Source organism: Papio anubis, chromosome 3 (genome assembly GCF_008728515.1).
Source record: "Papio anubis isolate 15944 chromosome 3, Panubis1.0, whole genome shotgun sequence".
In the NCBI taxonomy this organism is placed as follows: Eukaryota; Metazoa; Chordata; class Mammalia; order Primates; family Cercopithecidae; genus Papio; species Papio anubis.
The window spans coordinates 78,510,193-78,654,371 of NC_044978.1; the positions used below are offsets into that span (position 1 = coordinate 78,510,193).

The 144,179-nt window shown below is 37.9% G+C and overlaps 1 protein-coding gene across 2 annotated transcripts; it reads right to left on the bottom strand.

Moving 5' to 3' along the window:
• Positions 1-17,941: 17,941 nt before the first annotated feature.
• ENPEP (glutamyl aminopeptidase) lies at positions 17,942-100,740 on the bottom strand. 2 transcript variants are annotated; one of them, XM_003899094.4, is made up of 20 exons: positions 99,760-100,740; positions 88,095-88,236; positions 85,627-85,758; positions 70,415-70,535; positions 67,692-67,846; positions 67,142-67,255; positions 63,983-64,117; positions 62,099-62,164; positions 57,157-57,222; positions 56,865-57,016; positions 49,158-49,237; positions 37,644-37,780; positions 37,458-37,513; positions 32,176-32,326; positions 31,031-31,104; positions 30,817-30,921; positions 30,563-30,733; positions 27,013-27,153; positions 20,479-20,557; positions 17,942-18,804 (listed from the first exon to the last, which is right to left on the bottom strand). In XM_003899094.4, the coding sequence occupies exons 1-20, from the start codon at positions 100,401-100,403 to the stop codon at positions 18,652-18,654; spliced, it is 2,874 nt and encodes a 957-aa protein (XP_003899143.2). In that variant the 5' UTR covers positions 100,404-100,740; the 3' UTR covers positions 17,942-18,651. The 2 variants fall into 2 exon arrangements, with proteins under 2 accessions (XP_003899143.2, XP_009205637.2); XM_009207373.3 differs by lacking the exons at positions 30,817-30,921; positions 31,031-31,104; positions 32,176-32,326.
• Positions 100,741-144,179: the final 43,439 nt, after the last annotated feature.

The window sequence follows — 144,179 nt, forward strand, 5'->3', positions numbered from 1 at the left end:
AAGATTTTCATTAAGAAAGACTACTTTGCTAGTAGTATAGCAGGGTATAGAAAGGTTATTGTAATAGGTTACATGAGAATTGGTAAGAACTAAGGTAGTCAATGTGGGGATAGAAAAAAAGGCTTATATTTGAGAGATATTTCAGAAGTAAAATTGATAGATGGATAGGACTTAGTGACTAATTAATTGGATATAGTAGAATTGTGATTCAGAAGTTTCTGGAAAAGTGATTATGCCACTGGCCACAATCAGAAATACAGGAAGATTAGATTAGTGGGGGTTGTGGACAACAAGTTTCATTTTGGACTGAAACTTGACAAAGTTTGGGGTGCTTGGGGGTTATCCAGTGAAAGGTTTTCATTTAGCTTTTGGAGGTACAGGTCTCTTTAGTGCTACCTCGTCAGAGAGGACTTCCTGACAACCCTATCTAAAATAGCATTCATCCCTCTATCCCCTTAATTTTGCCTTGTTTTGGGGTATAATATAGCTCATCATGATCTGATATTATATATTTATTAGATTTTACTTCTCCCCCTTTATGTCCACGTGAACAAGGACATTGTCTATTTTGCCTACTGTGTGGAATAATGTGTAACTCACATAAGCACTCAGTAAATACGTATTAGGTTAATAAATGAATATATATGCCTAGGTAAGACATAGGCAAGATATTGGCCTTCAAATACAAGTTTTAGAGACATCCCTATACAGATGCCAGTTAAAAGCATGCAGCCATGAAGCCCTAGGGATAGCATGTGGTATAAAAACAGAAGGAGCACAATAGCCATATGCAGAAGATTGAAGCTGCACCCCTTCCTTACAACGTATACAAAAATTAACTCAAGATGGATTAAAGACTTACATGTAAAACCCAAAACTATAAAATCCCTGGAAGACAACCTAGGCAATACTACCCTGGACATAGGAACGGGCAAAGATTTCATGACAAAGACATCAGAAGCAATCACAACAAAAGCAAAAATTGACAAATGGAATCTAATTAAACTTAAGAGCTTCTGCAGAGCAAAAGAAACTATCAACAGAGTAGACAGACAACCTACAGAATGGGAGAAAATTTTGGCAAACTATGCATCTGACGAAGGTCAAATATCCAGCATCTATAAGGAACTTAAACAAATTTACAAGAGAAAAACAACCCCATTAAAAAGTGGGCAAAGGACACGAACACACTTTTCTCAAGAGAAGACATACATGAGGCCAACTGGCATATGAAAATAAAGCTCAATATCACTGATCATTAGGAAAACACAAACCAAACCACAATGAGATACTATCTCACACCAGTCAAAATGGCTATTACTAAAAAGTCAAAAAATAACAGATGCTGGTGAGGTTTTAGATAAAAGGAAACACTTATAAACTGTTGCTGGAAGTATAAATTGGTTCAACCATCATGAAAAGCGGTGTGGTGATTCCTCAAAGAGTTAAAAGCAGAACTACCATTTGACCCAGCAATCCCATTACTGGATATACCCAGAGGAATGTAAATCATTCTATCATAAAAGCACATGCACTCATAAGTTTATTGCAGCACTGTTCACAACAGCAAAGACATGGAATCAACCTAAATGCTCATCAATGACAGACTGGATAAAAGAAAATGTGGTACATATACATCATGGAATAGTATGCACCCATAAAAAAGAATGAGATCATGTCTTTTGCAGTAACATAGATGGAGCTGGAGGTTATCATCCTTAGCCAACTAACACAGGAACAGAAAACCAATTACCACATGTTATCACTTATAAGTGGGAGCTAAATAAGAGCTTATGAGCACAAAGAAGGAAACAACAGATACTGGGTCTATTTGATGGGAGGGACAAGGGAGAGGAGCAGAAAAGGTAACTATTGGGTACTGAGCTTAATACCTGATGATGTATTAATATGTGCAACAAACCCTTATGACACGTGTTTATGTAACAAACCTTCACATGTACCCCTAAACCTAAAATAAATTTTTTAAAGCAGAAACTAAAAAAAAAAGGAGTATAGAACCACAGAAAGCATTAACTTTTAAGGGGCAGGTGGAGGAAAACAATCTAGAAAAAGAGAATGAGAAAGAGTGGTTCAAGATGTACGAGAAAGAGTCCTAAGGATGCCAGGGGAGCAAAATTTCAAGAAGGGTGTTAAGAGTTGAATTGTGCACTCCAGAATTCAAGTACTGAAGTTGTAACCCTCAATACCTCAGGATGTTACCTTATTTGGAGGTGGAGTCTTTATAGGTGCAGTCAAGTTAAAGTGAGATCATTAAGGTGGACTCTAATTCAGCATGACTGATATCCTTAGATAAAGGGAAAATGTGGCTACAGAGATGCACATACAGAGAGAATGCCATGTGAACATGAAGACGGCCATCTACAAGCAAGGAGACGCGCCTGAAACAGATCTTTCCCTCACAGTCCTCAGAAGAAACCAACCCTCCCCACACTTCGATTTTGGACTTCAAGCCTCCAGAACTGTAAGACAATACATTTCTCTTGTTTAAGCCACTTGGTTGTCATACTTTGTTACAGCAGCCCTAACAAACTAATAAGAGGGAGTGGTCAGTCATCTTGCTTATTTTATTTTACTTTTTTTGAGAGAAAGTCTTGCTCTGTCAACCAGGCTGGAGTGCAGTGGTGTGATCTTGGCTCACTGCAGCCTTGACCTCCTGGACTCAAGCGATCCTCTCATCTCAGTCTCCCAAATAGCTGGAACCACAGGCACGCACCACCATACCTGGCTATTTTTTAAAATTTTTGCAGAGATAACGTCTTGCTATGTTGCCCAGGTTTTCTCAAATTCCTGGGTTCAGGCGATCCTCCCACCTTGGCCTCCCAAAGTGCTAGGATTACAGGCATGACCCACTATGTATCTGGCCCATCTTACTAATAATTGTTCTGGTTAGATAATAAATGAAAAAAAAAAACAAACACCTCTTGAGTTGGTGACTAGTAGGTCAGTGATACTTTAGCAAGAACCATTTCAGATGCAGAAATCCTATTTTGGCAGATCAAGGAGTGCATAGTAGCAGACCAAATACAGACCATTCATAGGTTTTACTTTAAATAAACTTGATGACACGTGGACATGGAAGGAAAGGTGGTTTGTTGAGGCTGTCATCACTTCAGATTTCTTGCTTAATTGTATTGATTCTCTGGCTACTTCTGTCCATCTTGCTTTTTTAAAAAAATATATTAAATTAGTCTTTCTCCTTTTTTTTTTTTTAATATAGGTTCTTGCTTTGTCGCCCAGGCTCGAGGAGTACAGTGGTATGATCGTGGCTCACTGCAACATCTACCTCCTGGGTGTAAGTGATCCTCCTGCCTCGGCCTCACAAGTACCTGGGACTAGAGGCATGCATCACCATGCCTGGCCAACTTTAAAAATTTTTTTTTGTAGAGGCAGGGTATTGCTGTGTTGCCCAAGCTTGTCTTAAACTCTTGGCCTCAAGCGATCCTCCTGCCTCAGCATCCCAAAGTGCTGGAATTACAGGTTTGAGCCACTGTGACTGACTTATTCCTTCTACTTTTTTATTTTCGGCATTTTATTTCTCTGTTCCAAAATTTTTAGTGGTTCTTTGATTGCCTGTAGGATAAAGGCCTTGGGTTAGCTTTCAAGACTTCACATATTCTGGGTCCTACTATGCCAATTCAGATTTACCTTGTCCCTTACTCTCTCTTCCATATATCAAATTTATGAAAAACTCCAGCCTCCTTTTCCTTCTTTGTGTTTCCCTCTAGCTATATGTCACTATCCTTCAAGGTGAAGTTTAAACTCTACCTCCATTAGGACTTTGTCTCTTCTAACTAGTAATTAAGACTACCTTCGGTTATTAAAATGTCAGTTAAAAGCTAACAATTTAGTTTTATTTACAAATATACATTTACAGATATATCTACAGAGGCAAAAAGTGGAAAATTGGGACTATTTCTGAATAATAGTAGTCAAGCAATCCTGCCTTTACCTAAAAATCCTACATAGGCCATTAGTTAACTGACGTAGCTAAGCAAGTAAAACTTTGTGCTGCACTAGAAGGAACTCCATATTGATAGTGGGTTTCAGTGCATCCATAATTTATATGCCTCCTTTTCCTCCAGCTGAATTTTCAGCCAACCAAGAGATAAATAAGGAGTTATTACAGATTAAAACTAGATTGGAGGACATAGCTTAGGGGTATGGTAATAACAATGAACCCAAAGAATTAGGTAGACTCGCCACTCTGTCACAGCCATTCTGGGAACCGTCATCCTCACTTCCCCTATCCCATAGGGAGCCTTTATTGCTAAGTTTGCTTCATTGCTGAAAGCATATTAGAACACATGTTTTTTTGGAACAGGTAGAAGATCCCTGGAAGAAAAAATAAAGGGTAGTTTGACCCATTTATGCTTGATTCCTGCTCCTAAAAAGGAGGGAATGAGTGAGGAGCAGAGAAAGGCCAGTAGTTGTGCTCTGTTTAGAGGTGCCTCCCCTTTAGAGGACACATTAGGAGTTAGCAATAAGTTCACACCTAACAGTCAGGAAAGATTTCTTCCTGAGGAGTTTTCTAGGGACTCATAGCACTTGGATCAGTATTCTGAAAAACTTCAAGAAAGAATCCTTCCCCTCCACTGTCTCTAAAATAGCCCAAAGATTAACCTAACTCTTGAGTTTACTTTGTGGATACCCATACGTTTGAATTCATAGTTATAGTTTCTAGTTGTTGGTTTGAAAAACACTGGCAGTTAACAAAACAAGGCACAACTAAAATAACGGCCCTATGTGTGAGGTACCACTTGAAATCAAAGCATCCGCATCAGATCTTGTCACACTTAAATCTTCTTCCTTATTGCCTCAAAATAAAGAACCTCTTCCTCTCAATGTAAACATGAAAAAAAAAAATAATCCATGTGAGAAAATTTAAACATGGCAGTCAGAACCAGGATTTAAAGTGGATTCCTGGGCACAATTACTTGACGCATGAATTTGGTGAACGACAAAGATTAGATCTCAATTGAAACCCGGGACTCTTTGCTTCATAAATCAAGCCCACCTGCTCTAAATGTTATAGATCTTCTGTTGCTCTTTTCTACTCTCATTTTGTGACTGCGCATTTGACTTAAGGGTTTAAGCTAAATTTTGAAACTTTATGTACAGTCATTGATTAACCTTAGCTGGATCCACAGCATAGTTTATTACTTTCTGTTTAAGAGGAAAAAAAAAAAAAAAAGCACAGCCTTTTACTTACTCCAAATTATAGATCTCTTAGTTTACCAGGCATTCAAGTTTTTTATTGATACATGTTGCGTATTTATGGGGTACATGTAATATTTTGTTACATGCATAGAATGTGTAATGATCAAGTCAGGGTATTTGGGGTGTCCATCATCTTGAATATTTATCATTTATCATGTGTTGGAACATTTCAAGTTCTCTCTTTTAGCTATTTTGAAATACACACTACATTGTTGCTAACTATAGTCACCCCAGTCTGCTACTGGGCATTAGAACTTATACTTTCTATCTATCTGTGTGTTTGTACCCATTGACCAACCTCTCTTCCCTCCCCTACTCCACTCTCACCCACATAACCTTCCCAGTCTCTGGTATCTATCATTCTACTCTCTACCTCAATGAGTGAGCACAGGTGAAATTTACATTTCTGTACCTGGCTTATTTCTCTGCTTAATGTAATGACCTCTAGTTCCATCCATGTTGTTTAAAATAAAAGGATCCATTCTTTTTTATGGTTAAATAGTACTCCATTGTGTATATATACCACATTTTTTAAATCCATTCTTCTATTGATGGACACTTAGGTTGATTCCATATCTTTGCTATTGTGAATAGTGCTGCAATAAATATGCAAGTGCAGATATCCCTTTGATATACTGATTCGTTTTCCTTTGAATAAATGCCCAGTAGCGGGACTGCTGGATCGTATGTTAGTTCTATTTTTAGTTTTTTGAGTAATCTCCATACTGTTTTTCATAGTGGCTCTACTAATTTACATTCCTACCAACAGTGTATAAGGGTTCCCTTTTCTCCGCATCCTCATCAGCATCTGTTATCGTTTGGCTTTTTAATTATAGACACTCTGAGGTAAGATGATACCTTATTTTGATTTTTGATTTTCATTTCCCTGACGATTCATGATGTTGAGCATTTTTTCATGTACTTATTGACCATTTTGTGTTTTCTTTTGAGAAATGTCTCTTCATGCTCTTTGCCCACTTTTTAATGGGATTATTTGGTTTTTTACTGTTGGAGTTGCTTGTATATTCTGGATATTCGTCCCCCGTTGGATGAATAGTTTGCAAGTATTTTTTTCCATTCACAGGTTGTGTCTTTACCTTGTTGTTCATTTATGAAGGATAACTTTGCTGGGTATTGTATTCTTAGCTGGAAGTTTTTTCTTTCAGCACTTTGAATATATCATCCCATTCTCTTCTGGCCTGTAAGGTTTCTGCTGAGAAATCCTTCATTAGTCTGATGGGGGTTCTTTTATAAGTGACTGGATGCTTTTCTCTTCCTCTTTTTAGAATTTTCCCTTTGCCTATAACTTTTTGCAGTTGCACTATAATGTCCCACAGAGAAAATGTTTTTGAATTGTGTCTGTCTGAGGCTCTTTGAGCCTCGTGTATCTGGATGTCTAAATCTCCTGCTAGACCTGAAGAGTTTTCATCTATTATTTCATTAAATGGAGTTTTTAATGCTTTCGTTTTCTTTCTGCCTTCCGGGGCACTGAAAATTCAAGTATTTGGTCACTTTATGGTGTCCCGTATGTCACGTGGGCTTTACTCCTCCTCTTCTCCTCCTCCTCCTCCTCCTCCTCCTTCTCCTTCTTCTTCCTTCTTCCTTCTTCTTCCTTCTTCTTCCTTCTTCTTTTTCTTCTTCTTCTTCTTTTCTTCTTCCTCCTTTTTGTCTGATTAGATTATTCCAAAATACCTGCCCCCAATTTGTGAGATTCTTTCTTCCTTTTGATCTAGTCTATTGTTGAAGCTCTGGAATGTATTTTGTATTTCATTCCATGAATTCTTCAGTTTCATAATTTCTGTTTGGTTCATTTTTATGAAATATCTCTCTTTGGTAAATCTCTCATTCATACCCTGAATTGTTTTTCAGTATTCCTGTGTGTCTTACGGAGATTTTTTGCTGAGATTTGTTCCTGGCTAATTATTTTTGGGGTGTGTCTTATTTTTTTGCTTTTTCATGTTTCCTGTGTCCATACTTTAATATTTGTACATCTGATGTAACAGTCACTTATTCTAATTATTTGAATTTGCTTTCCCAGGGAAGGACTTTTTTTTGAAGATGGATCTATGGCATTGATCGGGTAGGGTACTTCGGCTTTGGTTCTGAGTACATGCAGTAGTGTAGTCTCTATATGATTTATTTGGCTGTAAACAATGTCAGTGGTGTCTGTGATTTCCTCAGTGGTTTAGGGTGCAGTTATTAGTGGAGGCAAGTTCTGCTGGGGAGTGGGATGCCAGGTAGGCCAATCTTTGGGTCCCAGTGGTGGCAGCAATGGGTTGAACATGTCTATCTTTGGGTTTCAGAATGGTGTATGTTGGCACTGGTGTTAGTGGGTCCTGGCAGGCCAATTATTGGGCCTCCAAGTCTCTTGCTCAGACACCAGGAATGGCAGCAGTGGGCCAGGCAGGTGGGCAGGTTCTTGAGCCCCTGGGCAGTGGGCATGGTGTGTGTGATATCAGTAGCAGTTGTGAGACAACCCCCTTGGGCCCAAGAGGTCTGCTCTGGTGGTGTTGGTGGCTGTGACAGGCTGGGCAGATTGGTCCCCAGGCCCACAAGTGTCACATGTGGGTGGGTACCACATGTGTTGGTAGCAGCAGGTTGAGAAATCCCAAACTTAGACCTTGGGAGGAGTGGTCAGGTGTCAAAAGCAGTGGACTAGGCTGAGCAATCCCCAGGCCCTTGGATGGTGTGCTCAAGTACGAGGGTGGGGGACTGATCCAGGCTGGGAAGTACTGCATTCAGGCCCCTGTAGTATGTGCAGGTGATGGCCCTTGAAGCAGGGACAGGGTAATCTTGAGGCCTCTGGCTGAATGCTCACGTGGGGGCAACAGTGGCTGTACTGTGGCCATGTTAATGGGGAGGGCAGAGTGGCATTAAGAGGGAGCAGCCAAAGGCAGGTGGCTTGGGATGGGGATGGGGGATATCACAGTGATGGCAGCTTCAGACAGTGGACTTTGTCCTCAGGACACATGAACATGCCCGACCACTCCTTTGCTGGGGTGGCCAGGGTTGCTGATTGTGGCTACTGCCTCAGCTCAGGAGGTAGTCACTGTGGACTGGCAATGTCAGTGGGGCTCCAGGGATGTGGAAATTCATAGGCTGTTGAACCCCAGGACAGGATGCATTCTACTGGGGGCTGGGCTCTCAAAATGGTACCATGCTGCAGCTGCTTAAGACTCAGTGGCTGGTGGGACCCAGCATGAGCTCTCTGTCTGGAGCAATGCCTTTTTACAGTCTGCAGGCAGCTCCCTATGTTATTCTCGAAGTCCTCAAGGTTCAAGGGGCTCTCCTGTGCCTAGAATTATAGGGACCTGTAGTGCTGTGGGTCTCTCATTTTCCCTTTCCCCACATTAGGGAGCCTCTTCAGCCTCCCAGCTGATCCCAGATGAACAGGCTGCCTTGTTTCCCCTTCCTTACTTGCTTTAGGTGCTTCCCATCACTTCTCTGTTGAATTCCAGTGTTCTCTCTTAGATGATCTATCGGAAGGGTGACTATCTACTCATTTTGGTTTCTCTCCATGAAGAAGGCGAGCAGCAAATGCATCCGGTCTGCCATCTTGAAGCCCCTCCTCAGTTTACCAGGCAGTTTGTCTAAATTTTTATAACTTTCTTCTTGATAAACTTCAAGTTTGAACTTTTCTGAAAAATTAGAGAGCATGTATTCTCTTCACAATCATGTGGTGCATAAATCTCTCACTAAAAGCATACATTCATTTGAGCTTTTAAAGATCCTTAGACTTAGACCTTTAACTCTTTGGATAAGAACCAGTTATATCACTCAGGCATAATCATTGTTATAATTTTGACATAAATCCTTTCAATTATAATGCATGTTCAATTTATCTTGTGTTAATTGCAAACATGTATTGATTAAAGTTATAGATTTTATGTTACTTTATCAAGAGTTGTTTTATTATTTTTCTCCAGGGGAAGATGGCTGAGGAGGAAGAGCAGTAATGTTTTCTTAAAACTTTTTATAAACTAAAACAACTGGGGCCATGTTCTGCATCCTGTAATTTTGGGGAACTTAATAATTTTGCCTGTGTGTTAGAGTACAGGCATGCAAAATTATTGACGTAAGAAAACCTTACCTTTGCACAATGGTTCTATTTTTTGAGTGGATTTTATTGAGATAGCTACCGCTCAACTTTCATAAGAATATGTCAACATTTCCTCAGTTCATCTGACTGCAAAAGCAGCAATAGAGAACATCTATACTCAAACTCACTTGTTTTCATGAAACTTACCAAAATTCAAGTATTTTGGTATTTTAGGGAGATTTTCTGAAGAATATAGATCATTTAATTTGTCAGATATTCTAAAATCTAATTTTAGACTTAGCCAGTTATCAATTAAGTCTGTATTTGGACATTATTGTTTTGACTTTCTGTAGAAAGCCTTGAGAACTGACTACTGAATTTAGAAAGGTGACATCAGCAAGCACAGTGTTAGTGGAAGAGTGGGGATGAAAGTCTGATTAGAATGGGCACAAGAAAGAAATTTTAGATGATCAGAAACAACTATTGAGACTAAATTTTTTGAGAGAGAGTCTTGCTCCGTTGACCAGGCTGGAGTGCAGTGGCACGATCTCGGCTCACTGAAATCTCCGCCTCCCAGGTGCAAGCTATTCTCCTGCCTCAGCCTCCTGAGTAGCTGGGATTACAGGCACGTGCCACCAGGCCTGGCTAATTTTTGTAGTTTTAGTATAGACAAAGTTTCACCATGTTGGTCAGGCTGGTCTTGAACTCCTGACCTCGTGATCTACCCACCTCATCCTCCCAAAGTGCTGGGATTACAGGCGTGAGCCACCACATCTGGCCAGATCATGTTCTTTTAATTAGACAAGTATGTACATTTCAGAAAAGGCTGAGGATTCAAGAATACAGAATGAGGCTTTGCAGTTGACAGTCTTTTTCCTTCTTGTAGAAAAGTAACACACTATAAGCTTTGTAAAAATTTGTGCTTGTCATAAAAATTAAAAATTTCCCTAGGCATTTAAAAATACATAATTTAATACAACACATGATTAAGTTAACAAACTAATATCTTTTAAGCTATGTGTTTTATCCCGCTTCATTTTGTTTTTATTTTTTCTTTATGTAGTTTAGCTGCTTTCCCCAGTACTAGTCTTGGTTTATGGGTGAAAGGGGAGAGTTTTTATTTGTATTTCACATGGACCTAGAATTTCAACAACTGATTGCCTTTATTTTAATGATAATGCATATAACATTGGTCTCAGTTACTAGGACTACTGTTTAATGTTTCTATTTCTAAATTTTCAAATAGAAAAATAAAATGCCTGTAATTTTTCCCTTTGGGAAGTAAATTATTGGAAAAGAAATGAGATTCCTTCCATTCACATGTTGATATATGGTGATAATTATGACAATTTTATTATCTTCTTTTCAAGTGTTCCCTCACTTACATGTTTTCTTCCACCTTTGCTTCAGTTTCCCTCCCTTCTTCTTTTCTGCCCCTTCCTTCCTTCCTTCCTTCCTTCCTTCCTTTTTTTTTTCAATAATATTTACTGGTTTCTTTTGTTAGTCTTAACAGTTTATATTCCATAACTTTCTTCCCTAGCTTGTAAATTTTTCTTGGGCTGATGTAAAGAAATATTGCACTGGGGGACTCTTTTCATTGAAACTAAGAGAGGCTCCACTTAAACCAGCTTACACCTTGATATTTATAGGCTCATTTATTTCAAAGATCTAGGGGATGTCTATATACAGGCAGTTATTAAATACATTTAGGGTCCCAAGTAATGTCAGGTTCTCTGTATCCTTCCTCTCTTATCTCAGCTTTTTTCTGCTTGGTTTCTCTCCATGTAGTAGTAAAATGACCAGCAACAGCTCCAGGAATTTCCTAGATTAGCAGCCCAAGCAGAAAGAGAAACTTTTCGCCCTAATAGTTATGTACCATAACCCTGAATAAATACATTAATTTACTCTGTTCAGATCAAGTGAATACACCTGAACTTACTACTGCAATTGGAGGATGGGATATTATGGTGGGAAGTAGGGGAAAATGAAGCTCTGTGATTTTCAATTCTACCAAGATCACATGGAGTCCTGATGATGAAGAATCCAGTAAATGGGTTTTATCTTTGAATAAAAATACAAAGATTTTTCAGAATTAATGATGCAAATTCTTAAACCTGAAAGTAGAAGCAATTTTAAGGAGGCAAACTTCATTAGCACCTTGACAGAAGGAAAATTACCACTATCTGTTGCAGGTACTGTAAGACTTCTTCCTCAGCCAGTGCCACTCTGTGATTTATTTTAGTGAAGTGCCTAGGAGGAAAAATAAGTTTTTAAACAGTAGCTTTATTGAAAGATAAATTTGGTATATTCATATACTGTGAAATTTACCCTGTTTAAGTATACAGTTCAGTGGGTTTTGGTATATTTACAGAGTTGTGCAGCCATCACTATTATCTAATTTTAGAACATTTTTATCACCTCAAATAAAAGCTTTAGCAGTCTCTCCCCATATTCCAAACCCCTGACACCCACCAGTCTATTTTCTGTCGCTATAGATTTGGCTATTCAGGACAGTTCATATAAAGAGAATCATATAATATGTGATCTTTTGTGAATAGCTTCTTTCATTTAGCATATTTTCAAGGTTCATCCTTTGTAACATATGTGTCATTACGTTCTTCTTTATGGCTGAATAATATTCCATTTTATGGCTATACCATCTTTGGTTTACCTATTCTTATGCTATACCATCTTTGGTTTACCTATTCATCAGTTGATGGACATTTCGATTATTTCCATTTCTGCTTTTTCGTTATTTGAATAATCCTTTTGTAAACATTTATGTATATGTTTTTGTGTGGACATGGGCTTTGCTTTTCTTGGGTACATTCTTAGGAGTAGAATTGCTATATCATTTGGTAACTCTATATTTAACATTTGAGGAACTAGGGAAGTCAATCTTGATGGTTTTATCAATGGTGCATTCAAATAGGTCTATGTGTCCTAACAGAAAAGAAAAACACATTGTTCCATCTCTTTTCCCTTTACCACAGGAAATAATCTGTTCCAAATGCTACATGTAATCATTTCTCTAATACTCCCAAAATTATCAAGGCTGAAGTAGACTCTCTGAGAGTCAGTCCAGTCCACCAGTCTGTGCCAAGTGAAAGACCCTGCTTGCAGTTTTTTATATGCTAAAGGCAATGGGCAGGAAAGGAACACAGAGTTAAATGAGAGTATAAACCAAAATAAAATCTGCAGTTCCATTTTTTATAATTCAGGTGCTAGTGCAAGGACTCCTCAAGGTATTCCAAGCAGAAATGGATTATTTCAGGAGATTAGGCAATTACATGCCATTAAAAGGTCTTGAGGAATAGAAATTAGAGGGTACATGCCAGCCTTTTGGTTTAAAGGTGGCATATCTCCACCTTTCTGATCCAGACATTAAAAACTGCTAAGATCACCCAGAAATTAGGACTTTATGAGAATATATTCGAGCTTACCTGTACCACAGAGTTTTAGTAAATAGACAGTGACATAGAGTTCAGAGGTTGCCAATTCATGTCTACCCTCAACATTGTTTTCCCCTGCACTGTCATGGAAAGAAGAATAACCTCTTCTCTCATTTCCTTCCAAATCTCATACAACTGCACATCATCAGTGGAACTTAAATCATGTGGAAGCCTGGGGAGTGCAGTCTTTATCATCCCAGCCCTGAAGTTAAGGAGGACAGGATATAGAAGGTGGGAGAAATGGTGGCCCAGGGCCAGTAGACAATATCTAGCAGATCTTTACATCTAAATTGCCATTTACAATCTAAATTGCCATTAGGTCATAGACATTTTATTTATGTACATGGCAAAAGTTAATATTTGAGGACTTTCTAGTGGAATATCAGGCAAAAATATTGTCAACTGCTGAAGTTAGTCATTCTTCTTGTTCCATTTGTCTCATCCTATCCCATTACTCTCTTAACTTAGTTTTTCTTTCCAATTGTTTTCTAAATCTGCTTAGTAATATAGGACAACCGGTACCTAAAATAGGGTTTATTATATAACAGAAACTTTATAAATATTAGTTATTTGAATGGATGAATGAATGAGTACTTTATTCAGTTGTAATGACTAGCTTCATATGTCAACTTGACTGGGCCACAGAGGGCCCATATTAAACATTATATCTAGGTCTATCTGTAAGGAAGTTTCCAGATGAGATCAGTATTTGAGCCAGGGGACTCATGAAAGTACATTGTACTCACCAATATGGGTGGGCATCATCCAACATCCAATCTTTTGGGGGCCAGAATGGAACAGAAGATGGAGGAAGGAGGAATTTGCCCATCCCTTCCCCCCTTTTTTTCTATCTAACTGCTTGACTTGGGAGAGCTCATCTCATCTTTTCCTGCCTTTGTAAATGGGATTTACACCATTGGCTTCTCTGGTTCTCAGGCCTTCAGACTTAGGGATCTCCAGCTTGTGGATGGCAGATTGTGGGACTTCTCAGTCTCCATGATCACATGAACCAATTCCTCATAATAAAATTATTTTTTATGTCATACATCTTCTTTTATATGTAAATAAAATAAATCTCCATTACACATATAAATTATATATAGATATAGCTCCTATTGGTTCTATTTCTCTGGAGAACCCTGACTGATGCTAGCATTTTCTTTATTATTGCTCCTTTCCCCAGCCATTTTTGGTCTCTTGATTTCTGCAACCTTAGTTAGGACTACGTTAAGTCAGCAGCATTCTCTTACCATTAAGGGTGCCTAAATAATGTCTACAGCTTCTATTCACAAGTTTAGGGTTAGGTGGTGATTCTTAACTGAAGCTATTTGGCCCCCCAGAGGACATTTGGCAATGTCTAAAGACATTTTTGGTTAGAGGAGGTGTTACTGGCAACTAGAGAATAAAGATCAAGGATGGCGCTAAACACTTTACCGCACACAGAATAGCCCTAAAAAATTGTCAGGCCCCAAAAGTGAATTGTGTTGAGGTTGAGAAACTCTGGGTTAGAGTATGGAAGAATAAGAAAGAAAAGAAATTTGGGAGTCTGAGACAGGAGGATTGCTTGAGGTCAGGAGTTTGAAACCAGCCTGAGCAACATAGTGAGACCCTGTCTCTACAAAAAATTAGCCTGGGCTGGTGGCACATTCCTGTGGTCTCAGCTACTTGGGAGGCTGAGGCAGGAGGGTCACTTAGGCCCAGGAGATCAAGACTGTGGTGAGCCATGATCTTTCCACTGCACTCCAGCCTGGGCGACAGTGCAAGATTCTATCAAAAAGAAAGAGAGAGAGAGAGAGAGGAGAGAGAGAGAGGGAAGGAAGGAAGGAAGGAAGGAAGGAAGGAAGGAAGGAAGGAAGGAAGGAACGAAGGGAGGGAGGGAGGGAGGGAGGGAGGGAGGGAAGGAGGGAAGGAAGGAAGGAAGGAAGGAGAGAAAGAAAAAGAAAGGAAGGAAGGAAGAAAGGAAGGAAGGAAGGAAGAAAGGAAGGAAGGAAGGAATTGAATGCAAAAGGAGGGAAGGAGTAAAGATGATATCCAGCAGGGGTCAACAAACTTTCTGTAATGGGCCAGATGGTGAATATTTTAGACTTTGTGGGCCATAAAATCTATTGCAATTACTCAGCACTGCTGTTGTGGCAGGAAAAGCAGCCACAATCAATACATAAATGAATGTATGTGCTGTGTTCCAATAAAACTTTATTTAAGTATACTGACATTTATTTAAATTTTATATACTTTTTACATCATGAACTATTATTTTCCTTTTGATTTTTCTCAACCTTCTAAAAATGTAACACTATGTTTAGCTTTCAGGCCTTATAAAAACAGGCAGGCAAACAGTCACTAGACCCTGAAATAGAGGAAGGAGGAGGAGAAAGAACAGGAAATAAATGACTATAGTAAAGGATTATATTAGTTTGGGGTTTATATTAGGCTAGATTATGCTGAAGCAACAGACAACCTCAAAATCTCAGTGATTTACAATAACAAAAGGGTATTTCTCATTCACAGCACATGTGTACTCTGTGCTGGCTAAGTTCTATTCCATGTTGTTTTCATCCTGGAATTTGGGCTCATAGTGCGGCCTCTATCTGGAATACTGCTGCATCTAGGAGCAGAAGAAACACGGAGAACATGGCTAACCAAGTGCTGGCTCTGGGCGTTTCTGCCTGAAATTGACATACATCATTTTCACTCTGTTTCACTGGCCAAAGCAAGTCACATACCATGCTAGACTACAATGGGGTAGGATATAGAATCCTCTTCCAGATCAGGGCAATTACTATTCATGAACAATAACACAGGCTAACACATTGCCTACCTTAATGCATTCAGTTGCTTAGGTTTGGTTATTCCTGAACCAAAGTTTATTTTATTCTTCAAACTAGTGTCTTAAGTAGGGACGGGGAGATATAATAGTAACAATAAAAAGAGCTAATGCTTATTGAGTGATTGTTATTTCCTATACATATGTCCTTTACATGCATTTTTGTATTTAATCCTCACAACTACCATTAAGGTGGCTACTATTTTGATCCTTACTTTATAGATGAAACAGCAATGGAGAGGTTAAAAGCACTCAACTACCAAGTAGTTGATATTCCAACCCAGGTCACTCTGATTTCAAAAGCATATTTTTACTCTAACACAGATTAAAATGTAGATTAGAGTGATAAACTGCCTGAGTTCAAATACTGGCTGGTGCCAAATACAACTTTTATAGCCTTGTGCAAGTTCTATAACTTCTCCATCTCGGTTTCTCCACTCTAAAATAAGAACAATAACAATATCTACTTAAAGGGGGTTTTGTAAAAAGTAATGTATATGGAGTGCTGCGCTAGTGTTTATAACAATGTTTGGCAAAAAAAAAAAAAAAAAAAAAAAAAAGTTTGATGATGATGATTACCTAACCATATTTTAGAAAGCTCCACTGGTAATTTGAATCCCTTCTTTTCTGCTCCCTTCTCATCCCCCAATCCCTTTTGAGAATTATTGTTCTAGATTTTTGCCCCTACTCTGTTTTTTTTCTGTTTTTGGTCTAACACTTCACCAACCTGGAGGGTAAACCGTAGGAGTATCATTGCCTTCAACCCAGGTATACATCTCACCCCTGCTTCCCAAACCTTCCTTGCCTGTCAGTTTTACATCTATGTTTTATTATTTAAAATCCTAATTTATAATTATGTGGGTACATAGCAATGATCTGGAATACGGGAGTAGGCTGGCTAGAGGGGAGGCAGTAATACTGGCCTTGCTTTTGGCTACATGACCTCGCTTCCCATATTTTCCAGTTAATTCTTGAAATTAGATGGTTACTTTTTTTCAATTAAAATTAATCATTGAAATTTACTATGGCTTAATTTTGGAAACATCATATTAAATTTTTTGTCCCCTGTGAATACTGTGCAAAATCACGCAAGCGAAGTAATAAACTGTGCTTGGCACAGATCTATCTATTAGGCATCAGTCTTTTAAAAAACAGGTATTGTTTGAGAAGGACCTGATGATCTAGAAGACTTATTCTGACAAAGTATATATACTCTTTCTCATGTGGAGTGAAAAGAAGTAAACAATTTGTTCTCAGTTTTAATGCTTAAAATAGAATGAAATAGAACAACAAAAGGAAAAGGCATGAAATAGAATGTCTTGTAGGCAAGTTGAAGTCTGTTTTATTTACCACACCCTTAAACTAACATTTTTCTTCTAAAATGTATTGATTTCATGGAACAGAAGGATAAACCATCTCACTTCATAATATGTCCACTTGAAACAATACATAGACTTCAAGTGCTGGTTCTGATTGTGGTCAGAATTTTAAGTTAAGTCTTATGAGGATAGTGGGGTTTTTCTGGTAAGTTATGATGTTAATATGTTTTTGCTTCTGAAATAATTTAAAATCATATTTAATTTTTTTTGGTCTAGAAATTTCTTCTTCTATATCTGCCACCCACAACCCAGTCTACATTTGAATTTACTAGTTTGGCTGTATGGATTGAGAAGTGATAATTAAGAAACAGCAACAGGAAAATTTATAAAGTTTCAGAGTACATGATTAGGGCACATTATTGTATAAATAAACTTAAAGCTAAGGTTTTGTTTCCATATGCTTCAATTCTCATCAAGCCGATTCCAAATTACCTTACATTTTTGAAAGTTCCAAATAAATTTAGATTTTATAGATATAGCAGATTGAAACATAGTAACTTACCATCTTTTCTGCCTATTGGACTTACATTATGGATCTAGGAGGCATCAAGTGCCATATTAAACATATTCTTGCCACCAGCTTCTATGAAATTGATGTCTTTAATCAAGTCATGCATATAAATTTGATCAGTGCTATTCTGTATGGATTAGGATCTAAGGGTTTATACATAAAATTGATCTATAAGGAGATATATGCTCAGACATGCAGAGTCATGCTGGGGATGCCCACGGGTCTCCCCATTTTCACACTTAGATTGCTAGGTGAAGTCAAAGCTAAATTCTAATTCCATTTAGTTTTAAGAAATAATCTGCCTTCTCTCTTTCCTGAACAGTTTCCAATTATTTAGCTTTTTTCCTCTAAAATCCATGGAGCAGAGTTAAGCACTATGTTCCCTTTAATTTCATAGCATATTTGAAGGAGCTTTGTAAGGAATAGAGCAAGATAAGAGAGTACCAAGCATGAAAAAGGCCAGATTCTTGAATCATATTTGCAATGTGTTAAATTATATGGGGAACACTGCAGTCATTTTTATTCAAGAGTAAAGTGACACTGGAAAACAATACTTTTTCAAGATAATCATTTAGGTTTATTTTTAAAAGGAGAGGAGAGTTCTCTTGTTGATTTTATAAGAGCAAAGGCAACAGTCAGCCATTCTTTTGGCTAATTCATGCGATCCTCAAGTAAAACTTAAGCCCAGGTTACTTTGGTAGGATTTAAAGTAGTAAGACATATGTGAATAAAATGATATTAGGTCTGTGTAATTCTGAATAATAAAATAAAGATTAAGATGGTAATATTGGTCCCTCAAGTACTGGTATTTAAACTTTAAAAATCAATCAAGAGAGAAGATTAAGTGGTGTTTCTTTGGTACTAAAAATGTAAAGCTAAGACCAAATTGTTCTACTTCACAGATTCAAGATACAAAGAATGATATTTAAAGATATTAAAATAACTATTACATTATCTTCAGTTTGTAAAGAATCTCCTATGAAGTACACTTAGAAGAAATCCCTGAGTATATTAAATACTCTATTAGTATCTTTCTTCATAAACAAAGAGGAACAATTTAAAGGCTTTGCAAGACATATAAACACAGCGCTTAGTAAAAACATTATCTGTTTATAAGGCTCTCTCCATCGTGCTTGTAAATTAGGCCACCAAATGCTTAAGAGGAGAAATAATAGATTCACAAAATTAAACTCTAACATTTGAACACGTTAACCACTCTCAAGTAAATTTAAAAACCATTCTCTGATGGTGTTTCTATGTTGTTTTAGCCACTCAATATTGTTTTTCACTGTTTCCAGCACTTGTTGCCTAGGTTTTTCTCCTGCTCCAGCTTGCGGATATTTTGCAAAAAAGCTCTCCATCTAGAAAAGAGAGAGGAGTAATTAGGATTGTGATTTATAGCCAAATTAGTCTTCAAGAATTTCATTCACAAACTGGATTTGCTTCCTTCTTACCTAGAAATTCAGTATCACTGTACAACATTGAGCTACACCTCTGGCACATCATTCAGACTGAACCCATCTCTCAGATTAGCAATTGTTACCCATGGTTTTTGGATCCCTGCGGCATGTCAAGCCAAAATAGGCTCTGATATTTTGGGGAAGGATGGCAGCATGTCAATTGCTAGCATGCCCATTTATGTTTCTGCTGCTTTCTCTCTTTTCTCTGAATTCCCCAAAGCGTTCCCTGGAAAGTCTGACCTATGGAGCGATGGTTTTGCTTAGCCTTTCACTCCAGGATTCTGGAGTATTTTAATGTACTTTCAGTTCACTTATTAAGGACTCATAAAACAAATGTTTGTTAAAATTAGTGCCGTCCTCCCTCTGACCTCCAAAGCCCTACCCAAACTCAACTATACTAGGATTATTTGCTATAAAAATAAGAATAATTTGGTTTTTAACGTACAGAAAACTCTTAGCATTCTAATATCTAACACACAGATATTGAAACTTCATACAATCTCTACTTGTTCAACATTAACAGACATTTCCTCCTTTGGACTTTAGATATTTGAAACCTGAAAGATTTGAGATTAGTTTTGAAATTGCAAAACTATGAATTCTGAATGGAATCAAATCTTGACCAACTTATTCCAGAGTTACGTTTACAGGAGAGGCGAGACTTTCTGCCCATGCTTTCGTGAGCTAAACTGTCTGGTGTGGCCTTCTCAGCACCCCCGGCCTCAACTTTCTCAGCTTTTAAACTGTCTTAGAGGTTCTTTGAATTGTTTTATGTTTAGAAAAAAAATAGGCGTACATTTTATTAGATACAAGAATTATTTCTCAATTCACTATATATACTTATCCAGATAAATAAAAACATGTTTACACTTTAAATGTATACAATTAAAAAATATAAAACCAAAAAGAATTCTCTTTCTCATTGTCTTCTGTGATTTGAATTCAGAAAATATCATTTCTATTTGGAAAAATAGTTTCACTCTATCCCGTTACTGGGTATATACCCAAAGGATTATAAATCATTCTACTATAAAGACACATGCACATGTATGTTTATTGTAGCACTATTTACAATATCAAAGACTTAGAACCAACCCAAATGCCCATCAATGATAGACTGGATAAAGAAAATGTGGCACATATACACCATGGAATACTATGCAGCGATAAAAAAGAATGAGTTCATGTCCTTTGCAGGGACATGGTTGAAACTGGAAACCATCATCCTCAGCAAACTAACGCAGGAACAGAAAACCAAACACTGCATGTTCTCACTCATAAGTGGGAGTTGAACAATGAGAACACATGGACACAGGGAGGGGAACGACACACACCAGGGCCTGTCAGGGTGTGGGGAGAAAGGGGAGGGAGAGCATTAGAACAAATACCTAACACATGGGGGGCTTAAAACCTAGATGGCGGGTTGATAGGGTGAGCAAACCACCATGGCACATGTATACCTATGTAACAAACCTGCACATTCTGCACATGTATCCCAGAACTTAAAGTACAATTTTTTAAAAGTATTTCATTCTGTTCTTTCTTGGACAAATGCAGAGGAATTTATCTTTATACCTGCCACAGTTGCAGTTCAGTGTTGAATGGCTCTGCTATTGTGACAATTCGGCCAAGGTTTCTGTTATTGAGTGTAAATCTGGAGAGAAATTTAGAGGAAAAGGAAGTGTAAGTGCTCAGAATGTTACATATTTTCTCTAAATGCAGATGTTTCCTTCTTATTTCATAGTGTGTAAAAGTAACTTTCAAAGTAAGCAAAACACAGTAAGAAAACCCATTTTACTTCAAATCATTAAATTCAAGATAAATTCTTAGTAAATTCTGCACTTCTTTTTGTAGACAAATTGACACAATCCTCTCAGATATGGAAGACTGCTTGTTGTCATCCCCAAATCTTTTCTTTTTTTTCTGCACACATGAGCACTCTGCTAGAGACTTTCTCAGGCTCTCTCATAGCTAGGTGTCCACAGGTAATCAATTCTTACCAACAGAACATTAGCACAACGTTCAACTGCAGCCTCTTTGCTTAAATAAAGGGAAATTGCTTGCCCAGACTTCTTGGTTTTTTTCTCCCGTTCCTCCAAGCTCGAACATGGACATACCAGTGATACGGCTTCAGCCATGCAGATAGGATACTGGCCTGGCCTCACAAAGCAGAACCACACTCACAACTTGAACCACTCACTTCAGGAGTCTCACCGTAGTGAGAACTAATTACCCACACACGCCCTTTCAGCGGCTGCCTTTCTATGTTTCCGTTATGGCAGAACACCTCCAGCATCGTTATCCTAATACTCTATGCATCTTCCTGCTGGTACTGAAATTTAAATATAGGCTATTTATTCTGCTTTCAAAAAGCTTTATTAGTTGCTGGCATGTGGGAGTTATGATCTATATCAGTCTGCCTAAGCAAAGAAACCTAAAGCTAAGTTCCAAGATAGAATTTTAAAGATGATACAATGAGAACACTTGGACACAGGAAGGAGAACATCACACACCGGGGCTTGCTGTGGGGTGGAGGGAGGGGGGATAGCATTACGAGATATACCTGATGTAAATGATGAGTTAATGGGTGCAGCACACCAACATGGCACATGTATACATATGTAACAAACCTGCACATTGTGCACATGTACCCTAGAACTTAAAGTATATATAAAAAAAGATGATATTCTATCCCTGTTCTTTTTGCATTTTCTTTCATAAAGAGCAAGAATCAGAAGTTTCCTTATAGACCACAAATGGTTGTGATAGAGGTAAAAAAATCTCATCACAACTAGTCACAGTGCAAGAAACCCACAAAATTATGTATAAACCTTAAACCCCTGGAATGTTGAGGAGGGACACAAGAAAATATGTACACAGCAATAGGATAAATTTTACATTTAAAAATTATTACAGGCCGGGTGCGGTGGCCCACGCCTGTAATCCCAGCACTTTGCTAGGTCAAGGTGGACAGATGGCTTGAGGTCAGGAGTTCGAGCCTACCCTGGGCAACATGGTGAGCCCCATCTCTAACAAAAATACAAAAAGTGGCTGGGCATGTGGTGGTGTGCGTCCCACAAGTAGTCACAGCTACTTGCTGGGCTGAGGCGGGAGGATTGCTTGAACCGGGGAGGTCGAGGCTGCAGTGAACCAAGATTGTGCCACTGCACTCCAGCCTGGGTGACAGAGTGAGACCTTGTCTCAAAAAAAAATTTATATAGCTATATATATAGTACATATATATAATTTTATATAAATATTAAATGTTTCCCTTCATATATATACACACATATATATGCAAAAGCAGAAATCATGAAGATAAAAGCTGATAGTTTGTTTTATGCAAATTAAAAATTTTATACTGAGCTGGGAGGTGATGGTTTGCCCTTGTAATCCCTGTGACTTGGGAAGCTGAGATGGGAGGATCCACTGAGCTGAAGAGTTCAAGACTAGTCTGGGCAACAAAAGAGTTTTATACAAACACACACACACACACACACACACACACACAATCCTACCATATACAAAATTAAAAGCCAAATACTAATTGGGAACAAATCGTTGTAACATATATGATAAAGAGCAAATATTTTTGCCATGTAAAGAACCCTTCCAAATTGGTAACAGGGAGAAATATGCCTGCATGAATTTAGCAAAGGAATGAAAATGTACCAATGGGAAAAGAATAAAATGTTCTAGTAATCAAGCATGATTTCAGCGTACCAGGCCGTGCCCACTCTTATCACAGACGCCACTGAATTTAAAGCCAATATGTTTTTCATCCCTAATGTCATCAGTCATTATCTAAAATGTGATTCTGAGGCATTAGTAACGCTGCCCCTAAATACATGTACTTTCTTGCCTCTGACACATTTCCTAAATCTCCCCAGGTTCTCAAATCCTTTCACCTAGCCTTTACACCTAGTTCCTTTACAGGGAACATTACTTCTCATTCTCACTTAGAGAATGTTTATATTCCCACAACCTTTGTAGCATCAGGTCAGGAAATGGAGTCAGTGTGCTCATGCTCCCCATTGCTGCTTCCAGACCAGCACTCCTCCACCCTCTTTAAAAACCTCTGTTCCCTTATGTTATTCCCTCACATTTAATGATACATTTTGGTACCTCACTCCTCCAAGCCATGCCATCATCCTAGGTAATTTCCAGGTCCACACAGATGAATGATATACCATCTCTTCTTTTAGTTCTTTAACCTTATTTTCAATGATATTTTCTTCACTCGACTTCAGCCACCAAACTCCTAAGATACTTTGTGATCATCCATAAGTCATCTGCCTCTAAAATTGTTAATTTATTCACCCTCTATGGCATGTTATATCTTTCAGTTTCCACTGTGACTGTTCTTTCACTTTACCTGGATTTCTGGTCCTTTGACTATCCCCACCCCTACTATCTCTTAAACCATCAGTTTTTCCTTTTCTTTCATTTATTTCTTTATGTAGTTCAGATGGTCTACTATTTTGAATAACATTTTTGCCTAAGACCCGAACTTTTTTATACTTTAATAATTTATGTCTAATAAAGTATACATGTATTTGTGTGACTCTTTACTTAAAATTTGTCTCTACTCAAAGCTTCATGAGGACAGAGAACCAGGTCTGTTTCTCCTTACTATTGCATCCCCAATGCCAGTCATAATGCCTAGCACAGAGTAGGCTCTCCACAATATTTACTGGATGAAAGAAATGTAATTTAAAATGAGATATCAGTTTTCATATATTCAATTAGCAAAGATACATAAAAATAACAACACCAAGCATTGAAAAGGGTTGGGAAAATAGGCAGTTACTAGCAAAATTTTTTAGAATGGTAATTCTGCAACATTTATCAGAAACCCTAAAAATAAACACATCTTTTCACCCAGTAGTATTACTTCTACTATTACTTGTATTCTAAAGAAATTGTCAAGGACATTTAAAAAAACAGCAAAGGATTCCGTGTAAAAGACTGTTCATCAATACACTACATACAGTTGTAGGGAACAGTTCTATTGTCCAACATATAGGGATTGGCTAAGTAAACTAAGATATATGTACAAATTGAAACATTATTAAGCCATTCAAAATAACATTGAAGATGCACACTTAAAGACATGAAAAGACACCCACAATATAGGATGATGAGAAAAAAAGCAAGTTATAAACCATATTTATAATACGTTTCCATTTCTGTAAATTAAGTAAACAGACATAGAAAAACTCAAGGAGAAACAGTAATATGACAATAGGAGTTATTTCTTGGTGGTTGCATTACAGGTAATTTTTATACTCATTTTTGCTTATATGCATTGTGCAAAAAACACCTATCAGTTTTACAATAAGAAAATAGGAATTTAAAAAAGCAAATCACACTGAGTTGCTTTGATGAGATTCTATAGATTCAAAGAAAGCCTGCTAATTGCAGCTAATAAAACAATTTTTTCAGTGACCTTCTATAATTTCTGTAATTTTTTTTTGTTTTGTCTAAAGGACATATTTAGAAATTAGCAATGAACATACTGAGTGAAAATTGCAACTACTTGTTTAAATACCAGAAAGGCCAGAACAAAATATGTACATCCCAGTAAACTAGTATCATATAAAGCATAGAAAATAAGGGAAAATATACTGCTTGCTTATCATATTGGTTATTTTTGAAAACTCAAATAAGGATCTAATTATATTTTAAACAATTTGAAAAAAATTGTACATATATTGTCTTCTTGGATTCAATATTTATACAAGTATTATTACATTATCCAAAAGAAATAATTTTAATACACACAAAACTTTGAAGTGCTTATTAAATTGTTTGGTTTATGAGGTAGTATTTGAAGGGTTTCAATCATGTCCTATTGACTTAATTTTTCATCTACCGTCATAAGCTAAAATCACACCACATTATTATTGAGTCAACTCAACTTCACCGTTTCATCTAAGAGTTTATTGGAAGAAACAAAAGCAAAGAATAATTTCTGAAGTATCTTTGGGACTTTGCGGTTAAGTCTCAAACTGGCAAGGACATTAGTAGTGTGGCCATCAGTTGTCATAAAAATCACATGACAAAAGCTTTATTTAAATAAAAGCTTATTTATTTCAGGATGACAATAAATTGTTCAGAAATGGAGAGAGTAAAACTATTCATCCTGAAATCTGGCAAACATTCAAGTGTTTGGAAATATTTGGATACAGTTTGGCTCATTTTTGTTTAATTTTTATTATCCAATTTTCAAGGGGAAATTCTGCTTATTCAAGCCAAGTACAATTAATATTGGGTGTTTGTGTGTATTAGACATGAGGTTATTATGAAATTTTATGTTTGGGTCATTTGAAATAATATCTCATGAGAATGAGATCATTAGATTATGAAGAAATGCTAAAAGCCTTTGTCAAAAGTTGTGGAGTACTTCTGGAAATAGTTTATCTTCTTTTTTTTAATCTTGAAAAACAATCAATTTATCAGGCCTAATACATTTATTTTAAGGCCATACGTATATGAACTTTATGACAAGGTAAAACCTATTTTTTTTCTACTTCTTAATTTTCTTGAAGTGTAACAACTAATTTTTAAAAATGAAAAATGCATTATTTGAAATAAATCACAGCAAAGCTACTCAAATAGGCCTTGAGAAATATTTATTCAATAAATGATAAGTTAATGGCCATTTTATTACGCAAAATAAAACATTATTTACTTATCTTTTCATAATAACTCAAAAGTAAATTTTGTGCTTCATCTACATAGGTTTCTTGCACCATACACCACAAAAAAAGAGATAGTTTTATGGTCTTTTCAATTAAAACAAAATATGCAGTATTTATCACTAGCCATATATTTTTCAAAATGGAGAGTATTACCTTGCATGATATAAACTGTTACATCTAGATAATAACATATTCTTAATAGCTAGATTCATTCATTCTAAATTAAGCATTTCATTTAAACAATCATAAAAGATGAACAATGCACATGAGTGCACGCACACACACACACACTCACATGCACACTAACCAGTCTTCATAGAGATGGATGAACAGTGACACTCCAATAGTTACAAGAATAGAAAAGGTAAAAATTTATCACAAACAGGCAGAAGCGATGCATTGTATTTTGGTTGGGAGCTAGAGATAGAATCTGAATCTCAGAAGGAAAAGAAATGTAAATGGAGATAATAGCACTCTGGTGAGTTGTGGGGTGGAAAAGAGAAAATAATTAAAAGTTATCATTGCAGTTGGTATTTCTCATAAGGCAGTCATTATCAATGAGGCAGTGCTGCTGGATTGACAGGAGAGATTAAGAGGCGGTAACACAGGCTATTTCCTAATGTAGGGATTACAGATGGTAAAGGTCTTTTCATCAATGTTTATACATTTATTTGGGACATATGTTAATTCTATTTTATAGAATTATTTATACATATTATTCTATTTTATACTCTGTTAAAGAACTGCCTTTTGGATGGAAATTGTGCATTATATTTAGAATATCAGAACCAAGAGCAGCAATATTTCTTCTGCACAAGGCTGAAGAAATATGAAGTTTGGAAAAGTATCTCTTTAACTGATTTTGCTTTTGTCCTTGCTGTTTCCCATTTAAAAACTTCTATTGCCTAGGAAATATAATTCCCTTTTAAGAACCATTCAAAATACTTGAACTTTCATTGTCTGGTCAGGATAGGTAATAGTTATCACCCATATAAGCTCAGTACGATATAGAACTCTAATTTGAACCCAGGTCCAATAATTTTTACCTAGCTTTCATCGAATATTAATTGAGAACTAAATAGGTGCCTGGCATTATGCTAGGTATTAACACAACAGGCAGAATTGTATTAACGTGTTTTAACCAAACTAAAAATAATGCAATTTAGTCTTCCAGATCTCAGAATCCTATAGGTCAGTTGAAACAATAATTTCCAGAAAAAAACTGTTCTTAAAATTAACTAGTACATTGCTTCCCTGGAAGGACAATACCATGATCCTTTACCTCTAATAATATGCCATTTTAGATATTGTATAGATGTCAGGGACGGTGGCCCAAAGAAAAATGGAGGAACCAGTAGATAGTATGAAACAAAGAGAACAGCAGACCATTATCAGATCATCCCACCTGTTGACTAGATAGTCCCAGTTGAGTTGTATCCAATTCCAGGCCATGTTCTTCCCATAGCTGTTATATGAGATATATCGAATGACTGTAAACACATCCTGAGTTTTAATAAGGTTTGTGTCCTTGAGCAAATCCAAATACCTAAGAGAAGCCAAACAGAAAAACAATTCAAAGTGAACTTATAATGTTCACCCTTAGCTAAATTCCAATACAAAATAGTTTTCATGCCAGCAATTCAATTCTTGAGGTATCAACTGACAAAGTTAATTAAATATGACAAATGATGAAAGCCAACTTGAAATTTTCTGATATGCTTAACTGTTTTTAAAGAACAACCTATGATTTTAAAGACTAGTGGACTGTAAATTATAAAAACATTTAAAATTAAATTATTTTAGAAGCATCAAAAACCATTTTAAAACACATAATTTTAACCATTAATATTTTAAAACAGCATTTATTGAATAGACTACTTCACACACTTCCCTATTATCCAGCTGGATTTTTAAAAGAAGCCAGTAAATTAAGAGAATGTATCTATGCTCTTATATTCTATAGGAGGGCAGTTGTTTGCTCTTCCCTAGATTGTAAGAAATAATCCTATAATGTAACCTATATGGTTATATTAGTTGACAATAATTAAGAACACAAATAAGTACAAGATAAATTAAATGACTAAATGGATAGGTTTAATTGTATGCCATGGCTATACCTAGAGTAGCATTTCTAGCCCAAGGCCTTACAAGTGTATATTTTATTGAAAAAGTGTTTCCAAATAAGGTCAGCACACATTTTATTCACTGTGACAAGGGAACCTCAAAAATAGATGTCTACTACTGATAGATTAGATGTATTTTCATGTTACTGAAGTCTTGCTGCCCCATGGCATCCTACCCATTGGCTTAATTCCTTTGTATCTTTAGGAGGATATAAGATAATTACTACAAGAAACGGATCACTGTTCAACTTAAGTTGTGAGCCTTTGAGAGTCAGCCTTTGTCAAAGAGAAAAGATATTTCTAAATTACATATGTTTTTATTAACATACTTGACATAGAAATTTACCCTAAATGAGACTGGAGAAAACTCAAGCTTAAACAAAGTCCATGCCACATGGGAAACTGGAAAACACAACCCCTTAAGAACAGGTCTGTAGTTCAGCATGTACATTTGCACTATGCCAAAATGGCATGGGAGAGTGATAGTACATCATAGCATAGACAAGGTGAGGTGAATATATGAATGAGTTTAAGCTAACGACCCTGGTTCCTTTGACTTGTGGGTCCTGTTTATGGGGTCCTATCAGTTTCTTCAGCCTAGCAATAAGAGGCAGGGATGCTGGAAGACATGATGGGAAAACAAAAATACCATACATACAGCACAGGTACTTCATGAACAGAAGCAAGTGACTGGGACCACTGCTTTCATCTCTGGATGACAGATAGTGTACCAGAAGGTAAAATGTGATCAATGAAAACTCAATGGACTCTGGCCCAGACCAAAATAGGTAAACACCTTAAGGCCAAAGCAGCAAAAATCAGAGGTCTCTTTCTCCATCACCACAAAGGTGGCATGTCTCCCTATGCAGAAGGAGCATGAGGTAGGGAAGGAACTCTAGAAGACTGAACATTTACTCCAAGAGACTATTTAAATGAGAATTCTAGTTTAACAACTCATTTAAAAATTAGACGGGCAGACAAAAATAGTCAACATCAGTTGTTCTCCCTCTCACGGGTTCATCACCCAGCAGTGTGAGAACTCTTGGGAATAACCAGATAGAAAATCAAGGTCCTACATTTTCTTTGCACTTGCAGTTGTGTGGATAAATCTACTTATATGAAAATACAACGTATCGATCACATGTTTCAAATAAGAAAGGAATTCCAAGGACGCTTGTACTGCAGCCTGGACTTGCTACAGAATCTTCTTTTATTCTGGTCATTATTTGAAACTGGAAGACTTTGTAAATGGTTAAGGTAACATACTCAAATGTGAGATATACTGCTTCCAAAATTAAAAAAAAAAGATTACTAAACCCACTAAAATAATCTTTTTCTGTGGCATGTCAGTCAAGGTGCAACAAATTTCTTTTACTTTGGAGGGAATATTATGATGTGCTCTAACCTATTGAACTTCCAGAAACTGCACTAAAGTGGTGGGATCCTGAATTTTTATGCAATTTATCTTTCATCCCCCAGTTCACAAGGTTCTTAGTAAGGCATCTAAAGTACTTGCTAATTTTCTTACCAGATAACAATCAGCACAATGCCATCAAAGTAATGAATTAGTGATGTTTTGTGAAATGTGAAAATGATCAAGTTCTTTTTTTTTTTTTTTAATAGATACGAGGTCTCACTATGTTGCCAAAGTTGGTCTTGACCTCCTGGGCTCAAGAAAACCTCCTACCTCGGCCTCCCAAAGTGCTGGGATTATAGGCACCAGCCACTGTGCCCAGCCAAGATGATCAAGTTCTTGATGAACTGTCATGGCAGAGAGCAGGAGAATTAATACATAGCCCTGAGGTAAGAGGCTGAAGGTATATTATTGGCTCTACCTGGTAAAAGCAAACTGCTTCTGGTTATCCTTTTAAATTGGTATTGCATTGTAATTTACTATTTACATTCTGCCTCTCCCATGAAGCTGTAAGTATCTCAAGGATAGATGTCATTTTTATTCATGTTTTATTCATTTTTATTTCCACAATCTACATATCTATACATAGAAAGGACACCATAAGTGTTGGTTAAATAAATGAAGTAAATAACTCAGACACTATAACTAAGCAAAAAATGAATTAAGGAAGAAGCCTGTTGATTTCGAGTATAAATGCAGAGTGGGAAATGAGTCATAGATGAGCTTCAAGTGGTCTTTGCGCCTTCTGAGTAAAGTGTAAATACATTTGCGGCAGACACTCCTCTTTCTCTAATCACAGAGACCAGTTTTGCTCTGATACCATTAGATATCCTTGATCTTAGGTAAAGCAGACTTCTACCCCAGTCCCAGATAATTCTAATGGGCTCAAATCAGCCAAAGGAATTCAAGTTCACCCTAGTGAGCAATGGATCAAGTAATAGTCCCAGAGTGTGGGCCAAAATGATGAAGGGTGACCCAGTTCTGGATTATGAGGGGAATTGGAGACAATTGTCCTGTTGGCATAAAAAACAGAGCCTGTGAGGAAACTCTTTTGCTCCTGTCCTACCTCCATTACACATGTTTGTGTAAAAACAAAATGTTTCAAGCTCTGTAAGTCATGAGACATCCAACATGTCGATCATGGAAAATCAGAAAGAGAAGAGCCTGGGTCCTGAGTGAAAATGTTGAGCCACTGCATACAACTAGAAGCTACCTACCTCCAGAATGTTTTCATATGAGATTACATTTCCTTATTGTTTAGGCCAGTCTTATATGGATATTTTGTTTCTTGCAGGGAAAATAATTTTTATCGATATTTTTGGCAACAAAACATCATACTTTAATCAGACTCTTAAAGAGACTGTGACACATAAACTATTAAATACCATTTATATATGTGAAATAAAAGCCCAACTTACCTTGACAAAAGAGTAACGTTCTTCACTGATGCTAATCCATAAAGCAGTTTTTCTTTTTCTTGAGCTAATGAAGTTTTCTGGTATTGCTCAAGAGTGTAGTTCCATGAAATCTCATTGCCAGAGTTCTGCATCCCATACCGATACACTAGAAGCCTGAGATTTACGGGAAGACTAGAAGAAGAAACAGTGTTTCAGAGATTTCAACTACTCTTTTCTCAAGTGTGTCTTCTAAACATAAAAATGTGAGTAATCACCTTACGGTCCCATTTAGCCACTGCTCAAATAAAAAGGAAGCATTGTTCAAGGCTTCTCTGTCTCCCACCTTGCACGCAAACCCTAACACGGAGGAACGGAGTAACCTTAAACAACAAACAAACACAAATCCAGGGCCTTAAGCACTTTTCAACAAGTCTTAAAACAAAAAACAAATGTTAAATGAATTTTAGTTGTTAAAAAGTGAGAAATAACTTTGTGACATGGTCTCCAGCATCATTCCATCCCAGAGAATCTGCAATAGGCTTCACTTGACCTTGGAAGTATTCCTGAAATAAAAGCATAATAAAAGCATAATTTACTTGGAAGTATTCCTGAAATAAAAGCATAAATTATTACTTAATTTACTACGTATCAGTAGTATCCCAATTATTATACTCAGCACCCCCTATTATAATCGGTTTTCCTACAAATTCAGAGAACTTGCGCTTGTCCTTAAAATAACAAGGTATTTGATTTTTATCACATTGCAATTTTGCCTCAATCCTGAAAAATATAAACCACCCTGGACCTTCCTGTAATGTTTTACACAAGTTTGGGCAAGGCCTTTTAACCCCTAGTTCTTAGTTAACATATGTAATAAATAGGAAAACACTCAACATACTTTCTGCACTAAGAAGATTGCTTAAGCATATATGAAAAAATAAAAATAACTGATATTTGTATATTGCTTTAGGTTTTACAAAGCACTTTCATATTATTTGATCCTCACTATACCATTACCGTAGGCAGGCAAGTGTTGGCATTCCTAACATACAAAGGAAATTCAGACTCACAAATGTTAAATCATTTGTTCAAGATCTTTCATTTTGCAAACAGAAGAGCTAGAGATTTGAATCCAGAATTTGTTCAAAAATACGAGTGTCCTACTTATGTGCTACAGAAATCATAAAGCAAATCATAAAGTATTTAGAATGACTACTTATAATAAAATCTCAATGTAGAAATATCAGCAGTAAGAATAAGAAGATATAATATTATGTTTAAGAAGAAGAATTCATTTTAACATAGATAAAGTCCATTTTTAAAAAGATCTAACTAGTATTTATTGTTTAAAATGTTGTATATTTTAAGTAAAATATTAATTGTTGTATTCCTTCTAACACTAAAATGCACCCAAGTGGTATGTATGCAGAACCATAAATTCTGATGTACTTCAAATTGAAAAAGAATAGACGGTGTAGCTTTGCTTTGATTAGTCAAGTCATTACACTTTCTTTTGATTCCACGTGGCAAGCAAACATGGTTTATGTCCCCAGGAGCTCCTTCTCTCAGAAAGCATCCTATTCTACTAATGGTTAAATATTTACTTTGGTAAGATACCATAGCATTAACATCACCTCAATCATAGGATATAGCTCTTTATCATCTTCAAACATGCTAATGATGTAGGTTACAGCTGAAATGACTCTCTGCCATGGTAAAAAATTCTCTTCCTTTTTGAGATACATGGTCAAGTTCAAAGCCACCTTATAATCTAGAAGTTGAGCTCTGAGAAAGACAAAAATCAAAACAAAACAAAACAAAAACCCCACAGTTAATTAAAAATCACAGACTTTAGTTTCCATTTAACTGAAAGTTTTGGCGATCAAAGCATTCCATGTTAATGAGGATTCTTCCATTCAACAATCAAGGAATTGCATTTATTGGTGGAAGCCCAATCAAAAAGTTTTGTCCAAAATTATATAGTCGTGCTTTCATACATTCAATAGTAAGGAGGAAGAAAGGCATTAGGATGTACCTTTGAAAAAGCACAAGAGCAAAATTTCAAATAAAACAAAAGCCATTTAGCTGTACAGTTAATATTCATAAATAGAAACTTTTAAATTCTAGGTTCCCAAGCAGGTTATAACATATAAGCGTACATTATAAATGTATTTTGTTGAAATTATTTACATTTGCTTATGAAGAAGAAACATAAATAACAGTATTCATGAATCCTGAATGCTTAAAACATTCAAACTGAACTTTCATTTTCCTTTATAACATCTTCTTTCTTATCCATTTCCCAGTAATCCTCATTAAAAAAGTAAATTTTTCTCTTCTAGAAAATTTGGAAGATACTATCGACATTTCAAAGGTTAAAAAATCAACTTTCTTTTCCTTTCAAAAGAATTTTTGAACCTTTTGAAATCAGCTCAGCTTTCCCACTTCCCTGTCCTGTTTTTTTTTTTTTTTTTTTTTTTTACTCCCTGTCTCATGAAATTACTCACTCAAGAAACCACTGGTACAAGAACCTCTATTTCTGACCCTGCTTCTAGGGAACTCAACTCAAGACTGCTAGCATTCTTACACAACTTTGGGTCTCAAAGTCCGTTTAAGTCCATAGGCAAAGAGCAATTCTGAAGGCCAGACTTGGTTGAGACTTTTCTTTGTTCAAAAATATTCTGTTTATATAATGAGAGCCCAGCCTGGGGAACTTAAATTATAGAAGTTTACTATATCTTATAGTGTAGAGAGGTTGGAAGTTACAGCTTAAAATTTCCACCAAATAAAATGGAGAAGAGGACAAAGGTCATATGAGACCATTCTTGCTCTTCTATATTGGGCTAAGGCACCTAGGAAGGTTGGGGGACTCTTATAGCAGAAGGTTTGTTTTTTGTTTTCCTGAGTGTAATTTGGAAAGACTGCACAGTCCTTCTTAGAGAAGCCTGAGTTAAGTAGTTAAGTATAGTGTCTTGTCAAACATAACTCTCTAGAGGGACAACAAAAATGGTTGAGAGAGGTGCCTGGGTGAGTAAAACTGACCCCATGTACTTGGGTCCTCCGGCAAGTTTTTCAGCTGGTGTGAAGGGCATAAAAAGTTCCCAGCTGTCTAGTCACTCAACTGAACTTGCCAATTAAATTCAGATTTCTGGCTTAAAACAGTCATTTTGCAATTAACTAAATCACCTTTGGATTCTCTTCCCATTCCCCATCTTCTCACTTCCTTTAAGGCAAGTCCATGAGAGGATAGGAAAAGTTGCTTTTAGAGTTCTGTGTTGTTCTCTGGTTATCTCTGCAAACACTTACAAAAATGTTTGTATCTAAGTCCATGATCTTGGCTTGACTGATGTTCACCTGCTGCTTCTTATTTGCTAACGTGGCTGTTACCTTGGATATCCTTGGAGCCAGGGGTCCTTGAAACCTGGCTGAAATTCTGCTTAGATCATTAGCTTAGGTGGTCCTTTCAGCTGTTCCCTTTGCCATTCTTCCCTTACCTAGTGACTCCTGCCCCACCCACAGGCTTACCAGACAGCAGGCTCTGCTTTCCCTTATGTTATTACCCACCCTCTCCAGGCTGTAGCAAGAAGTGGGCTGAAGAGGACAATATCAAGTAATTGCAAAGAGAAAACAAAAAACAAAACAAAACAAAAAACTATTGTAACAAGCAGGGGATGGGGTGGGGGGAAGAATTATTTCTGTGTCTGTTTTGGCAAGGCCCCAAGACTAAGTCTCTTGGCCTATGCTCCAAAGAAAGAAGTAGGACCCCAAAGCAGGACTAACATGGTCAAGAACAGGACTGTGTGATTTTTTGCTGATAGTCCAACACCAGCTTATAAATAAGGTTGAAAAAACTAAGGAGAAACATTTTAGTGGCGGCCTTTCAAAGAGTGCCGTCAGTATACTGAGTACACTGTAAATGCTCTCCCCTCCAAGGGCTAGGGGACCAGATGTTTTTCTGTGTAATTAAGCCTCAGGAGACAGGTTTCAGTGGAACCACTCGAAGAGGTTTACCTGTGTCTCCTGGAACTTGGAGGCACAGTGGTTTGGTGTCTGAAACCCTGAGAAACCTAAGAGATGAGAGGCTATTTGGCTGCTGCTCTGGCCTCAGAGTGGAGAGGTGGGACTGCATGGGGTGGCCTGGTCTTCCACATATTGTCAGGGCAAAGCATACATGACAACTTCCTATGGATTGGAAATGGGTCAGACGTTTCCACCTGCCCACCTGAAGAAAACTGCAGGAGAAAGATCCTTCTCAATGGAATAAATATGGGTGACAAAAATCCCATAAAAACACAACACAAGGAAAAGAATCAGCATTAAACATCAACAAAGTTCAGAGAGGACCAAAAGTAGGCAGCACATCAGGATTTTTCTCCCTCTCACCTACTCTCTCTCCCTGTTCTCTTTGCCTTAACTTTGGAGAAACCAGAGGCAGCACGGTGACTGGGGAGATGTAGAAGTTCCAAACAGAGAAATGAAGAGGAAATCAATCACCCCATTCTCACTGCAGGTGACTGGCCTGAACCTGGCCTAAGGTGGGAGCAGGGAGAAGCTTTAAATGAAGTAGAAAGCTTTGATGATTTTACTTGACTGAGCAAATTATGGAATTGAGAGGGTTTGGATGAACTAGTGGTGATGAGTAAATTTCTTCCCTTGACCAAAAGAGTCATATGCCCAGTCAGGGCAGTAAGAGTACTACCTCTTCAGATCAAGTTGGAAGAGACAGGGGAATAAAAAATACATTTATTTTCAGATGTATCATTTAGTTCTGATTATTAAATATAGTGGTTACTACATTCCTTTGAATACCTCAGTAGACTTATATAAATTCTAATCCTGCCACAGTTGCTCACCTATTTAACTACACATTTCTTCTCTCTTCCACCCCCTCCACCAAAGTTGCATAGTGGTCTTAGCTTAAGTAGTCTTAGATGCTGTCCTCTTGGCTCTAACCAATGCCGGTTGAATCTGTTTCTCTCCGAGTCCCATTTTCCTCATGTGCTGCAGAACATCACTGAGCCAGGTGATAGTGCAGGTATTTTCTAGCTCTCTTGTATGATCCTACATATGTTTTGAATTTCAAATTTGTTTCATTTTCTTCCTCTCCACAGCTCTTCACAATTTTATGGGTCTGTGGCCAAGGAGCTGAGCAAACGTGAGGAAGTATTTCAGTAGTGTAAGTTATTTGCTTGATACTCAGTTCCTCAGAGAGAGCTGTTCAAGAGGCTTTCACTTCATCTTGGAATAGAAAGGACCTCCTACATTGTGATGCAAATCAAACTGTAGAGATAGTACAGTTCTTTGTAATTTCTAACAGTGAAGAAGCTGAGCTTTGAAACAGGACAATTTAAAAATAAAAACTAAATGATTCTGTTTTAAAATACTTATTGATCATCTTATTTCATCATTTAATTTCCCAGATTCTATTCTACACAGTGCCTGGCACATAATAGGTCCTCAATGTTTGTTTATTAAATGAGTGAGTGGTATATTGTAATATAGTGAAAATAATCTATTACATATCCAGGAGGTTAAACTTGGAGATTCACTAGAACATCATATTGTCTATTAGCTACAAAATGAGTGTAGATTACAAATTCAGAAGAGCTTTTCTAAACGCATCTTCACTACTAATTAATGGTGGATGCATTTTGGTCATGTGATACAATGTATTGAGTTTCTACATGCCAGACAATCTTTTAAGTGATTTATGTCCGTTATCTCATTTATTCCTCACAGAAGTCTTATAAGGTCATCTCTACTTTGGTGATAAGAAAATTGAGTCAGAAAGAGGTTAAGAGACTCACTTAAGGCTATATGGAACCAGGATTTTAATGGGTTTCAAGAGCCTGTTTTCAAACCCCATAATTCCTTCCTTGAAATATGTCAAGGTTTTCTGACTTTCAATATACTATCTAGGAACTCTATGTAAAATAGTTTCCTCTGCCTTTAGTACTACTATACTATTCTTCCAGCTCTCTATTTAGTCAGTATTTATTTTCAACTATTATTGGCCACATATAGTCAGGAGCTGGGTTTGGGTGCCTATCCTCATGAACCTTCAGTTTGATGGGTGAAATGCACAATTATTAAACAATAACAGTAAAGTATTATGAGGAAATATAGGGTCCCTTAAGAAGGATACCCAATCCAGAGAAAGAGGCCATAGGAGGTTACTGAGGGAAGTGGCTCCTCATTCTTAGTACATTGCTTATATCTAGAATGAGGTCACTGCAAAGCCAGAGAAATAAAACTGGCTGTGTCTCCAGCTTCTGCAAAGTGCCAGGAACTCAATAAATGCTTGTTAAATTACTAGTGTTAGACTACATGAATTAAACAAAAAAAAAAATAGAGGTACCATTAGTTCCCCCAATCTACACTTTTTCTAAAGAGCAGATTACCTTCAGACTGTGAGAAAAAGAGTCAAATTTTCCAAATTGTCCCCTAATTTTGATCAGTTCTAAAGCACCATAGCTCATTCTTCTTACCCCAGTGACCTGAATAAGATTTGACAATTCCAGCCATAAAATCTTACATGGGGCTTGGGCTCACAGAACTGAATTAACAAAACACGTTGTTTGTCTTTTTATTAAATCAAATTATGAAGGTACACTTTCGATCATTTGCAAATGTCACTCCTAATTAGCTCAAGGATCCTAATATAGACAAACCATACTCAAAGTCAATAGCTCAGGTAAGTTTTTGTGTATACCGTAAGGGCTAATGTCAGTATTTTGACTATTAGGCTCATGTGAACTTTTGAAAAGAGAGTTAAGGAAAACGATAATGTTTTAAATAGTGGCTTTGGATAATTTAAGCTAAAATTGATTAATACTGCAATGTTTAATTCATTTTTTAAAGATTTATGACAAAACCCACAGTATTTTAGGTAATTTAGTCTCATTTGGAAACGCACCTTGCCAAGGCAAAAGCATCATCGATAAGACTTGCACGATCTGCTGAAGAAAATGTCTGGGAAGAGGGAGAAAGAGAGATAAAAAACACAATTCTTAAGGCAAAGCATGTTGAAAAAAATTAATATCATTAAGATGCTGTTCTTAGAACAAAAATAAAACAGTTTCCAACCATTGCTGTCTCTTACCTTGTGGTTCAAGGAGAGCTCTGCAGCTATCGAGTCCCAAGTTGCTACTTCATAATTTACACGATAAAACCCAATATGATCTGGGTTTATTTTGAGAAGAGCATTTCCACTAGGATTAGAAGAGTTCAAAGTGATTCCTGTGGTAGTAAATAAACACTAATGAGCAACATGTTTGCATGCACTGTAAACACAGGGAAATTAGACCCAGAGGGCAAAAAGAAAATAAAATAAAAGAAATATTAGCTCAAGGAGGCTGGTTTGATTTGGATCCAAAACCCAAAGCCTAATTTTTACTTAGTTGCCTAACTTTAGAATGTCACTATAATGAGAGAGCTAAAAAAGAAATAAGTAATATAAATAATTACACTGTAATTTATGATGGATAGTTTTTACTGGCAGAAGCTTGCCAAATGGGTGAAATAATTTTGTGCTGGTCAATCCATCAGTATAAGAAAGCAATGCCTCCAGACAGAGAAGTCCATGCCTTCAGGGGTAGTCCATAGATCTCTAATCATAATGGACTAAGAATATTCACTGGGGCAGCCTGGGGAGGGGATAAAAATGTAAACACTCAAAATAATACTTTGTTTATTAAAATCAACATTGAAGTTGATGGAAATGGCTATTGCTAAGCAGGATAATACATTGATAATCAGCAACACTTTAAAAATGTTACTGTATCAAGAAGACCTGCAATAGAATTGAGATCCGAATGAAACATTCTTGATTTTGTAATCGACTTCATACTTGTTTTTCCAATTTATCTATCTTTGTAAAGCCATCTACTGCCTATTTCAGTTGGTTACAACAATACTTTTCCATCAACGGATTCATCAAATTAGCATTCTTTCTAAAACAACATCCATATATATGTCAGGCTCTGTTGTATAGATTTTAGAAGCCCAGTGCTGAAGGAGCAGAGACTTATGTTTTAGGTAAAAGACATGTACTTAAAATAATAGCTATGCTTTGATATAACCATGTTTGTTAGCATTACTCCTATACTTTTCAATTCATACATCATATACTCTTTTGTTTACATGGGCAATATACAATTTAAATAATGCTATAGGAACACAGTATAGTTGAGAAGTTTCAAATATTTTAAGGTACCAATAATGTAGGTTGTGATATTGGAAAATAGGAGGTGATGCTGGAAATAAAAGTCAGGCCTCCAGTATGAAGAGTCACATGCCATGTTAAGAATCCATCTTATGAGAGGAGAAAAGAGTTTTAAGCAGAAAAGTAGCATGCTCAAGTCTATTTTCTGGAAAGCTAATTTCAATAGTGGTATGGGAGATATTTTGGAGGCGATTCTAGAGACAAGAAGACTAATTTAGAGTCCACTGTAGTCATGTAGGGCAATAGAGGATGAGGGCTTACACTAATGTGGAGATGATGAAACTAGAAAGAAGTTGATTTATTCAAGAGACATATCACAAGTAAAATCAACAAAATCCTTTTTCTGACTTGATGTGCACAGTCAGAGGAGGGGAAAATGGATTGCACAACTGGATGAATAATGGTTTTGCCAGTAGAGAATAGAGGAAGGTGAGTCAGTTTGGGAGGAAATATGATTTAAATTTTGGAAGTGTTTGCAAGGTCTGGAAGATATCCAGGACACAGTAGTTTTTCATAATATATGAATAAGCTCTCCAACAAGACAGTAAGTTTCTTTAGGAACTTTTGGAGTAGGTATTTGATAAATTATAAACCCTTACCTCACTCATGTAGAATTTCTCTTTCTTTGTCATCCTCCCATGGACAAGTTGTTGAAAGGAAGCTAATCTTTTGGCATCTGTACACTTTGAATGTTTGTATCAGAAGGAGAGTTGCTTGCTAAGCATAAAGCCATATGTTACAGGAGAAAGAGCATGAACTTTTGAGTCTGACAGACCTAGGATAAAATCCTTGCTCTGTAACTTACTAGCTGTGTGACCTTGGCCAGATCACTTGACCCCTCAGTGTCCCAGTTCACCCCAAGGAAGACAGGGACAAAAATCCCTCACAGGGCTGTTGTGAAGATTAAATAAGATAACATAGGTAAAGTGTTGGTCACATAGTTATGTGTTACATATCCAACAGATGGTAGCTATCCCCGTTATAATGAAAGGGGATATGCTGCCAGTTCTATAAATAGCGAAGCAAATATAAATAACATTGAGAAGTTCCTGGCAATCCATCTAAATACTGCCATCTTTTAGTGTGCTTTATATGTACCTAGTTAAGCCTGTCTAGAGTTACTGTGATTTTTCTCACTTTATAGATGAGGAAGCTGAGATCCAGGAAGTCAGTAGTTAAGGACTTTCCAAGTTCATGCTACTTTTGGAACACTTGTCAACAGCAAAATACTGTTCAGTTGTTTAGTTACATAATGAGTAGAACTAAAATACTCTAGTAAGATTAAAATACAGGACTAATATACTGTATGTTTCCTTCTGTTACTCCATTTACTATTTCTTTTCTGATTATAACAATAGTATGTATTCTTTATGGAGCACTTGGAAAATGCAAAAAAGGATAAAGAAGAATATAAAAATTACCCACCACAGTTAACATGTTTTTCCCTGGTGTGTGTGTGTGTGTGTGTGTGTGTGTGTGTATCTTCTATATGCACACATGCACACACAACAAACATAATGGGACCCTACGCTTTTTATTATTAGTAATCCTTTTTCATTTGAAATTATATTTTAAACACCTTGCAATTTCATTTTATATATTTGGAAATCTAAGCTTAATGGACATATAATGCTGTATCAACTTAAAAATTGTTTTATTCTGTTTCTTAATAGTTCTATCTATGCCAAAAAGTATTGAATGAATTATTTCTGAGTAGGAGCTCTTTCTAGAAAATTCTTACTTTTTTCTTTTATCATTTGCCTAGATGATAGAGAAAAGTGATAATTACCTTTTCAAAATTTCATCCAGAGCCTCTTTAATTTCAATCCTGATAGATTTCAGTAACAGAGCACAAGTAACAGTTCTTTAATGTTACTATTATAAATAATTGTAACAAATTTTAGACAAGTAGACAGTTTATGATAGCCTGAGATTCCTAGAGAAAAAAAACGTTCTTCTTAGGTGATATAAATGCTGTGTTGCACTAATCCTTTAAGGGAATTATTTTTCAATGTAAAATTACAGAGTGTACCTCTTATTAAATTTTGTGTATCACTTGATAGTAAAACAACTGAGACCGGGCACAGTGACTCACATCTGTAATCCCAGCACTTTGGGAGGCCAAGATAGGAGGACTGCTTGAGACCAGTTTGAGACCAGCCTGGTCAACATAGCAAGACCCCCATCTCAATTTATTTAAGAAAACAAAAAACAGCTGAAAGATACGAGTAGTACTTTTTAACTAATGACATGCAAAATATACTTGAAGACCTAAAAGTTTCAAGTAGAATGCATTATTAGACTTTGGGGTCATAGAAGAAAATTTTAATTTATGAAACTAAAGCTAACATGATCCATAATAAAATGGATCGGTTATCCATTTGTGGTAATGCTTTCAACAAATTACCCATTCAAGAAAGTATTAGTGATTGTTTTAGTAATAATTACAGGGTCCATTCTAAACCTCAGCAAGTGGCCTAGAGAATCTGCCTGTAAAGAAAGGTGTACAAGCATACCTTACTTTATTGCGCTAGACAGAAGTCACTTTATTGCACTTTGCAGATACTGCATTTTTTACAAATTGAAGGTTTGTAGCAAAGCCAGTCTATCAGTGCCATTTTCCAAACATCATGTGCTCACTTCATGTCTTTAGGTTACATTTTGATAATTCTTGCAATATTTCAAAATTTTTATTATTATAATATCTGTTACAGTGATCTGTGATCAGATATTTTTGATGTTATTATTGTAATTGTTTTGGGGAGCCATGAACCACACCCACATAAGGTGAGAACTTAATCGGTAAGTGTTGTGTGTGTTCTGACTGCTCCACCAGCTGACCATTCCCCTGTCTCTCTTTCTCTGTCTCTTTTTCTCTCTCTCCTCCCCCCACTTGGGCCTCCCTATTCTTTTAGACACAACCATGTCAATATTAGGCCAATCAATAACCCTTCAATGGTCCCAAGTGTTCAGATGAAAGTAAGAGTTAAACATCTCTCACTTTAAATTAAAATATAGAAATGATTAAGCTTAGTGAGGTAAGTATGTCAAAAGCTGAGACAGGATGAAAGCCAGGCCTCTTGTTCCACACAGTTAGCCAAGTTCTAAACATAAAGAAAAAGTCCTTGAAGGAAATTAAAAGTGCTACTCCAGTGAACACATGAATGATAAGAAAGAGAAACATCTGTATTGCTGATATGGAGAAAGTTCTAGCTCTCCGGATAGACGGTCAAACCAACTACAACATTCCCTTAATCCAAAGCCTAATCCAGAGAAATGCCCTAACTCTCTTCAATTCTATGAAGCCTGAGAGAGGTGAGGAAGCTACAGCAGAAAAGTTGGAAGCTAGCAAAGGTTGGTTCTTGAGGTTTAAGGAAAGAAGTTATCTCCAAACATAAAAGTTCAAGGTGAAGCAGCAAATGCTGATATAGAAGTTAAAGCAAGTTAATAAGAAGATCTAACTAAGATCATTTTTGAAGGCAGCTACACTAAAAAACATTTTCAGTGTAGATGAAACAGCTTTATATTAGAAGAAGATGCCATTAAGGACTTTCACAGCTAGAGAGAAGTCAATGCCTGGCTTTAAAGCTTCAAAGGACAGGTTGACTCTCTCATTAGGGGTGGATGCAGCTGGCAACTTTAAATTAAAGCCAATACGCATTTGCCATTCCAAAAATCTTAAGGCCCTTAAGAATCATGCTAAATCTCCTCTGCATGTGCTCTATAAATGGAACAACAAAGCCCAGATGACAGCACATCTGTAAATAGAATGGTTTACTGAATATTTTATGCCCATTGTTGAGACCTACTGCTCACCAAAAAAGTTTCCTTTCAAAATAGTACTGCTTATTGACAATGTGCCTGGTCTTCCATGAGCTCTTATGGAAATGTATAAGCAGATTAATGTTTTCACAGCTGCTAACACAGTATCTATTCTGAAGCCCACGGATCAAGAAGTGACTTTGACTTTCAAGTCTTGTTATTTAAGAAATACATTTTGTAAGGCAATAGCTACCATAGATAGTGATTCCTTTGATGGATCTGGACAAGGTACATTAGAAACCTTCTGGAAAGCATTCGCCATTCTAGAAGCCATTAAGAACATTCATGATTCATAAGAGGAGGTCAAAATATCAACATTAACAGAAGTTTGGAAGAAGTTGATTGCAACCGTCATGAATGACTTTGAGGTATTCAAGACCTATATGGAGGACGTAACTGCAGATGTGGTGAAAATAGCAAGAGAGCTAGAATTAGAAGTGAACCCTGAAGATGTCTCTGAATTGCTGCTATCTCATGATAAAACTTGAATAGGTGAGGAGTTGCTTCTTAGGGGTGAGCAAAAAAAGCGGTTTCTTGAAATGGAATCTACTTCTGGTGAAGATGCCATGAGCATCTTGAACTGACAACAAAGGATTAAAAATATTCCATAAACTTAACTGAGAAAGCAGCACCAGGGTTTGGGAGAAGTTCTACTATGCGTAAAATTCTATTAAAAAGCATCACATGCTTCAAAGAAACCTTTTGTGAAAGGAAGGGTCAATGTTGTCTTATTTTAAGAAATTGCCATAGCCACCCAAGTCGTTAGCAATAACCACCCTAATTAGCAAGCAGCCATCAACACTGAGGCAAGACCCTCTATCAGTAAAAAAGATTACAACTGGCTGAAGGCTCAGATGATTGTTAGCATTTTTAGGAATAAATTATTTTAGTTAACATATATACTTTTTTATACATAAGGCAATTGCACACTTAGTAGACTGCAGTATAGTGTAAACATAACTTGTATATGCACTGGGAAACCAAAACACTTGTGTAACTCACTTAATTGTGATATTTGCTTTATTGCAGTGACTTGGCACCAAAAACTGCAGTATCTCTCAGGTATGCCTGTGGCTTTAATATGTAATATGCAAGGAATAGGAAACTGGAAAAATGCAAGTCAATTACCATGAGGAAAGATTACAATTAGCAATAATTTTTGTAGTTGAAAAAAAAGAACTGCAAAGGAGAGTTGGGTAGTGAAGATCTGTCAATGTGTCTCCAGTGTGCACAGGGAAATAGGTGCCAAATTGAGCTGGAACATGTGTTTCAGGCTATTTGACAGGTCTGGTCCTACAGAAAACAGTGTATGTGACAGAGGCCTGTTAGTTGTTTACCACACAGTTCCCTTTTCTTCCTGGGTACAGAGCTGGACTCTGTTAGCCTTCCTTGCAGGACATGATTGAGAACTGGCTATAAAATGTGGGCAAAAGTAACAGATGCACTTCAAGGCCTGATTCCCTCATTATCTTCCCCTGTCTTTGGGCTAGATGCAAAAGATCCTGTGAGGGATTTCAAGATACAGGGGATGGTAAAGCCATAAGAAGGAAGAAGACAGGATTTTCAAGTCATTATTTGGTGGAGAGCCACCTAGAAGAGATGACAGTCAGGATTATCTCCTTTAGACTGTTGCATGAACAATAAACTTTCATTGCACCAAGCCACTATTGATTGTCTCTAAAGTGCAATAATTAGACTCACCTGGCTAATGCAATATATCACACTATCACAATTTAAAGACCTCTGTAAAATAATTAATCTAACTTAACTCTCCCTTAATTCTTTTTTTTTTTTTTTTTTTTGAGACAGAGTTTTGCTCTTATTGCCCAGGCTGGAGTGCAGTGGCACAATCTCAGCTCACTGCAACCTCTGCCTCCCAGGTTCAAGCAATTCTCCTGCTTCAGCCTCCCGAGTAGCTGGGATTACAGGCATGTGTCACCATGCCTGGCTAATTTTGTATTTTTTTAGTAGAGACGGTGTTTCTCCATGTTGGTCAGGCTGGCCTTGAACTCCTGACCTCAGGTGATCCGCCCGCCTTGACCTCACAAAGTGTTGGGATTACAGGGGTGAGGCACCACACCTGGCCCCTTAATTCTTACTTAGTAACTTTCTTCCGGGAAAGAGATACCTAATTAGGTATGAGACATAAGTATTCGGATTCACTAACAAATATATTTTAACTGTGTAAATTAACAAATTAGCATTCTTAATCTCTTGTATGTTTGCTTTAGATGAGTAAATCTTCCAAGACTTGGTTGACCACGGCTGAACTGACAAATTGAGTTTCTAAACCAGCAAAACTGAACCCATAATCATCCAATCAAAGCTTGCGCATTCCATGAGGCTTAGCTTGAAAAAATGAAGAAAGTGCTTCCCTCTTTGTCATCAAATACAAAAATATATGCCCATCATTATTTTGGTATTAAATATTTATATATAACTATCATAGATGTTTAGTAAATCTATTTCTATCATAGAAACTGACTGGACAGTCTGGATAGTCCAAACCATCCAGGGGACACCCTCAAATCTGGAAGTAAGAGTTGCGAAAACAGCTATTGCATAGTCTACACCACCTGCTAGACCTTAGACCTTGCCCAGATCCTGTGCACTTAGAAATGTCTCTTTTAAAATATTATGTTTTAGCAAGATTGGTTGCCTGATATGATAAAACAACCTTCAATCCTTCTAAATGTTAGAAAGCAGTAAATTAAATGCAAAAAGGTGGTATGCTACTAAATGTGGATGCGTTGACAATAGCCAAAATAGCAGCTGACACTAAAAGACAGAGACATAACTAAAATACATGCAGTTAACCTCTAAAAGTACAACTGTCTGGGGCAAACAACCCTTCATTAAACTAGGACTTTCTGAACTCTTAGAATGTACATAGCATCTTGTTGATAATAGGGTGGACAGGAGACAAGAAATATGTGTAGTTTGTGTCATCAAGAAGCTTATAATTTAGTTGAGAAAAAAAAGAGAGAGGCCAGATGCGGTGGCTCACGCCTATAATCCCAGCACTTTGGGAGTCTGAGGCAGGTGGATCACCTAAGGTCTGGAGTTCAAGACCAGCCTGGCCAACACTGTGAAACCCCATCTCTACTAAAAATACAAAAAACTAGCCAGCTGTGGTGGTGGGCACCTGTAATCCCAGCTACATGGGAGGTTGAGGCAGGAGAATCACTTGAACCTAGGGGGCAGAGGTTGCAGTCAGCTGAGATCGTACCACTGCACTCCAGCCTGGGCAAGAAGAGCAAAACTCTGTCAAAAAAAAGAGAGAAGAAAGGAAAGAGAGAGAGAGAGAGAGAGAAAGAAAGAAAAGACAGAGCATATGAAGCTTAATAACAACGATTTTGTTTAAAATATAAAGTAATAATACTAGGAATAAGGATGGATGAAACTGACAGGATAAAATATACTATATTTTATGGCAGGAGATGATGACAGGAGAGATTATTCAGGGTAATTGGAGTAGCCAGAAAAGGTTTTGTGATAGAGGTTCTCTTCTTTTGTTAGAAATTATGAGTTTAGTTGTTGTTTTAATGCCTAAAATAGCACGTACAATAGAAATGTAAATAAAAGACCTTGGGGAGAGTCCCACTATTGCCTGAAGAATTTCTAACTAATGAATCATCAAAGAAACCAAGAGGAGGGAGGTAGGACTGGTAACATGAGCTGGTTGCCCATTTAGTACACTCAGGACATGTTCGTCATCCGTGCTCTAAGCTGAGAGCTGAAGATGTCCTCAAACAGGAAACAGGAACTTATTGTACAGCCTAAAAATGGAGCAGGCACTTTGAAGTAGAAAAAGACCTCTAGTTTGCTTCTGGCTCAGTGACCAGACATGATTCTGAAGTTTCAGATAAAGGCAGATTTGTCATCAAAGCTCTGTGACTATCAGCCTCTTCATTTATTTGTTTATTCATTCATGTATTCAATAAACAATTATTAGATGCCTGCTGTAGATCCAGAACAACAACAATAACAAACAAGCTCCATTTCCTCAAAGAATATTCTGTGGGGAATGGAGACCTATATAGGTCAATAGTTAGAACGAAAAAATGTGTGAAATGTATTGACAAAGGGATATGAAGGAGTGTGAGAACTCCCTGCTCTTTCACTTTCACACGTCTCCTCTACATTCAGTCAATTCTATCACCCATTTATACTCTGTCTTTAGCCTCTGAACTCTAAGCATTTTTTAGGAATGCTTCCCGAACCCCCAAACCTGGGCTGATGCTTCTATGAGTGCTTTTGGTGATCCGCATTGCCACAGAGGCACTTAGGACACAGCATTACATCTGCCTGCAAACCCATCCCTGGGCAATCACCTATGCAAGGGTTAGGATTGCTCTTTTTTTTTTTTTTTTTTTGCCCCAGCACTACACCCATTGTTTCTCTGTTCTTGGCATGTAAGCAATACATGCTTGAAAGAATTAATTTAGTAATTAAGGATTAAATTTATTATTCCCAATATTCTAAGAAATACATAATACATATTAGAACAATGTCTATTGTGAACTCTTGAAACGCATTCTACAAAGCACTTGAGTAAGCTTTAGTTATCTGGAAAATTCACTTGTATGGAAACTTCATTCCATGAAAGTGCTGGGTGAACTGTACTAGGGTAGATGAATTATTCACGCTTTCAAACTTGTAAACAGTAAATCAAACAGCTGCCGTGATATTCTTCCAATCCTCAATTAACTATGGTGACCAATGGGGAAAATATTTAGTAATAGTTAAACCAAATCCACTGAAAACCTTCCAGTGGAATTCTAACCTTCTTATTATGCCTTTTATCAGTGCTGTTACACATTGTTAAAAATGTCTTTTTTTTTTCCCTTGTCTTCTCCCTTTTCCTTCGGCAAATGTCCTTATAAATAAGAAGATGGTTAGAAGACCACAAAGATAGAGCCTGGCACTCAAACACAGCATAAAATACGAAGACAAAGTGGCATTGATCTAGGAATTCTGGAAAAATTTAGAATTTTTTTTGACCACGATATTACAATAATTATTAACATAAATAATCAAGAGAAAGGTTTGCTGTAATAGCAATCCCTGTGCAGAAGGGCTTCAGAAGGAGTTTCACCTCTACAATGACAAAGCTGGTAGTTTGTAGTAATAGTAAAAAATTACAAAAACAGTTAACAATAAACGTTTTCTTCAAAGGCCCAAAGGTGGAAAAAACATGCTGGATCCACAGAAAAACTTATACACAAATGTTTATAGCAGCATTATTCATAACAGAGAAAAGGTGGAAATGATCCAAATATCTATCAACTGAAAAACAGATAAACAAATGGTGGTATATCCGTATAATGGGATATGATTTGGCAATAAAAAGGAATGAAGTAGTGATACATGCTATATCATGGATGAGCCTTGAAATCATTATGCTAATTGAAAAGTCACAAAATACTGCATATACACTTTTCTTTATGTGAAATGACCAGAAGAGACAAATCTGTAGAGGTAGGGAACACATTAGTGGTTGCCTAGGGCTGGATGTATGGGAGGCTGCAGACATGATAGCTTAAAGGGTATGGGGCTTCTAAAACTGACTGTGGTGATGATTACACATCTGTGAATATACTAAAAACCACTGGATTGTACACTTTAAATGGGTGAATTTTATGATATGTGATTTATATCTCAGTAAAGCTGTTCTTAAAAGGCAATCTACTGGAAACAGAGTAAAAATGTATTGGCCAGGAGAAATCATACCTCATTAATATTTTAAAATATTTTACAGGAACAACGAGGCATATGTAAATAAAGAATGAGTGATCTACTTTTATCCTCAAGAAGACCCAGGTGAAAGTCCATATTAAATGCTATTCTGAAATCAAGTCTTCATGAAATGGGGCAAAGATGAGTCTGGTTTGTCTTAGAAAAGAAATAGTTTTGAAACACCAAAACAAGTACAATGGAAAAAATATAAAAAGAAGGATTCTTCTGAGATTGCTGCTAAAGCTTGCCTTATCTATTATTTTTTTCATCAATCTGGAATTTCGTGATAAGTTCTACTTGTTTTTATATAACTCTAACATTTTTCAAGTAAGGAAAAAATAAATCAGTGCAGATAGAACACAAAGATGTTTCCAAAAAATGGTCTAATTTAATGCGAGCATTAAAAGAAAATCCTCAGGCTTGTCATATAACAGTTAAGAAATTCAATGGCTTATTTATCTGATAAAAAGAAAAAACAAAAAGGAAGGAAGGAAGGAAGGAAGGAAGGAAGGAAGGAAGGAAGGAAGGAGGGAAGGAAGGAAGCAAGGAAGCTTACACATTGATCTTCCAATGGCTGGGCATGTGACCCTTCTCCTTTGGATATGGGTATTTATGATAAATCAGTCAGTCATGATAAATCACTGAAAAGAATATCTCAAGATAGAACAGTTCTCATTGTAGATGACGATTTGGAATCATCAATAAATTATTTAAGAGATCATTCAGCTGAAGTTTACAAAGTTCCAGCTTTACTGTTGCATCTTTATACTTATATTAGTTTAATGTGGTACATCAATTCAAAGAAGAAATAAATCAATTAATAATATTTACCTTCTTTTTCTGACCTATTAAATAACACACTGCTTGTTATATTATCTTCAGTCCATTTAACTGGAACGTTCCATGTATAACTAAAATTTTTTAAAAAAGAAAAATTTAACTTTTATTACTAAAAGATAAAATTTCAAGAGTAAAAATCACTAAAAAGCAGTAGACGAGTGTATTTTTCTTTTAAGTGATTCTCTAGTCCATACTATACAATTAATGTAGCTAATACAACATTTTAGGGATGAAGATAAGCTGTATAACTGTTTTCAGTTTCTATAAATCTACAAAATTTAGAAATTGCATCAAAAATTAGCTAAGCATAAAAAAGATTATTTCAATAAAATGCTTTGGCATTTTAGAATAAAGATATTGCATAACTTGCACAAATACAGCACATCTTATTATAATATTGAACATTCACACACATACTTGCACACAGTCTAATATGCTACCATTTCCATCAAGGAACACAAAACATTTTTAGAAATTAGAAGACAAATAGTAAACTCTGTAAAGGAAATAACACATTTTAGAAATTATGCTGAAATTCTACCACCACCATCATCCCCTAAAGCCTCTCACACTGTCCCCTAAATAGCCCCTATTTAGAACTAGAACTGATGTGCTCAAGGGAAAAATCATCAGGTAAGCACGTTTCAGGAGTTTTCAGTGCTTCTCTTTAGCTACTTAATATTTTCTTGCAGAGTGGGTATGTGGGAGCTAACTTTGTATTTTGATATATATACTTAACAGTTTTGTCTTAAAATCTCATTTTTTTGATGGTTTGTTCTTCTCTCATATCAGAAAATGCAGATCTGGAGAGAAGGTGAATCTACGTACCATTGGCTGGTTTAGGTTTCAACTCAAAGTTGGTTTATCTGACAGATTCAATTTCCTAACAGAGAATTAGGGTTAACATTTCACCTTTTCAAGATATAACAAAATTTATATCGTTCAAGGAGAATATATTTTTGCTATATGCCTGAAAGAAGTAATCCCTTGTTTTATAACTATTGAAGTGTTTTACAGGATTGAGTTTTTTAAAAAAATCAGCTTCTTTGGAGCATTTTATTGCAGTGCAATGTTTTTGGCTATACATTTCATAAAACCAACACATAAATTGCTTCTTGGGCCTTATAGTGGACACTGTTGGTGCTTCCCCCTTATTTCCTTAGACCCTTTTCTCTCTCTCTCTTTTCTTTTCTTTTCTTTTTTTTTTTTTTTTTTTTTTGAGATGGAGTTTCCTTCTTGTTGCCCAAGCTGGAGTGCAATGGCATGGACTCGGCTCACTGCAACCTCTGCCTACCAGGTTCAAGTGATTCTCCTGCCTCAGCCTCCCAAGTAGCTGGGATTACAGGCACCTGCCACCACACCCAGCCAATATTTTTGCATTTTTAGTAGAGATGAGGTTTCACTATGTTGGCCAGGCTGGTTTCAAACTCCTGACCTCAGGTGATCCACCTGCTTCAGCCTCCCAAAGTGCTGGGATTACAGGCATAAGCCACTGCGCCCAGCCCCCTTTGTCATTTTTGTACACCCTGGATACCAGTGTGCTTCCCCTGCCAACAATCAATGTCTGGGTCTCTCTGACAGAGGACTGCCTGCCAGCTACCTGAGCAAGGAAAGCTAAAAGTTCCTGGGAATTTACGTCCTTCTGGATGTGGCCCTTAGCAATGACTGACAGGTGTGAGAATGTTTCCTGCCCCATCCATCAGGAGCACTCTGAAGTATGATCTGCACTGGCTCCAGGACTTTCCTGCAGGACTGAGTCAAAGTTACCCTCTTCAGGACCTGCTTCATACGGCACCTTTGCTGGGCTTCCTTTCCTTCTCTATCCCACTGCCTGCTCCCCCACTGATCTTTCCTGGAAACACTTCCTAACAAGTCAGTTTCATGCACATGATCATTTCAGGGTCTGCTTCTAGGGACACCAAACTAAGAGCCCTTGCAGCTTCTCAGAAGACCGACGAAGAACTTTGCTAAAACACCACATATTACTTATATATCTCACTTTCACTGTTCTGCTGAATTGGTGCTGCCACGTAAACTAACATTTTATGCTTCCTCTTCTTTCCCCAATACCAATCTGACTGAAACAACAGAGCAGGCAGTGTCTGGATGACCTAGGCCCACAGTTAAGATTTCCTATTTTGACGATCCTCTCTAAAACGTGGCCTCTGGGACTACACCATGCCTCAAAAGGGCAGAAGATATTCTAAGGTCATGTACAAAACTACTGCTCTGAGGTCTTTAAGAGTATCATAAGATAGAAATGATAGAAAGTTGAAGCTATACAATTTTATAGTTTTAGAATCACATAATCCAATGTAATCTAAGCTGAGTAAAATGACAGACTTGAGAGTACAAAATGTGAAGAAATGGAAATTACATAAATGAAATGATTGAGTTTTCTACATATTGGCTAAAATTCAGGAGTATCAGAATTCATTTTTATAGACATAGTTCACTATGTAACCATGTAAGAAGTTCTAGCAGTATGAAATATGGCCACTCTAATTTTCTCTAAGGAAACTGACTTTGATTGCACCAAGGTGACACACTTACTCCCATTCCCTCTGCCTGTTTACACGGAGTGGACTATCAAAGGCACGTATGTTTTCCTGAGAGAGACATCCCGGGATGGAGATGTGAAACTGGCTCGTTTCTAAGAGATGGTTAAGGACATGGTGTTAAAGCAATAACTTATACATGAGTGAGCCATTTAAATTATAAAAAGGTTCTAGTCAGTAAGAATTCCCTAATCTTGGATTATTTAAACAGTGAGAAAATATTTAGAGAAGACCATTGAACTCACAGTAAAACTTAACTGGTCACACCGTCTACCAAACAAGAATACATCTGAACAGAAAGCAGATGGAAGTTAGGGTCGGAAAAAAAAGCTAATTCCTTTATGGGTGCATGAAGGCATTTATTACTATCAAATTCTTCTTTTAAATGAAGAAGAATCATTTTGCTATAATGTCTCTTTCTTATTTGTTTAGAAGCTACTACTGATTTTTAACAAACGTACTCAACAGAGAAGAACCTATTTTCTAAGTTTCTTTTCCTATGCATATATGACTTCTTAAAAAATAAAAATAGAATGAACATATTAAATTTATGATAAGCCTTCACAAAAAAATCATGCAACTATGAATATAAATAAAGTGAAAATAGTATTTGAAGGTGGAAACTGAAGACAAATATTAAAGAAAGTATAAATGTTAATACAGTTCTATGTTCTAAGTCTTGGTGAATAAAATTTTTAAATTTATTGTTACAAAAGGTGATTTTATACCTAATGATACATTTAGTTCACTTGGCAGTAAAATTGTTTGGTTTGTGTGGAGAGAAATTCATAACCAACAAGCAGCTTTTAAAAATCCAACCTCATTAATTAAAAAAACTCCTTAGTTTAAATTATTGACTGTCTTTGGCTTAACAAATTAATGGATACATATGAGAGGAAGTAACAGTTACTGGGAAATTTTCCCAGTGTAAGTTTATTTCTCTAGAGAGAAATACTTTTTAAATTTTAATATCCAGAGGCTCCAGCAGTATTAAATATTAAATTTAATTTGCTGGAACACAAAACAGTAACTATAAAAGAAACATTTGATAGTTGTTAACAGAACAATCACAGAGATTATTCTATGATTTTTGTAGTTGAATTATCACCCGAAAACAAGTCAGATCTATGTTTCAATTCACATATCATGAAGAGGAAAAAGTGAAAAACAAAGGTTTTCTCCATCATCATCTAATCTTTCCTTTCTAAAATAAAGGTAAGGAGTACACTTACCTTTGTAGTTCAGGGAGTATACAGACACTCCCTGAAGGGACCTCATATTGGTCTAAGTAGTCTAATTTCCTTTGTTGTAGTGTGACCTATTGATTTTCAGAACTTGCATTATAGCAGGATTCCCAGTTTCTCTGAGTATCACTTAGTGTGGGAGGCTGGGTGCCTGAGGTTTCTAGGAAGAGAGGCCAAAGATGGGCCTCAACGAGGTGAGTACAATGGCTTTCTCAAGGCTTCTCCAGTTCAGGTGTCAACTGGCATCTTGGAAGCAGCTAATTTAATAATTGTGAGAGTTCATCATTCTCTGATGCCTTGGAAAGTCAAGTGCTTCGGCAATTTTAATTTTTGGAAACACCTGAGTGTGCTGTAGTGTGACTTATTTCCCCAACCCCTGAACTGTAATCCAGAAAACGGGCTCTGTTACCCCCCTTATACAGTACTCATCATGAAATGAGACTATAAAGATCTTTCTCTTCTGAAAAAATATGACTACGATCACAATGGTGCAAGATGAGAACGATATTCTAAAAGGAGATTGTTCTCTGCCGATTCACCTGATTGAATTCCTTCCACATTGTTCTTTAATTAGGAATTTTAGCTCAACAAAATCTTTGGAACATCCACCATGCCCTCCAGCCCACAGCCACTCTTACCTAGTCCAGGCCTATTGTTTCTGTCAACTGTCACGTGGGCTGCTCATTGCAATATTGTTCTAACTGGTCCCCCTGCCTCCACTCCTGCCCCACTGCCCAGGATCTGTGATCAATTCTCCACAGTGCAGCCAGAGGAGAACTTTGAAAAATTTAAATGTGATCCTGCCAATTCTCTCCTTAAAATCCTCAAATTTGCACACTATTTTCCAAAATCTTTAACATGGTCTGCATACCTGGTCCCTGCCTTCCTCTTCATCTTCACCTCACACCACTTTCCCAGTCACTCTCTGCTATCCCGTTTCTTGGAACCAGACTGCCTGGGTTCACATCAAGGCTCCATTATTCACACTGTGTGACCTTGAACAAATTACTTAATCACTTTTGCCACAAATTCCTCATTTACTATAAAATAAAATACATCTGAAGTGCTTAAAATAGTACCAATCACTTGGTCAACGTTCAATAAGTGTTGTAAATCATGTGTACAAGACTTTGGGGCTTTCATATATGTTATAGTTTCTGTTTTGCGGGGTGCGGGGGTTGTTTTATTTTTTTGAGACGGATTCTCACTCTGTCACACAGGCTGGAGTGCAGTGGCATGATCTCAGTTCACTGCAACCTCCACCTCCCAGGTTCAAGCGAGTCTCCTGCCTCAGCCTCCCAAGCTGGGATTACAGGTGTGTGCTACCATGCCCGGCTAATTTTTGTATTTTCAGTAGACAGGGTTTCATCAGGTCGGTCAGGCTGGTCGCGAACTCCTGACCTCGAGTGATCCACCCACCTCGGCCTCCCAAAGTGCTGGAATTACAGGCATGAGCCACCACGCCCAGCCATAGTTTCTGTTTTGAACATCTGGAACAGTCACTTCCCCACACCAATTTGCTCACCTAAAATATCACATCCTTGGAAAAGAAAGCCTTCTGTGACCCTCCCTACCCTACTCCACCTCCTGCTTCCCTCTCCCAATTAATTGAGGCTCAGCAAATCAGTGGACTCATATAGTAAGGGAGAATAATTACTGTGAAACTTTCCAAATGGAAGCTTGTTTGACAAGAGACATATTTTTAGATTTAATATCCAAATATTCTAGTGTTATTAGAGGTGGTCAATCTAATTTGCTAGAACGTAAAACAATAACTATAAAGGAACCAGTTTAGAGTTATTAAAGACTTTCTAAAACATCTTTTTGTGTTATTCTAATTGCTACAGGATAATTGATCTTACAATAATTTATATATGTGACTATAAAATTATGTCAATTAAATCATTAAGAAAGAGAAAAAGAAGACAAAGGGTCTCTTCAGTGACAATCAGGCAGTGGAGATTATAGGACACCTGGGTGGGAATGGGTGAAAGATTCTCTCTACTAAAACAAAGTATTCAAATGTTGAAAGAGGGGGCAATAAAAACTGGGCATGGGTGAAATGGGAAAAAGAATCCTATCTAGTCCAGACACAGTGGCTCACGCCTGTAATCCCAGCACTTTGGGAGGCCGAGCTGGGTGGATCACTTGAGGTCAGGAGTTTAAGACCAGCCTCATTAACATGGTGAAACTCCGTCTCTACTAAAAATACAAAAATTAGCTGGGTGTGGTGGCATGCACCTGTAATCCCAGCTACTCAGGAGGTTGCGGCAGGAGAATTGCTTGAACCGGGAGGCGGAGGTTGCAGTGGGCTGACTGGGTGACAGAGTAAGACTCTGTCTTAAAAAAAAAAAGCCAAACAAACAAACAAACAAACAAAAAGAATGCCTATCTGTTGGGTACTAGACTTTTCATATTTGTCTTCTCTTTCATATTTGCCAGCTCTATGTGTGTTTGCCCTATGTTTTTGGAGGATTTGCCAAATTTATTTTTAGTTAGTCTGTTACTTTTATTGAGAATCAGAAATTTAATCTTTCAGAGTTATTTTGTGTTCTCAATTTGTCCTTTCTAAGACATTCCGCTCCTAGTTCACTGGTGTAATAGTTCTTCATCTCTGAATATATCTCATACATTTATGTTGTTTCCTTAGTTATGCATCTTATAAAGTCAGGATTTGTTTGTTTTTTCACAAGAAATTTTAACCTTTTATCCTTCCAAATTGTTTTCATGTATCTTGTGATCTTTGTCATTCATAGTTAAGAAAGAATTAAATTGATTCTGATGGCTGGTGTGTACTCTCTCTATTATCGAGAAGGGATTATATATATATAAATGTGTATATATATAAAATTATTATTTATTTTATCTTATTTTATTATTTTTAGGGATGAGTTCTTGCTCTGCCACCTAGGCTGGAGTGCAGTGGTGCGATCATGGCTCACTGAAGCCTCAAACTCCTGACTTGAGATGACTCAGTCATCTTCAGGTCTCAGCCTTCTGACTAGCTAGGACTACAGGCGTGAACTACCGTAGTCCAGTGCCTTTTAAAAATTTTTTTGTAGAGACGGGCTCTTGTTATGTTGCCCAGTCTGAAGGGAGTTGTATTTTTGAAATAAGTTTCTCTGCTGAGCAGAAGGTCTGACTGGGAGCTCTGTGTGTGTGTATGAGGGGTGCTGTCAGCTCCAGCCCACCCATCCTGCAAATGACATAATGAGGGAGGCTTTACTCTGAGAGTCTCAACCAAATGGAAATCCTTAGCTCTCCTCTACTGTTTTAGTCAATTTCTTTAGGAAACAAGCCCACTGTATTTTTGCCTGGGGCCATTGCCAGATTTCTGCGAGCTCTGTGCGGACAAAGAAATGGTAGGTGGCGGAGAGAAAGTAGGGGTGAGGGGTGGTCCAACTGGCACAATTGTCCTGAGACTAGACTATCAATTCATTGCCCTATTTTTAGCCTCACTTCTCACTCTTACTCTTCAGTCTTCATGCTGACACTGAACCTAGAACCTGTCTAGGGATAGGGAAGTTCCCTTATTATTATCTGATTGTATTTTCCTCAGACTGTATTTCTCCTTCTGCTTTTCTTCTTCAGAACTCTGTGATACATATGGCCCCTCCCTTTATTTTCTTTATTCTTGTAGATTTATTTCTTTAGGTGATTCCATTCCTCTCTTCAATATCTGTAAAGAACAGGACATGGATGCGTGTGCTCTGCCCACCATTTCAAACCTGGAAATCACTCGGCTATTTTTGAATCCCTTGTTCCCCTAAAGGCACTGTGGCTTTATACTTGTATATCAGTCATCCATCATGTACTCAAGAATAGGATATAAAACAAATGGCCAATATTTCTGCCAAATTTCTGTGTTTTTTTCCAAATGCATTATAGAGCCTTACCCAAGATCTGAAGGGGGCTGAGAAGGGTTAGCTCTTGAGTCCAGCAGAAACCGTTTCTGTGTGATGTTCTTGCCACCATTCACGTTAAGCACAGGATAACCCATCTGTCTGGTCCAGGTGTCCATTACTTCTTTCACTGGGAGCCTACTCGCCTAAGATTGAAAACAAAATGGAGACTAATTAATTAACAAATATGATAAATAAAAGGATAGAATAGTTAGATTAGAAAATGATTGGTAAGCCATTTGTAAATCAGACAAAGAAATATTTGGGGATATATACTCTTCCTTACCTCTTCCAGTGCTGCCCAAAAATCAGAAGTTTTTGCATTCTTGAATTGGTATTTTTCCAAGTACATCTGTGTGTAAAAGATAATCAGTATGTTAGAAGTCAATGTTTGCTTTTCTCATCCTTTCATAAGATGAACCGAACCCCTACTACTCAATTCTGCCTCCACTGCACAAAACCAGCCATAGACAACATGTACATGAATGAGCATGGCTGTTGCATTGATATTTGAATTCCATACAATGTTCATGTATCATAAAATATTCTTCTTCTTTTGATTTTTTTCAACCATTTAATAATGTGGAAACCATATTTAGTTTATGGGCCTTAAAAAATACAGGGATGGTGGGCCAGATTTGGCCTGAAGACAGTAGCTTGCTGATCTCTGCTCTAAGGAAATAAATACACAACCTTTTGAATAATGATGATGATGATGGTGGTGGTGGTGGTGGTGGTAGTAGTGGTGGATGAATTGGGGACGTTATTCACTGTAAAGCATAAGTCTTCACTCTTCAAATATTTTAAAGTACAAGTTTTTAGATTTAAGCTTCTTTTGGCAATTTTCTTTACAAAACCTCTTTCTATATGTGAGTTTTCAAATATAGTGTGATTTATCCCCAGAAAAAATTCCCAGTCTTCTAATCCCATAACTGGGAGCCACTTGGAGTTTGCCAGTAAACTTTCCAAAGTTCCTGCTGTATCACTCCTCCATTGCTTTCTAGAATTGTCCTGACTGAAAGTGGAGGTCTTTGATAGAAATGGAACCATCTTCAGTGTTCTTAATGTTAACTTTGCACATATCATTTTCGCTCTAAGTTGCTACAATTTTCAGTAGGTGCTGTACCTAAATCACGTTACCTCCTAAATGCCTCTTCTTTTCAGGCATAGAGATAAAACAGTATTAGCAGGACTCCAAGAAGCCTGGAAGAGGGGTGAAGCCACTTTGGAATGCTGCCTCCATATTTGTTCTTTTGGTTAATTCACTTCTTGGCACTACCACCAGAGGGCAGGCAAAGGAAGGGAGAAGCAGCAATCACTTTTAGGTATTCATTACAGAGTTGCACAAATCATTCATCGTATCTTAATAAAATAGTTGAATATTTGGTAAATCAAATGTCTATTATTTTAAAATAATAATAATTGAATACTTGTATAGTAATAATTATAACCATAGCTGTGTTTTGATGACAATTTCTATTGAATACTATCTTTTAAAATTAATTTAGAAGAGTTTATTTGACTACTACAATGTCTTTAGCTTAGAAACATGCATTCGTGGAATTGGAAGGGACTTTAAATATTTTTAATAGAGCTCCCACATTTTGAGGTGAAGGAAACTGCTCCCCCTAACTACCTGGGTGCCTTCAGAGGTGAAGAGATTTGCCTGAGAGGAGAATTCTGAACCCTGAAACAGTGTGTGTGTGGTTTTCATCACTGTTATTGTTGTTACTGGTTTTAAAATTGCAGTTTCTTGCTTCTCATGAACCACAGGCTGAATGGAAATTTATGTAATCAGCATATTAAAAGGTACTAATTTTATATTGTCTAGATTAGTGCTTCTGAATATTCTATATTAAGACACTTCCCTCTTCACCTTGAATAATCATGTAGTCATTCAAGTCCAAATTACATGATGGCCTAGGTCATAGTTCATTATTAATTAGAATCAGTGAGCACAATAGGAAACGAACAATATTTCTGTTACTAGTATTCCAAGAAGGGAAAAGACATTTTCCAGCTGACCCACTCCTGTCTTATGGACAGTACTACTGATACTAGAAGAAAAAGGAAGGAAGAATATATTCTGTTTCTATATCATGACCACATATTGTTATGAATGCCCCCTTCTCTATTACATCTTTTATGTACAAGTATAGCCTTAAAGATTTTCCAGTTGATAATTTTGTTCTTATTTCCCCCATCCTGCACCTATTTTGCTGTTTGAGGTTGAGTTTGGGGCAAGGTGATGAGCATGAAAGAGAATAGACAACTGGCCACCCCCATATTTAGTTCCACACCAGGTTAGCTAACAAAGAGTCACTTTGGGAAGAAAGTTAGTATTTGCAACGGAAATACCTTGAACTCTCATTCATAGACTGTGGGATTTCAGGGCAACAATCATAGAGTGATGATGACAACTCAAGGAGGATATTGTTGGGATGCTCGAACTATCTGAACTATGGCACTATGTTCCAGTTGGTCTGATTGCTTATTGGATGTGGCCTATATCTATCATATACTATTTTCAGATATCAGCTAGTGTTTGAAGATTGAAGGAAAAGAGTATTTGGGTGTTTTGTGTAAATTCATTCCATAGCACTATAATGGTATGAAATATCAATATCTATTCTTCCTAGTTCAGTTTTTAACACCATCTGTGATCACAGTTAAAGGAAGACTTTTAACTTGAGAATTATTAGTTTTAGACAAAACTGGTTTTTAAAATTAATTTTAACATAGATACTGGGTTAAAGGAAATATGAGGTTTTATTGAATTATTAGGGTAGCTATTCATTTTCAAGGACTCTTGGTACTTCTCTATAAAACTCAATATGAGGCCGGGCGCGGTGGCTCACGCCTGTAATCCCAGCACTTTGGGAGGCCGAGACGGGCGGATCACGAGGTCAGGAGATCGAGACCATCCTGGCTAACACGGTGAAATCCCGTCTCTATTAAGAAATACAAAAAACTAGCCGGGCGAGGTGGCGGGCGCCTGTAGTCCCAGCTACTCGGGAGGCTGAGGCCGGAGAATGGCGTGAACCCGGGAGGCGGAGCTTGCAGTGAGCTGAGATCCGGCCACTGCACTCCAGCCTGGGCGACAGAGCGAGACTCCGTCTCAAAAAAAAAAAAAAAAAAAAAAAACTCAATATGAAAGATTATTTAATTTGAAGTCAGCTCTGAAGATGCCAAAAGTATGTTATTAATTAATTACAATTTAATTTAAAATCAAAACTATACAAATCAAATTTTAACTTAATTTTTGAAAATGAATTTTCTTTATTTCTATGTTCTGTATAATTTATTATAGACTATTCACTTGTTCATTCATTTAACAAACATTTTCAGGACGACTTAATATGTGTAATTAAACTAGGCCCTGCAGTATAGGTAAAGATATAGAAGACAGAGTTCCTGATTAAAGATGCTTACAATGGGCTGGGCACAGCGGCTCATGGCTGTAATCCCAGCACTTTGGGAGGCTGAAGCAGGCGGATCTCTTCAGCTCACAAGTTCAAGACCAGTCTGGGCAACATGGCGACACCCCGTCTCTACTAAAAATATAAAAATTAGCCAGGTGTGGTGGTGCCTGTAATCCCAGCTACTCGGGGGACTGAGACATGAAAATCGCTTGAACCCGGGAGGCAGAGACTGCAGTGAGCCAAGATCAAGCCACTGCACTCCAGCCTCGGTGACAGAGTGAGACTCTGTCTCAATAATAATAATGATAATGCTTACAATGAGGGAAGATATGATAAAATTTGAGTTTGAAACTTATGGAAAAGTTACAAGATGTTCTCATGTATGCAGAAGCACAAGCACATAGCTTCTCTCTTTGCACCTAATGTCTCTACAAAATATTTTGCTAATAGACAAAGGGTTAAAATATACTGATACACTTCCCAAATATTTCCTAACTCTTGACTTTATTTCTTACTTTAATAATCACCTAGGGGTTTCACCATTGGGTAGAAGGGGGCCATTTTCTTTTAGAGTAGTGTAGAGAGGGCTAAATGCCACATAAGAAGGCTTGATGGGATTGAATCTATGGGAATGGTGACCTTCTCCTGGAGAATCACGTACAGAAGAAGTACTTTCTGCGGCAGCCAGCAGGGGGCGTTTCTCCAACCTGTTTTCTGCCCTCTGGGTTGGATACCATCAGCACTGCTGCGCCTGACTACCTGGGTTACCGCAGTAGGCAGGGTGGAGGTGGAAGGGAAAGAGTACGAAGAGAACTTCATTTCTAGGCTGGAATGGGGCCAACCTGCAGAGACCGCAGTTATAGGGACACATTGTAGCTACTTTGATAAAATTAAAAATAAAAACAAACCGGGGCCGATCGGCTTAGGGTCTGTTAAAAGAACGAAAATGAAACAGAAACATCTGCTGGAATAAATAACACACTTAAATAGGATGTGTGAAATGCTTCAGAAAGTTTATTGTCATTTCTGTTACCAAAAGGAAGCCTCTTTATTCATTGACTCCATTGTAATAAGCATACTAATATTGATCTTTTCTAATCTAATAATAAGGGAAAAATCTTATACTCAGTGTAAGGGATGACCTTTATAGACAGATTTAAATGTTTATATCATGTTGCTGTGGAAAGAATCGTATTCCCTGAAATTCACATAAACCCTAACCCCCAGTGTGATAGTATTTAGAAACGAAGCCTTTGGGAGGTGTCACATTTAGATGAGATCAGGAGGCTGGGACCCTTATGATGGAACCAGTATCCTTATAAGAGACATCAGGGTGCTCTCTCTCTCTCTCCCTCTCTCTCTGCTATGTGAGGACACAGTGGGAAGTCTACCATCTGCAAGCCGGGAAGAGAGGCTTCACCAGAAACTGAATCGACCAGCACTTTGATCTTGGACTTTCCAGCCTCCATCACTGCGAGAAAATGCATTTCTGTTGTTTAAGCCACCCAGTCTATGGTATTTCCTTATGGCAGCCCAAGCTGACTAATACACATGTAAGGAGTTTCAAAAATAACTAAGTAATTTGTTTCAACTTCTCCGTGAGACTTCTGCTAAATGATCATTACAGATACAATGCAGGTACCCAATTGGATGTAAAATCATCTTTTTATCTTTTGCTATATTATCTATGCCTCAGTAAAGAGAATAAAAAGGAAATTATCCTTGATTAATCACATATCTTAACAGTCACCAGCCATGTATCAGTGTAGTTTATTTTTTGATATCACTAAAAGTAATAAATCATACCTGACATCCTTTTTGAAAATTCTCTGGTTTTATCCAGTCTTCAAGCATTCTCAAAATGGAAGCTCCCTACAATGGAGAAAAAAAGACAAATGAAACTAATAAAGGCTATGTAAGGAACAATTATCAGTTATTACTCTTGCAACTAGTATTTCATGATCATATTTGTGAGATTAGTTCCTCAAGAGGATTCTGCTAAATTATATGGCTCTATGATTTGAGGATGAAAATACCACTTGGCACAGCCCCTGTATCTATGCTTCTAAAATAACTAAAAGGTAAAGAGAAATTGCTTCAGGGACTTCAGATTCAAATAATTATTGCACTTCCCCAAATAAACCAGCAGATGGGGCTTTCTTAATCAAAGAGAAATAGTCTAAAAAATCACATTCTTTGATGAATGAGGAAAGTAGTTTCAGGGTAAAATTCTGCCAACTTATTAAATATATTTTCATACTTGAAAATAAGAATTAGATTTAGCAGAGGGAAGTAGATAGTCAAGAAATTATCTGGTCAAATAGCTTAATACACATGGATACATAATTTAGGCATACCATCTTTATCTTCTCAGTGGTCTATCTCATTTGCTTTTCTTTCATTTGAAGAATCTGATGAACACTTTGGCTCTGTACTTTCTTTTTATGTGTTATACGGTTAGTACCGAAATGCACAATTTATAATATTTTAAATCAATTTTCAAGTAACTAAATGAAAAAAAAAACTATCCCCCACTTAAATTAGTAATTTTTACTGTAAGTTATTAAGCATTCTAAATTAATTTTATAGCTATTTAGAAAGCTAGAGGCCTAGAAAAATTTATTTATCTTGGACTTGATATCTTAAACCTGAGGAGTATCTAGGACTAAGGGGGAAAATGGTTCAATAAATTTAAACTTCTCCCATGTGAATAATTAGAATAGGCTATAAGTGGTTTTGAAATTTTCATTTTAACATAAAGATAAAAGGAATCATTCAAAATGTCAAAGAAAAATGAATACAAGAAGTCTGAACATACACCATGGGAATCATATGAGAGGGAAAGTCAAAAAATATGATGCTAAAAATTTCAAATGCTAATACATAGAAGTTTTTTTCACTCAAGTATTCATTTTAATAATTATAATATTTTTGACTCAAATAAAACTTTAGGTGTCACTCAGGATAACAAAATACAAAATTAGTTTGCAGTAGCTTCTAAGCACCTCAATGTAGCAGGAAAACCATGAGAAGCTGAGGTAGAAAATAACTAAAATAAAAATTTAAATTATGTTACATACAGATATGGAATATGTTTGAAGGAGAGTCTATATGAAATATAGTGGGACAGAATGTGTCACATAAATCTTGGAGTTATAGATTTTCAGCAACTTTTCATAAAATGTTAGTGGAGAAATAAACCTCACCTACAATATGGTAACAAATTCATCTTTACACCTTCTAAAAAGGAATAAAAGTATTTCCTTCTGAGTTGGATTTAAATGCTTATTGCAGGCACTAAAATGTTCTACTAGAAAAGCTGTGCACATATATGGCATTTCTTGTTTACCACATAAAAGAAAAAGATTTATTGTCTTTTGAAAAATCAAATAAAACAATTTGAATTGTGATGTTTAAAGTCTAAATACTCAATTATCAGAACGAAAATAATTATAAACAAATGTGTAAAGAGAAATTCTTAAAAATGTCTTTTAAAATCCTGTGATAATGACCAGCAATACATTCTACTGAAAAGTACGAACTATTGAATATTCAGCACTCAGAATAAGTTCTACACCGTTTTCCAAAGCTCACTGGCACAGTGTGACCATTCTTACCATTTTTAGGCGTCTACTAAAAGAAAAGTCACTAAACAGGAAGATGTTCAAAACAATGTTCTATTTTCCCCACCTTACTATAGGATATTCCATCAAAAACAGATGTTATTTCATCAGGGGTTGTCACAGTCACAACAATTGGATGTGAAGACATCAGAGAATCATCCTCTTGTACAGGTAACACATCTTCAAGTAACATTTGGTCACGCTGAAATGAAAGAATGAGCCAAAGAAATATAGTATTTTCTTTGTACTAGTTAATAAATTAAAATACCATATATAAGAAAAATTGGAGGAAAATAAATATAAATGACTTAAGTTACTTAAACATTCGATCTTCAAATTAATCATATTTTACACTGATTGGTCGATGTTGATTTCATTCCCTTCTTCTACTAGTAATTCCTTTTAATTTTTCCCCCAGATGACGGGCCAAGAAGACATCAACTTCTGTGAATTCTGTTTCTGCTACTTCTGTATGACTTTTGGACATGTGCCAAACTTTTCAAGCCCCATTTCTATATCTGTGCAATGAGAATGATGACATGACCCCACAGATTTGGTCTAAGAATTAAGTGAGGTAGCATATCAATTTGCCAAATATTGATGTTCGGGGTTTTTAAAAATCACCTTGTTGTCAGAATTTGGATAATTCATAATTAATGAAAGAAAATATTAGCAGTTTATCCGTTAGTTCTAATCACGTCTTGTTTCCCTCCTAGGTTTTGTCAGCAATACAGAGTGGTTGACAGGCCTAGCAGTACTGACAGACTTCCTTGGTTCAAAGCTCAGTCTTTCTGCTTTCTAAATATGTAAGTTTAAGCAAGTTTCCTCACCCATTAAATAGAAGTAATGATGGCCTCTACTTTTTGGAACTGTGCACAGGATTCAAGGATAAAATTCATGGTTAGTACTTGGCATAATACCTGGCACAGAATGAGAACCTAACCCATTAGCTGCTATAGTTATTTTGATTCTTAAGCAGTAAGATTGTGAAATCTAACTCTGCTAAATCACTACTAACTTTAAAAATTTCATTGGCTCTACTTAATTAAAAATATTTCCAAAAGAAGAGTATGCTGTATTAGCTTACATTTTCCAATTATGCGGGTTTCATTTATAACAGGAAAGGTACTGCTGTCAAGTGATGACTGCCAATCAAGATAATTTTGACTTGGATTTTGATTTTTGTATACCTAGGAAGTTTAGGCATGGTGAGAAGAAAGATCCTGTCCTCAGTGTCACGAAGATTGACTATACCAACTGTGTGTGTGGTTTGGGATGTTGCTACCAGCTATCTCTGTGATGTGGAAAAGTTACATCACTTTCCTGGCCTTCCGATTTTTCACCCGTGAAACGAGGGTCCGTGATTGTCGTATTTATTGAGCTCACTTATAAAATATCTTTATTTATCTGACCCTTCCATCCACAAGACCTTCAATTGAGAACTCCTTAAGGGCAAGAAATGTGTTTTATTCATTATTCATTTTGGGGTCCTCCGTTTGCTGAATGAAGAATGAATGAATGGGCTGGGCTCGGTGGCTCAAGCCTGTAATCCCAGTATTTTGGAAGGCCGAGGCAGGCAGATCACGTGAGGTAAGGAATTCAAGATCAGCCTGGCCAACATGGCAAAACCCCATCTCTACTAAAAGTATAAAAATTAGCCAGGAGTGGTGGTGAGGACCTATAGTCCCAGCTACTCAGAAGACTGAGGCAGGAGAATCGCTTGAACCCAGGAGGTGGAGGTTGCAGTGATGTGAGATTGCTCCACTGCATTCCAGCCTGGGTGACAGAGCGAGACTCCATCTCAAAAACGAAAAAAAAAAAAAAAGGAATGAATGAATAGATGAAGGAATGAATGAATTGTTGTGTTGAACCATGTGATTAAATTTCATTTAAGAAGTGCATAGCAAATTTTTCTGGAATTTAGCCACTGCTTTTGAAACATAGAACTTGGAATATTAGACTATATTAAAATGTTATAATTTCTTATAACAGTTTGCTGTAAGGGCCTCAGGACACTGTAAGGGAGAAAATAAAGGACGTAATTTTCCATTTATACAGTTTATTTTCAATAAATTATAAAATCAGAAATTTTCCATGTAGATGAATGGTTTTCAACTGGAGGAGATTTTTGTCCCCCATGGGACACCTGGAAATATGTGGAGAGATTTTTGGTTGTCACAACAGGAACTGGCGGGTTACTGGCAATTATAGAAGTCGGGGATGCTAAGTATCATATAACGCACAGGAAAGTCCCCCACAAAAAAAGAATTATCTACTCCAAACTATGAATAGTTCCATAGTTGAAAAAAACCCAGATGTAGATAAGATTTTTAAAGAAGTAATTGTTGTAAATTAGCCTTTTCACTTTGTAAATTAGGCTAGGGAAACTGTAAGGGCTTCAAGCATTTAACTTTTTTATTCTGTCCAGTAGAGGGCGGTATTTCACATAGTACAAAACCTCTGGTAATTAGACACATCCACATATTTGTACATTCACATATAGAATCAGATAAGAATACTCCCGTGATGTAAATATAAATAACAAATATACCTAGCTTTTCTGAAAAAAAATTTTAGGGTTCACAAAAGTTTCTATTCTAGGCCTCTGAGGGACACACTACATGTTAATAGTCATTACATGTGCCTTTGGGAGCTTTTCAGCTTACAAGATAGAAAATAATGTTCTATTTCATAAAGGAGAAAATGGACTCAGAGATATTATGTAACTTGCTCAAGGTCATATTCCCTGTCATGCATCCAAGAAATGATGTGTTCAGGATTTGAACTTCAATCTAACTACTAAGTTTATGTTATCTCTTCATCACACTATTTCCACAGTCTGTCTGAAATAAGATAAATCATTCACAAATGAGACTCTGACATTTTTTCAAAGGGTTAGTGCTATAAATACTTTCTGGAACACAGAGTTCACATTTTCTTTGCCACCTATTTTTTTTTTTCCTGCCTTGATAATGTGTTTTTGAGTGACTCTGTCAAGGCTATCCTCAGACTGGGATGATCAGCTGCCCTTCTAATGACTGGGCAAAGGCTCTGGGCAAGGTGGATTCAGTGGAAGTCAGTTGGCTCCACCCTATCCCTCACAGTGGAATTCCCCGTTCACCACTGTACTTGCCATCTGACTTGGGACCATGATCATAGTACAAAGGCTTCTATCTGCTTTGCATGAGGAAAGGAGAGATTTCAAGTTTATGTGTCTAGGACTCACCATTTGCCAGTCTGTTTCTGCATGGTTTACTCCCAGAAACTCAAAGAAAGAAGCAAATCCTTCATTTAGCCACAAGTCTTCCCACCAGTCCATGGTCACAATATTTCCAAACCACTGAAATTGTAAGCAATAAAGAGATAATTACATTCTTACGGTTATGGTAGAGAGGCCTAGAAAATGTCAAAACATTTATTTGTCCGTGCCAATGTTGTCACTGTGACAGAAGTGGCAGGCATTGTATTTAACATTTATTTTCTCCTTTATTCTGATTATTTAAATGATATTAAATTGTCCTTAGTTTATTGCCTTTATTTAGTTATTACTGGGGTATGTAAATTTAAACAAAGCCCTCGTGTATATTTCCTGAAGGCAAAATAATGTGTTTCAAAGTCTCTTTATGGCTAAATGTTTATTAGTACTAAGAAAGATTTTCATGCAAGTTTTTCTGAGTTGGCTATTTTTTATTTGCTAAGTCATAAATAATTTGAATTATTCCTGTGGTCTTAAGCCACTTTTAAAAACAAGTTGATTCAGTGATAAGATTCTATACCTGATGTACAAGTTCATGGGCAACCACAGTGGCCACCCTCTGTTGGTTTGATGAGGCTGATTCCTCAGGGTCGTAAAGCAGGTTCGTTTCTCTGTATGTGATGAGTCCCCAGTTCTCCATAGCACCAGTGCCAAAATCTGGAATAGCGATTTTATCTATAGAAGAAGAAAGAGTCCAGTGAGAAATACATTCTTTCCATTTGTTCATAGCATTTCTTACCAAATTAAGTTATTTGGATGAATGATTTTAAAAGGCTAAAAATAATTTATTAGAGTAAAGAACTATAATCGTGTGTGCAAACATTTCAGTCCTAATGCACTCAGAATTTCCATAGAGCATTCCCTGTTGGCTCCAGATATCAATGCTTTGTTTTTGTTTTAAAGAAGGACAGTAATGGCAACACCTCTATAATTTTATGTCTTTTGTTTCTCTCTGTATTTCATTTTTGTTAGCTACATCTGTTTTAGGGGATAAGCTGTGAGGAAAAAGAGAAGTTTTCAAGTTAGTATTTAGAAGTTCTGAGCTTCCAAGTGTACAGATAGAGTTTTCCATCCAAAGTCACAGAATATTCAAGAACATAAAACTCTATTTTTCTCTAATTCTATGAAATTTAATTGATTCTCTACCAATCTAATAGCTTACCATCTGCTTTTATGTATTAAATCAGTTGGAGAAACATGGAGTTGACTATATTCTCTCTAAATTCCCATACAGTTCTAAAATGTTGGATAGGAGTTTCTATAATCTTACACATAATATCTGACAGGAGGAGGCAGTGTTGATCAGTTCTATGTTAAATTCCAAGAAAGAAAATGCTCAGTTGATCAGTGGCCAAAATACAGCTTCCTCAGTTAATGAGCGGTTAACAGAATGTAATTTCTTTATTGTTACATATAATTTAAATGAGGAACAGGAATGAAAATAAATTGATTTTTCACTTAACATATAAGAGAAAGCCCTTTCTTTCTGGTTAAAATAAATATTCTTAAAGCTTTTTATAAAAGAATGAAGAGGGATGTATCTTAAATAGAGGTCAAGATTACAATAGTAGTTTCCTTTTCATGTTATCGTCATTTTTAGGTTTGGTTATTTTATCACGAAACAGTCATTTCAAAGGTAGAGAAGTATCTCCCCCAAGGGCCAGTATTTTTCATAATGTGGAGTGCAGTTTGCACTTAATCCTTGAACAAAAGGAATTTTTTGCAATTTCTTTTTTTTTTTTTTTTTTTTTTTTTTGGTCAGTATTGGCACTATAACTAACTAATTCGTGTATATTTAACTCTTTGGAATCTAATAAATGCAGAAGTCACTTCTAAGGAGTCTAAGATAGAATTAATTCTAAGAGGGTTGAAAATGCACATAAAACAGAATAAAGGAGTTGGGGAGAAGAAGAAAGAAAGAGAGAAGAAGAGAGTAATAAATTTGTGAGATTTCCACTTCTCAGGTTATCCTGGGTGTTACAACTGAGATAAAAGGCAAAGGATCTTTAAATTCATGTGCACAAAATTTTATTAAATATTATTCTGATATTTTTACATTGAGATAAGGTCTTCTGTCACCCAGACTGCAGTGACACGATCATGGCTCACTGCAGCCTCAACCTCCTGGGCTCAAGTGATCCTCCCACCTCAGCCTCCTGAGTAGCTGAGACTACAGGTGTGTGCCACAACACCTGGCTAATTTTTGTATTTTTTGTAGCGATGGGGTTTCACCATGTTGCCAGGCTGGTCTTGAACCTCTGGGCCTCCCAAAATGTTGGGATTACAGGCGTTAGCCACTGCACCTGGCCCAATATTCTGATTTTGATGAAAACTTGTTTCTTTTTTCAGCTCCTTCTCTAACATTTGTTAAGCAATCAAAAAATAGAACTGTATCCATTGAAGAGACATGCAGCATCTACAAGGTTGCTCTGAGCCACAGCCATTCCCATGCAAAGAACTTGGCATTCCTCTTGTTTGCATTGATAATTTATTAAACTAAAGGCAGAAACAGAAACAGGGAGGCCAACTGTTGGCTAATTTGTTTTACTGCCTTCATTTTATCCCTACAAACATCTATATGGGTGTTATATTTAAAGTCTTTGTTAATAGCTTTCGAGCTTATTAATAAAGCATTTCCACTATTGACAGAAATGTCATATGCACACCATCTTGGTTGTAGCCCCACTTTTGCTTTAAGAAGAATGCATGCTTCCCTCTGTATTAGAAAAAATTATTGCTGGAAGGAGCGCCAGTATTTCATTAAACTGCTGGGGAATCTAGAATTTGCCTTATACAACAATGGAAAGACTATAAGCACTTGGGACTCTTACAACATCATTTATCCCTATTATTTTTTAACTCACTGATGACAGGGAGGCAGAGCAAGTATTGGGATGAATGCTGATTTTGAAATCAACTGATCTAGGTTGCTATTTGTGGCTCCATCACTACCAAGTTCTGCAATTTTGTGCACATACTTTCATCTTTATTTAGAAACACAAGACTATATATTTATCAGATAAGAACAGAGTACAGCCTGGGCATGGTTGCCCATGCTTGTAATCCTAGTACTTTGGGAGGCCAAGGCAGGTGGCTCACTTGAGCCCAAGATATTGTAGGCATATAATAAAAGGACTTAAGGATAACTGTTAACTGATGGTGACATAATTAGAAGAAATGAGTTAACTTAAATAAAAACAAAGGCAATATTAAAAATAAGAAAATTTTAAAAATGATCCTCACCCAATTTAGGAAGAGAATAATTCATAGCAAAGTATTCTTCAAAATAATCAAACACACTTTTAGTTATGTTTGCAGCATATTCGGCTGTGTGCTTTTGCTCTGGCTGGACATAAATTGTAAGCTATTAAACAAAACACAAAAAATTCAGTGAAAATTATTCTTCATTCAACAAAATACAAAAACTGTGATGCATAACATACTTGAAAGAAAGTGGACTTTGGAGCCAAATATGTCTAATTTCAATTCCAATTCTGCCTCCTACTAGCTGTGTTGTCTCATAAATCACTTCACATCTCTGAGACTCTGGAGGAATTTTACGTAAAATGTTAATAAAACTTCACAACTCACTAAGTGATTCTAATGACTAGAAATAATGTAAGACAGAACAGTTGGCACAATGTCCCAGACATTTGAAAAATGTTATTAGTTTTTTCTACTTAGAACATATATTATGTTCTTAAAATCTATGAATGTATCTATTCACCCATCCATATACTCACCTATCAATTTCTCTCTTGCGTGCTCTTTCTCTTTCTCTGTCTCTGTCTCTTTCTCTCTGTGTAATTTGTCCTTGAGGAATTGAATTAATGGAATTTTTCTCATCTAAAGAGCCCCTGAATACATGTTTTCCACTTGTGCTATTCTATCTAGTTATTTCAAAATAACCCTTCTGATATTCCAACTATTCAGCTCCAGAGCCTAAAATATAATGATCCAAACTTTTCCTGAGAGAAAGTCATCTTGGTAAGCTACATCAATTCCCTAAGTCGCTACTTTGTGTCCTTTTGATGTAATTTATAAATCAAACCAAGTATAGATTTTTGTCCCCAATTCTAAGCGTGTCTGACTTTATAAAAAATTTTTAAGAATCCTCTTCAACATAGTGCCATGAAAGCAGGTGTGGTCTCCGGACAAGAATATCACAGGTGTTTAGGCATTTCTCAATATGTGAAAGAGGAAGCAGTGCCTCAGACAACTTGTGTCTGCTAAATATTTGTGAGAAATTCAAATAAAATATACCTGCTAAGCCTACAACCTGATTCAAAACCCTCAAAGAAAGCAAAAGATGTAATCATTTGGTAAGTTCAAGATCATTTACCTAATTAGAACAGCTGACTCAGGATTTAAACAAGAAAAAAAATACTGCTTACTCTCTTTATTATTCCCAATGCATTGCTAGTTTTGGTATTCATTTAAGCACACATCTTGAACCACCTTTTCCTAGAAGCAAAGAACACTGGAATGATTCACTAATGTAAAGAACACGTTCTGAAAGAACATCCCTTAAATTACCATTGCTGGCTCACTATTCTCACATCCATTGGGTAATTGGCATTCTTGCTTTATTTGCATAAATAAAGATGTGTTCATCTTTATCTCCGAAGATGGCACAACTCACTCAATCGTCTCAATATTCTTAGAAGTTTTTTTTTTTTTCTTACAGAAGTGATGATACATTTTCTCTAATAGTTGTTAAGCAATCAAAAAGTGAAACTGTTTGGATTACCCTCCTGTCCTCTTTGTGAACAATGACAGGCAATTTCCAAGAAGTTGAATGAAACTAAGGCTCCAGTTTTTGGCCATTGAACAGAGTAAAGGGAATTGACCATCTAAAATAAAGGTCACCACGTTCATACAGGATTGCCATGTCATAAACCAAGAGTCTCAGAATTTTCCTCTGTGAACTAACTGGTGTGTCAAAACTCTCAGATTTTCTATCACGTCTGTTCTCTACCATTAAAAACTTCCAGAAGGGCAGTCCTCTTGACCCGCTCCACTGTTGTCTACACACTCAGTGCTTTGGTGCTGCACATAATATTTGGGGAGCGAAAGAGAATTGTGAAAGAAGATGAAAGATCATGGTGAGGTCTCCCACCGTAGGTGGAGCAATGGGAAGGAGAAAGACTCAATATGTTCTCTCTGCTAATATTTTCTCATTTCCCATGTCAGTAAATGAACTCCCTTTAAGCAGTATGCTTCTGAGACAATGTAATTTATTTTTCTTTCTCTGTATTTCTGTTGGTGACAGTGGAAGGCAATGTGTTTAAAGAAGATTGATGGTTAATGTAAATTCAATCAAAATAAAAGCAGTCCCTTCCTCTTTTGTTTCTGAGAAACTCAAGTCCATAGAAATATGCTCTGTCTTTGCAGCCTGGTCAGTCTGCAGACCATCTGTGATCTATGACCCTTCATAATCAGGGTCAGCTCTTCACCAAGCAGGGACCTCAGCTCAGGCCGGCAGTGCAGCGGCCCCATCCCCTGGCTGAACATTCCCAGTAGCAGCAGTTCTGCATTTCTCTAAGGTGGATCTCCCAGAGGCAACTGAAAGCCCCTCTGCCACGGCTGCTGCAATGGTACTGCCGTTGCTGCCCTTGGACTAGGGACGGATCAAAGACCGAGTGCTTTAACCATAACTCCAGTAAGCTGCAACCACCCTTCTTAAGGAGAAGAAGCTAGTTTGTCCCAGCCACAACCCCCTGTTACCCCTGCTCATCACCAGGCAGGCCCTTGACTTGGGCCCATGATACAACCACCTGACCCTGGGCTGATTTCACCAATTAGTAGTGACTCTGCATTTCTCTGGGGTGGAGTTCCAAAAGACCAGTGAAAAGCCCTCTGCCACAACGACTGCCAAGGTCCCTTCCCCTGCTGTCTCCAAGCTGCAGAAGGAGCATAAAGCCTGAACTTGCTCCAAGGCTGTGGTGAGCAGCCCAGGAGTGCCAAGCTGAAATCTGCAGCCAGCACTTGAGTGGGAGAGGAGCCCACAGTTTCAGAGCACTGAGAGAGAGTGCAGTTGCAATCAGGAGGAAATACAGAGGAGCCATGTGGCTGAGCAAGAGCCTAACTACTGGCCATTATGCTTAAGCACCATCCATCTACTGGATCACAGCCCAAACTTCAGCACCAAAAATACTTTGCTAACATAAACCCCTGCGAAACCAAGGACACGAATTCAGCCACAAATAATGACCCAGCACAAACACTTGGTCCTCTGAAAACATCCAGGAAAGAAATCAACTGACTGTACTCAAATTACACCACAGTCGAGGGAACATCCGCCACCACAGTTGAGGGAACGTCAGCCCACACAGATGAGAAAGAACTAGTGCAGGATCTCTGGCAACTCAGAAAGCCAGACTGGCTTCTTTCCTCCAAACAACCACACTAGTTCCACAGCAAGGGTTCTTAACCAGGCTGAAATGACTGAAATGATAGCAGTAGATTCAGAATATGGATAGGAAGGAAGATCATTGAGATTCAGGAGAAAGTTGAAACCCAATCCAAGGAATCTAAGGATTACAATATAACAATACAGGAACTGAAAGACAAAATAACCATTATAAGAAAGAACCAAAGTGACCTGACAGAGCTAAAAAACACACTACAAGAATTTCATAATGCAATCACAGTTATTAACAGCAGAATAGGCCAAGCTGAAGAAATAATCTCAGAGCTCAAAAACCGGCTCCCCAAACTAACTCAGTCGGACAAAAATAAAGAAACATCATGAATAAGAAGAATCAATATTGTTAAAATGGCCATACTGCCCAAAGCAATTTACAGATTCAATGCTGTTCCTATCGAACAACCAGAGATAGTTTTGACACAATTAGAAAAAACTATTTTAAAATTTATATGGCACCAAAAATATAATAGCCAAGGTAATTTTAAGCAAAAAAGAAAAGCTGGAGGAATCACGTTACCTGACTTTAAACTATACTACAAGCCTACAGTAACCAAAAGAGCATGGTACTAAGACAAAAATATACACGTAGACCAAGGACACAGAATAGAGAGCCCAGAAATAATGCCACACACCTACAACCATCTGATCTTCAACAAAGTTGACAAAAAGAAGCAATAGGGATAAGGCTGTCTATTCAATAAATGATGCTGGGATAAATGACTAGCCATATGCAGAAGACTGAAACTGGACCCCTTCCTTACACCATAAACACAAGTCAACTCAAGACAGTTTAAAGACTTAAGTGTAAAACCTAAAACTATAAAAACCCTGCAAGATAACCTAGGAAATACCATTCCAAACATAGGACCTGGCAAAGATTTCATGACAAAGATGCCAAAAGAAACTGCAACAAAACCATAAGTAGGCAAATGGACTTAAACTAAAGAGCTTATGCACAGCAAAAATAACTATCAACAGAGTAAACAGACAGCCTACAGAATGAGAGAAAATATCTGCAAACTATGCATCCAACTAAGGTAAAATATCCAGAATCTATAAAGAACTTAAACAAATCAGCAAGCAAAAACAAACAACCCTATTACAAAACGGGCAAAGGATGTGAACAGACACTTTTCAAAAGACACTTTCATATATGGCCCACAAGCATATGAAAAAATGCTCAACATCACTAATCATTAGAGAACTGCAAATCAAAACCACAATGAGATATTATCTCGCCCAGTCGGAATGGCTATTATTAAAAGGTCAAAAAAATAATATGCTGGCAAACTTGTAGAGAAAAGGGAACACTTATACAGTGTTGGTGGGAATGTAAATTAGTTTATACATTGTGGAAAGCAGTTTGGCAATTTCTCAAACAACTAAAGCAGAATTACCAAATGATCCAGCTATCTTCTTACAGGATATACACCCAAAGAAATTAAATTGTTCTGCCATAAAAACACAGGCCTCCATATGTTCATCACAGCACTATTCAGAGTAGCAAAGACATGGATGGAATCAACCTATTTGCATCAACAGTAGACGTATAAATAAAATGTGGTATATATATACCAGGGAATACTTCACAGCCATAAAAAGAATGAGATCATGTCCTTTGCAGCAGCATGGATAAAGCTAAGAGAACTGGCATAGCAACAGAGAACCAAATACCACATCTTCTCACTTATAAGTGGGACCTAAACATTGAGTACTCATGGACACAAAGAAGGAGGCAATAGACATCAGGGCCTACTTGAAAGTAGAGAGGGAGGAGGGTGAGAATGGAAAAACTACCTATCGGGCACTACGCTTATTACCTAAGAAGTGAAATAATCTGTACACCAAACCCCTATTACATGCAATTTATTATATAGCAAACATGCACATATACCCCAAACCTAAAATAAAAGTTTAAAAAAGAAATATTTTACAGAAAGTTACCATAAAAAAAAATCAGATCATAGATTTTATTCTATGACTGCTACTTTGATCAACAGAGCCAAACAATCAGAGAATATATAGCTACAGTCCATTAATTTTGTAACATAAGTAGCCAAAGCATAACTGTGTCTTAACTACCATATATCACAAACATTTTTATATTAAGGACTCTACCAACACACTAACATTTTCTGTCATTTAAAGCTCCAACATGGTTTCTGTAATCCATGTAACAATAGAACATCTGTGATGTTTGGATTTGGTGATTTTAAAAAGCATCCTCCCCTATGCTGATGCCTTCACTCATCCTCACCACACTTCCTGCTCTCTCACCCTACCTTTAATGTATGCTCCATCCGCATCTCCTTCTCCTCTCTCTGGCCTTTGGCAGAGGTGACTGACTCTCCGCTATCATCTGCTAAGCCTCAGCGCTTCTGTCCATGATAAAGTCCAGCCAATTACCCGTGACCTGTCATCATTATTTAATAATTGCCATTTTTCTAGTTTATGTGCCTGCTTTACCGAGATGACTTTTTAAGTGTATGACTACCCATATTGACATAACATGGAGTGAGGAGGGATGCATACATGTATTTTCTTTCTTCTTTATTTTTTTAAAGAGTCATACATTTCTTTTTTAATTTAAGAACCCTATTAAAGGTTAAATATAAAGTTTGTATGTCTACTTTATCACTTTATATGTAAACATTATGTATAAACAAAAATATGAAGTTTGTAAGGCTTCAAGAACCTAACTTTTATGTATATATTTACTTTTTGAAGACAGTAACTTCCTTAGGCAAATTCAATTACCTGGTATACCACTGTTGGATACCATTAGTCATCTTTCAAAGCACTAAATCTATGGAGCTAGTATCAGTGGAAAAAGTTTGGGCTTTCTACAGCCTTATTCAGCTGATATTCTTTTGGGAGTTTTGATATATCTGCCTTAATATAGCTGTTGCTTTTCCCTATTGGAGCCTACTGTAACATAGGCTGTTAGAAGTTCGTTGTGTTATCTATCCCTTTCATTCAAGTGTCTCAAACCATTTGAGAGATAGAACTTAAGTCCATGAGAATTGATTCCTGGTTGATTACCATTACTCCCTTTAAGTGTCCCTTTGCCAGACTTGACTTTACTTGACAATTATGACTAGATGCACTAGATCAACCTTCCTTGAACAATTGAATGCGGCTGTGCACCATCTTTATCTTCAGCGATTATTTACGTCCCTGCAACCAAAACCAAGCACAAAGCTCAGAGATAGGAGTATTATGATTACTTATTAGTCTTATTACTGAGAACTTAGATTTTTTCAAGGAATGTGGTAAGCACTTTCCATGCAACACTTCTTTTACTCCACACATGAATTCTATGAATCCAGAATTATAAATAATAATAGAAAAACTGTGTTGCATCACTGATAATTACCCCAATCCTTTCACTGGTCCAGTTCCCACAACCCCTAATCCACACTAATAAATCCAATGAGTTCTAAAAATCAAAAGCTTTTTATATGTTTAAGCAAACTAATTTGGCAATATCATATGACCTGAACTGTTAAGAGGTTTTCAAAAATCTTTATTTTTCTCACTAAAAATGTTGCTGCAGAAGTATCACTGATTATAAAGCGTTGCCCCAAATCCCACTGTAGTTAATCATTAACATATAGTATTCAAACTACATTACCTTTCACAAATCTGAAAACTTCTGAATTCCAACAGACAACTGGTCATGAGGGTTTGGGATAAGGATTGTAGACCTCTATTTGTAATTTTAGAGTTCGAAGGTGATTTGAAAATAAATTTCCTCATTGTATACATGAGAAAAATGAAGTCTAAGACAGGACTGACGCTAGAGTTCAGGACAAAGTCTGTTTTCACTATATTATGCTGCCTATTTTCTCTACTTATAGGACTGAATCCTGACTTCCCCTAGCTATAAAATACAGATAATAACAGCACTTATGTCATAGGGTTATTGCGAGTATTAAATAAGATAACACACAAGCAATGTTTAACATGTAATAGTTCTATGTGTCCCATCAAAAGTATTGGTATCATTGGAGATAATACACTGACTTATTAACCTCTGTAATTTTCTGTGTGCGTACTTCCTTGTACGTGATTGATACTCACACTGTGGTGTCCACATTGCCAGTAAGAACATTATGAAAATGCAGGGGAAAAAAAATAAATGTTATGGTTTTGACTTTCAAAATAGGCTCTTGATGCCCACGCAACAAATTTAAAAGCCCAAACTTTTTGGATTGCAAGGGCCTGGTTCCAAAAGACTTTTAGCAATAAAAACAGAAGGCCAGGAAAAAAGCAAACCACAGGGTTTTTCACTCTAATAATAGATCGAAAAGAGAATAAAGAGATGTCCAGGCTACTCTGTCTCAAAAAACTAGACAAAATTTACCTGGGCCAAGGAAAGTAAGGGAAAGTTGAAGGGACAAGACCTGAAACAGATCCTAAAAGAGTGTGAGGGCACTGAGATGAGGACACTGAACTTGGAAAGACCATGTGAACAGAACAGAATCAGCTTAAACAGACTGCCCGTTACCACTTGCACCGTCACCTGGGTCAGAAGCCAGGCAGGGCCCTGCAGGGTTCCACCTGGGAGTGCTGCAGCCCCGGGGTGCCCTGGATCCACATCTTTATTGTCCCTGTCTATTGAGTGTTTTCTATTGATAGAGGTGACCATGCATTCAGGTTTGCCCAGGAATGTCCCTGGAATGTAAATCTGTTGCTTACCTGTTTATACCTCTTGTTCCAGCATAATTAATAACCCCTCCTCTATTATTTGTTATATATATTTATAGATGATAAAATACATGGTCACTCTACTTATTGACAGCAGCCTGACTTTTCACTGCTGCTCATCCCACAGAAGTAGCACTATTTATCTCTTGAGGTTTTTTTGGCGAGATGTCATCTGAGCTGCTTCAAAGAGGCATATCATTTTAAATGACGAGCGTGCTTAAAGGATCCCTAAAACACAAGCTGAGATCCTTGGCTCTCAGGGCTAGTAACACCAAGAAAGACCTGAAAACACACTTGGGTGGCACAGGGCAATGATGACTATATCTGTTGCACATCTCAACTGAAGTACAGATATCAGCGTATTTCACTCCCTTCAGGGTTTAGCATCCTCCTGTGCACAGAGTGGATGCTCAATAAAGACTTATGCAATAATCAGTTTGAAGAAACTGTTTCAGTATCAATACTGAGGTAGCCAGAATGAGAAAGAGAAAATAAATCTGTATCGTTTTTAAATCTATAAATGCATATTTAAGGCGCATAGCTGGTATTACTGAACATGCCATTAATGTGTTAAATTTTATAAAGTTTATGTTCTTTTAAATATTCTTCCAGCAGTAGGTGGAAAGTTAGCAGAGGAAGGTACTTAGTAGAAAGGAATAGTGATACATCAGTTTTTTTCTTTTTAAGTTTTGCCTTATCAATGTAATATACTCTGTCTAAATTTTAATTTGCTCCTTCCTCATAGATAAATTAGTATGTATATGCAAAACCTTGGTTTGAAGTTTAGGTGAAAAAACACTTTTTTTTTTTTGCTGTGGCTATGCTGGTTCACAACATGTTCAGAACTCTGAGTTCGGAACTCAGCTGCTATGAAGTGCTGTTTGAGAAGAAACTCAGCATGGCCATTAGGTTATACAACGCATTTACTGGCCGCTTACTTTCCATTTAAGTTAAAATTTAAGTTGTCTGATGCTTAGTGATTATTACTGCAGTATAGTTTTTAAGAAATTAAAAAGTGAACATTAAAAAAATCTAAATTACCCCATAAAATTTTACATTATTTTTATTATTTTGTTTATATTTTTGTAAATTTAAATAAAAAATAAGAATCATTAGCAATCCTCCATGGCTTGCTAAATTAAACAGATTCATTCAAGGAAGATTAATAACCTTCAATTTAAAGATAACCCTTCCAGTAAGGAAATTAATTTAAAAAACACTAATTAAAATGTTTTAGAAATCAAATTCATTCTGAAAACTTAGCAAAGCCACAGCCAAAATAACTTTTTAAAATAATGAAATGAACGTATGTCAAAAATAATTCTGAGGAAAACAGAAAAATCACTTTTAGAACACCACAATAACAGTTGTTGTGGACATCCACTGCGGAATGCTACAATAAGTGGTCAAAAACTGAAGAACAAACAGGGTATTTACACAGCCTTTCATTATCACTCCCTAAATATTTATTAATCACTGTGGTGGTCATAATGTATATCCATAAATTCTTTGTTACTCCCCCCTCCAGGAAGTGGAGCTTAACTCTCTTCCCTTTGGGTGTGGACTGCATTTAGTGATTGCTTCTAACAAACAGAAGATGGAAAAGAAAACTAGTAAACTAGAGCAGAGAAACCTAGCAGACACCATCTCAACCAAGTGATCAAAGTTAGCATCACCAGGAGTAAGTCATGAGGATGTCATGTACCCCCGATAGGACGTGATGAAAAGGACCCTTCACCTCTGTGGTATTCTCCAAAATCCAAAGCCTCAGTCTAATCTTAAGGAAACATCACACAAACCCAAACAGAGAAACATTCTATGAAATAGCTGAACAGTACCCTTAAAAAGTGTCAGGATCATAAAAAAGAAAAATAACTGAGAAATGTAATATACTAGAATGAATTAAGGAGACACACTGCTAAGTAAAATGTAGATGTATCATCTATTGGATTTTGGAACAGAAAAAGCACATTAGTGAAAAAACTGGTGAAATCCAAGTACAGACTGTTGTTTAGTTAATAGTATTGTATTATATTGATTTCTTAGATTTGATGAATGTTTGATAAATGGTTATATAAGATATTAACATTAAGGGAAGGTTACATGGAGACTCTGATATGTCTTTGCAACTCCCTGTAAACCTAAATTTCAAAATAAGAAGTTTAAAAATATACCTCTGAGCATTAAAGCAATGAAACTTAAAAAATAAGATTATTTCTATGAAGAGAAATACATAAAGTCTACGGCACAAAACCTAAAACTATTATAAAGATAGGCTGTTTTTAAAAATCCATGGCATATATACATACATACTCTCTGCCCTCAGCCAATCTTTCTAATCCAGCCAAACAATGGAAGCAAGTAAGAAGACACAGACAGTAGGAAGACCCCATTCACAGATAGAATCCCAGATGCAATTATTCAGCGATCATCCGGTAAGACTTTTTGGAAGAAAGTACAACATAATCCCTTCTACTGAGATATTAGAATTAATATGGTCATAGTATAAGCCTAATTAAATGGATAATATCTTACACCAGCATTCTCTTAGTGAATAATTCTTCCCAACTTCCTCTTCTGTTCAGGAAAGCCAAGGCAAACTTGACTAGAGTTGAAATAATCTCCGACAAGGAGATTTCTTGTTTTTGCACACATACTTCTTTGTAAAATACAGATGCCAAATGTGCCCAAAGAAATTCAAGGCCTCCTGAGATTTTTGTTTCTCAGCAACAGAATCACTCACGCCATTTATTTTTTATTTATTTACTTATTTATATTTTTGAGACCCAGTTTTGCTCTGTCACCCAGGCTGGAGTGCAGTGGCGCCATCTCGGTTCACTGCAACCTCTGCCTCCTGGGTTCAAGCGATTCTCCTGCCTGAGCCTCCCGAGTAGCTGGGATTACAGGCACGTGCCATCACGCTCGGCTGATTTTTGTATTTTTAGTAGAGACAGGGTTTCGCCATTTTGGCCAGGCTGTTCTCAAACTCCTGACCTCAAATAATCTGAGCACCCCAGCCTCCCAAAGTGCTGGGATTACAGGCACGAGCCACAGCGCCCGGCCACCATTGTCATTTAACTCGTCCTGAATTTGATTCCTTAAAGACTCACGCAAAGCTAAAGCATTCTGGGAAAGTTATTGTAGACCAACTGTACCTCAGAAGGCATCACAAACCTAACAACTTCAAATGATTTTATGTATACTAATACGGGTGATTTCTTTTTCCTACTTTGTGTTTTCCCAATTTTCAATAATGTACATGAATTAAACTTATAATTTTAAAAACTCAAAAATACATTTATAATGTACATTGTTCTTGGTTTGAAAATGAATTGCAGTATATTCCAATGGGGAACTTTGTGCTGAACTCTCAGGTTCATGACATGCTTATTGGGAATATTGTTTCCTCTCTGATGACTCCTGCAGGAACAATAGGATTACGTTTTGTTTTCTTTAAAAACAGTAACTAGACAGTTTGTTCACATAACTAAAAAGTCATATAATCTCTGCATACTATGCACAGTTCAGGGTGTGTCCACTTTTTTATTTTTCTGTGGTAAAATTCAGTGATTTCATTTACTGTAAAACCCTAATCAATCAACTAAACCTGAAGAAGGCCTCAGGAGTAGATTTCTTGCAGAGTTGTAAAAAATCCTTCCATCAGTGGCTGGCCTCAATTGTTGCTCAACTATTCTTAGTAACTCTTCATGTTACTCTGTTTAGAATTGAATCAAAATGCAATGCAATTAATTTAAAAGGAAAATATGAGAGAGAAAAGACTTCTGAGCTACCTTCAAAACCAATTTAATTTTTCTCATGAGCAACAAGGATATTTTAAACATAATGAATGGTTCAACTCTAAAGTCGGCTATACTCTCCTCAACGAAACAATTAAGAATGCAGGCATTGATTCTGTGTTTATTGATATAAAGGAACTATTGTCAGAGAGGCAAATATATCCAAGAGAGTTTAATCAGGGCATTATAGATTCTTAGACTGCATAGTATAATCTGATTATGAATAGCAGGTGGTTAATGTACCAGAAGAAGAGTGGATAAGAATAGTCACCTAATAATGGTGTACAAAACAGCTACATGGCTTCATTTTTTATTTTTGTTTTTTACTAAAAAAGTAATAAAATGACTTTGGGTCCAGGTGGTACAGTAAAGGGATGCTTTGATGTACCCTACTAATCCTAATACTCAGAAATTAGTGATAAAATATAAAAATGGGAACAAGACATAAGGATCGGGAGCTATAAGCATACTGAGCTCCAGTTTTGGAAGGAATCGGTCAGAAACAGGTTCCTGGGGATCAGACCCAAGCCATGCTTTGGAAATCATGTTCTAAAACTCTGACTACTAGTTCTGATTGTTTTCTCATCACTTTTTGGTTTTTATTTTATGACAATCATATTCTTGAATTTTTGAATATATTAATTAAAGGTTGTGTGTATGCATGTTTAATTTTGTTATGACTTTTTGGAATTCTCTTTTGTTTTTCCAGTTATCACTATTTTCTCCCACTGTGTTTCTATTTGTCTTAGATGTTTTTCTTTCATGTTACTTGTTTTCCTCATATACCTGGTTGTTCTTAGCTTGTCTGCTAAGTTCTAAGAATGTAGGACTCTGAGGCTGGTGTGAGTTTCCTCTGGTGTTACATTTCAATAGATTTAAGTAGGTTGGTTTTTCTGTAACTCTCTGGAGTAGGAAATCATACCAGGAGCAGTTTGTACTTGGGTGGGTGTCAACTATTAGATTTCAACTTACAGTGAGTGGGTAGGGAGCCAGGAGGCGAAGCTCCCAAATGCCAAATGGGAGGAACTCACTGTGGAGCATTTGCATTCACACTAGATCCCTTAAATTTCTCCCATAAGGTTCTGTTCAACTTTTAAAGGAAACGGACCCACAGTTTTTTTCAGGAGGGGAAACTCTGGCTGCCTATCTTCTATGGAAGGGTTGGAGGAAGGGGAAAGCGGCACATCTCATTTTCTTGAAACTTTTCTGGCTCAGAGCCTCTGAGAAGTTTCAAAAGAGAGTTTGGCTTCTGTTGATCTTTTATAAAATAGATGACTGGAAAGTAATGTATTAAAACAATATTATGTTTGTTTCCCTCCCAAATGATGGAACGCATCACTTATTTAAGACAAAATGTTATGCTCTCAGTTTTCATAGAAGAACCATTTAAGAAATAATTACCACCTACAGGACGTTTTGGGATCTTTTGCAAAACTGTAGTTTTTCATTATGTCACTTCAAATCCTTTATATAAAACCCATCCCAAGAACCCAGCTAACTAACTGGTATAGGCTTTAATGATTTACCTAGCTAGTATAATATTACGAGTAAATGTCCTTAGTCAGAGGACCTGGTGATAGAGTCATATTGGAAATTCAAGCTCACTGTCATTATTAGAAAATAACTGCAAATACTATGTCCTCTGCTGATTGGTTAAATGCATTGCTCTTACCTACGAGACTCTGTCATCTTTAGTACAATTGCTTAGCCTTTCTGTTTCCTCTTGGTATTTCTACCTCAAATAGAGAAATTTGCCCAGAATGTAATAATAATTTTTAAAACTTAGTGTGGGAAACACCTGCACATGATGAAAGACAGCCATGCAATAGAATTGTCAATGATGAAGAAAGCAGCTTCAGATGAAAATTGCATGTTTGCTAGACTGAAAGAAAAAAGCAAGCTTGACTAATGTTCTCACCTCTATATTAAGCAAGAGGAATGCCATCGACTGCACTCAGCACAATCTAGAAAAAACAACTTCCTCTTTCTGAAGCCATTTCCTTTTCATACCTAATATTATCTGTCAGCCACTGGTAGTTCCCTTTACCATGACTGCAGTTTGCATCAAAGCAACCTACATGGCAAGGGAGAGTTAGAATATGGATGAGTCCTCACGATATGCAGCCCCTTTGAAAAGGTCTGTGGACATCCCCCACTCGCTATAATTTCGATACAGTATAGGCAGCATGCTGGCAACCCAGGTTGAGGACATCTAAATATCAACTCCTACTACACCAAAGCAAAGGCAAATTTTCCCTTTGTTAATTTCACAGGAAATAGAGGAACTCATCCTCTCTCCTCCAATGACTGATGAAGAGGTAAAGATATTTTCAGAATATCACACTTCAGAAGGCTAAGCAAGATACAGTATTTGGAAGGAGCTTGGAATTTAAGTCTCTACCACCTGCCAGCTGGGTCATCTTGAATAAATAACCTAAATTCATTAAACTTCAATTTTTCTCATCTCTAAAATGGGGGTGATGATTTCCTCCTTATAAAATTATATTGCAAAGATGGTGAGGCTTTATATATTTAAAATATATGGTGCAGAGGTGGATTAACTAGAACTGGCTTAATAGACAACCTAAACATATGTTCAGGACAGAAGCAAAATGGGGGCCTCCAAAATGAAAAAAGTTAATTAGGTAAAAGTATGTCGTTCTTCAAAAGAAAACGATTAGGCCGGTCGCGGTGGCTCATGCCTGTAATCTCAGCACTTTAGGGGGCCAAGGCCGGTGGATCACCTGAGGTCAGGAGTTCGAGACAAAGCTGACCAATATGGTGAAACCCCGTCTCTACTAAAAATATAAAAATTAGCCAGGCGTGGTGGCGGGCGCCTGTAGTCCCAGCTACTCAGGAGGCTGAGGCAAGAGAATCGCTTGAACCCGGGAGGTGGAGGTTGCAGTCAGCTGAGATCATGTCACTGCACTCCAGCCTGGATGACAGTGCGAGACTTCATCTCAAAAAAAAAAAGAGAAAACTATTGAACTAGTTGTCTGATATTTTTTTAAAAAGCTTATTTATATTTTATCATACTTTCAAAAAATGCTTTTGGATACTTTGCTGCTACTCATTTTGATTACATATAGGAATGGAGCCATGAACTTCTCAGTGCCTCGTCATTCAAAGCATATTCCTTTACCTCAGGTTTCCTCCTCTCTCTCTAGTCTATATCTGAGAGAGCTACACATATACCCAACCATTTTTTTACATTAGGCATACCCAAACATGTTAACATATTTGTGCTGGTATACTTAGGAGCTAGTTTTTGACTTATAGCAAATGTTCCCTTGAAATAATTAAGGCCATAAATACCTATGTCAGTTGTGTTGGTTTATTTTTTACCTGTGTCCTTTCAGCCTACATTTTTCTATATTGTTCTATGTATTATCAAGTTCTCAGACCCTGGGGACTAATTTTCTGGCATGTTGTTTGAAAAAAAAAAAACTACTCAAAAAAGGTAGAAAATTAATTACAAATGCATACGTGGTAAATGTTTAAAATATAATGAGACTCACAGGTTTTCCACTATTTGATATTCTCTTTACAGAGTGAAATTGATGTACAGCAAAGCACACCAGGTACGTGCTCATAGGGACAGACTTCTCAAAAGTTGTTCGAGTCCATTTATCATCCACTGACTCTTCTTTCTATTGAAAAGAAAAGATAAACTTTTAGCTGTCAAAATATCAATCATATATATACAAGACAAACAGACGATTACCCCAAACCTTGCTTTCCAGTCAGAAGTCCTTTGTCAAAGCTTAGCGGTCTAATTGTTTGTGGTGATGTGGAAAAGACTATAGGAAAATTTACTTCGTTTTTAGAACTGTTAAAGACTGGCTGAATTACACACTGTATTAGGTTTTTCAGGGAGAAATAAAATGTTGACTGGACTATCAGTTGAATAGGAGTTTGTCTGTCTACACTAAACACACCATGCTGACCATAATATTTGAGAGTACTGCAATCTCCTAATGAAAAACAGGCTCGTGCTCAGGTATTTGCTGATTCGACTGTGCAGGAGGGCAATTGCTGTACCCACTGTAGCGGAACATTGGCTTCTCTTTTCCATCTTTGGTTGTCTACTTCAAAGACCAAAGGTATGGTCACCGAAGTCAGTGCCTCGGTCTCCATGGACAGAGCGAAGGATTCTATTGCTTGACACAACTATTGACCTATCTGGCTTGTTGTGTCCATGCCAGCTCTGCTGTCCTCACTGTCGATCACCAATCCTAACACTTCAACCATGAATACTTGCCCAACTCCTGCTTCCATTATTAAACATTTCCACATCTCCTGCAGCCACTCTATTTGGGATGGTTTAAAAAAGATTAAGTGAGGGAGGCTGGACTAGAATGGGTGCCGCTGACACTTCAAGCATGTGTGTGCATGCCCTTGTATAATCGTGGTGGGGCTCCAGGCTACATTACCATAAAAACGTAGTAGTATAGTTTTGATCTCCTAAGAACCCAGATATTCTCCTACTTCCAGGACTACTATTTGGATCTAGTAGAAGGTAAAGTGTAACTCTGCACAGTGAAAAGGCCATAAGGGAAGATCTTAAGCAGAAGTTGGTGAATTTGCCGTTTTCCCCCCCAACTTCATCTAGATTGGTGTGTCATACTTTCAATTTATCCTTTCCTCTTTCTTCTCCAATCAAACCTTAGAAGAAAAGAAATTGGTAATTAATTCTCACTGAGGCACGGATGGCTGCTAAGAGTACATTTTAATCCTCTTAAGTGTTTATTTGCTTCATTTTGTTGTTGCTTTCTCAAGGAATATTTTATCATTTAAAAAGATGAATTTTAAGATAATATTTAAAATAGTGGATCAGAAAGATGGGAGACATAATTTGGGGCCAGTGTCCTTCTGATTATTGTACCTAAAGATGAGCCTGACCCTTTCACATGTCAAATGTATAAAGTATGTAAACCTCAACTTTGAGGTAATGAAACTCTAGGTAACAACATTATCCATATGGGGATAGATGCAATAACAGAGAAAAGTGTTTTATGTGAATGAATAATTTATACAGGCAGAAATTATCAGCCTTTTAAAATTTTTTTCTCTTTTTTCTTTTTTAAATTTTATTTATTTATTTATTTATTTATTTATTTATTTATTTATTATACTTTAAGTTCTGGGATACATGTGCAGAACGTGTAGGTTTGTTACATAGGTATACATGTGCCATGGTGGTTTGCTGCATCCATCAACCCATCACCTACATTAGGTATTTCTCCCAGTGCTATCGCTCCCCTAGCCCCCGACCCCTTGACAGGACTTGGTGTCTGTGTCCATGTGTTCTTATTGTTCAACTCCCACTTATGAGTGAGACCATGCGGTGTTTGGTTTTCTGTTCCTGCGTTAGTTTGCTGAGAATGATGGTTTCCAGTTTCATCCATGTCCTTGCAAAGGACATGAACTCATCCTTTTTTATAGCCTGTTTTTTTTCTCCAGACATTTAACAAGCACTTCCCATTCACCAAAAGAGTCTATGGGCAAAGTGTTCCCTGGTTTGCTTCTACAACCCAGTGTTTAAGTGATGATTTTTTTTTATAGTAGCTTTATCTTTTTTTTTTTTTAACAAAAACAAAAACTGGGTTTATATTCACCTGAAAACTAAATAGTGAGTAGCCCTCAAATATTTTCAAGTCTGTAACTCCATTAGCTTGCCATTACTGCAATTTGTCACGACTCAGGGATGCTGGTAGCTAAGCAGAGCCCAAGCAGATGTACGTGTCTGCGGCATTGTCTCTTGCATAGAAACACCAGTGTGCCCTTCTTGCGGGACTGTGATATCTTACAGACTTCTAGGACTCAAAGAAAAAGATTGCCAAAATGTATTTCACTCGGCTAAATAAACTATTAGTGCACATTTAGTTTTAGAATTCAATGGGTTGTCTTTCACAGAAAATCAGGTAATTGGCCTAATGTTGTCAATAGACTCTCTGCATAAACAAAACATTTAAAAAATACTTACCGCCACTGGCATATTTGAAAGTGCTTCATATTCTTTGGGATGGGTGATAGATATTGTATAAGTTGCCTTTTTGTTGGGCTCATCAAAACAAGGAAAGGATTTCCTGGCATCTGTGGGTTCATGATCGGTGGCCGCTATGCTCCTTAGAAAGAAACACACAAACAAAATGTATGCTGCTTCTTCTGACAACCCCTATGTCTCTATTCCTAGGGGAAAAAAAAATCAGCTATGCAATTATAACTATTACATTTCCAAAAATGAGGTTCCATCTAGAAGACTATCAAATACTTGTCAAAAGTTTTCCTGGAATTTTTAGGTTAACAAATTTTTAAAAAATTCTGAGACAGATTGCTTCAGATATTTCATTCACATATTTATTTGTCAAAAACCACAGTTACTTCTGCATCAACCTAACAGCTATTTTGGTGCCATAACTAAAAATCTGTGGAGGAGCAAAAATAAATCCAATTATGAGCCAGTACTCTCTCCACTCCAAACCCATTGAGCAACAAGTAGATAAACAGAAAGCCAAACTTAAAAGCTTTTGTCTAACTACCCTTATGGGAAATGAACAGCTGTCTTCTGTCACAGAGTGGAGTTTATTACAGAGTCCCCAGTCCCTGCCCCTAATGGCACATTCTTTGTTATTTATATTACACCAGGGACAAAACCCCCAGTTTCATTTCCATGTAAAGGCAGTGCTGAGTAATCTCCTAGGTGAAGTAACCTTTGTCCCAGATTAAAACTCACTCTTAAAAAGAGACAGCAGCATTTATTTTTATGGCTCTAACTAGGCATATGCTTGTGTAAACTAAAATGTTAATGTTTACTATTTTCATAATTTCAAGGTGAAAATATTATTTTCTGAGTAATTGCTCAAAAAATCAATAAGCATATACTTCTTACATGTAAATATATTACAGTAAGAGAATACTGTATATTTGCTTATTAGAAAATCAAGCAAAGTAAAAAGTATAAAAGTAAAGAAATGGTCATTTCTATTCATTAATAATATGTATACGGAAAAATGTTGTCGTTCAGGATTCTCAAAACTAAGAAAGAATACCATAAAGAATATCAGGCTAAATTATTACATTATCCATTCACCCAAGAAATATTAATTGAGTCCCTTCCAAACACACACACACATGCACACACAAGCACCTGTGCATGCATGCACACATTTGCAGACATTTTTCTGGCTGCTGTATGAAACTGCCTTTGCAAAATTATAACAGAGGAAATTATGACAGTGAAAAACGTCAGCCCTAACCGACTCCATCTTGCTTTTAACCTTTAAGCTGTATTTGTTCATTCCTGAGCACAGGCTGAACTAATTTTGGGAAGGAATTCGGTTCATGGTTTGACTCTGAAACCAAATTGATAATAGCCCTTTCCTGAAAAGACCTCCTTCTTCCCTGGGGACCAGTCTGCTTTTGCAGGACTAACAAATTAGCTACAAGATTAGAAATTACAGTTTAGGGGTCATGCAGCCTCTGGCTGCAAGAGTCTCAACCTCCTCAAATTCCTCATGGGGATAACATTACTACTGTAAAACCTAAGATTAGTGCTTGAGATATTTTGCAGACTCTGTCCTTGATAGATCAGCTGACACCACCCAGACCAGTAATCTGGCTCAACCAGTTCTGCCATCCCACCCAGGAACAGAAAACAGCAAGAAAAACTCACTTTCGACCCTCTATGATTCCATCTCCAACTTGACCAATCAGCACTCCCCACTTCCCAAGCCCCTACCCGCCAAATTATCTTAAAAACTCTGATCCCCAAATGCTCAGTGAGACAAAGTTGAGTAACATTAAAATTCCGGTGTCCTGCACAGCTGGCTCTGTATGAATTACTCTTTCTCCGTTTCAATTCCCCCAATCTTGATAAATCGGCTCTGTCTAGGCAGCGGGCACAGTGAACCGACTGGGCGGTTACATGTATAGATAAGATTCCAGATGGCTTACAGGGTGCTAGACAAGAGATACACAAATAAATAAATAATTTAGGAGAGTGATGATAGCTATATAGAAAATAAAACACTGGAAGAGACAGAATGACTAGGAAAAGTGGTAAGCAACATTAGGTAGAGTAGTCACAATCTCTTGGTTTGTCAAGATCTACATAATAGAAAAAGCCAGGCAAGTGGAGGTTCGGGGAAATATGTTCAAGTAGAAGGAACCATTAGTGCAAAGTCCCTAAGATGAAAAAGAACCTGATGTGGTTAAAGAATTGAAAGGTGTCCAGTGTGGCTAAAGAACACTGATCCAGATGGACTGGAGCCAGAGATAAGTTGGACATGAAGTCAGCAGAGTCCAGATCAGGAAAATATCAGAGATCGTGAGAAGAGCATGCATTTTATTTTGATTCAAGGATTTATTACAGTCAAGGATTTGACTGCCTTTGGCCAAATATGGGAGTGTTGGAACATCAAAATAAACAATGGGATTATAACTCATTGAATAAATTAACAATCTCTGACTTTTTACTCTGATTTTTTAAAATGAATAAATAAATGGGTGACAAGGGAAATTTCTTCCTTCCAGTAGATTGTCTACTAATAATATTTGAAGGAAAATTGATTTTAAAAAATCATCAGTGGGTGCCAAAACAAGGGGGTGAAAGTTTGGGGAGGAAGGGATATTTGCAAGGTTTCAAAAAAACACCCTGAAAGTTACCTAAAGAGAAACATTTTAACTTTACAATGGAGCCGTTTGTTGGACACTACCTTAAGCAAGCTACAAAGGAAGCATCACTAATAAGAGTTCAAACAAGCACAGTGTGTCTCTAATGCGATTTCCTCAGAGAGACACATCACTTCTGTGATAGTCCTGACAAAGAAAAATAAAAAATAAAAAGTTTAACTTGTATTTTTAAACCATGAGGAAAATCAGACAAGCTAAAACTGAGGGACATTCACAAAATAGCTGGCCTGTATTCTTCAAAGATATTAACTTTAGAAAGACAAAGGAGGACTAAGGGACTTCTTTTAGTTTAAAGTTTAAAGGAGTCTAAAAGGGCATGACACTAAATGCAATGCACCATTCCAGACTGGGTACTGGACTGGGAAAAAAATCATTTAAAAAGACATCATTAGGTTAGTTGATAAAATTTCATTACAGACTGTGAATTAGATAATTGTATCAATGTTAAATTTCATGCTTATTTTAGAGAATGCCCCTGTACTTAAGAAATATGCTCTAATGTTAAGGGATAAAGGGAGAGGATGTTTCCATGTGCTCTGGAAAGGAAGGGGAAGGGTTACGGGCTACAATGTAAACAATTGGTGAATCTAGGTTAAGTATTTCTAGGAATTCCTAGTACCATTCTTATAACTTTTCCTATGAGTTTGAAATTATGTCACAATAAAGTTACCCAAGAAAAGCCTCAGTTAAGAATTCATTCTGCAAAAGAATAATCATTGATTAGTTTTGTGACATTAACAGTTTAGTCAATTGAAGTTTCTAAACACCTTGCAGATTGTAGTTAATTGCAAATATATCAGACTCTAAAAAAGCCTGTACACTTTCCCAGAGTATGAAAGTTTTATAGTAAGATCCACCAAGCTCCAACCCCATGTTTAGTTAGCTGCCTTTTTCTTCTGAATTCTTCTGGCTTCTGATGTCTTCCAGAGGCAGAGGAAAAGGAAAAGTCACTCCTTGCAAGAATGTCTCCGCTGAGTCACACCTCAGAAATAGGCCAGCTAATTTGAGAAAATGAATGTGTGTGAGTGTGCACGCGTGCATGTGCGCACCACACACATCTTCATGTGTGGGAGGTGAGAGGAAAGAGGGAGTGGAATTACACTTTCCTAAGCTATAGCCATGGGGTATGTTTTCAAATACTCTATTTTACTCTTGGCTGGATGCTAGAATATGAATACACACACACACACACACACACACACACAAACACACACATATATATATTCCTAAGAATCCAGGAAAGAAAATAATTTTCAATCCTTTTCTTACCTTCTCTCTTTAAAAGACATTCTGCTTGATTGTAAGCAAAAACTACCTTTCTAAACTAGCGTATTCCTGAGCTTGCCAACGGACATGGAACAGAACAGTGTGGGAGATTTCTCTGTGGAGTGTGTTTGGTCAAGCTCAGTGGTCGTCTCAGCAAATGTCAATCACAGCAAGTCTAACTCAATCACAGTGACCCAGATATAGATACAGTGACATTCATCAACCAGAAGAGCTATATAATGTTTATTTTCTTTTTCTTTTTTAAAGTTCAGAGCCAATATGATTTTATGGGGAAAACCCTTTTCTAAGAGCAAACATTCTTACATTCTAATCCACTTCAGCTACTTAAGTGGGATCTTGACCAAGTCACAAAACCCCAGACTTTTAGTGTCCTCATCTGTAAAACCTGGTCACCAGAGCATGTATGGCCTCTTCACAGCATTATGGGGAAGTGAGAAGGGGTAGATTACATGTAGTAATACATTTGAAACTCCCTTAAAATTTACATAATGTGGTTAGGATATACCTCATTCTACATCTCACAAATCTAGAATGTAAGAATCTACATCTTATAAATGTAGAATGCTGACTATGACCTAGCACTTTCACAATCTGAAATATTTCAAATTCTTTCATTTGACTGCAATATATACTGGAACAAAATTACTTGGTGTATATACACTATATGCAATACAAGCATTTTTAAAATGGTAACCTGTTCTTTTTCTCATGAACTTCAGAATAACTCAAAAGCTCCTTTTTATATATCCTAAATTCCATCAGTCGGCCCTAAACTTTTCTAAGTGTATGCAAAGTTGAAAACAAGGAATAAGAGATAACAATACAAAACAATTCTAGATCACAACTTATTTGGGAAGGTTGTATTCAGTGATTAAAATCAGATGACTTGTGTTGCAAATTAAGAGAAAAAGGCTGACTAATAGCACAATATGTTCAGGAGTGACTTGTGGGTATGTCCTGAATGATTATCACGCCAGGCAAATGTGTTGGAGTAAACCACCTTCCCACAAGGGCCCCCTATGCCACATTAATAGGTCACTTACTAGACCTAGAACAATAAAATGATAGTCTATGCAATTTAGTCATTTCCAAAAGGGAAGAGCATTTCTCTGGCATCTCTGAGTGGATCAGATCAAGGTGACTTTAGAGAAAACTGAGGGAGAAGGGACGATAGCACCAACTGTGGCTTGAATCACTCTGAATCGACTCTAAAAACAAAAACCAAGAAAGGTACCTAATTATCTCATAAATCATCTGGTATGCTGCTTCCAGGGAAGACTCTCCAGCTGTGTTGAGCAATTTTATAGTTGAACCAGCAAAATAAACAGCAAATTTTGGGTGAAATCCTTAAACACAGAGCTTCTGATTCAGAACAGGTAGTCACAATTGCTAGAAGTCTATATATACTAAATAAAGGGTTCCAGAATTACGTACAGGAGCAGATTGGTGGAAAACAACCCCTCTAGATTGTTCAGACTTCTGTGTATTTTTATGGTGGTTTGAATTATCCAGTTAGTTATTTAACTTTATTTTCCAGTTGCTTTTTTTCTATATAGAAGATATTCAAGGTCAAGTAAAATTTCTTTTTGTTTTTTTGCTTCCAAAATAAAATAAATTTACTTAGCCTCCTGCAACAAGTAAACAAGACCAAAAAGAAAATATATTCTTTGTTTGTTTGTTTGTTCGTTTGAGATGGAGTCTCACTCTGTCACCCAGGCTAGTGTGCAGTGGCGCGATCTTGACTCACTGCAACCTCCGCCTCCTGGGTTCAAGCAATTCTTCTACCTCAGCCTCCAGAGTAGCTAGGATTACAGGTGTGTGCCATTACCCCCTACTAATTTTTGTATTTTAAGTAGAGACGGGGTTTCTCTATGTTAGCCAGGCTGATCTCGAACTCCTGACCTCAGGTGATCCGCCCACCTCAGCCTCCCAAAGGGCTGGGGTTACAGGCATGAGCCACCTTGCCCAACCAAAAATCTATTCCTTATTAACATTCTTATTGATAATGGGATAATAGCTCAGCACACCAATCTAAGAATATAATCAACAAACTGACATACAATAAAAATTTCAAGGTCAAAACTACATGTGCTTGAGTATACATACACATCCGTGCACGTAAGAATACATTACACACACACACACACACACTTAATGATAATTATCTCACCGATGTTTCCACTCAACTCCTAAATCTTTATTACAAGCTCTAACCTTGCGCTTCAGACTTACATAGGCAAGTGCTTACTAGTCATCTCTTCCTAGATGTCTGACAAGCCATCAACACATCTGACACTGAACTTACGACCTTCCCTTCTAACGTGGCTATTTCCTACCTATTTCCAATATCAACTGAGGTGAAGGCTAGCTGGGGTATCCTAGACCCATAACTTTAACTCACCCTTCCTCGTAGTCAATCAATCTGCAAATCTTGACTACTTTACCTCCAAACTATTTTCTCCATTGTGCACTCTCTTCTCTATCCTGAAATCACTTTTCCTATCTGATTCTTATCTTCTCTTTCCTGGATTGCTCCAATATCTTTCATATATCCAAGTGTATAGTTGAGTTAACTCTTTCTTTCACCATCCATGTCCAAAAAGTCACCGGGTAATTTCTCCTTCATAATGCCTATGATGGCTATTTTTCCTTTTCCTTCATATGGGTTTTCCTCAGTGATATCTAGCTAGCCTCTTCATATAAACTTCCCCTACAAACTAATTTTCTTGTCCCCACTATGCTTTTCTGACTTGGTGCCTTTCCTTTATGCCTGCTTTTACTTTCTCACTGGTCTCTGCTGCTCAATTCCCACCATAACATCAAAATTCAGCTTAAATCCTACTAGTGCTACGAAGAACACCTTGGAAGCCCAAACTAGAAATTATCTCTTTGAAATTCCGGTTGTACTTCCTGTCAATTCCACTGTTTCTCTGCCTTTAAACTATGGAATTTGCATTCCTAAGTTCAAATACACACACACACACACACACACACACACACACTCTTCCTTTCCACAGGGTAGGGAAAAAAGGAACCAAGGGAAAATTTTCACCTAAGTGGGAATGTAGAGATGTTCTTGGTGGAAGTTGGGCTCGTTTATGGGAAAGGAGCTGTGGTAATGCAATGTGTCCCAGCATTTGCCAGAGGACACTAGTCATGTGAGAGCTTATATGATAATATTTCCATATATTCCATTTAACAATATTTGAGTGTTCACTGTGTGCCAAACAGTAAATGAGAGACATATATCCCTACTCTTAAGAACCCCACAGAAGAATCCATAGCCAGAGATAGTTGGAAAACTACATAGAGGACGTTATCACATAAAAGTCTCTGAAAACCCTATAATCCCAGCTACTCAGAAAGGTGAGGTGGGAGGATCACCTGAACTCATGAACTCATGGGTTCGAGCCAGAAGTTCTACTCCAGCCTGGACCTCATCTCTTTAAAAAAAAAAAAAAAAAGTCTCTGAAAAGTTCCATAATTAAAAAACAAAATCCAAAACAGATCATTGTGTATTTAGTATTATTGCACAAACTGATTTAGCCACAGAATCTCTCCCCTGCTATTTTTCTGGTAATATCCACTGAGATCCCCATGCAACTAGAATTCTGCGGTCCATACTTTGGGAAATGCTAAGTAAGCATAATTCAAATGCTGACAAGGAAAAGCCAAATCTTGGCGAGAAGAAAATATATACTTTGGAGTTTGAGTGGAGGGAAACTCTTTTAGGGAAGGGAACAGCTAGAAATCCTACATAACACGGTGAGAAAATGGGAAGAAGGAGGGTGTGGTCAGAGGAACATTCCAAAGGTTCCAATCCTTCCAAGTGAATTTCCTCAGACCCTAAAGAATAGACTAGAGAGTAGGAAGAGGTAGATCAATAAAGGAAAAGCGACTGGATGTTTCTCAGACTTTCTCCTCCCACGCCGCACTACAACTCTGTTCCCAGAAAGACAATGTGGAATTCTAAATTGTACCCCCTTTCTTCCCCATGTCTCAATCTTGAAAGAAAGCATCTTGGGTAGCTGTGAAGTTTGTGAAGCTCTAAGTCCTGATTGTATTTGCAGAAATTAAGTAATTTTGGTGACTACTGAGTGCAATCCTGTTTAGTTTGCATTGTGGTTGCCACATTAATATCCCTAACTGCTAATACTCAATCCTGGAGTTACATTTTACGTTAAGGTCAGAAAATATAATTTTTGACTCCGTACTTCACATGTATTACTATGATGATGTTTAAAATGATACAAACGTCACATATGATGAAACTCACTCTATAGTATGAAAGAAAGGCGCTGCCCCTGGTGAACTCCCTCTGGCGGCCCTTATATGGAGCCTGTGGATGAGAACTCCTAGGGGCTGCATTGCCAAAATATTACTCACAGGCTTGGAAAAAAAAAAGCATGATGCACTTTTCTCATATGCTTGAAATATTTCAGACAAGGAAAACAAAAAGTATTCCATTTAGCCTAAATGAGGTTATTGAGCTGACGCCAGATCTGTTCCAAAACCATGTGTGTGCAGTACAGAACTGGCAGCATCTTTTGTAATGTGAGAGCTTCAACTGCTCCCAATGAAACACACAAACTTGGGAACACCAATCCTCAGAGAGAGCTGAACTGAGCATCAGCCTTCCTCACCAGTCTCGCCATCATTTCGCATTCTCCAATCAAAAGTTAAGTCAACTGAGCTTCAGAAGGGCAGCTCTCTGGTATACATTTTATGGTGAAATTAACTGGTACTGTAAATTAACTCCAAGAGTGAGAGTATTTGTGTGTATAATGCTTTTTTAGACTTATAATGTACATAATACAAACTTATTAATGGAAACTATGTAGTTCCCATTTTTGACCTTCCTCATATGTGTAAAATTTTATTTCATTATTTTATAAATATTTTGATGGTTTTACTCAGATAAAATTTTTCTTGTCTTTACGATCTAAGAAGCAGTTTTAAAGTTTTAGCAATAATATTTAAAAAGTCTTGACTCACTTTCACTTTAATGAATTTTTAGAATCTTTTTAAGGTGGATATTCTTCAGAATATTGCCCTTCCTTCAACCATTGGCAAACACTTTTAAAAAATCATTGTATTATTAATAAGGCTCAGAGAAATAGGTGCTTTCATACATTGTTGGTGGAAATGGAGTTTGGGACATATTTTTTGGAAGTCAGTTTGGAGACACACACACATGCATACACATATTCATGCATATATATGTTATATATGTATATGCATGTACACATATATACGCAGACATACACGTGTTTATACACAGGTAGTATTGGCCCATCTTCTAGGAATTTTCTTAAAGAAATATTAGAAAATATTCATAAATAGTTATTTACAAGGATAGTCAATATAAGTATGTGCCTTCTTCTAGATCCTTACAGGTGAAAAAATAGGAGCAACTTAAATACCCACATTTAATGGAAAAGTGAATCAACTACATTGTATTCATACAATGGCCTACAATGTATCCATCAAATCATTTGTGGAAGAACACCAAATGACCGTATTAAAGCGTTGATGCTATATTGAAAAAGCATGTTCCACAATACTAGGTATAATATAATTATGCCACAGCTATCTATGTCCAGAAAAGTACTAAAAGAGTCTCTGCCTGAATGTTAACAATGGCTATACTTGGGTAAAGAATTTATGGATGACTTTATTTTTTCTTATAATTATTCTCTGTTTTCTGAGTTTTCTTCAATAAATGTGTATTATTTATGTTATCAATAAACAAAGTACTATTACAATATCTTGGTATATTTGTACATTTTGACCCCAGCAATTCTATTTTTAGGACTATATCCTAAGGAAATAAACAGATGCACACACAAAGAGGTATTTAGAACTATGTTCTTTGGTGATTTGTTTATAATAATAAAATACTAGAAACAACTCAAATGCTCAACAATAGAATTTGTTTTAAAAAATTACAATGTATTCAAGCAATGGAATATTTCACCTCTTTAAAATCAGATTCTTAGCTGTGTGCAGTGGCTCATGCCTATAATCCCAGCACTTTGAGAAGTGGAGGCAGGAGGATTGCTTGAGCCCAGGAGTTCAAGACCAGCCTGGGCAACATAGCAAGACCCTGTCTCAATAAAAAACAAAAAACAGATTCTTGAAAACATGTAAGAATAAGGGGAACTTCCCATGACATTAAGAAAAAAAGGCATATAGATAGACAGATATAATGCAATTAAAGGTTTGATTGCCTAGAAAAATGTTAGAATATACATTAATATGCTAGCAGGGATTACCACTGGGCAGTGAAATTACTTACAGATTCTTTTGATTATCCTTTTTGATAACTTTTATGCTTTCAATGATGTAATTTTTATGAACATAAAAAAATACATAAATGATAAGAGTGTTTTATTGCTAGCAATATTAAGATATAGGATCTATATAAGCATGACCCCTCCAGATATTTTCTTCAAACTATCACTTCTACTCGATTTATCAGTTTACCACACAGGAATATAGGAATATTTAAATGTTTTGTTTTAGTCCATGGGTCTGTCGGACAAACAATAGAAAGAATTTTGACCAAAAATTTTGCTTGCTCTATAAGATGCTTAAAACAACAGGAAAAAGGGATATTTGTGGGTGGACTGGCCCAAGACTCACATCTTTATAAACTGTGACATGAAGCTTTCTTAATCATTTACCTCTTCAGAATCTAAGCCAGCAAAGCAGTCCGGAGACAACGCAAGGTGTAGTGTAGCCTTTCTCCCTGATGCAAGGGCTACATCTACAGTGTGAAGGAAGATTTTTGGAGTTCAATGAGAGAGTTTATGCCTTTAACATAGCTCTGGTAGTAGCCACTGATAGATGCAAAGGCTAAATAGGTGGGTAAGTAGAATAAATATCTATCTACCTAGATAGATATTTGTATAAAAATATTTGTATGTATTTAACTATTTAATATATCTTTTATGTTGTGAAAGGTTTAGCATTACGTTTGCATATTGCATGATGAGCAACAAGCCCCAAAATTTATCTATGCCACTGATGTGTGGACTTAATGGGTATTTCCTGAAAGCCTATGTGCAAAGCATGGTTCTGGCCATAGGAGACAAAAAAAACAGTCATGTCTTCCTTTCCAGATGAAGACACAAAGACAATTCTGTGGATCACATGTGATTTTTCAATGTCTCTCTTCTCCAAAAAAGAGACATTGGACCAAAAAAAAAAAAAGGACAAAATAATAACGGAAATTTACTGATGTTTCACGTAAATTTAGTGTAATACCACTTTAAAAGTTCACATACATTGCTATATATATATATTGCTACATAGCCTGGGAATATCACTAGTGAAATTTACCAAAGGCAGTTTTCACACCTGAGATAATGTACGGAAATCCTCAAGACAGGGTGCAGTATATTATTATTTCTCCTGATGGAATAAAAGACTTACATTGACTTTTGACTCCACAAAGCTCGTTCACTACTTTCAAGTTTTGTGACAGGGTTTGGAAATACAACAGGGCAACAATTTTGGCTTCCCAGATGGACAGCCAGAATTGAAACCAAGAGCCGATCAAGATCAGACCAACATAATAATTAAAAGTGGAGAGTGAAAAGAAAAGGAAAAGAAACGGAAAGCAGATATGTGAGTTTAAGGGAGGTAAAACAAAAATTAATATTTACTTGACTTGTCCGTTCTCCGTGTAGGTGGTTCTGTAAAACCCCACGAGGGAGCCGTTCAGCCAGCCGGCGAACTCCATGGTCAGGAGATAGAGGCTATCTCCACTGCTGGGGGTAAGCTCTTCCTCCGCCTCGACCACCACATACTCCTGCTTTTTGTACTCGAAACATCTCCGGACTTGCACCTGGTTCCCCGAGGGCCTCTTCAGCTCGGGGAGCCGGGTGATCCTGGTCTCCCGGAGGTGCAGCCACAGGTACCGGGTGGGCGCGCTCAGATTGATGGAGATGCTCACGGTGCCCGTGTAGGTGTCCTCCTCCAACAGGGGCTTCACGTGCAGGTCGTAGTGGACCGGGTTGACGAAGTCTGGCAGTCGAAAGTTTTTCCACTGTCCGCTCTCATCCTCACTGGCCGGGCAGATGTCCTGGTCCTGGGCAGGAGGACCTGAGGGGCTGGCCGTGGAAGACGGCAGGTGGGAAGGAGCCGGCGCCGTGCCCGGCCCACCATCCCCGCCGGAGTCACACGATCTGGTCAAGCCCACGGCAAGTCCCACTATTAATCCTACACCCACCACCACCGCACAGAGAATGGCCACGTGTTTCGTTTGAATGCAGTATCTCTTAGAGCCCTCTCTCTCCGCAAAGTTCATTTTTGCTTCCGAAGTCAAGTGTTACACATAAAAAGATGTTAAATTTAACTAACTAACGTCAGCAGACTTCCTTTTTAAATTGGAAGGAATCCCCTGATTTGGCAGCCTGTTTTCGCTTTTCCCACACCTCTCTCTCTGGCTTCTTGCGCCTTTTCCTCTCCCTTTTCACGTTCCCACCAGCCACTCAGGGTGAATGCGGAAACAAGGGGGGTGGAATGAGGACTCCGTAAGAGGAGCCGAGTGGGAGGAAGAGGGCTGGAGAGAAGACTGTCACAGCTCGCCTTATAAACGACGCATCTCCACCCCTACCCCTCCTGCACTGCAGCGAGTTAAATATAAAACAGGGCTTCGCTTATCAGCCAACGGGAGGATGAGCCCTTGCCAAAGCTCCGTCAGCAGCTTTCAGGGAGGAAGCGTTTGGGAGAGGTGTGCTTACGATAGAAAATCTCAACCTTTGCCACTCAGCCTGGGGCTTCTTCCTGTTGTGTTCACAATCTCTCCTTCCTAACTAAAGGGCTTCTTGAATTTCAGCTATTTTATCAGATAGCTTGCCAAAGAAACTAAATGTTTTCTTTTATTTTTTTCCCCCTCATATTATGTAAACATTCAAAATCTGTCCTTTGGAGAAGTCATATCCTGGAATTGGGTGCTCAGGATGATTCAAGGACCACCTAGGTACTCAGTAAATATTTGTGGAATTAGATTAGGAAAGCATAACCAGGTAACGCTAAATCAGTTCAGCTGGTGCTGAATGAATGCGCGAGGGGGATGCCAAAGAAATTAGCCAAAGCGGTAGTGGAGCTGGAAAGCTTAAGAAGAAGAGAGAGAGAGCAACAGGGGGAGAAGTCTGAAAGGACAGAGGGACAAGGAAGAAGCCCTGCTTGTCTCTGCAGTGTGCCTCCAAGTGAGATTGACTTCCTTAGACTTTGATGAGGTAGAGCACGTTTAAAGTAGATTCCAGATGTGAAAATTGACCTGTTGGTAAATCCATCATCCATGCAAATCTATCATTTTGTTTCTGAATGACAAGGTCAGGAAGAAAAATTGCAATGAACTTCATATTTGCTGGCAGCTTAGCTATGGACTGATATTTAGAGAGGTTAAGTTATTGCTCAAGGTTACACACCTGGCAAATAGCAGAACTGGGGTCTGAACTCAGGTCGTCTGAGTCTAAAGTCCATATATCTGGCTAGGTGTGGTGGCTCACGCCTGTAATCTCAGCACTTTGGGAGGCTGAGGCAGGTGGATCACCTGAGGTCGGGAGTTTGAGACCAGCCTGGCCAACGTGGTGAAACCCTGTCTCTACTAAAAATACAAAAATTAGACGGGCGTGATGGTACACGTCTGTAGCACTAGGTACTCAGGAGGCTGAGACAGGAGAATCGCTTGAACCTGGAAGGTGGAGGTTGCAGTGAGCGGAGATCGTGCCACTGCACTCCAGACTGGGTGATAGAGTGAGACTCCATCTAAATAAATAAATAAATAAATAAATAAATAAATAAATAAAATTTTTTTAAAAATTAAAGTCCATATATCAACGATTGCATTCTACTGCAATCGTTAAATATTCGTTAAAGGATACACATTCAAGGGTTAAGTAACTATGAAAAACTTGGTATTTCCCCAAATGCAATCCATGGATATTAACAGATCTACTTACCAAGCAAACATTGCTGGGTTAAAGTGAAAAATCTTCTTTTACTACTCTCTATTCTTGCAGAGCCTCCAGATGGTGACACACATTATGAGCCTCCCACAGAGGAAACGCAATGGAGTACTTTCCCCATTTAGTTGACAAGAGAGCTTTTTCTGGGGAGGTACCTTTTGAGGGCCTTATGTTGCATAGAGCACACTCTGAGAAACGTTGTTTCAAACTGTTCTAAATTACAAACTAAACAAACAAACAAACAAAACTTTAAAAGCAAACAGGTCCTTTTTACTCTGTAACATTTCTATTGTTTTTCTCACAAAATAGTAGTAACAGAAAAAGAACTAAAGGAAAAAGGGATATGCTTTTCTAAATTGTAGACCCATCTTGTATTGATTAATTTTACATTCTGAAGCAATCCTAAACTTCTTGAGATCATAGTATCTTTAAGTTTGGCACATTAACTTCCTGAATTTTAGCCCTTGAAACCCCTTTTTATTGAAAAGATCATCTGACATTTCAATAAAAGTTTGATGGGTCAAATATTTTGATGTATTTCTTAGGAATGAAAGGCAAAAATGTGGCTCAAATTTACCTCAATATAGTGAAAGGAAAAGCAAAAAGTATTTGGAAGAATGTACATAAAATTATGTTAAACTGGAAGTATTTTTTTAAATCTCAGATGGGCAAACATATATGAAATCTCTTAAACTTGACCTTATTTAGAAAGACAACAATCTTATCACCAGGTCTTATGTACAGAGAAGATAATAGACCTTTGCATTGGGTACACTTAAGGAAGATTAAGAATGGCCACCTGCTATGAAATAGCTCTTCTACTCTGCCTGAAATTCTACCATAAGGAATATACTATTTAAATGCATTTTTTTTTTTTTTTTTGCCAGAACAAGTAAAGTACCCTAAGACCACATATGGGGTGTGTGTGTGTGTGTGTGTGTAAGTTTTGAGTCCACGGCCCAGTTCTAGCCACAGTATCTTACTAGTACCAACCTGTGTGAGCTGACTGCATTCAATGAAGGGCACCACATCTTGTGAGGGTTAGCGTATTAGGGTTACCTAATACAGCCAGATGAGAGGAGGTAGAAGAGCCAGTATGTGCACCATCACAGGCACTCTCCTAGATTAAATAGTTAATATTGGGTAATCTTACACTGAATGAATCTACATTGGATAGAAATAATTTCAAAAGGCTACTGCTGGTCAATTTCCACTTATTAGGTCCAAACCAGTGGAGTGCAAGAACAATAATTTACTGTAAGTTCTATATGACAATCTCCATCCCTTTTGATACATACATTATCATCTACTTTGAGTACTAAAATTCTAGTATCTGCTCCTTATTTAACATTCAATAGATATCTGTTCCCTATTTAACACTCAATAAATGTTTATTGATTGCTTAGTGAATAAACAAATGAACAAATAAATGAACAAGGAGAGGAAGGAAAAACAATAATCAAGAATGGGAAGGGTTAATAGACATACCATGCCAGGAATGTTGAGAGAAACTCTGTTCGAATTCCAGAAAAGACTGGAATGACATTTCCTGGGGTGAGGACCTGGAAATCACATCTGATCTTGAGTAGGTGAGGAAATTCTTGGCAAATTCCTTCCCATAGCCGGTAGACTGATGCAAGAGACTCACTGTAACATCAAAGGCCAAGTATGCACCTCTCTTTTTCACTTAGAGCTTCCATTTAAAGCTTTTCTATTAGGTACCAGGAATTACACATCCCACAGAGCTATTGGGCCTTCTGTGTATACACAGCACTGTCTTAGTCTGTTTTTTGTTGCTATAACATATACCTGAGGCTGGGTGATTTATAGAGAAAAGAGGATTACTTAGCTCACATTTCTGTAGGCTAGGAAGCACAAGAAGCATGGCACCAGTATCTGCTTGGCTTCTGGTGAGGGCTTTCACACCATCACAACATTAGGGAAGGTCAAAGGGGAAGCAGACATGTGTAAAGTGGCAAAACCCAAGGTGCATCCTGGCTCTATGACAGCCCACTCTCACGGGAGCTAATTCATTCCCACAAGAACTAATTCAGTCTTGCCAGAGCAAGAATTCATTTACTGCTGTAGAATACAGAAGGGCACCAAGCCACCCATGAGGGCAGAGTTGTCACCACCTAAACACCTCCCATTAGACCCCACCTCCCAGCACGGCCACTGGGGATCCGATTTCAACATGAGTTTCCGTTGGAACAAATAAGCCATATCCAGACCATAACATGTGCTGCTGGCTCACCTGGGCACCAGGAGCATCTCAGGAAATGTAGTCAGCAGTTAACACTACAGTGTGATTATTTGGCTGGCCCTTTACTCTAATCAGTGATCTGAGCTGAACTCTATGGTTCAGGGCTGATCACCTGAAGTCAAGAGTTCAAGACTAGCCTGGCCAACACGGTGAAACCCCATCTCTACAAAAATACAAAACCTAGCCAGGCGTGATGGCGGGCGCCTGTAATCCCAGCTACTCGGGAGGCTGAGGTGGGAGAATTCCGCTTGAACCCGGGAGGCGGAGGTTGCAGTGAGCTGAGATCACGCCATTGCCCTCCAGCCTGGGCGACAGAGTGAGACTCCATCTCAAAAAGAAAAAAAAAAAAAAAAAGTAGGGGGCAAGCTAGATTCACAATGGAAGAAATAGAATCTGCAAATTAGGCTGTACATATAGGGAACAAGGAGGGCATGAACCAGTTTCTTTCCATCTTGCCACAGGGCCACTATTATTAAGCACATAAATTCTATAAACAGCCTTGGTCAAGTCAGGCATTTCCAAACTTTAAAGGTTTAGTGAGAGTTGTGAGAGTTGAAAAAGGAGAGAGTCATTGCAACTGATTTGGCTAACCACGAGGTCTAAATCCATATTGGCAATGTTCTTTGTGATACTGGTAAATTCGTCTGTATTTCCAATGCCTGTGCCTTATTTGTCATCTTTTATTTGGCCTCAACAACTGTTTTAAAAGGTTCAATTCGTTTTAAGACTAAGTGAACTGGATTAACTTTTCCCAAGAGCTGAAAACTGATGCAGATGTCAGGAGTAGTTTTAAGACAGAAAATGTTCAGCATGCCACATCTAATATTTATTGGTGGGAAAATGATGAATTTGTCCAATGACTGGTGCAATAAAGGAAGACGGTGGAAAGATGAGGAAAAGGAGAAGAAGAAAGAGACAAGAGGCAAAGGAAAAGGAGAGAAAAAAGAAGGAGGACTTTCAAAATAGATGAAAAGGAAAATAAACCTCCAAAACACATCCAAATATAATTTAATTAAAAAAAATCAGGCCTGGTGAGATGGTTTATGCCTGTAATTCCAGCACTTTGGGATGCCAAGGCAGGTGGATCATTTGAGGCCAGCTGGAGTTCAAGACCAGCCTGGCCAACATGGCGAAACCCCATCTCAACTGAAAGTACAAACATTAGCCGGTCGTGATGGTGGGCACCTGTAATCCCAGCTACTCAAGAGGCTGAGGCAGGAGAATCGCTTGAACCCGGAGGGTGAGGTTGCAGTGAGCTGAGATCACATCACTGTGCTCCAGCCTAGGCGACAGAGCAAGACTCTGTCTCAAATAAATAAAAATAAAAATCAGTGAAATAGTAAGTTTCTATCTTCTCCATTCCTTGTTGTTTCCAGGCTGATTTGAGAATTCTCTGCAGTTTTCTGGGATACCCAGACTGATGCTCATAATATCTCTCACCGCTAATCCCTGAATGCCAGGAGATGTCAATTCACAAGCAAAAATTATGCTCCTGTCAGCCATTTCGATAACTCTAGAGAGAATCTGTTCACTTCATTTGCTCCTCGCCCGCACCTCCCCCACCCCGCCCCACCTAGAAAACTGTTTCTCAGCCACTATTTATTTGTTTATTAATTCATTCAACAACTCAACAAATATTTGTAGACAAAATAAATATTTACTTTTCAACAAATATTTATTAGGTAAGGAATGCTAGGATAAACTTTAAAATGTGAGCATTATAAGAAATAATAATGAATATTCTTAATATTCTTAAAGACATATATGTAAAGCCTTGCCTTGTTCTCAGCATGTAGAGATTTTGAAAATATTTAGAAAAGCAAACAAAATAAAACTAAATGATTCATGATTCCTATAAGTTTTAACTGCTCTTGTATCGAGTTCCCTAATGTGCAATAATGCAGTGGGAGAAAGTGGTTGGATATAAAAACAGCAGGAGAAAAATAAGAGTGATAATATATATAGTCTAAATTTCTGTTGTTCTAAGAATTTTGAAATTATCTTTATATATATATTTTTGAGTGCACTAAATAATAGTTCTGTATTCTGAAGAGTTTTTAAACTTCCTGAAATGTTTAATTTACTCAACATTTCCTTTCAGTCTTTATGGTATCAGACTTCTAGGCAATATTTTCTTCTCTTCTATCTGCAGAAGTCTGCAAAAATAATGTTGGTATAGGGAAACTATTTAATCCAATGTTGTTTTACTCCATAAAGAGTCCAAGTGAATTATACTAGCAATGATTATTTTGGATTATGTTCTCCACAAAAATTCTAATAGACCTATTCTTTACCTTAGGTAATATTAATTATTCATTTCAGAGGAAAGGCCTATAATTTTACAATTTGTATTGATTAGTGCTAGCTGTTTGGTTTGAAAATTTCTTTATTGCCACATTAACTTTAACCAAATAAAGTTGTCTTCAATTTTTGTTTTCTTTGGAAGTAAAGACTTTAACTGCACTAAGATGATCAAAGTCATCCGTATGGGTAATAGAAACATTATTTCTCCTGTTGCTGTTCTCTTTATTTAGCGTCTCTTCTGTTTTCAGTTTATGACTTTTTTAGAATGTTTTTGTCTTAAGCTAAAAAAAAAATGCCCCCCTCTGAAAGATATCCACATGATAATACCTGGAACCTGTGCATGTTACAAAATATAGTTTTTTAAAAAATGTCTTTGCAGATATGATTAAGTTTAAGATTTTGAGATGGGAGATTATCCTGGACTATTAGGGTCGGTCCTAATATGCTATCTCATGTGTCCTTATAAAAGGGAGGCAGAGAGATTTTACACACAGACAGAGGTGATGTAAAGACAGAGAAGAGAGATTTGAAGGTGCTGGTCTTTAAGATTGGAGTGATGCAGCCACAAGCCAAGGAATGCTGACAGTCCTCAGAAGAGGCAAGCAAGAGATTCTCCCCTATAGCCTCTGGATCAAGACGACCCTGCTGTCCTTGATTTTGGCCCAGTGATATTCATTTTGGACTTCTGGCCTCCAAAATGTGAAAGAATACATTTCTGTTATTTTAAGCCAAGTCTGCAGTAATTTGTTACAGCAGCCACAGAAAAAGAGTACAGCAGATTTTACATATTCACTCAACAAACATTTATTGAAAACCATAATGTCCCAGGCACTTCAAATGTTGTTGAAAAGCACTAAATAAAAACACAAATGAAAACATAGCCTCAGGACAGAATAGTGGTTTTTTCAAGTAGAAAGAGGATCACAATGAGATAGAATATTAGTTTTTTGAATAAGAACACACTCTCTTTTTTCATTCACTTCCAATTTTCTAGAAATATACTTGACAACTTGGTTTTTGTTCTTTGGGAGGTATTTTGCTCAAGGTTTCAAAGATTTTTGTGTGTTTATTTTCTAGTTGTCTTCATGGCAGAATATTTGTTTACAGTGTTAATAAATTATTTGTTCAGTTAACAGGCTGTATGTAGTTTTGTATAAGCAATATGACGCCCACTGATTTTATTTGAGTCTTTCATTAAATTTGTGTCTGGGGAAATTTTATACCCACCTCTGATTTTGAAGCTTTAATTACAGATGCCTTTTTAAGGTTAATGATATACAAATCCAGGGCAAGATAACACTATTTCTTGCGGATACAGTAATTTCCTTCCATCTTCTGAATGCTTTGTCTCATTTATTTCTACTGTCCTCAATGATGGCTAGTCTGATGGATTATTTGACTTCTGTATTTTAGATACTTTCCTTTGATATCTCGCGTTCCATTCAGCTTTTAAAGGGTTTTCATGTGACTCTTTCATTCTTGGTTTATCATTTGTATCTGGGCTTAAGATATTTGTGTGCATGTATTGTAAGAGTCTTAGCTTCACTGCTTAAATCTCTTTACTCAGGATTCAGATACGTCTTCATGTGTGAAATCACCAGCTACGGCCCACCATGGGTTGGAGCATATGAAAACTTTAGATATTAATACCTTTTGAGAAGGAATTTAATTTGGAGTAGTTAGGGATTCTTTTAGTTCCAAATAACAGAAAACTTAGCTAATTCTGGCTTAATCTATAAAGACATCTAATTATCTCTCATCATACGAAATCTGGGGCCGGATGCAGTGGCTCACGCCTGTAATCCTAGCTCTTTGGGAGGCTGAGGCAAGTAGATCGCTTGAGTACTGGAGTTCGAGATCAGCCCGGGCAACATAATTAGACTCTGTCTCTACAGAAAATACAAAAATTAGGTGGGCGTGATGGTGCATGCCTGCAATCCCAGCTATTTGGGAGGCTGAGGCAGGAAAGTTGCTTGAGCCTGGAAGGTCGAGACTGCAGTGAGCTCTGATTGCACCACTGCATTCCAGCCTGGGCAACAGAGTGAGACCTTATCTCAAAAAATAAAAAGTCTGGAGGTAGAGACTGTCAATATGCCTTGGCACTCAATGATGCTATCAAGAAACTAAGCTCTGCCTATATTTCCATTCCACCGTCTCTACTGTGTGGACTCAAGCTGACTGCCATAGCTTCAACTATCACAATATCATTCGAAAGCAAGAAGTGGAGAGAGGGAAGAAGAGTAGAAGATTTTATCTTAAGCAGTTCTTTCCTTTTATCAGTGAAGAAGATGTTTCCCAGAAGCCCTTGGAAGGCTTCCCCTGATATCGCCTTGTCTGGGCCTAAATCATGAGTTCCTTCTGTAGTTTCAGCCACATTCTGTGGAGAGGAATGTAATAGAAGCGACTGACTTGAATAACACCAGTTCATCTCCAGAACAGGACACATTGCTGCCGCAAAGTCGGAAGATTTGTTGGCAAATAAGAAGGGGGAAATGGCTTTGGGGTAGACGATAAGACTGCTGCCACACTTTGAGGAGCACAAACATGGACTGAGGGAAAGACAGGGCTGAGGAGAACGGGAAGTTCGCACTTCCCGTCCTTCACTACCTGCCACCCATCTCCTACCCTGCACCTTAACTGGCTGGGTTTTTCTTTTCTTTTTTCTCTCCTACCTCTTCACTTTTTTCCTAAAATCATCTTTCACATTGCCATTGCACTATGTAAACATCTTCAGTGAGTTCCACTCACTGATATGTAGGTGTGGGACTCAAAACCCCACTTCCTTTCTCTCCAAAGGGTTCCTAGCCTCTCAAAATCCCTTTTCAAATTTACCTCCAAGCCAAACTGATCTATTTACGTCTTAAGATAAAAATTACACATTTCTATCATCACTGTGCTCCTGCCTGGATTTCTTTTCCTCTCCCTCTTTTCTAATACATTCTCAGGACCCAATTCACCTCTCTTTCCGAGCAAACCTTCATTGACCTGGACAGACCCACAATGGCCAGTCCTTCTCTCATCTCCCGTAAATAGTTACACTTGATATCACTCACTTGCCAGCTATCTTCAGACCAACCCCTATCTGGCCAATTATGCTGTGTATTAATAAGATGAGTCTAATGCCCAAACAGTACCAATATATCTGTGATAGAACACAGTAAAGATGGATTTCTCACTCTGGCCACATCCAAGGTGGATATTCTTTGCTGGAGAACTCTAATGGAAAGCATTTTTCCAAGCAGTGACTCAGGGATTTAGGCTCCTTTCATCCTGTGGTGCTTCCCTCTTCATATCGCCTCTGAGGATGCCACAGAAAAGAGCACGAGTAGCTTCCACTGGATGACGAATCACCTCAGCCTAGAAGTCATGCACACTTTCACTCACACTCATTGGCCAGTATGAATCATGTGACTACTCTTATTTTTTAGTTTATTTTATTTTTTTTCTGAGAAGGAGTCTCACTCTGTCACCCAGGCTGGAGTGTAGATCTCAGCTCACTGCAACCTCCATTTCCCAGGTTCAAGAGATCCTCCCACCTCAGCCTCCTGAGTAGCTGGGATTACAGGCATGCACCACCACACCCAGCTAATTTTTATATTTTTAGTAGAGACAGGTTTTCACCATGGTGGCCAGGCTGGTCTCAAACTCCTGACCTCAAGTGATGCACCCGCCTAGGCCTCTCAAAGTGCTGGGATTACAGGCATGAGCCACTGCGCCCTGTCCATGTGACTACTTTTAATAGTAAGGGGGCTGGGATACATAGGGATCAACAACGCCATCCTTAGAGAGAGGAGAAGGTGTCTTTGGTGATCACCTAGCCGCTCTGTCCCATACTGGCCTCTCCTCATTTTAGGACTTACTTTGTTTGCACAGTGCAATGACTCAGATGGACAGGCCATAAGAAGAAAACTGTTTCACTGTTGCTGCAAAAATCTGTACAGAAGCAAAATCTCTCCTGTCTTCACACTTGCAGAAAAACTATTCAGCTACTTGCTCACAGTTTATGTTTATTTCTCATCGTGGCTGTTCTGAATATTTATTTTAACTGTTTTTTTCCTGAGCAGACTTGGTTTACTGTGAGGGGGTCACATGCTAAGTGATTTGCCCTAGACCCCACACTGCTTCTAGAGATGGCTCAGGTGCAGCAACTCCTTATTTTATTTTCCAAAAGATAATTTTATTTGCACTTCAGAATACCATAGAAGCAGACGGGAGTTAAGGTAATTATATTCAGGTGGAAGAAAAGAGGAAGGAAACCGAATGAAATAGAACCAAACTTCATGGCACATACTTGGTCCCAGATGTCTTTTATTTGCTGTCTTTTTAGTGCATCCGGCAAAGTTATGAGTTTGTTATTACGAGCTCCAGCTGCCACTTACTGTAGTAGGCTGACTCCAAATCTAATAGAAGGAATTTGGTACTGTTTATGGCCTAGTCCAGACCTCTCCATGAATAATTTTGTATTTTAGCTACATGATCGGCTATCCAGACCTTTGCAGGTAGCATAGACAACAAATCACATTTATAATACAGTTTCTAAAGAAAACTGTACTACAGGATCCAACATATATATTTATCTGGGTGCCAAGCCTAGCAATACACTGAGAGAATCCCCACCCCAACATGTGTCAACTGAGGTGGACATTGCATTACTTTTTGTCCTCCAGTGTCCTGGGGGTGCCCCTAACTGCTTGGCGTGTTCAGAAAGTAGCCTTGTAAGTTAGGTAGTATAAATACTGCATAGCTTACATGTTAAATGATGACAAATGTTAGAATATGGAAAGAACAACAAAAATAAGGTAGCCAAGTGTGATGCACTAATGTTGTTTAATGCAAACTGATTGTAATTCTATTTTTTAAACAAATCATAGATTTAAGAAGTCATCAAGTCTTCTCAAATTTTAGATGATTTTAATTATGTGATTATTTTAATTGTCTATTTTGCTTTCTCAATGATTGATTTTTCTTATGTGTTTCAACTACAGCATTGTAGGTATAAAGTAACTTTACCCACATCCACATCCGGGAAGTTGGCCACATCATTTTCCTGTGACGATTCTGGCTATGAGTTCAAGTTCTGAACCAGTCCTGTGATTTCAATCATAATACTCGATCCTGCTATTCTGCATCTTTGTGAAGGCTGGCATTGCTCATTTTCCCCAATTGCCTATGAAATAATTTGCATAACGACTATGTGTCATTTAGTATAGAATTATTTGCTTTGTGGTTTTTCTTTAGCAACTGAAACTCAATACTGCTGACTCTAACACAACCATGTCCACACATGGCAAAAAGATACATGTACATTTGTCTAACAATTTGATTCATTTGACCCATGTAGACATTCACTTTTGATAATCAAAGACAAAATTACATTTGAGGTCCAAGGTAGCTTTTGGCTTATTGGCAGTGATTGGCTAATTGCTCATGAAATATATTTCCCATCCTCCTGGACTTACAGTTGAACAGAATTTCTCAGCCGTCTTTACTGTGGAAATGTGACTCTGTTTTGGCTAATAGGATGTGCAGAGAAGTGGTATATTCTCTTCCAGACCTGGCGTATAAAAACCACCTGTGTAATCGTGTGCTCTCCCCTCCTCTGGCTCCAGCTGATGTTGCCATCCAGGGAGATCTCAAATGCCATATATGGAAGGTGGAAGCATCACAAGATGGAAGGAGCCTGAGCTTCCAAATGAACATATCCTCCTTTCCAACTCCACACCACCAACTGATCTTTATGTGAGCAATAAACAAAAGCCTGTTGTATTAAGCTACCAAGAGCTGAAGGAAATATCTGCAAACATGACTTTAATGAATACCCTTTACCATAGGTATTAGTTTCATTTCATCTCTGAATTGTTATTTTAGGTCAGTGGTTGTCAATCAAGAGTAATTTTGGGCCAGGCAAGATGGCTCACGCCTGTAATCCCAACACTTTGGGAGGCCGAGGTGGGTGAATCACCTGAGATCAGGAGTTTGAGACCAGCCTTGCTAACATGGTGAAACCCCATTTCTACTAAAAAGACAAAAAATTAGGAGCCAGAGGCTGGTGAATCACTAGGTCAGGAGTTCAAGACCAGCCTGGCCAATAGCGCAAAACCTCGTCTCTACTAAAATTACAAAAGTTAGCCGGGCGTGGTGGTGCACGCCTGTAGTCCCAGCTACTCAGGAGGCTGAGGCAGGAGAATTGCTTGAACCCATGAGGCAGAGGTTTTAGTGAGCTGAGATCATGCCATTGTACTCCAGCTTGAGCAACAAGAACAAAACTCCGTCTCAAAAACACAAACAAAACAAAACAAAACAAAAAATGAGTAATTTTGCTATCCTCCCAGAGGACATTTGGCAATATCTGGAGATTTTTGATTGTCACAACTGAGGAAGTAGGTGGATTGGGGTAGAGGTCCTGGATGCTGCTAAATATCCTGCAATGCACAGGACAGCCTCCCTATGCATCGTTTAGTCCAAATGTCAGTGGGGCTGAGGTTGAAAAACTCTGCTTTAGCTGTATCTATTTGGCAAAAATACATGTAATTAAATATTTGGTGGCCAGGCATGGTAGCTGAGGCCTGTAATACTAGCACATTGGGAGGCCAAGGCGGGTGGATCACTTGAGGTCAGGAGTTTGAGACCAGCCTTGCCAACATGGTGAAACCCCATCTTTACTAAAAACACAAAATTTAGTCGGGTGTGGTGGCCCACACTTGTAATCCCAGCTACTCGGGAGGCTGAGGCATGAGAATCAATTGAACCCAGGAGGCAGAGTTTGCAATGAGCAGAGATCGTATCACTGCACTCCAGCCTGGGCAACAGAGAGAGACACTGTTAAATAAATAAATAAATAAATAAATAAATAAATAAATAAATAAATTTGGTTACCTTTTTTATGTAATTTATTTAGTAATACTCCAATTCTGTCTGCTTAGTTTAGGTTCTTGTTGTGGTGTGATCCCAGTAGCTTTGGTTACCCGTTGATGCAAAGTTCAATAATCTCTAGATTTTTCTTTCCATTTCCGTAGCCATCCTTGCTTGTCTCCCCTTTCACCACACTGTTTTCTATACCACATATTTATTGCTATATCTCCAGAAATCCTCACAATACCTGACGTAAAGTAGGTATTTAATAAATGTTGCCGATGAAATTGAACTAATATAAATAAAAGCATGGAGAAAAAATGATGAATGAACCATTCCCCACCCTCATCTTCCTCTCCCTTGGCTTCGATGACACTACGTTGCTCAGTTTCTTCTCACCCCATTTTGTCTTCTCCAAAGTCTTCACCTCCTCCATCTAAATGTACTTCCTCCACAAGTCAGATATTTTCTCTTCTCCCTCTCACGCCTTTGGATAACTCAATCTTATGACTTTAATCATCACATCTACTTAAAGAACCCACAGATTTCATCATGAGTCTGAATTTTCTTCTAAGAGTCAAGGTCAAACTATGCCTACCTGTGTCCACTTGTGTATTCCACCAACAATTCAGTTGGTCCAAAGTTAAATAGTATCACTCCCCACAGAAACACTGTAGCTCCACACTCCTTGCCATGTTTCATTTCTCCATCAGCATTACGATCATTTTCCTCAGTATCAACCAAGATCTTCCCTCTCTCACAGACTGCTAGGGATATTATAGGTGCTTGTCAATTTGTAGCTTCTCTTTCTCATGTCTTGGCACTTTGTACAGGTTATTTTGCCACTGCACTCCAGCCAGGGGGATAGAGCGAGACTCCGTCTCAAAAAAAAAAAAAAAAAAAAGAGATAGTGTGAACCATATATGTAACTATAAACTTTCTTAGTAGCCACATTAAAAATTCAAAAAGAACCAGGTGAAAATAATTTTAATATTATGATTTAACCCAATTTATCTAATATGTCTGAAATATTATTGTTTCGTGTGCTCAAAATAAAAATATGTACTTAATATAAAAGTTAATAATGTATTTTACATTTGTTGGATAACATCAAAACCTAGCATGTTTTATGCTTATACCACATCTCACTTTGGACTAACCATTTTGAGTCCTTAATACTCACATGTGGCCAGTGGCTACCCTAGTGGACGGCACAGCTCTAGAGCTTTAAGACTACCTTATGCTTGTTTGTGTTCATGATACTTTGTACAATATGTGGCACAAAAATGTGTTTGGTCAAAGAAACTAACCTCGTTTTCATGGAATTGATTTCTCTTTGTTCCAAGGTACTGCAGAACTTATGTTGTACACCATCTTATTTGCTATTTTATGTTATTTTGTACTTCCTTGACATAATATGTGCCTTTTTCCCCCCACACAGTATTTTGAGATTAGAATCATTCATTATGTTTTCTAATCCCTTTGTACTCATATTGCATTGCATGGTACCAAATTCATAGAAGACATCATCTGGGAGTGGATAAAATAATGACCAGATTAAACTTAAGTTGAAAAAAAGTTTATTTCCTGTTTTAATTGTAAGTGTAAAAGTTTAGCTACGTTCATATAACAGCATTTAGCCAACTTTTCTCTATAAGATATGAATGGATTTTATTATGATGTTGTATTTAACTGTTTTAATTACTAACCAATACAGCCTTATTGTAGAAAAAGAAGAACATGCCAGTAATTTAATATACATATACATGAAGTGCAAAAAGCAAGCAACAAAATGATATGAACTTATATAAAACTGCTATTGCAAAAATATATACATAGAAAAAAGACAGGAAATCAAAAAATAAAATATTAAACATTGGTTTTCTTGAGCAGTATATACAACTATGGGAAAATTCTTTTGTGGCTTTTTTTTTTCTTTGCTTTTTTTTTTTTTTTTTTTTTTTTGTGATGGAGTCTCGCTCTGCAGCCCAGGCTGGAGTGCAGGGAGTGCAGTGGCATGATCATGGCTCACTGCAACCTCTGCCTCCCGGGTCCCAGTTTAAGCAATTCTCCTGCCTCAGCCTCCCAGGTAGCTGGGATTACAGGCATGTGCCACCACGCCCAGCTAATTTTTGTATTTTTAGTAGAGATGGGGTTTCACCATGTTGTCCAGGCTGGTCTTGAACTCCTGACCTTGTGATCCACCCACCTTGGCCTCCCAAAGTGATGGGATTACAGGCGTGAGCCACTGCACCAGGCCTCTTTTGCAGTTTTATGTTGTTTTTATTTTATTTTGGAGTATTTTTCTGAAGACATATTTCTTTAGTATTATGAAAAAAATAAACATACACAGCCATACACATACATTAACAGTATACGGGCCAAAGTCCTTCTGGAAAACTAAAGATGTTTATTAACATCTGTTACTTCCCTGTACTGTAATAATACTCCTCCAAATCTTGATTCATTCAGTTTATTGAACTAAGAAAAGAGTATGGAATGGGCCGGGCGTGGTGGCTCACACCTGTAATCCCAGCAGTTTGGGAGGCCAAGGCGGGCGGACCACACGATCAGGAGATCAAGACCATCCTGGCTAACATGGTGAAACTCCATCTCTACTAAAAATACAAAAAACTAGCCGGGCGAGGTGGCGGGCGCCTGTAGACCCAGCTACTCAGGAGGCTGAGGCAGGAGAATGGCGTGAACCCGGGAGGCAGAGCTTGCAGTGAGCCGAGATCCTGCCACTGCACTCCAGCCTGGGCGACAGAGCAGGACTCCATCTTAAAAAAAAACAAACAAAAAAAAACAAAAAAGGAGTATGGAATGATTTTTTCTTTCTCATGAGAAAGAAAAAAGTAAACTTTATATAGAAAAGTGCAGTATCTACAGCAGCCATAGTAATCTTTTAAAAACATAAATCGCAATACTCTCCTGCTTAAAACTCTCCATGGCTTCCCAGTGCAATTGGAACAATGAAACACTTTTCTTGGCCTGCAAGTACCTACAAGGTCTCTTTTCTTCTTTTCCCCCAGGTGCCATGCTCTTGAGCCTTCTTTCTGTTCTGTGAATACTCTGGAGTCTCATTTCTGAACTATTCTGCTTGCTTAAAACCCACTTCTTCAACATCTTTACAAGCCTGTCTTCTTATCATTCATGCCTCATCTCAAATGTCATCTCCCCAGACAGGACCATCTCCTTCTACCTCCTCCTCAGCCCTTTCTGTTCCATTCAGAGCCTTTTCCCCATCTGAAGTTACTTTACTTTTTTGTTAACGTGCATTCTCTGTCTCCCCAACTACAAGGTAAGCTCCACCAAGCGGGGACTTTTTCTTGTATCCTCATTGCCTAGAAATGTTGTAGGTATAGATAGCAAGTACATAATACATGTATTTTGTTTTGGAATTTTAATAAAAATTAACTTGAGTAGTGCATAGTACTGCACCTTATTTGCTCCTAAAAAAGGCTACATGGGACCGGGTGCGGTGGCACAAACCTGTAGTCCCAGCACTTTGGGAGGCCAAGGCGGGCGGATCACGAGGTCAGAAGATTGAGACCAGCCTGGCTAACAGAAACCCCGTCTCTACTAAAAATACAAAAAATTACCCGGGCATGGTGGCGGACGCCTGTAGTCCCAGCTACTCGGGAGGCTGAGGCAGGAGAATGGCGTGAACCCGGGAGGTGGAGCTTGCAGTGCGCCAAGATTGCACCACTGCACTCCAGCCTGGGCGACAGAGCGAGACTCCACCTCAAAAAAAAAAAAAAGCTACACGGTCTGCTGTTCAAGAAACAAGGAGCACATTCTTCTTCTCTCTTCTCCTACTCTCTCTGAGTAGAGAGAGTCCTTCCTCCTAGTTTCTTCCCTTTCTCTGTCACCATTCTCAAACTGTTAGAGCCTTTTCAGGCCACCACCAAAATGCCAGTGGTCTGATTTCACCCTCACCCTTCAACATTCAAGTTCCTGGAGAGATTTCCATTCGTTCCAGTAATGGAAAATCAGCCTAACCAGTGAAATGTCATGTTGTCCTTTGACTACAAAGGTGAAACTGTAGTGCTATTATAAGCAGGTGGAATTGTCTCTTATCTAGCCAAGTTCTTATCATGCCTTCTTACCACACCTGTGCCCTAATCTGCATTCAGAATGTTCATCTGCAAGGCTGGATAGTGTCTTTTAGAACTTAGGTCAGAATCGGAATTATGAACATGGCTTCATTAGCATCATGACCTAATCAATTTTTCTAATTCATCCTAAAAATGTATTCAACCATAACTGCCTACACCTGCAATTGACTTAAAAATAAAGAAAAATTTATCTTTCATAAGAACATGAAAATTTAGGGCTACAACGCAATTTAGATATAATTGCAGATAACAGATAAGACAACTAAAACCCAGGGTGAGGCTAAGGAACCTTCCAAAGGTCACTAAGACAGGCAAAGGCAGAATCAACTTTAGACACCTAGTCCAAAGCTCTTTCCACTACATCTAATAAGATTGGATGTTTATTAGTTACAGGCTTGCCTATTTCTACAATATTAATATTTCTCTGTCACAGTGCCTTCCACATAGAAAGCTAATAATAAAATTGGCAATAAGTAAATCAACAATTAACATGAAGTTTTGAAAAACATTTTTGAATTTAGGGATTTGGCTTCAATTTGGAATGGTGATTATAAGGTCTTGGTGCTTTTCATTTATCTCTGTCTTTTGAAGATGTAAAACTCAAACATAAGTATCACACACAGTGGCTTCAAGAGTATTAATTTACATGGTTATCTGTCTCACATGCTTCATTCCACGGTCACCTCTGCTTGGCGAACACACCCTGGGACATGAATCCATCTTGGTATTCACAATACAATGTACATAATTCCACTACTGATGTGAATAGTGCAGTAATGTTATTTTATTTATATATTGGTACTTTATTTATTGATTTACTTAGTTTTCGAGATGGAGTCTTGCTCTATCACCCAGGCTGGAGTGCAATGGCATGATCACGGCTCACTCCCAGGTTCAAGCGATTCTCCTGCCTCAGCCTCCCAAGTAGCTGGGATTACAGGCATGCACCACCAGGCCCAGCTAATTTTTTGTATCTTTAATGGAGATGGGGTTTCACCATGTTAGCCAGAATGGTCTCCAACTCCTGACCTCATGATCCATCCACCTTGGCCTCCCAAAGTGCTGGGATTACAGGCATGAGCCACTGCACCCGGCTGGTACTTATTTTTAAAAGGAAAATAAATTAGGGTACAATTTCTGGATTTTTATTATCAATACATACTCTTTAGGTTGAAGTACTTTTAAAATTTGTGATAAGTACTAGAATAATAAAAACAAACATTTGACATTGTATCTGAAAAGTATAATTTTCAGATATAATATATTTCATGCAATAATGATCGCATGAAGTCCTCTCTTCAAGCAATCATAGTACTTGAAAATTTACATGGTAAATTCACAGCATGAGAGAAAATTTCAATTCAACATTACAAGTCAGATGCAATAGGAAATGGACAATAAACTAAAGAAGACTTTCTGAAATTTCACCCTTTGTAAAGTAATTATAATGGCAACTGTGCTTTTTTTAATACAATAAAATATCAAACTTTGTGTGAGATGTTTTGAAATTCATGCTTTATATTTTGAGTGACACAATCAAGTCAAACTAGGAAAATAATCTCATATTCCTTGGGCATGTTTTACCTTCACTTATAAGCCATGCAATGGAGGGCTCATCTGTTAAGTTCTAATTGTAGTGACTATTTATCCGTGCTCTTATCTCACCAAAGGTATGCACCTTTGTCTAACTTCCCTTGATTTACCTTTGCTCTGAAGGAAGGCAAATAGCCTCCTCATGGGTTTAATTATCTTCATTTGTCCACTTCCAAGTGTTCCCTTTCACCACCTCTTTTTAACATTTATCTGCTATATGCAGAACATTATTGCTCTTCTGTGCCATTGGGGAGGCCAACAGCATACTGTCTCTGCTTCATCGGCAAGCACTTCCACATTCAGCAGTTTTCTTAGCATCTGTCTATAAGATACTTCTACAGGCAGTAGAAAATGATGCTACCAATCTCACATGGACATACACAGCAGTATTGCAGAGGCCTTGACTCTTGTCCATTAGTCATGTTCACTGAATCAGGTAACAATCAGAATGATGGGCAATTTCTCGCACTGTTATGGACTCAGTGAACTGGTGTGCATGGTGCCCTTCTTATGAACAATGTGTCTCCCTCCCCACCTTTGTGAGATAAGAGTTTAGTAGCAGTTTTGTGGTACTATCCTAGCTGAGAGCCCAGAAGCAGCTGGGAGTCCACTGTCTCTAAGTTGTAATATTTTAGGGTTTCTACTGTGGGGAATGCTAAATTTTATATTCATCGCCAATTCGCCTTTCTTGAAACTTTCCTTTTTCTCTAAAGATGATGCTATGAAACAAAAGTTATATGGAAATAAGTCACAGCAAATGTTGTGGGTGAAAAAATTTAGAATTGCTCATTGAAATCCCATCAAATACAGCGCAAGTTTTCAAGTTCCGTGAGGCCGTGGGGTCTTTCTTTAAGCCATCCCACCCTCGTAGCTTTCAAATATTATGATTTGAAATATGAACTTAAAAATATTATGATTTTTCTTTACCATTTATTTGATTATCCTATGACATTTCTCCAATTGGCACTTTACATTATTTACCTCTCCTCTTCTCTTATGATACTTTTGATAAATGTGTGACTTATTTTCCTGTTAGATCACAGGCACTCCCATTTTAGACACTTCTATATTCCTTGCAGCATCTTAAGCGGTCATTTTTGCAAAGTTATTTTAAAAATTAAATGATGGATGGGGCACAGTGGCTCATGCCTATAATCCCAGCACTTTGGGAGACTGAGGAGATCTCTTGAGCCCAAGAATTCAAGACCAGCCTGGACAACATGATGAGATCCTATCTCTATTTTCTTTTAAAATAAAGAAACATAAATTATTTTTAAAGATTAAAAGATGAATTTATTTCCATGTGAGCTAATGTAGGTTCTTTAAAAATATGATCTCTGCTTTGGAGATGTTCTGTAAAAACTCAGACAGGGAGTAGGAGTTTTCTTAGATCAGTCCATTTTCATGCATAGAAAGGAGAGTAAGTTCTCTGTCTTCCTCTAATAGTCCCCATAACTCTGGAGAATCACTCAGGTTTCATGCAGGCATGAGCTGGATGCTTTGCATCCACTTGATGTATGAATAGTGCACTAAATCTGGCAAAGGTCAACATAGCATCTTTGGTGTGTAATTGTTGACTTTATCCCTCTCCTGTCCTATCCCAGACTGGATTCCCTTTTGTATTCCATCCCACATCCATAAGTAAGCAGCTAAACTATACAAAGTTCCAGAACAGAAGAACATGCTATTTAAAAAAATAAATCTACCAGATACTCACCTTTGCATGGGTTGAGTTGAGAGAGAGTGGGTAGAATTTTAATTTGTGATGCCATGCCAGCTGGGATGAATGGAGAATTTCCTCGCAGTATCTAGGTTTCTGCGGCAATAACAGGTAGAAGCAGTGTAACAGGTTCTGGACCCCAACTTCTCATAGAATTTGTAGAGTTCATCATTCTTAAAGGGGGGCAATCGGAGTTCCAGTAGCATGCCAAAAGAAAACATGGCTGGTCTGTGTAACAAGTAAGCATTCTGTGGGACTCTGGGGCATACTAAAGGAAAGAAAACCTAGAGAGGAAGATAATCTGATCTTCTTGTTCATATAAGAGTGAATGTCATACTTTGGATTGTTCCCAGGGGACAGCTATTATGCGCCAAATTGAGGTTTCGACACTCCAGTTACGTAGGGGAAGTTGTGGACATGTTTCCTATCTCTTTGTCTGCTAAACTGTTTCTCGAAGTAAATAACAAAATAAATCAAATAGTTCTAAGATAAAGATTTTTGGAAATTCTTCCCAATTTAACCTTCTCCTTTGGATTCTACTAAACTTTATCTCTTGGCATCTTGCTGTGTTGTGGAGGAGTTACTGTGATGAATATGTAACTCTTACGCTACAACCTCTTATCCATTGATTTTTATCTACTACTCCTACCATTCTACATGGTGAAAGCTAATTCAAATATGAATTTATTATGTGCCAAGTACTATTCCACACATTGATTTAACTCATTAAACCCAGCTCACTTAAGATGTCTCAAATCCAGCCCTCTCTGTTCATAAAGAACCACCATTAGAATGTGAAACATTTTCTGTGGGGACAATCCCGGGGCGTAGTTTGAAATAAATGGTGTTTGTACAAAACTTAACTTGATGTGGAATTAAAATTACTTACTTCCAGATTTCACATGATGAAATTGTATTTGGATTGTCTTTTGCAAAAACCTTATCATTCTGACACACAGACATGCTTACACTTAAATGCTATGATTTACAGCCTGTTACACAAAGATAGTTGTAACCATATGTGAAGCTGTGTACATTAGTTCTATAAAAATGTTTTCCTCTAAAGTGTACTTGAAAGAAATGAGACTAAGAGGGAACGGTGGTAGGAGGAGATGGCATGAATTTAAACAGAGTCGTCCATGCATGCAAATCTCAGGAAGAATTCCAATAGTTTGTTATATCCAAGTAAATCTCCTTCCTGATTTACAGTCTCTTCTCCCTCATTACAAAAGAAATATTCCCAACTACTCTGTAACTTTTTGAAAAAATTTCCATACTTCCTAATTATGATTCATGCAACTATACCAAATATAGATAGTCCTGTATTTTCAAAGTGAAAATGCCAACCATAACTTCCATTTATCTATTTTTTAAGAAATATTAATCTCAATGTTTCCACTGTATTCAAATAATAGATTTCTATGTGACTAATCCCAAGAGCATGAGAATTAAAAGCATAATAACTTTTAAAACCACCATTAGAATGTGTAAACATACTAATGTTTAGGAACTAGTAGGTTCTAGTTCTTTGTGAGTTTTGTTTTTAAAAGAAATACCTTTTCAGTGGGTGTTCTTGAATTATTATACTTTAAAAATCAAATGAGTTTTATAATCATAAAACACTACAGAGCTTGGAGTAATATTTAAAATATTTTAATTAAAAAAATAAAATTCCTAGGTAATTACATCATTTACTTATTGCTAGCATTTCCATATGTTGAAAAATCAGGCATTATATCATTTCAGATTTAACGGAAAAGTAACTATTCAATTCTGCATGCTTATTGTCTTCAAGAGAGCTAGACCCTATTAGAGAAATTACTTAATGGGCAAGAAACAAATCAAGATAGGAGGTATGTTTACTCCTTTAGGTCACTAATTAAGATTCAGCCTTAATGTACTAAGTAAAATTTTCTTTGACTAAAAAGTGCATGTAACATTAGGAAAAATAAAAAGCTAACTTTGCCCCAAGAAATAGCTTATTCACTCATAGAAATATGACCAACAAAAGAAAACAAAAACAAGAAACACAATTATGCTTGTTAGTCATCTTTCCTTTCTCATGTCAAAACAGACTGTTTCAAGAGATTATGCCTTAATCTCCAGGCAAAATAACACATTGAAAATCACACAGATGCAGCAAATTACACTAAATAGGTAGTTTCCCAAAATGAATTATCCAAGTTTTATTACCAAAAAACATTTTTTAGCATATCAAGGTAAAAAGTCAGTCTAATATTTTTCATGAAAGTTATTCTTTCCCCTGTATATGAAAACATTTATCAGAACAAAAGACATCAGAAAAAGTATTTTTCAACTTGTTGCTACTTGTACAATATGAATAATAATGTTAGTTACATGGGAATTCAATGTCCATGTCTTGGCCCAGTCTGCACAGACGTGTCTACCAAGCAGTGCCAAACACTGCTTCTAAAGATAGTATTATTGTGGAGATTGCAGCTTAAATTTAATAGGACTTAATAGAGACTCTCAACTTTGTCTCAGTATGTCTAGATTGAGGAGTGGTGGTACAGATCCTCCAAGAGTCTGTTTACATCAAGGCTGAATTGCCTCTTAAAGAAACATTCATTCTAGGGGAAGAAAGTAGGCCCTCAAGTGTGGTCTAGACCAGTACTCAGCATCAGAAGGAGGAGGAAGACTTCTGAAGACAGCAGTGTCTGTCTCTTAGTTCAGTTTGCCCACTTTGACTTTTGTCTGTGCCTGTGGGTGCAAGAGAGACAGAGACCCGGCTCCTGACATCAGGCCAACAGCAGATCTGGCCAGCCCTGGTAATACTGCACCTGCTGGTCGTTGGGGACTGCATCTGGGATAGCAGCCACAGCATGCATGGAGGGCCATTACGAGACAGGGCCAGCAATGGAGTGTAGCAGCACAGCAGCCTTTGCCTTCATGAGGCCTCACTGGCTCAGGGGCCATAACCTTGAGGAACCAGAACACAGCAGGGATGTTAGCTACACAGCAGCTCAAAGTGCTGAGTGCACGGGACCCACATCTGTAGGTCTCTAGCTATGACTAGAGGACTTTGAAAGGGCCTCATTAGGACTATGCTACAGCCAGCTGTGCTAGTGAGTTAGACTAGGAAATTCTAGTGATCAGTATCCCTTCATAAGCATACATATTTTTTTTTCTCTCAAGCTATTTTATTTAAAAAGTTGGAGTTTTTAAAAAATATTGTGTAAGAACACTTAACATGAGATCTACTCTCTTAACACATTTTCAAATGTATACTACATAATGTTTTACTTAAATTTACTTTAAATTAGGCATTGCAAAGACTTTGATTGTATGCTAGGTCTAAAATAGCAGCTTTATTTTCAATAGCTTCTTTTATTTCTGTCTCTACTTTAACATGTCATTTGCTTCTCAGTGATAGACTTAAGGAAGTTACAATTACCTAAATGTATACCTCTGTCTATACCTAGATCCACATCTGTTTCCATATTCATATTTGTGTCCATATCTCTATCTCTAGCTCTATCTGTTCACATTGTAATAAATTGCTGGCAACATGATTGTACAAATTCTTCTGTCTTTGTATACTTGCCACTTAACATTGTAACTTTTTGCCACTTTTCCCATCAAGAAGTAGCATCTATTTTCCCATTCTCTTAATATGACTGGCCTTGTGACTTGCTTTGACTAACAGAATGAGGCAGAAGTGATGTGTGGCTTTAAAAGCTGGGTCTTAAAGGGTCTTGCAGGAAGCAGGACTTCCAAATGACTGAGAGAGACACTTAGCACATACTTGCCTCAAAATGCAACGATAAAACTGGACAAAAATGTTCAAAAACAATCATTTCAAGACTCTGGAAACTGACCAGACACACAGCAATTTGAGGAGCAGTTATTTAAAAAAGAAAAGAAAAAACTACTGAGGTACTGTGAGAACAGAAAGTCTGTGGAGTTTTAGGATACAGTTACCGGCATTCTGCACCCCATCCCAATCAGATATATGGCACATAGTTGTCAGGGTGGAACAAGCTGTGAGAACAGCCAGCCTCAGTGCCAGGGCTGATTGATTTAGAGCAGAATGCAGGAAAATGCATGCTTAAAAGCATTGACAAAAATAATAGCATAAAAATAGCTAAAATAGCTAAAAATAGCATAGATAAAAATAATCTCTGTGGCAAATGGCAGGGAAGGCCAACATGGCAGTTAGCCTGAAGCCATACGAGTTGGGACAAGTAACAGACCACCAGATCAGAAATTTAACAAGGAGATTGGAGAAATGAATGGGACTGCCACAGAGGATCTTAATAAGCTCCCACATATTCTTTGGGCTCAAGAAGATTGCAGGCGTGCACAAGGCCACACAAACGCACAGGAGAGGCTGGAGAGGGCTCCAGCTATCTAACTGTCATTGTCTGAACATGAGGCCTTGTGCATGCAGAAGGCAAAATCTGAGGCAAACTTCTAAACTTCCTGAGGTTTCAAGGTATTTCCCAAGCCATACATAGAGCCAGTGGCTAAAGGTAGAAGCCTTACTGACTCAAGGTATCTAAGCAAGTCCTCTGACCAATGAGTGGCTAACTACTGAGTTGTGTTGATCCAAGGAAAATACCAAGAAGCCTGGTTTAAAAGGAAGAAGAAGAGGAGGAGGAGGAGGAGGAGGAAGGGGAGAGGGAGGAGGAGGAGAAGGAGGGGAGGAAGAGGAAGAGGAGGAAAAGGAAGAAGGAGAAGGAGAAGAGGAGGAGGAGGAAGAGGAGGAAGAAGAACAGGAGGAAGAGGAAGGAAAAAAGAAGAAAAAGAGGAGGAGGAGGAGGAGGAGGAGAAGAAGAAGAAGGGGAGAAGCAAAAACAAAAAACTAAAACTAACCAGACATATCAATGATAACACACCACTGCAGGGCAGACAGACTTCAAAGAATTCATCCAGGCAAATCACCAGACAAACAGCAAATAACACTTCTCAGAGGGAGGGAATCAGAACTGAAAGTTGTTATAATCTAGTCTCTAAAATGTCTAACTTTCAATAAAATTCACGAGCTAGCAAAATTAAAAACAAAACAACAAACAGAAAACACAGGAAAGTATGACCTATGTACATGGGCAAAAAGTCAGTGGAAACCACCTTAAGGGGACCAGATGCTAAAGACTTCAAAGCAACTATTATATGTTTTTAAAACTAAGAAACTTTATAATTAAAGAATTAAAGAAAGAATGATATTGCTGTGGTCTGAACGTTTGTGTTTCCCGAAGATTCATATGTTGAAACGTAATTACCAATATGATAGTATAACGAGATAGGGCCTATAGAGGGTGATTAGATCATGTGGGCGGAGTCCTCCAGAGACCTGCTTTGTCTCTTCTACCATGTGAGGGCATGGTGAGAAATCCAAAGTCAGTGATCCTGAAGAGGTACTCACTAAAACCTGACCTTGCTGGCATCCCGATCTTGGGTGATCTCCCCAGCCTCCAAAAGTCTGATAAATGAATTTCTATTGTTGATCAGCTACCCAGTTTATGGTATTTTGTTACAGTAACCCAAAAAGATTAATGCAGATGTCAAGAACACATCAAATAGAATATATTAATTAAGAAATAGAAATTACCTTTAAAGAGAACCAAATGGAAAATCTGAAGTTGAAAAATACAGAAACTATAATGGAAAACTTACTAGAGGGGCTCAAAAGAAAATTTGAACTAGAAGCTGGGCTCAGCGGCTCACACACTTTGGGAGGCCGAGGCGAGTGGATCATGAGGTTGGAGTTTGAGACCAGTCTGGGCAACATGGTGAAACCCCATCTCTACTAAAAATACAAAAATTAGCCAGGTGTGGTGGCACGCACCTGTAATCCCAGCTACTCAGGAGGCTGAGGCAGGAGAATCGCTTGAACCAGGGAGTCAGAGGTTGCAGTGAGCCAAGATTGCACCACTGCACTCCAGACTGGGTGACAGAGCAAGACTCCAACTCAAAAAAGAAAAGAAAATCTGAACTAGCAGAAAAAAAGACTTGGCAGACTTGAAGATGGGTCTCTGGAAATGATCCAATATGAACAAAAAGGAAAAAAATGAACGCCTGTGGGACACATTAAACATACCTACTTTTAAATTTCTTTTGATATTGGACAATGCTCCCGGCCACCCAGAATCCCATGAGTTCAACACTGAAGGCACTGAAGTGGTCTACATGACCCAAAAACAGTGTCTCTAATTCATTCTGTAGATCAGGGGTCATAAAGGCTCATTACACACCACACTCTATGGAAAGGATTGTTAAGGATATGGAAGAGAACTCCAAAGAAAGAACATTATGAAAGTCTGAAAGGATTACACCATGGAAGATGTCATCATTGTGATAGAAAAATCCAGGAAAGCCATCAGGCCTGAAGGAATAAATTACTGCCGGAGAAAACTATGGCCAAATGTTTTGCATGACTTCACAGGATTTATGACAGAGTCAGTCAAGGAAATCATGAAAGAGATTGTGGCTATGGCAAAGAAAAGAAAGAGAAAGAAGGAAAGAAAGAAGGAAAGAAAGAAAGAAAGAAAAAGAAAGAAAGAAAGAAAGAAAGAAAGAAAGAAAGAAAGAAAGAAAGAGAAAGAAAGAAAGAAAGAAAACAAAAGAATGAGAAAGAGAGAGGGGGGAGGGAGGGAGGGCAAGGAAAGAAAAGAACAAAGAAAAAAAAGGTGAGGAGTGAAGGGTTTCAAGACATGGATCTCAAGGAAATTCAAGAGTTAATAGACACCACACAGAGGAGTTAACAGAAGGCAGCTTGGTGGAAAGAAGTGCTTCCAAACCAGGCTTACACAATGAGGAAGAAGATGTAGTAGAAGCAGTGCCGGAAAACAAACTGACATGAGACCATCTGGCAGAAAGGTTCTGATTAATCAAGATTGCTTTTAACTTCTTTTACAACATGTGTCCTTTCATGATACAGGCACTGAAACCAAAGCAAAGGTGGAAGAAGGATTGGTACCATGCAGAAACATTTTTAGAGAAATGAAAAAGGAAACAGAAATTATTATGTATTTCCATAAAGTTACACAAAGTGTGCCTCCCTCCCTTGCCTCCCCTGCCTCCCCTTCTCCCGCCTTCACCTATTCTACCTCAGCCACTCCTGAGACAGCAAGATCAACCCTTCCCCTTCTCTTTCTCCTCCTCTTCAGCCTACTTAATGTGAAGATGATGAGGATGAAGACCTTTATGATAATCTACTTTTACTTGATGAATAACAAATACATCTCTCTTCCTTATAATTTCATTTTTTCTCTAGCTTACTTTATTATAAGAACACAGCATCTAATACACATGAAATATAAAATATGTATTAATTGACAGTTTATATTATAGGTAAGGCTTCTGGTCAACAGTAGTTTTTGAGGAGTCAACATATGCAGATTTTTTTATTGTGTGTGGGGTTGGCACTCCTAACCCCTGTATTGTTCAAAGGTCAACTGTACTAGAAGAAATAACAGCCCAAAAATTCCCAGACATGATGGAAAACATTAATCTATACATCCAAGAAGGTCAAAGAATTCCAAGTGGGATAGACAGAAAGAGATCCACACTTAGAGATGTCAGAATCAAATCTTTGAAAGCCAAAGACAAGGAGAACATCTTAAAAGTAGCAAGAAAAAAAAATTCAGTATGTATAAGGGAACCACAGTAATATTATCAATGGACTTGTCATTAGAAACAGTGGTGGCCAGGCCAGGCATGGTTGCTCACGCCTGTAATCCCAGCACTTTGGGAGGCCGAGGTGGGCAGATCAACTGAGGTCAGGAGTTCGAGACCAGTCTGGCCAACTTGGTACAACCCCACCTCCACTAAAAATACAAAAATTAGCCAGGTGTGGTGGCTACTGTCAGCTATTCAGGAGGCTGGGGCAGGAGAATTGCTGGAACCTGGAAGGCAGAGGCTGCAGTGAGCCGAGATAGCGCCAGTGCACTCCAGCTTGGGTGACAGCGAGACTCTGTCTCAAAAATTAATTAATTAAAAAAAAGAAATAGTGGTGACCAAAAGGCAGTGGGATAATGTATTCACAATTCTAAAAGAAAATGAAGAATTTTACCCAACAGTGCCATGCCATCCCATGCCATCCATATGGGAGCCTGAGGCAAAAGGAAAAATCAGTAATACTGATCCTGTCTCTATTTTAAATTTCGATATTTTTTTCATCATGGGTTGTATTGCATCCATTTTGATTTTTAAATATGGCATTAAAACATTTTTATTTATTTTGATTACTGAGACTTTTGGTTTCCCTTAAATTTTGTGCTCAAGGTGAGGGCCTCACTTGCTTTACTCTAATCCCAGCAGGAACCAGCAAGACTATGTTTTAAAAATGATGCTGAAATAAAGACATTCCAGATGAACACCATTTCCAGATGAACAAACACTGAGCAAATGTGTTGCTAACATACCTGGCTTTCAAGAAATACTAAATAAGTCTTTTAAGCTGGAAGGAAATGACACTGGATAGTAACTCAAACTTATATAAATAAAGAACAAACACTGGTAATTACATAATTAAATATGATGTCTTCTCTTAACTGATTTAAAAGATTATTGCATAAAACAATAATTATCAAAATATATTGCTAGCGTAATGACACATAAAGATTAATATGTACTGCAGGAACAAATAGAAAAGTAATAATTTTTTACAAAGTTCTAATATGTACCACTAATACCACAAAGTGGAGGGGGGGAGAATAGAGATATACTGGAACAAGGAAATAAAATGAGACAGTAACGGCTGGGCACGGTGGCTCACGCCTGTAATCCCAGCACTTTGGAAGGCCATGGCAGGTGGACCACTTGAGGTCAGCAGTTCAAGACTAGCCTGGCCTAGATGCTGAAACCCAGTCTCTACTAAAACTACAAAAATTAGCTGGGCGTAGTGGCAGGCACCTGTAATCCCAGCTACTCGGGAGGCTGAGGCAGAATAATCGCTTGAACCCAGGCGGCAGAGGTTGCAGTGAGCCAAGATCCTGCCACTGCACGCCAGCCTGAGCAACAAGAGCGAAACTCCGTTTGTCTCAAAAAAAAAAAAAAAAAAAGTAAAATCTACAGGCAGATATGAAATCAAAAATTATAGATAGGTGGATTAATATAAAAGACTATATGCCTCCTTCTTTTAGCTTTTTACTTTATTTATTTAAATGAATTAATGTATTTATTTATCTATTTTGAGACGAAGTCTTGCTCTGTCATGCAGGCTGGAGTGCAGTGGCGCGATCTCGGCTTACTGCAGCCTCCACCTTCCGGGTTCAAGCGATTCTCCTGCCTCAGCCTCCAGAGTAGCTGGGATCACAGGCGCCCGCCACCGCCCCAGCTAATTTTTCTATTTTTAGTAGAGATGGGGTTCTGCTGCTCAGACTCCTGACCTCAAGTGATCCATCTGCCGCAGCCTCCCAAAGTGCTGGGATTACAGGCATGAGCCACCTCGCCCAGCCTATCTTAGCTTTTTTAAAAGACATAAAGTTGTACAAAAAAATAATTATGAAGAAATAATTATAGAGACAATAATAGCACAGAAGAGCGGGGAGAGAAGGCAGCTAATATTGAAACAAAGTTTATCCATTTTACTTTCACTCTCTTAGACCACTGCCCTGTGGCCATGGTGCAGGGATATAAGAGGCTACATAGAGGGCCTTTCCGGAGACTTCTGTTGGAGAAAACACCATCAGTTTGGATTAAACAAAGAAAGGGAAAGACAGCACAAAATGGAAAAAGGCCCTTAACTCATCAATTTCTTTAAGGCAGGAAGCAGAAATTCAGTTGAAAAAGCTACTCAGCTACAAACGTGGGGTTTGGTTTGTTTACCAAAAAGAAAATATGTCATAGCATAGCTGACGGTCAAGAGGTCAGGGCTAAGGAGAACTAATAAGAAAAATCGATTTGGGAACCACTAGTAAGTTAATTTAGCTGACTGCAGGAAATGAGGCCAATAAACAAAAATCAATAGTGCTTCTACATACTAGCAACATAAATTGAAAAATGAAATTAAAAATATCATTTTCTAGCATCTAAATACATGCATACTTAGAGATAAATTTATCAAATTATGTGCAAGACCTATACACTGAAACTACAAAACTTTGCTGACTGATATTGTAAATATCTCTCAGCAAATACTTATATATATATAAAAATACATAGAGATATATATCACGCTCAATACTCAATATGTTTAACATATTAGTTCCCCCATATTCACCTTGGAATCAGTTCAATCCCAACCAAAATCCTAACAGACTTTTTTGGTGGAAATCTGTATAAGCCAGTTCACAATTTAATACAACTGGGCACAATGGCTCATGCCTATAAACCCAGCACTTTGGGAGGCAGAGGTGGGTGGATCACCTGAGGTCAAGAGTTCCAGACCAGCCTGGCCAACATGGCGAAACCCCATTTCTACCAAAAATACAAAAAATGAGCCAGGTGTGGTTGCGTGGGCCTGTAGTCCCAGCTACTCGGAAGGCCGAGGCACAAGAATCGCTTGATCCCCGGAAGCAGAGGTTGCAGTGAGCCAAGATAGTGCCACTGTACTCCAGCCTGGGTGACACAGTGAGACGCCATCTCAAATAAATTAAACCAAATTTAATACAAAAGCTCAAAGACATAACAAGAGCCATAATAATTTTGAAAGAGAATATAATTTTCAACATTTTTAACTATCTGATTTCAAGATTTATTATAAAGCTACAGTAACCAAAAAGGTGAGGTATTGGTATAAAAATATAACAGTTAAACAGAATAAAGTGAAGACTGGTAAATCCACATACATATGAACAATTGATTTTTGACAGAGACCAAGGTACTTTACTAGAAAAGGATCTTTTTTTTCTTTTCTTCTTTTTAAAACAAGTAATGCTGAAACAACTGGATAGAAGATATCAGTTGTAAGGAATAAAATGGGTCTTGACTCATAATATGCTTCACTATACCAAAAAAATATTAAAAACAAGATTAACTTGATCAGAGACTAAACAAAAACTTAAAACCACAATACTTCCAGCAGGAAATATTTAAGGCAGGCGAAGATTTCTTAGGACATATAAAAGGTTATAAAATATAAAAGGAGATGTTATAAACTTTATTAAGAACCTGCTTTACAAACAATATCGCAAAGAATATGATAAAGCAAGCTACGCACTAGGATAAACAAAATTTGGCTTTGTTTAGTAAATTTGAGGATTGGTATATCCTAGTGTGTCTGGAATTGGCTCCTTCTGGTGGATTATTGGTCTCACTGACTTCAAGAATGAAGCCGCGGACCCTCACAGTGAGTGTCACAGTTCTTAAAGATGGTGTGTCTGGAGTTTGTTCCTTCAGATGTTCAGATGTGTCTGGAGTTTCTTCCTTCTGGTAGGTTTGTGGTCTCTCTGGCTTCAGGAGTGAAGCTACAGACCTTTGCAGTGAGTGTTCCAGCTCATAAAGTTAGTGCAGACCCAAAGAGTGAGCAGCAGCAAGATTTATTGCTAAAACCAAAAGAACAAGCTTCCACAGCATGGAAAGGGACCCAACCAGGTTGCCACTGCTGGCTGGGGGTGGCCAGTTTTTATTCCCTTATTTGGCCTTGCCCACGTCCTGCTGATTGGTCCATTTTACAGAGCACTGATTGGTGCATTTTACAGAGTGCTCATTGGTGCATTTGCAAACCTTTAGCTAGACACAGAGCACTGATTGGTGTGTTTTTACAGAGTGGTGATTGGTGCGTTTACAAACCTTTAGCTGGACACAGAGTGCTGATTGGTGCATTTTTACAGAGTGCTGATTGGTGTGTTTACAAACATTTAGTGAGACACAGAGCACTGACTGGTGTGTTTACAATCCTTTAGCTAGACAGAAAAGTTCTCCAAGTCCCCACCTGACCCAGAAGCCCAGCCAGCTTCACCTCTCACTAGGATTCATCAACTATTCTTAAAGATTATGCCCCAGAGAAACTCTCATATGCTCCAGGCATATAAATATGTGTGGCTGGGGCTAGGGGATGAGTTAAAGAGTCATTTTGCAAAATGTATAACACAAGGAAAGTACAAATGCAGCCAAATTTATTACATTTTCTATATTTACAGCTACATAAGTACAGTGAGCACTGATTTCAGAGTGAGGACTGAGGCATTGTAAAACTTTATTTCGGAGGGGCGGAGCAAGATGGCCAAATAGGAACAGCCCCAGTCTCCAGCTCCCAGCACGAGCGACACAGAAGACGGGTGATTTCTGCATTTTCAACTGAGGTACTGGGTTCATCTCACTAGGGAGTGCCAGACAATCAGTGCTGGTCGGCTGCTGCAGCCCAACCAGCGAGAGCTGAAGCAGGGCGAGGCATCACCTCACCTGGGAAGCACAAGGGGGAAGGGAATCCCTTTTCCTAGCCAGGGGAACTGAGACACACAACACATGGAAAATCGGGTAACTCCCACCCCAATACTGCACTTTACCAAGGGTCTTAGCAAACGGCACACCAGGAGATTATATCCCACACCTGACTGGGAGGGTCCCACGCCCGTGGAGCCTCCCTCATTGCTAGCACAGCAGTCTGCGATCTAACGGCAAGAGAGCAGCGAGGCTGGGGGAGGGGCGCCCGCCATTGCTGAGGCTTAAGTAGGTGAACAAAGCCACTGGGAAACTCGAACCAGGCAGAGCCCACAGCAGCTCAAGGAGGCCTGCCTGTCTGTCTAGACTCCACCTCTGGGGACAGGGCACAGCTAAACAAAAAAAAGCAGCAGAAACCTCTGCAGACACAAACGACCCTGTCTGACAGCTTTGAAGAGAGCAGTGGATCTCCCAACACAGAGGTTGAGATCTGAGAATGGACAGACTGCCTGCTCAAGTGGGTCCCTGACCCCTGAGTGCCTAACTGGGAGACATCCCCCACTAGGGGCAGACTGACACCCCACACCTCACACAGCAGGGTACACCCCTGAGACGAAGCTTCCAAAGCAAGAATCAGACAGGTACACACACTGTTCAGCAATATTCTATCTTCTGCAGCCTCTGCTGCTGATACCCAGGCAAACAGGTCTGGAGTGGACCTCAAGCAATCTCCAGCAGACCTGCAGCTGAGGGTCCTGACTGTTAGAAGGAAAACTAACAAACAGAAGGGACACCCACACCAAAACCCCATCAGTACGTCACCATCATCAAAAACTAAAGGCAGATAAAACCACAAAGATGGGGAAAAAGCAGGGCAGAAAAGCTGGAAATTCAAAAAATAAGAGCACATCTCCCCCTCCAAAGGAACGCAGCTCATCGCCAGCAATGGAACAAAGCTGGACAGAGAATGACTTTGACAAGTTGAGAGAAGAAGGCTTCAGTCCATCAAAATTCTCAGCGCTAAAGGAGGAATTACGTACCCAGCACAAAGAAACTAAAAATCTTGAAAAAAGAATGGAAGAATGAATAACTAGAATAATCAATGCAGAGAAGGCCATAAATGAACTGACAGAGATAAAAACCATGACACAAGAAATATGTGACAAATGCACAATGTTCAGTAACCAACTCGATCAACTGGAAGAAAGAGTATCAGCAATTGAGGATCAAATGAATGAAATGAAGTGAGAAGAGAAGTCTAAAGAAAAAAGAGGAAAAAGAAATGAACAAAGCCTTCAAGAAGTATGGGATTATGTGAAAAGACCAAATCTACGTCTGATTGGGGTGCCTGAAAGTGAGGGAGAAAATGGAATCAAGTTGGAAAACACTCTTAAGGATATCATCCAGGAGAATTTCCCCAACCTAGTAAGGCAGGCCCACATTCATTCAGGAAATACAGAGAATGCCACAAAGATACTCCTCGAGAAGAGCAACTCCAAGACACATAATTGTCAGATTCACCAAAGTTGAAATGAAGGAAAAACTGTTAAGGGCAGCCAGAGAGAAAGGTTGGGTTACCCACAAAGGGAAGCCCATCAGACTAACAGCAGATCTCTCAGCAGAAACTCTACAAGCCAGAAGAGAGTGAGGGCCAATATTCAACGTTCTTAAAGAAAAGAATTTTCAACCCAGAATTTCATATCCAGCCAAACTAAGTTTCATAAGTGAAGAAGAAATAAAATCCTTTAGAGATAAGCAAATGCTTAGAGATTTTGTCACCACCAGGCCTGCCCTACAGAGACCCTGAAGGCAGCACTAAACATGGAAAGGAACAACCGGTACCAGCCATTGCAAAAACACACCAAAATGTAAAGACCATCAATGCTAGGAAGAAACCGCATCAACTAACAAGCAAAATAACCAGCTAATATCATAATGACAGGATCAAGTTCACACATAACAACATTAACTTTAAATGTAAATGGACTAAATGCTCCAATTAAAAGACACAGACTGGCAAACTGGATAAAGAGTTAAGACCCATCAATTTGCTGTATTCAGGAGACCCATCTCACATGCAGAGACACACATAGGCTCAAAATAAAGGGATGGAGGAAGATCTACCAAGCAAATGGAGAAGAAAAAAAAAGCAGGGGTTGCAATACTAGTCTCTGATAAAACAGACTTTAAACCAACAAAGATCAAAAGAGACAAAGAAGGCCATTACATAATGGTAAAGGGATCAATTCAACAGGAAGAGCTAACTATCCTAAATATATATGCACCCAATACAGGAGCACCCAGATTCATAAAGCAAGTCCTTAGAGACTTACAAAGAGACTTAGACTCCCATACAATAATAATGGGAGACTTCAACACCCCACTGTCAACATTAGACAGATCAACGAGACAGAAAGTTAACAAGGATATCCAGGAATTGAACTCATCTCTGCAGCAAGCAGACCTAATAGACATCTACAGAACTCTCCACCCCAAATCAACAGAATACACATTCTTCTCAGCACCACATCACACTTATTCCAAAATGGACCACATAATTGGAAGTAAAGCACTCCTCAGCAAATGTACAAGAACAGAAATTATAACAAACTGTCTCTCAGACCACAGTGCAATCAAACTAGAACTCAGGACTAAGAAACTCAATCAAAACCGCTCAACTACATGGAAATGGAACAACCTGCTCCTGAATGACTACTGGGTACATAACGAAATGAAGGCAGAAATAAAGATGTTCTTTGAAACCAATGAGAACAAAGATACAATGTACCAGAATCTCTGGGACACATTTAAAGCAGTGTGTAGAGGGAAATTTATAGCACTAAATGCCCACAAGAGAAAGCTGGAAAGATCAAAAATTGACACTCTAACATCGCAATTAAAAGAACTAGAGAAGCAAGAGCAAACACATTCAAAAGCTAGCAGAAGGCAAGAAATAACTAAGATCAGAGTAGAACTGAAGGAGATAGAGACACAAAAAACCCTCCAAAAAATCAATGAATCCAGGAGTTGGTTTTTTGAAAAGATCAACAAAATTGATAGACCGCTAGCAAGACTAATAAAGAAGAAAAGAGAGAAGAATCAAATAGATGCAATAAAAAATGATAACGGGGATATCACCACCGACCCCACAGAAATACAAACTACCATCAGAGAACACTATAAACACCTCTACACAAATAAACTAGAAAATCTAGAAGAAATGGACAATTTCCTGGACACTTGCACTCTTCCAAGACTAAACCAGGAAGAAGTTGAATCCCTGAATAGACCAATAGCAGGCTCTGAAATTGAGGCAATAATTAATAGCCTACCAACCAAAAAAAGTCCAGGACCAGATGGATTCACAGCTGAATTCTCCCAGAGGTACAAGGAGGAGCTGGTACCATTCCTTCTGAAACTATTCCAAAGAGGGAATCCTCCCTAACCCATTTTATGAGGCCAACATCATCCTGATACCAAAGCCTGACAGAGACAAAACAAAAAAAGAGAATTTTAGACCAATATCCCTGATGAACATTGATGCAAAAAGCCTCAATAAAATACTGGCAAACCGAATCCAGCAGCACATCAAAAAGCTTATCCACCATGATCAAGTGGGCTTCATCCCTGGGATGCAAGGCTGGTTCAACATATGCAAATCAATAAATGTAATCCAGCGTATAAACAGAACCAAAGACAAAAACCGCATGATTATCTCAGTAGATGCAGAAAAGGCCTTTGACAAAATTCAACAGCCCTTCATGCTAAAAATGCTCAATAAATTTGGTATTGATGGAACGTATCTCCAAATAATAAGAGCTATTTATGACAAACCCACAGCCAACATCATACTGAATGGGCAAAAACTGGAAGCATTCCCTTTGAAAATTGGCACAAGACAGGGATGCCCTCTCTCGCCACTCCTATTCAACATAGTGTTGGAAGTTCTGGCTAGGGCAATCAGGCAAGAGAAAGAAATCAAGGCTATTCAGTTAGGAAAAGAAGTCGTCAAATTGTCCCTGTTTGCAGATGACATGATTGTATATTTACAAAACCCCATCATCTCAGCCCAAAATCTCCTTAAGCTGATAAGCAACTTCAGCAAAGTCTCAGGACACAACATTAATGTGCAAAAATCACAAGCATTCTTATACACCAGGAACAGACAAACAGAGAGCCAAATCATGAATGAACTTCCATTCACAATTGCCTCAAAGAGAATAAAATACCTAGGAATCCAACTTACAAGGGTTGTAAAGGACCTCTTCAAAGAGAACTACAAACTACTGCTCAGTGAAATAAAAGAGGACACAAACAAATGGAAGAACATACCATGTTCATGGATAGGAAGAATGAATATACTGAAAATGGTCATACTGCCCAAAGTAATTTATAGATTCAATGCCATCCCCATTAAGCTACCAATGGCTTTCTTCACAGAATTGGAAAAAACTGCTTTAAAGTTCATGTGGAACCAAAAAAGAGCCCACATTGCCAAGACAATCCTAAGTCAAAAGAACAAAGCTGGAGGCATCACGCTACCTGACTTCAAACTATACTACAAGGCTACAGTAACCAAAACAGCATGGTACTCGTACCAGAACAGAGATATAGACCAATGGAATAGAACAGAGTCCTCAGAAATAATACCACACATCTACAGCCATCTGATCTTTGACAAACCTGACAAAAACAAGAAATGGAGAAAGGATTCCCTATTTAATAAATGGTGCTGGGAAAATTGGCTAGCCATAAGTAGAAAGCTGAAACTGGATCCTTTCCTTACTCCTTATACAAAAATTAATTCAAGATGGATTAGAAATTTAAATGTTAGACCCAACGATAAAAACCCTAGAAGAAAACCTAGGTAGTACCATTCAGGACATAGGCATGGGCAAAGACTTCATGTCTAAAACACCAAAAGCAATGGCAGCAAAAGCCAAAATTGACAAATGGGATCTCATTAAACTAAAGAGCTTCTGCACAGCAAAAGAAACTACCATCAGAGTGAACAGGCAACCTACAGAATGGGAGAAAATTTTTGCAATCTACTCATCTGACAAAGGGCTAATATCCAGAACCTACAAAGAACTCAAACAAATTTAGAAAAAAAAAACAAACAACCCCATTAAAAAGTGGGCAAAGGATATGAACAAACATTTCTCAAAAGAAGACATGCATACAGCCAACAGACACATGAAAAAATGCTCGTCATCACTGGCCATCAGAGAAATGCAAATCAAAACCACAATGAAATACCATCTCACACCAGTTAGAATGGCAATCATTAAAAAGTCAAGAAACAACAGGTGCTGGAGAGGATGTGGAGAAACAGGAACACTTCTACACTGTTGGTGGGATTGTAAACTAGTTCAACCATTATGGAAAATAGTATGGCGATTCCTCAAGGATCTAGAACTAGAAGTACCATATGACCCAGCCATCCCATTACTGGGTATATACCCAAAGTATTATAAATCATGCTGCTATAAAGACAGATGCACACGTGTGTTCGTTGCGGCACTATTCACCATAGCAAAGACTTGGAATCAACCCAAATGTCCATCAGTGACAGACTGGATTAAGAAAATGTGGCACATATACACCATGGAATACTATGCAGCCATAAAAAAGAATGAGTTTGTGTCCTTTGTGGGGACATGGATGCAGCTGGAAACCATCATTCTTAGCAAACTATCACAAGAACAGAAAACCAAACACCGCATGTTCTCACTTACAGGTGGGAACTGAACAATGAGATCACTTGGACTCGGGAAGGGGAACATCACACACTGGGGCCTATTATGGGGAGGGGGGAGGGGGGAGGGATTGCATTGGGAGTTATACCTGATGTAAATGACGAGTTGATGGGTGCTGACGAGTTGATGGGTGCAGCACACCAACATGGCACAAGTATACATATGTAACAAACCTGCATGTTATGCACATGTACCCTAGAACTTAAAGTATAATAATAAAAGAATAAAATAAAATAAAAACTTTATTTCATACAAGATTCCATTAAATTAAATAAAGAGTATTTACTACTCCTTTATTTTATAAAAATGTGTCAAAACAAAGACAAACAGTTCATTAAAATTAAGGATCTGGAATAATGTATTTCCTGAAAAGGTGATAATTTATAGTTTAAATATACCATTTTGACAAAATTTCCAATTTTTAAGAATTAGTTGGTATTCCTTCATATTAGAATAATACTAAAGATCTCATGATGATTTGGATAGTCCCATGAGATTTTTCTTTTCATGTGATTTAGCCTTTGTACTCAACGTAGGCTTTCCATTAGCAACAGTGTAGAAAAAAATAAGACTCCATTCAGTTATTTCCAATCTGGAAAAAAAAAATGACAACAGGTAGGTACAGGTAGCTTTAGAAGATTCTGTCTCTTTGAACTTAGGACTAAATTGGTTGTTTTAAAAAAAATATTTTCTTTGAAGAAGTGGAAACCTTTTTCAGGCACACAGATAAACTATGTGCATTCCAAATATCAAAAACATGAACGTAGAGCTGTTCAGGTTGAAGCGGAAGACGGGTGGCCCACAGTTGAGCTTTAGCCACTGAAAATGGCCCTAGAGGAACTTCAGAAAATTCTTGGGCTGCGTGGAATGCATTTTGAAAACCCATGCTCTAATTAGATCTAAAGACCACCTCTGCCTGCAGCACTGACAGTATCCATGTGATTTAAGATAGCACATGCGTGCCAGGCGCAGTGGCTCACGCCTACTATCCCAGAATTTTGGGAGGCCGAGGCAGGCGGATCACGAGATCAGGAGCTCGAGACCACCCTGGCTAACACAGTGAAACCCCGTCTCTACTAAAAATACAAAAAAAAACTTAGCCAGTCATGGCGGCAGGCGACTGTAGTCCCAGCTAATTGGGAGGCTGAGGCAGGAGACTGGCATGAACCTGGGATGCGGAGCTTGCAGTGAGCGGAGATCAGGCCACTGCCCTCCAACCTGGGCAACAGAGCAAGACTCCATCTCAAAAAAAAAAAATAGATAGCACCTGTGTTACTTTCTTTTTTAAATCACACTGCCCCATCCCCACCCCACTAAGGAAAAAACAAAACCTAAAAACTTTGGTAATAAGATCTTTCTATTTCTCCCTAGTCCTTCATTTGGGTCACTGATCTTCACCTTCACTTTCTCATGCTTGTGCCCTCTAATTTCCAGGCTCTTGAAGTATGCCCTAGGCAAGATCTTACTGGCGTGTGCATGAGTACATGTTGAGTGTGGTTTTTCTCAACTGAGACTGAAAGTCTCCTTCTTTGACTTCTCTCTTTCTAATTTCCAGTTCATAATGTTCATGCCTCACCTAGACTTTAAAAAGAAAAGAGGTAAAATTAGCTCACGCCATAAAGACGCCCTAGTTTCCAGACGTGCATGTTTCCCCCCTCCCCGCGACCCACAACCAGCTGACCTGGAAGACACTTTTCTCCACTCTCCATGGAGCACAGAGGGAACTAAGGACCTGCGGCAATGATTCTGCCCCTGATGACTCCTGCCTTGGGCTCCAGGCCAATATGGATTTTTATGACTGCCCTTGTGGTGTACCTTGTACCATCTCTGCTGCTAGAACTTGCTTTCAGAAAAGAAACTGGTTAAAGAGTAAGTACACCTAATTCAATAACCACGAGAACACTTTGTTTGATTGTTTGTTTTTTTGTTTGTTTGTTGTCACTCACAGTGCCAGTGGGAATATTTTCCCATATCAGTCTTTCTGAGGGCAAAAATGACCTGGGTTTTCCTATTGCATAAACTTTGCCTAGTTTAAGTTCAGAAATACTGGAAGCCACTTTCCACAGACCATAGCGATGCATGTTAATAATGCAACTCTTTTTGCTTACTGAAAGGGAAACTCCCTTTAGTTTTGCAATGGGATGTGGTCTTTATTGTTGTCAACTCTGTTGAAGCAGTGTGGTTCACTAGGAACAAGTTGAAGAGAAGCTAACTGAGAAGCCAATAAAACCAATTTTAAGAACATTGCAACATATGATGCATTCAGCACCTTGCAAATACTGTTCTTTCTTTGCCACATATCCCTATTCTTGTGCAGATATCTATACCTATAGATACAGATTTTTTTTTTTTTTTTTTTTGAGATGGAGTTTCACTCTTGTTGCCCAGGCTGGACTGCGGTGGCATGATCTCGGGTCACTGCAACATCCACCTCCTGGGTACAAGTGATTCTCCTGCCTCAGCCTCCCAAGTAGCTGGGATTACAGGCGCCTGCCACCACGCCCGGCTAATTTTTTGTATTTTTAGTAGAGAAGGGGCTTCACCATGTTGGCCAGGCTGGTCTCGAACTCCTGACCTCAGGTGATCCACCCACCTCAGCCTCCCAGAGTGCTGAGATTACAGGTGTGAGCCACCATGCCCAGCCTAGACACATATTTTTAATTAACAAGCAATTTTTGGTGCAGTTTTAAGTTTACAGAAAAATGAGTGGAAAGTACATAGAGTTACCATACACATCCCCATTTTCCGCTATTATTAACATCTTGCATTAGTGTGGTGCATCTGTTACAACTGATGAGCCAATATTAATATATTATTACTAACTAAAGTCAACAGTTTACATTAGGGTTCACTCTTTGCATTGTACCTTCTCTGGATTTTGACAAATGTATAATGACATGCATCCACTATGGCAGTATTATACAGAATGGTTTCACTGCCATGTGAATCCCTTGTGTTCCACCTGTTCATCCCGTCCTCTCTCCCCCGAACCCCTGGCAACCACTGATCTTTTTGCTGTTTTCATAGTAAAAAGATGCCCAGGCCAGGCATGGAAGCTCATACCTGTAATTCCAACACTTTCAGAGGCTGAGGCGAGCAGATCATTTGAGCCCAGGAGTCTAAGACTAGCCTGGGCAACATGGTGAAACCCTATCTCTACTAATAATACAATTAGCTGGGCGTGGGGGTGGCGCGTGTGGCTCTAGCTACTCGGAAGGCTGAGTTGGGAGGATTGCTTGAGCCAGGGAGGTCAAGGCCCAGTGAACCATGATCGTGCCACTGTATTCCAGTTTGGGCAACAGAGCAAGACGTTGTCTTAAAAAAAAAAAAAATCCAGAATTCTCTTTCTTATCCGGAATGTTCCAGTTGTGAGTTGTTCTCTACTACATTGTTTATTCTGTGAACATTTTCATAACTGAGTTATACTTCTGAGTTAAAACCTCCATGCTTTTCATAAAGATGTTGACCGTGATAATTAAGTGAGAATGTTTTATGCTTAGAGCAACATCTACTTTACAGGCTGAAAGTGGGGATGAAATGTGGTAACACGCTTAAAATACTCAGAACACTTCCTGGAACATAGTCCATGCTCAATAATTAGCCTTGGCACAACTGCTGATTTCCCTTCCTCTGTAAAGTCTAATTGTAAGAAAGAAGGTGCTGTTGGACTTAGAAAGGGGAATGTAAAGAGGCAATGGATCAACCATGAAGACCTCCGCCTGTGGAGTCAGGTCATCTGGGTTCAGAACCCTAATTTTACTACTTACTAGCCACAACTTGGGAAATTACCTGATCCTCCTTTGAGATGGATTTCCTCCTGTAAATGAGGAGACTAACAATTCCTCTTGAAGCAGTTCTTCTTCCTCAGGACTGATACTCAGTCTGCACCAAAACAAGATGAAGGCTCTGTTATTAAAGGGTTCAAGCCCATGCTTTGGACTGTCCAAGGAAATCCTGACCCCTTTGTGTTCTAAGAGTATATGGTGGAGGCAAGTTATGTAGTTCTTTCTTGCCTCTGTTTCTGTTACCAAATAATAGCTTTAATAATCAGAAAAATGGCCGGGCACAGTGACTCACGCCTGTAATCTCAGCACTTTGGGAGGCCAAGGCAAGCAGATCACCTGAGGTCAGGAGTTCGAGACCAGCCTGGCCAACATGGTGAAACCCCGTCTCTACTAAAAATACAAAAATTAGCCAGGCGTGGTGGTGCATGCCTGTAATTCCAGCTACTCGGGAGGCTGAGGCAGCAGAATGGCATGAACCTGGGAGGTGGAGGTTGCAGTAAGCGGAGATCACACCACTGCACTCTAGCCTCGGAGACAGGAGCGAAACTCCGTCTAAAAAAAAAAAAAATCAGAAAAATGGAAAGAATATTCAAGATGGGGAGGTTTGGAGAAATGAGCAAGGCATTTTATGACAGAACATTTGGGTTGCTTTCCTATTCCTGGAAATCCCTAAAACTACTGGATGAGCATCACTGCAATTTATTCTTGGGTAGTTGCAAAATCAGGCCTCTGAAAATAACCTCTCTGAATTTTTCTCTGCAGAAAACAAAACAAATGATATATGTCCCACTTAACTCTTAGGGTTTTTTTTTTAGATGATATAGATTATGTCTGTGAATTCAATGTCAATTAAACATCGTCCTAAATGCTATGGGTGAGAAAACCAGTAAGACAAGATTCTTATTCTCCCTTGGCTTCTCCAGAGGAGGGAAGTAAACTCAACAGTAATTATGTGCAATGAAGTGTCAGAGATGCCCTGATGGAGCTTTGTGGATGGCTTGGGCACAAATGAGAGCAATTGTCTCCACCTGGGACTAATGAGAACTGGCTTCCTAAAGGTGGTAACACTCAAACTGATGTGTGAAAGTACTTGGCTTAGGTGATTGGCTCAGGATGTGGTGTAGTTGGAAATCAGCTGAAATCCTGAGGAATCCCAGGTGCTTTTGGACACCATTATCTACCTTTGAACTTGGAGAGACTAGTTGAACAACTGGAGATCAGAATTTCATAAGTACTAAGGCCTGGTGATAAAATTTGTATCACTTTGCTTTAGTTGATGAAATTTTGTCATTTCGTTCAGTGTTTACTTTTAAATTTAATTATATAGAGAGATACAGAGAGAGAGACAGAGATCGGAGGCTGGTCTCAAACTCCTGATCTCAAGTGATCCTCCTGCCTTGGCTTCCCAAAGTACTGGGATTACAGGTA

Excerpts from the sequence above, each read along its gene's own strand:
- ENPEP (XM_003899094.4), bottom strand. The coding sequence starts at position 100,403 with ATGAACTTTGCGGAGAGAGAGGGCTCTAAGAGATACTGCATTCAAACG. Across the intron at positions 57,223-62,098 it reads ATTTTCAAAAAGGATGTCAG|ATGTACTTGGAAAAATACCA; the intron begins GTATGATTTATT and ends TTTTACACACAG. Across the intron at positions 37,781-49,157 it reads TAATAGGTCAGAAAAAGAAG|GAATCACTTTGAACTCTTCT; the intron begins GTAAATATTATT and ends TTACTACCACAG.